This window comes from Engystomops pustulosus, chromosome 1 (genome assembly GCF_040894005.1).
Source record: "Engystomops pustulosus chromosome 1, aEngPut4.maternal, whole genome shotgun sequence".
Classification (NCBI taxonomy): domain Eukaryota; kingdom Metazoa; phylum Chordata; class Amphibia; order Anura; family Leptodactylidae; genus Engystomops; species Engystomops pustulosus.
The window spans coordinates 288642196-288786374 of record NC_092411.1 but is presented as its reverse complement, the minus strand read 5'-3'; the positions used below and the strand labels follow the sequence as shown (position 1 = coordinate 288786374).

The window sequence follows — 144179 nt, the reverse complement described above, 5'->3', positions numbered from 1 at the left end:
AATTCAGATGCAACAAAAATGGAATTGAACAAAGACGACCAAGTCAAATACAATTTGTAATGATGAATTTCCCGCACTGAATGTGTTCCTTGACAGAATTATCATCTAAAAACTAGAATTCCGTCTCCACAGCCGTCTACCAACATCCAGGATACACAGTGGAACCCAAGCAAAAATATGAGGCCACATTATCAGAATATGGGACTGTTCTTTCCCTTCGGTTTCAGTAGAACACACATGAGCTAGGTCTATCCTGATACTGCGTCTTGTAAAGGTGTAGATACATTTTTGACTCCTATCAACCTGCACAAAAACATCAGACAGGCTGCAGAATAATTTTTTAAGGTCCTTATAGTCCCTTGTCAACTGTTCCTGTCCTTGGTTGGTTGGTGGCATTAAAATCTCCATCCATGATAACAGGAATAGACGTAGTTATGGCTTCACCTCATCTCTGGTCTGTGGGCCAAAGATTTTTATTTCTATTCTGGATGGTAACCTCCCTGTAGCAGGAGGTAACTTCCCATTAAACAGGACAGTAAAGCTCCACATGGATGGACCAGAATGCTATTCTCTCTCTATCTCTTATATAAGATCAAAGGTCTTTAAGCAAGTGTCCTGCACATAAAAACACATCAACATTGAGATACGTCAGGTGTTCATAGACAGCATGTCTCCGTTCAGACAGACTGACTCACGACCCCAACGAGATTAATAAAATTTTTCAGAGCTACTACGAAAGTTTATATAACTTGCAGGGCCCATTATCTGACTCGGCTGGGGCCAGAGAGCTGGAGAGAATACAAGCGTACATTAAGGATAATGCTCTTCCAAGACTAACTAAGGAGGGTCGTGAGGACCTGGAGACCGACTTCTCTGAATCAGAGGTAATGGAGGTCATCAAAACCACGCCGGCGGGCAAGTCCCCAGGCCCTGACGGTTTTACTCCCCGTTTCTATAAGATATTGAAGACTGACTTAGTCCCACTCTTGACGCGTACATTCAATTGCATCTCCTCCCAGGCTCCCCTTCCACCGCAATCGTTACAGGCTTCTATTTCCGTGATCCCCAAACCCGGTAAAGATCACTCCATTTGCGCCAGCTACCGCCCAATTTCCATTATTAACATGGATATAAAAATACTCTCTAAATTAATGGCCAACCGCCTGGGGCCTTTACTCCCAGCCGTTATCCATAATGATCAGGTGGGCTTTATCCAAGGGAGGGAAGCACGTGATAACACTAATAAGACTCTGCATCTTATTTCCAGGGCTAAGTCGACTAGACAGCAGATGTGCTTGCTCTCGGTGGACGCAGAGAAAGCTTTCGACCGTGTACACTGGGGTTTCCTCTGGGCCTCACTGAAGCAGCTGGGCATTGGCCCTCGCTTCCTGGGCCTGGTACAGGCTTTATACTCGGCCCCCACGGCCCAGGTCCAAACCAACGGTATCCTGTCTGGTCCCTTCCATATTAAGAATGGCACCAGACAGGGCTGCCCCCTATCTCCTCTCCTGTATGTTATAGTTATGGAACACTTGGCTGTTGCCCTCCGCCAGAACCCTAGTGTACATTGTCTTCAAATTGGAACCCACCAGTATAAGATGGCCCTTTATGCTGCCGATCTCCTTTTATATGTCTCGCAACCTAGAATTACTCTCCCCAATATTTTGGAAGAATTTACAAAATTCGGCTCCCTTAGGAATTTTAAAGGTAAATCTCTCGAAATCTGAGATCTTAAATGTTTCCCTCCCTGGGGCTGAAGCGCTCCATTTGGCCTTTCAATTCCCCTTTAAATGGAAGAGCTCCCACATATGCTACCTGGGTATTGATATCTCAGCAGACCTTTCCTCTCTGTATGCCCTGAACTACAAACCTCTCTTAGAAAGAACTCTTAGCGACCTCAGCCAGTACCGTGGCCGCCACCTCTCCTGGTTCGGCCGAGTTAATGTCTTAAAAATGGACATAATGCCCCGCTTTCTGTACCTTTTGTCCATTTCCCCAGTTTTTTTTTCTTGAAACTCCGTAGCGCTTTTCGGAGGTTTATCTGGGGAGGCGGTTCCAGTCGCATTAGCTTTTCCGTGCTGTCTCGAACGAAAGTTAGGGGGGGGGGACTCCCTGACCCACGGCTATATCATACAGCGGCCATCGTTCAGCGGCTGGTAGACTGGACTTACAATACAGAGACTAAACAGTGGGCCCGGCTGGAATGCGATTTGGTATCCCCTACGCTACACTACCTTCCCTGGATCCCGGTTAACTCTAGGCCGCCGGACCTCGTTCACTCACTATTCTCCCCATACTTTTTCTCCACGTGGGACGGACTGATGAGCAAGAATACATTACTCAGGATGGGGGGCCCTTTGACTCCTTTATTTCATAATCCTGCATTCCCATCTGGCGTGGGTAGACAGCTATTCCTCTGTTGGGAGGCTTCTTCCGACACCCGTCTGGGCCAGATTGTGGTCGATGGGACCTTACCCACTATGGAGTCTCTGAGGGCCTCCCACCCTGATATTTCACTATCATGGCTAGAGCATAGACAATTAGCATCATACATAGCGGCCGACCCTGATCGTACCGCGTTCGGGTCGTCTCCCACGGCCCTAGAAGCATTGTTCAGATTGTCCTCCTCACCAGCTCATGCTCTTTCAACCATATATGGTCTGTTGCTAGAGGATGCCACTCCAGGTAGGCCAAATTACATTGGAGCTTGGGAGACAGCTCTCTCCACGGAACTAACAGATGAGGAACTAGATAAGGCCTTTCTATTCTCGCACAAAATGCCACTTCCATGTAGTGCTCAGGAAAAGAACTATAAAATACTCTCCAGGTGGTATAGATGTCCCTCGTGGCTTCATAGAATTTTCCCCGAGGTTTCAGACGTGTGTTGGCGATGCGGTGCGGAAGTGGGTACTTTGCTCCATATATGGTGGAGCTGTCCGATCCTCCAGCCGTTCTGGAATAAGGTCTTTGACGTCTACCATCAGGTTACTGGTAAAAGTGCCACTCCCTCTCCTCAGTTAGCATTATTATCGATTATACCCGGTACTATCTCTACCATCAAAAAAGGCCTCCTTCGCCACCTTTTAACCGCAGCTCGCACAGTCATTCCTAGACATTGGAAGAGCCCACATCCTCCTACGATAGTTGAATGGATTCAGGAGCTTGGGTTTATTCGTAGAATGGAGGAGTTAGTAGCTAATGACTCAGCAGACCCGGGCAAGGCGAACACAGCTTGGATCCCATGGGATACATTCTCGAACTCTCAGGAACTTCACGATCTCCTATCTTACAAGTCCTCCACCCATTATACGTATCCCCTCCTTTCCTCGCACCTTTCCCTCCCCCCCCTCCCTCTCCTTTTCGTCTCCTTTTTTCTCATATTATATGTATATGTTTGTCAGTTTATATCCCCTTTTTCTTTATGCGACCATGTTGGCCATATTGTGATAATTACTCTGTACAAGCCGTCACCTTGGGGCTTCTTATTCAATGTAATACAAATTAGCTCCAACCCCTAATCTACAACTTACCATTACCAAATGCTCTCAATATTTCTGATTCTGCGTGATCTGCCTTGTACTGTCATTTTCTCATTGTATTGTATTGTACTGTTATACATTTTGTCTTGTCTAATAAACGTTGATTATACATAGACAGCATGTCTGGCCCTTCTAGCTCCAATGCTATTCATATCACTGGGGATCACTTTAAGATAGAAGTCTCCCATAAGGAGAAGAAGGAGAAAGACACATCTACACCACCAGTCCAGGTGCAATCTTCTTCCCTGGTCTTGGTCAGGTTTGACATGAGGGTGCAATGTCTCCAGAGCCAGATGGCCTGAGGCTGGTCATTAGAGGAGAAGAATGGGGCACCCTGATCCCAGATGTCTGACTCCTGTTATGGAGAATATGTGGCCTACTGACCATCAGTACTAGGGGCTGCTGACCATCGTGTAACTAAAGAAGGGAAATCCTCAGCGGTAGATTGTATCTTGTCCTCCCAACATCAACATGAGGGCTCTCTGTGTTCCCAGCTGCCATAGATTGTACCATGGATGACTCCTCCGCTGGGACATCACCAATACCAGACATAACAACAACATTAACCCCCTGCACGCCACGGTCCTGAATGTCCAGCTCAGATATACCCTTGGCTACATCAACAAAACAAATATATATTTGTCACATAATGAATATCCTGAACCAACTTCATTAGATATAGTGAAAAATAAAAAAATAAGCAGAATAAAAACTGTGGGAAGAAAAAACGAGAAGCGGAGGTGAAGAGGGTATTAGAGCGAAGGAGAAAAGCTGGAGTCATGAGGTTGAGGAGTCAGGTATAGATGAGGAGTCATGAGGTTGAGGAGTCAGGTATAGATGAGGAGTCAGGTATAGATAAGGAGTCACGTATAGATGAGGAGTCATGATGTTGAGGAGTCAGGTATAGATGAGGAGTCATGAGGTTGAGGAGTCGGGTATAGATGAGGAGTCAGGTATAGATGAGGAGTCAGGTATAGATGAGGGGTCATGAGGTTGAGGAGTCAGGTATAGATGAGGAGTCATGAGGTTGAGGAGTCAGGTATAGATGAGGAGTCATGAGGTTGAGGAGTCAGGTATAGATGAGGAGTCAGGTATAGATGAAGAGTCAGGTATAGATGAAGAGTCAGGTATAGATGAGGAGTCAGGTATAGATGAGGAGTCAGGTATAGATGAGGAGTCAGGTATAGATGAGGAGTCAGGTATAGATGAGGAGTCATGAGGTTGAGGAGTCAGGTATAGATGAGGAGTCAGGTATAGATGAAGAGTCAGGTATAGATGAGGAGTCAGGTATAGATGAGGAGTCAGGTATAGATGAGGAGTCATGAGGTTGAGGAGTCAGGTATAGATGAGGAGTCAGGTATAGATGAGGAGTCAGGTATAGATGAGGAGTCAGGTATAGATGAGGAGTCAGGTATAGATGAGGAGTCAGTTTTCTCCTAGGATTTCCTGGATGTCTCATAAAATCCATCTTGTCCTGGATGTGCTGCAGGTTCCCAGAGGCAGAAGAAGAATCTAAGCCCAAAAACATCACCATGACCCAGGGGTGGATAAGACCACCATAGTCCCAGGGCTGTATGAATGTTATAACCCCAAATCTGGAGATACTTCCAACATCTGGTACTAGAATCAGTTTCTTGGGGAATGGAGGATGTGCCACTTCTGCTGCTTTCAATCTGCGTTTTCAGGACATTTGAAGGACGTTCAAAGGTCCTGGAATGGCTCTCGTGTACATGTATAAGCAGATGGATTTCATGGATGTAGGCCTTACTAAGTATAAATTTGGTGGGTGGTTTGGGTGGCCATGGACCCCTAGACAGCTTGGGTCCTGGGCTACGGCCTAATCTGCCTACATTATAATCCGCTACTGCTATGACCCCACCACACCACACTAGGCTTTATCCAATGCTTTGACGATCTGGTGGCAGATTCTTCTTTCTCATCCCTGGCCATTGATACTTTGAGCATGAAAATTAGCTTCCCAAATTAGCATGGCCACCTCCACACCAAATGGGCATGGAGAGGTGGATGGGTATGGAGAGGACTGGCGTAGGACATTCCTGGCTGGTGCCTGACCACTTCCTATGACCTGCACCCATTCAGACGCAGGTTAGAGAGCGATCCTATGCCGGGCCAGACCTGGCGTAGAACTCCCCCACCAGAGCAGTCACCTGCTGGATGTGTCAGGAGGCTCTATCATGAGAGGGGAACCGGAGGAACATCAGACGTCTGTGCACTTAGCGCCAGTGTATGATAAATATATATTGTATGTTCTGTATTGGAGGTGTTGTCCAAGCACATAGGAGAGGACATCCATACGGGATACATAGAGGTGCTACACCAGTCATCCTGATGATCTACAAGAGCTGCATCTTCAGTTCTGCCGTCTGACCGATGTACTGTAGACGGAGGGGTCATAGGTCATTAGTACCGCCAAATGTATGCAGCTTTTTGCTGAACAATAAGGTGCCCCAGAGATCTCTGCTCTTTGGTGGCCGGCATCGGTTTCGTGCACAACGAAATCTGTCCTTTGCATCCTCCCTCCAATACAAGTCTCCGGAACGTCAGGATAATCCGCCAGCGATTAGTGTGTTGGTAAAGCAGACGGCGGGATGATAACTCGCTCATACCTGACTCTAATTACATCCTCCTCGTGACTGTGTTATGACATCTCAAGGAGAAACTAATTACCATTACTCCCAGATCTGCTAAAATCCGAGGAGATGTTGTGGCATTCCTCATAATCCGGAGAGCGGGAGGAGCCGGGGCGCACGCAATCCTCCTCCTCCTCCCAGAGAGAGGAAACAATCATCTCAGGACGGAGCGCGCAGATCATATCATATAATATACACACAATGGAAACTGGTGCTCACGCCATTAACCCTCGCCTCTCTGGCACGTCACAGTTTCCCAACATTCTGTGATTTATTTTTTAAGCTTTTGGATCACAACTTCGAAGTGTTAATGAATTTCATACATACGAGGGCTCGTTTTTTTTTTTTTTTTCGGGATGACCTATAAGTTTGATGGGATAAGTTTTAAGATACTTTCTTAAAGATGATTTTCTTATAAAGTTTAATAAAAACATTTTAGGGCATGATAAAAAAAACCAAGACAAAACCTGGTTTGTTTTATTTTTACCGCATTCACCATGTGATATCCAGAATCAATGTTATTCTGTGAGTTTTTGCAATTCCATTACCGAACATTTCTACCAAATATATGTCTTCCAGATTTATAGAGGTTTTTTAGCTTTGTTACTTCAGGATTATATCCTTTATGTATGTATGTATATATACTCGTATATAGTCGAGTATAAGCCGACCCAAGTATAAGCCGAGGCCCCTAATTTTACCACAAAAACCGGGTAAAACCTATATATTTTTTTACTCAAGTATAAGCCGAGTTAGGGTTTTCAGCACATTTTTTGTGCTGAAAAACTAGGCTTATACTCGAGTATATATGGTATATATATATATATATATATATATATATATATATATATATATAATTTTTTTTTTTTTTTTTTTTTAATGGGAACTTTAGTTTTTAGTTTGTTTTTCTAGAATTATTTTTTTGTTTTACTCCATCATCTTATTAGCTCTTCGAACACTCGTCATTATCCTGTGAGTCCTCTCTATTTTGTGGAATTCAGTGGCTGACACTATTATATTATACAGAAAACATTAAGTGATTTTTGTATCAAGTCCTTATTCCTCTTAAAACTTCTCTTTAAAAAAAATCTGTGTTTTTTAATTACTTTTTTTTAATAGGTTTTTATCATCAATTTTGAATTTCTTTTTGCTGCAAATTGAAGGATACCTTTTACTATTATATTTTACACGTTTAACATATTTTCTTTTTTCACATACTTTTGTTTTAGTTATTTACATGTATTTACTTATTACATTTATTATTGATTTTTTATGGGGTTTTTTTTACCATTCTTAAATATACTTAATATACTCTTTGTATAATTCATTTTTTGATAGATTTTTACCTACTTTGTTACTTTATTGAATTCTTTTTACTGTTATTATTTTTCTGCTTTACCTTTATACTCATTTTGTCTCCTTTTTGCTGGTGTTTTACAATCTTTTTTACCAATGATTTTTGCTGTAAGTTTTATATACTTATTATTTTTATATAACTATACAGGCGGTCCCCTACTTAAGAACACTTGACTTACATACGATCCCTAGTTACAAACGGACCTCTGGATTTTGGTAATTTACTGTTCTTTAGTCCTAGGCTACAATAAACGTCTATAATAGTTATCACAGGCGTCTGTAATTAAGATTTATTGATAATCCTGGTTCTAATGACAACCCAACATTTTTAAAATCCAATTGTCACAGAGATCAAAAAACTTTTTACTGGGGTTACAATAATAAAGTATACAGTTCCGACTTACATACAAACTCAACTTAAGAACAAACCTACAGACCCTATCTTGTATGTAATCCGGGGACTGCCTGTATATATATATACACAGGCAGTCCCTGGGTTACGTACAAGATAGGGTTGAATTTGTATGCAAGTCGAAACTGTATATTTTATAATTGTAGATCCAGACAAAAAAAAATTTGGCCCCAGTGACAATTGGAGTTTAAACATTTTTTGCTGTAATGGGACCAAGGATTATCAATAAAGCTTCATTACAGACACCTTACAGCTGATCATTGCAGTCTGGGACTATAGTAACATCCAGTCAGGTCTGTAAGTCAGGTGTCCTTAAGTAGGGGACCACCTGTATGTATATATAAATAATAATAAGTATATAAAACTTACAGCAAAATTCATATTATTCAAATATATCCATATAATTATATAATATATCTATAACGTATTCTATTTTCTACACTTCCTGATCTGAGGGGTAACACGTGTATATGGGACAGGGTGTCCTGATCAGAAATAAAAATCTGTTGACCAAAAAGTTTTCTGGTTTCTCAGAGCACAAATTTCAGAAATTAAAAAATTCCTGTCTCCCGATAGACTTACAGGCAGATAGCCAATAAAATTTTTTTAATCTAAAACCCCGGGATTAGCTAAATGAATTGTGTCAAGGCTGTAATTAATGAGGGTGTCGCGGCATGACTCAGCGGCCCTTTCACCTGCATTATCCTGTGTTTATTTGCTCTCATTGAGTCGGCCTCTTTTGTAGGGGATCATGTCCTCCAAGTCGTCCCCATCAGCTCTTCTCATCATCTTCATCCAGGAAGAAAAAAAAAAGAGCTTGATGCTCGGTGAATCGGAACTGATCTCTGCCGCTTTTAATCTCTTCCCTCATTAACTCTTAACAGCTTTGTTGTTGTAATCACTTAATTCTTGGGTAATACTCAGCGAGCAGCGGGGGGGGATCCCGAGCCTCCATTCTCCGGCAGGGAATCACTGGTTGGGAAGCTGACGGTTCTTTTCACCCTATTCTTGATAAGGTCCTTCAATGGACAGAATGAAAAGGAAAAAATATGGACCAAAATATTAACAAAAAGTTGGGATTTAAAATGACATTGGTGCAAATTTTTGGAATATTAGAAACAAAAAAATTCCACATAATTATTATTATCACATCCAACCATTTCCTTAAGGTTTTTAATAAGATTTTTAACTTTATAAAACATAATTATTTTCAAAAAGCCGATCAGTAACTTTTATACGAAAAATTCTCACCCCGTTAAGAAGAAGAATAAAATCCTTGAAGTTCTCGTTGACGTTATTCATCACACAGACATGAAGCTACTTTCATCAGATATTGGATATGAAATGTATATATATACGTGGGGGATCAGGTTCGGGGGGGTTGCTTTTTTAAAAAATAAATTGTTAATATTTAGTTTCCATTACTACATGTCTCCATAGTAACAGACAACAAATCGTGTGTAGTCTGATAGTAGAGTCATTGGGGCAGATTTATTTACCCGGTCCATTCGCGATCCAGCGGCGCGTTCTCTGCGGTGGATTCGGGTCCGGTCGGGATTCATTAAGGCAGTTCCTCCGACGTCCACCAGGTGGCGCTGCTGCGCTGAGGTTCCCCAAAATGCACTCAAGTTCACCGGTCTATTCCTAGTGAAGGTAAGTGCAAGCTCCGCGACACTTTTTTTTTTTTTAATGCGGCGGTTTTTCCGAATCCGTCGGGTTTTCGTTCGGCCACGCCCCCGATTTCCGTTGCGTGCATGCCAGTGCCGATGTGCCACAATCCGATCGCGTGCGCCAAAATCCCGGGGCAATACAGGGAAAATCGGCGCAAATCGGAAATATTCGGGTAACACGTGGGGAAAAGGCGAATCGGGCCCTTAGTAAATGACCCCCATAATGTTTCATCTAATTACTTCACCCTAATCTACAATAGTATACATGTATCATGGCAGATGGGCACCACGACAGAGGACATTATCTGCTGCTGCTGAGGACATCAGAGGACATCATTCTGCAGAACCTCATAATACACACCTAGGCTGCTGCAGAACCTCATTATACCCTACTCTGTTGCTTAACAACTTAATAACACACACCTCAGCTGCTGCAGAACCTCATAATACACACCTCAGCTGCTGCAGAACCTCATAATACACACCTCAGCTGCTGCAAAACTTCATAATACGCACCTCAGTGGCTGCAGATCCACTTTAAACACATCTGAGCTGGTGGATAATCTCATAATACACACTTTGACTGCTGCAGAAGATCATTTTAGGGCACCTCAGCTGCTGCAGAACCTCGTTCTATACAGGTCTACAATATAATTGGAATTGCATGATACTGATTCTAGAGGCTTTAGCGGCGGGTCTGTAGTTATTAGACACTGGGCTCGCTCCGGGTCATGGTCTGCACCGGGCCGGGCCTAGTCGGGCTATCGCAGCCTTCCTGCAGTCAGACCGTCCATGGCTAATATTTGCTCTGCTGACAATGACAGTAATCTGGGAGTTTCGGTCCTTCCCTCCTCCTCATTATCATCCCATTCACATCTCATTTGTTGCATTCATGTCAACTCAGTGAAAACACAAAGCCCCGCCGGCCTGCCGAGGCTTCAAAGCCCTGAACCCGTCCCGCTGGCCTTTGAAGTGGGGGCGCCGGCCCATTAGCACCATGAGAAGTTACTATCAGCATCTCAAGTGATCATCATCCACCTCAGCATGTGTCGCCCTGCAATAAGACAAGATTACTCATTTCTATTAGGAGCTCAATGACTCGGGGGAGACCCCAGCCCCGGCCATTATCTAATGCTCTGCTAGACACCAGATTAGAAGTGGTTAATCATACATTGTGTAATACCAGTGACATAATGGTGGGGAGAGGAGAAGACCCCCGACTGCCCCCCACCAGTACCGGAAACATTCACATACCCCCAGCGTGTCCTCTACTTATATTACGGGATCAGCTCTATACGGGGAAGTAATGTATGTGACTGTCTCCTACAACAGAGAGAGAGAGATAGAGAGATAGATAGATATGAGATAGATAGGTAGATAGATAGATAGATAGATAGATATGAGATAGATAGATAGATAGATAGATAGATAGATAGATAGATAGATAGATATGAGATAGATAGATAGATAGATAGATAGGAGATAGAGAGATAGATAGATAGATAGATAGATAGATATGAGATAGATAGATATGAGATAGATAAATATGAGATAGATAGATAGATAGATATGAGATAGATAGATAGGAGATAGATAGATAGATATGAGATAGATAGATATGAGATAGATAGATAGGAGATAGATAGATAGATAGATAGATAGATAGATATGAGATAGATAGATAGATAGATAGATAGATAGATAGATAGATAGATAGATAGATAGATAGATAGATAGATAGATAGATATGAGATAGATATGAGATAGATAGATAGATAGATAGATAGATATGAGATAGATAGATAGATAGATATGAGATAGATATGAGATAGATAGATAGATAGATAGATAGTTAGATAGATAGATATGAGATAGATAGATAGATAGATAGATATGAGATAGATAGATAGATAGATAGATATGAGATAGATAGATAGATAGATAGAATAGATAGAATAGATAGGATAGATAGATAGGAGATATTCAACATCCCCCATCGGGGCCTAGCCTTTTCTTGGGGCCTGGAGGCAGTGGCTGGCGGTTGCGGCCTAGGGTGCGCTGATGTCACGGTGCTTGGTATGGGGACCGGAGCGCTGTCCTACAGCCTGACAGGTCTCCAGCAGGTGGTGTGTGCAAGAAATATGGAGGGAGAGGCTGATGTACTGGTTCTCCCTGGGGCAACCCCTGAGTGTTTGTAAGATAAGTGATGGATGGGGAGCCCGTGGTGGAAGACAGCCATAGCCAGGGATCAGACAGAGGCAACATTGTGCAAATCAACTCATGGTTCTTTATTTAACAGGTAGGAGGCAACGCTCAACAGTAGATTCTGGTACTGGTGTGGTCATGGTGAGGGTCCTCAGGAATAGTGCACCAGCCTGGTAGTAGATGCTGTCTGAGATGGAGCTGTGTTCAAGCTGTGAAAGCTGCAGCTCTGAGTCTCCTGACTCTGGTCCTGGGATCAGGTTAAGTGTCAGTACTGAAGGTGTGCTCCACACAGTCTCTCTCTTCACCCAGACTGTGTGGTCTGGACTGCTGGTAAAAGACAGGCTCCTGAGAAGGAGCATGAGGTCTGGACCTTGTGCTCCTCCCTTCTCAGGGGTTTTATCCTTTTGGTCAGGTGGTCAGAGCACCCATGCTGACCCCTGACCACTGCTGGCTATGATAGAAAGGTGTCAGGACACACAGGACATGGCAGCTCGCTGTGTATGGGGGGTGTTGTCACAGAGGGGTCAGAGCATCCATGCTGACCCCTGACCACTGCTGGCTATGATAGAAAGGTGTCAGGACACACAGGACATGGCAGCTCGCTGTGTATGGGGGGTGTAGTCACAGAGGGGTCAGAGCGCCCATGCTGACCCCTGACCACTGCTGGCTATGATAGAAAGGTGTCAGGACACACAGGACATGGCAGCTCGCTGTGTATGGGGGATGTAGTCACAGAGGGGTCAGAGCACCCATGCTGACCCCTGACCACTGCTGGCTATGATAGAAAGGTGTCAGGACACACAGGACATGGCAGCTCGCTGTGTATGGGGAGGGTGTAGTCACAGAGGGGTCAGAGCGCCCATGCTGACCCCTGACCACTGCTGGCTATGATAGAAAGGTGTCAGGACACACAGGACATGGCAGCTCGCTGTGTATGGGGAGGGTGTAGTCACAGAGGGGTCAGAGCGCCCATGTTGACCCCTGACCACTGCTGGCTATGATAGAAAGGTGTCAGGACACACAGGACATGGCAGCTCGCTGTGTATGGGGGGTGTAGTCACAGAGGGGTCAGAGCCACCATGCTGACCCCTGACCACTGCTGGCTATGATAGAAAGGTGTCAGGACACAGGACATGGCAGCTCGCTGTGTATGGGGGGTGTAGTCACAGAGGGGTCAGAGCGCCCATGCTGACCCCTGACCACTGCTGGCTATGATAGAAAGGTGTCAGGACACAAAGGACATGGCAGCTCGCTGTGTATGGGGGGTGTAGTCACAGAGGGGTCAGAGCGCCCATGCTGACCACTGCTGGCTATGATAGAAAGGGGTCAGGACACACAGGACATGGCAGCTCGCTGTGTATGGGGGGTGTAGTCACAGAGGGGTCAGAGCGCCCATGCTGACCCCTGACCACTGCTGGCTATGATAGAATGGTGTCAGGACACACAGGACATGGCAGCTCGCTGTATATGGGGGGTGTAGTCACAGAGGGGTAAGAGCGCCCATGCTGACCCCTGACCACTGCTGGCTATGATAGAAAGGTGTCAGGACACACAGGACATGGCAGCTCGCTGTGTATGGGGAGGGTGTAGTCACAGAGGGGTCAGAGCGCCCATGCTGACCCCTGACCACTGCTGGCTATGATAGAAAGGTGTCAGGACACACAGGACATGGCAGCTCGCTGTGTATGGGGGGTGTAGTCACAGAGGGGTCAGAGCGCCCATGCTGACCCCTGACCACTACTGGCTATGATAGAAAGGTGTCAGGACACACAGGACATGGCAGCTCGCTGTGTATGGGGGGTGTAGTCACAGAGGGGTCAGAGCGCCCATGCTGACCACTGCTGGCTATGATAGAAAGGTGTCAGTACACAGGACATGGCAGCTCGCTGTGTATGGGGGGTGTAGTCACAGAGGGGTCAGAGCACCCATGCTGACCACTGACCACTGCTGGCTATGACAGAAAGGTGTCAGGACACACAGGACATGGCAGCTCGCTGTGTATGGGGAGGGTGTAGTCACAGAGGGGTCAGAGCGCCCATGCTGACCCCTGACCACTGCTGGCTATGATAGAAAGGTGTCAGGACATACAGGACATGGCAGCTCGCTGTGTATGAGGGTGTAGTCACAGAGGGGTCAGAGCACCCATGCTGACCCCTGACCACTGCTGGCTATGATAGAATGGTGTCAGGACACACAGGACATGGCAGCTCGCTGTATATGGGGGGTGTAGTCACAGAGGGGTAAGAGCGCCCATGCTGACCCCTGACCACTGCTGGCTATGATAGAAAGGTGTCAGGACACACAGGACATGGCAGCTCGCTGTGTATGGGGAGGGTGTAGTCACAGAGGGGTCAGAGCGCCCATGCTGACCCCTGACCACTGCTGGCTATGATAGAAAGGTGTCAGGACACACAGGACATGGCAGCTCGCTGTGTATGGGGGGTGTAGTCACAGAGGGGTCAGAGCGCCCATGCTGACCCCTGACCACTGCTGGCTATGATAGAAAGGTGTCAGGACACACAGGACATGGCAGCTCGCTGTGTATGGGGTTGTAGTCACAGAGGGGTCAGAGCGCCCATGCTGACCACTGCTGGCTATGATAGAAAGGTGTCAGTACACAGGACATGGCAGCTCGCTGTGTATGGGGGGTGTAGTCACAGAGGGGTCAGAGCACCCATGCTGACCACTGACCACTGCTGGCTATGACAGAAAGGTGTCAGGACACACAGGACATGGCAGCTCGCTGTGTATGGGGAGGGTGTAGTCACAGAGGGGTCAGAGCGCCCATGCTGACCCCTGACCACTGCTGGCTATGATAGAAATATGTCAGGACACAGGACATGGCAGCTCGCTGTGTATGAGGGTGTAGTCACAGAGGGGTCAGAGCACCCATGCTGACCCCTGACCACTGCTGGCTATGATAGAAAGGTGTCAGGACACACAGGACATGGCAGCTCGCTGTGTATGGGGGGTGTAGTCACAGAGGGGTCAGAGCACCCATGCTGACCCCTGACCACTGCTGGCTATGACAGAAAGGTGTCAGGACACACAGGACATGGCAGCTCGCTGTGTATGGGGGGTGTAGTCACAGAGGGGTCAGAGCGCCCATGCTGACCACTGACCACTGCTGGCTATGATAGAAAGGTGTCAGGACACACAGGACATGGCAGTTCGCTGTGTATGGGGGGTGTAGTCACAGAGGGGTCAGAGCACCCATGCTGACCCCTGACCACTGCTGGCTATGAAAGAAAGGTGTCACGACACACAGGACATGGCTGCTCGCTGTGTATGGGGGGTGTAGTCACAGAGAGGTCAGAGCGCCCATGCTGACCCCTGACCACTGCTGGCTATGATAGAAAGGTGTCAGGACACAGGACATGGCAGATCGCTGTGTATGGGGGGTGTAGTCACAGAGGGGTCAGAGCACCCATGCTGACCCCTGACCACTGCTGGCTATGATAGAAAGGTGTCAGGACACACAGGACATGGCAGCTCGCTGTGTATGGGGGGTGTAGTCACAGAGGGGTCAGAGCACCCATGCTGACCCCTGACCACTGCTGGCTATGATAGAAAGGTGTCAGGACACACAGGACATGGCAGCTCCCTGTGTATGGGGGTTGTAGTCACCGAGAGGTCAGAGCGCCCATGCTGACCCCTGACCACTGCTGGCTATGATAGAAAGGTGTCAGGACACACAGGACATGGCAGCTCGCTGTGTATGGGGGGTGTAGTCACAGAGGGGTCAGAGCGCCCATGCTGACCCCTGACCACTGCTGGCTATGATAGAAAGGTGTCAGGACACACAGGACATGGCAGCTCGCTGTGTATGGGGGATGTAGTCACAGAGGGGACAGAGCACCCATGCTGACCCCTGACCACTGCTGGCTATGATAGAAAGGTGTCAGGACACACAGGACATGGCAGCTCGCTGTGTATGGGGGGTGTAGTCACAGAGAGGTCAGAGCACCCATGCTGACCCCTGACCACTGCTGGCTATGATAGAAAGGTGTCAGGACACAGGACATGGCAGCTCGCTGTGTATGAGGGTGTAGTCACAGAGGGGTCAGAGCTCCCATGATGACCCCTGACCACTGCTGGCTATGATAGAAAGGTGTCAGGACACACAGGACATGGCAGCTCGCTGTGTATGGGGGGTGTAGTCACAGAGGGGTCAGAGCGCCCATGCTGACCCCTGACCACTGCTGGCTATGATAGAAAGGTGTCAGGACACACAGGACATGGCAGCTCGCTGTGTATGGGGGGTGTAGTCACAGAGGGGTCAGAGCGCCCATGCTGACCCCTGACCCCTGACCACTGCTGGCTATGATAGAAAGGTGTCAGGACACCAGGACATGGCAGCTCGCTGTGTATGGGGGTTTAGTCACAGAGGGGTCAGAGCACCCATGCTGACCCCTGACCACTGCTGGCTATGATAGAAAGGTGTCAGGACACAGGACATGGCAGCTCGCTGTGTATGGGGGGTGTAGTCACAGAGGGGTCAGAGTTCCCATGCTGACCCATGACCACTACTGGCTATGATAGAAAGTTGCCAGAACAAACAGGAGAGGTTACCATCCAAGGTGTAGTAATTGTTGATGTGGAAAGAGATGAAACTAACCCCCCTGTAACCTTGGGCCCCTTCAAGACCTCCTACAAGGCCATACCAAGACTAAGGGTAAGATTCCTCCATTAGAGTGGAAGGACAGATTGGAAGCACTCACAGGATAAGGAAATTGTACTATTGAATGTGAATGTGAATGTATACTAAGCTAATTGTACTATCTATCCTCGGGTGTAACTATCTAGGTGTAAATGCTTGTAACCTTACAGGAACAAAATATGGGGGGAAGCAGGATCGCTGGTATAGGTATGGGATGTTCTTACCAGGACCAGCTGTGGATCAGGGTATCAGTCCCTAGACCTCAGTAGCTTTTATGGCCTGTGGCAAACTGAGTTGGTTGTTTGGTCTTCATGATGGACAACCCCAAACCCAGGCCCAGGGGTTTAAGCAACCGTAGAGGATCAGAGATATAGTGATACTAGAAGCCGGTCCTGATAGGATTTGTGGATGCCTACCCACTGGAAGGGATATTAGATCCAAGTAAAGTTCCTTTGGTGTCTCTAGGACGCAGGAACCATATGATGTGTTATTGTGCAGCAAGGATAACCTATACCACTGCAACATCCCCGACCAGGCCCCTTTTCTTGGGGCCTGGAGTCAGCCGGGGCCCAGAATACCAGAATTGCTGGCGGTTGTGGCCTAAGGCACGCCGATGTCATGGTGCTTGGTATGGGGACCGGAGGGCTGTCCTACAGCCTGGCAGGTCTCCAGCAGGTGGTGTGTGCAAGAAATGTGGAGGGAGAGGCTGATGTACTGGTTCTCCCTGGGGCAACCCCTGAGAGTCTGTAAGATAAGTCCCTGGGTAATAGATGGGGAGCCAGGTATCAGACAGAGGCAACGTTGTACAAAATAACTCACAGTTCTTTACTGAACAAAAGGTAGCAGGCAACGGGCCTAAACACTCAACAGCAGATTTGGATTACTGGAGGGGTCATGGAGAGGGTCCTCAGGAATAGTACACCAGCTCTGTAGTAGATGCAGGCTGGGATGGAGCTGTGTCCAAACTGTGGAAGCTTTAGTTTTGGATTTGAGTCTCCTGACTCTGGTCCTGGGATTTGGTTCTGTGTCAGTACTGATGGTGCACTGACACTGTCTCTCCCTTCACTCTGTGTGCTCTTCTTCTAAGAGGATCTGCTCTCTAGAGAGAGCTGGTTTCCAAGAGGTTGCTGGTAAGTGCATGTGCTCAAAGACAAGTCCTTGTGGTAAGACCTCTGGCTCCTCCCTGCCCAGGGGTTTTATTCTCCTGGTCAGGTGGTAGCATCTCTCCAATCACTCTACAGTTTACAATACAGCCAACAATTGGTCTATAACTTACATCCACTTAACTATTACTTGTCCAGGCAGGATCTACAGCTGCAAATTACCCGAGACTTCTTTTATTGTCCCTTTGGTGAGTTGCACAGGCTCACCTGATTGTGTATACAGTCGTACAAAGGGCGTACTCCATTTTAAGTCAAGGGGAATGTAGCACCCTCCACTTTGTGTAAAATGTCGGGTCCTACAGCAATGGCAATGAACTGGGTATATATATACCTTTAATTGTTTTACGGTTAATAAAGAAAGGGGCCGGCCTACCAAGGTGAAAGAGCAGCAAGGGATTATGGGAAGAAGAAGGGAGGAGTTAAGAGTTAGAATCAAGATGATGTAGAGGAGACAGGCAGGAGGGCCCGGGGCTCAGAGGGGCTAAGCAGAGGCAGAAGCAGAGTGAATCAGCACAGCAAGCAGAGGTTGTGCCTGTGAGGAGCACATTGAGGAACAGCTCACCAAGGTGGCCGGCATCCCTACAGTTCAAGTTCAAATTTAAGTGTGTGACTTGTTTCTTTGGGTGCCGCCATCACCACAAGGCCAGTGTTATACACCTCCTACTCCACTCATCCCTAGATGGGAAGGGTTCAACATCACGTTGACCCACAACACCTATCTCCCAGGGCTCCCCAAGTCCTCCCCCCTCTTTTCAGTGAGCACAGTGGGGGCCCCTGGTCAGCTCTTGCAGTAGAAGAACCTCGGCCTAAGGGGAAGGGGCGCCACACCTTCACAGAGTGCCAATTGCGTCTGTAAATGCAATATAAAGTCCTGGGCTGCTCTGCAGTGATATCGGGCAGAAGGGAATGAAGTGCCGCCCCCCCCCCCCCCTTCACTCCTAGCCGGCACCAGCACTCTGGCATCACTGGACCTGGCACTTGCCGGGGTACACCAGGTCCTAAACATTCACCCCCCCCCCCCCCACGAAGGCCAAAACGCGTTTCGGGGTGCTGCTATTCTGGAGGCTCGCAGAGGCAATACTGTTACTGCCTAGTAGGTCATTTACCCTAGGTGAATTTTTTCTATAGACCTGATACTTCCTTAGTGGCCGTGGACTTTTCAGCAAAGTGAAGAAACATTGGATCATGGTCTTGCTCCAAATTCCTCATATGCAGGCTTGATGCACGAAGGCCGCATCTCACAGCTTTAGACACCTCGAGGAGCACCTTCCTCCACAGAGCACTAGGGGTGGATTTAGACTGCCATGGGCCCCTGGCTGTATGAATATTATAGTCCCTAAAAGTCTGGAATCACTTCCTACATCTGGTACTAGAATCTGCAGTTTCAGGACCTTTGGAGGATCTTCAAAAGTCCTGAAATGGCTCTTGTGTACTTGTGTAATTTTGTACTTATGGAATATATATGTACAGGTAGACATATATAAGGATTTCATTGGTGAAGGTTCTTCTCAGTATAACATTTGTGTGCGTGGTTTGGATGGCAATTGGCCCCCTAGAAGGCTTGGGCCCCAGGCTGCCACCCAAACTGCTGTATTCTAATCCAATACTGCAGGGCACCGATGATTTTGGGTCAAATATAGATATAATTTTCTTTCAGATAACTGAAGCTATCACCAGGAGCTCCACATGTGGAGGATCCTCCAGAAGATGGCCCAACAGTAACTGGAAATCCCTCATGTCATTGCTTGTATCCATGTATCAGGAAAAGTATGACCTGAGGGCAGGAGACTCATCACCGCAGGACAAGGATAACTCAGCAGCGGGGGCTCCCAATCCCATCGCTCTGCCAGGAATATCCTGTGGTGACACACAATGGACACCAGGAGAAGCTGTCATCAGGTCAGGAGGACATCCTACTACAAGTCATTTACACAGACGCTTCAGATAATGAGATACTACGATGTATCCGCCGCTCTGACCCCTCCATGGATGCCCCCAGAGAACAAAGTATATGACATGACAGCAATGTAATGATAATGAGACATCATATATAGACATCCATAGGAGCGAGAGGAGAAATATAACTTCCCCAAACTGAGCCCCCTCTCCTCTATATTATATAGATCTATAGATATCACAGCCCCTCCCCTCTCCTGTATATTATACAGTTCTATAGATATCACAGCCCCCTCCCCTCTCCTCTATATTATATAGATCTATAGATATCACAGCCCCTCCCCTCTCTTGTATATTATATAGATCTATAGATATCACACCCCCTCCCCTCTCCTCTATATTATATAGATCTATAGATATCACAGACCCTCCCCTCTCCTGTATATTATATAGATCTATAGATATCACAGCCCCCTCCCCTCTCCTCTATATTATATAGATCTATAGATATCACAGCCCCTCCCCTCTCCTGTATATTATATGATCTATAGATATCACAGCCCCTCCCCTCTCCTCTATATTATATAGATCTATAGATATCACAGCCCCTCCCCTCTCCTGTATATTATATGATCTATAGATATCACAGCCCCTCCCCTCTCCTCTATATTATATAGATCTATAGATATCACAGTCCCTCCCCTCTCCTGTATATTATATGATCTATAGATATCATAGCCCCTCCCCTCTCCTCTATATTATATAGATCTATAGATATCACAGCCCCTCCCCTCTCCTGTATATTATATGATCTATAGATATCACAGCCCCTCCCCTCTCCTCTATATTATATAGATCTATAGATATCACAGCCCCTCCCCTCTCCTGTATATTATATGATCTATAGATATCACAGCCCCTCCCCTCTCCTCTATATTATATAGATCTATAGATATCACAGCCCCCTCCCCTCTCCTGTATATTATACAGTACTATAGATATCACAGCCCCCTCCCCTCTCCTGTATGTTATACAGATCTATAGATATCACAGCCCCTCCCCTCTCCTGTATATTATACACGTCTATAGATATCACAGCCCCCTCCCCTCTCCTGTATGTTATACAGATCTATAGATATCACAGCCCCCTCCCCTCTCCTGTATATTATATAGATCTATAGATATCACAGCCCCTCCCCTCTCCTGTATATTATATAGATCTATAGATATCACAGCCCCTCCCCTCTCCTGTATATTATACAGTTCTATAGATATCACAGCCCCCTCCCCTCTCCTGTATATTATACAAGTCTATAGATATCACAGCCCCCTCCCCTCTCCTGTATATTATACAGGTCTATAGATATCACAGCCCCTCCCCTCTCCTCTATATTATATAGATCTATAGATATCACAGCCCCTCCCCTCTCCTGTATTTTATATAGATCTATAGATATCACAGCCCCCTCCCCTCTCCTCTATATTATATAGATCTATAGATATCACAGCCCCCTCCCCTCTCCTGTATATTATACAGTTCTATAGATATCACAGCCCTCTCCCCTCTCCTGTATATTATACAAGTCTATAGATATCACAGCCCCCTCCCCTCTCCTGTATATTATACAAGTCTATAGATACCACAGCCCCCTCCCCTCTCCTGTATATTATACAGGTCTATAGATATCACAGCCCCCTCCCCTCTCCTGCATATTATACAGGTCTATAGATATCACAGCCCCCTCCCCTCTACTGTATATTATACAGTTCTATAGATATCACAGCCCCCTCCCCTCTCCTGTATATTATACAGGTCTATAGATATCACCGCCCCCTCCCTCTCCTGTATATTATACAGTTCTATAGATATCACAGCCCCCTCCCCTCTCCTGTATATTATACAGGTCTATAGATATCACTGCCCCCTCCCCTCTCCTCTATAGTATATAGATCTATAGATATCACAGCCCTCTCCCCTCTCCTGTATATTATACAAGTCTATAGATATCACAGCCCCCTCCCCTCTCCTGTATATTATACAGTTCTATAGATATCACAGCCCCTCCCCTCTCCTGTATATTATACAGTTCTATAGAAATCACAGCCCCCTCCCCTCTCCTGTATATTATACAAGTCTATAGATATCACAGCCCCCTCCCCTCTCCTGTATATTATACAAGTCTATAGATACCACAGCCCCCTCCCCTCTCCTGTATATTATACAGGTCTATAGATATCACAGCCCCCTCCCCTCTCCTGTATATTATACAAGTCTATAGATATCACAGCCCCCTCCCCTCTCCTGTATATTATACAGGTCTATAGATATCACAGCCCCCTCCCCTCTCCTGTATATTATACAGGTCTATAGACATAACAGCCCCTCCCCTCTCCTGTATATTATACAGGTCTATAAATAACACAGCCCCTCCCCTCTCCTGTATATTATACAGTACAATAGATATCACAGACCCCTCCCCTCTCCTGTATATTATACAGGTCTATATATATCACAGCCCCTCCCCTCTCCTGCATATTATACAGGTCTATAGATATCACAGACCCTCCCCTCTCCTGTATATTATACAGGTCTATAGATATAACAGCCCCCTCCCCTCTCCTGTATATTATACAGGTCTATAGATATTACTGCCCCCTCCCCTCTCCTGTATATTATACAGGTCTATAGATATCACAGACCCTCCCCTCTCCTGTATATTATACAGGTCTATAGATATCACAGCCCCCTCCCCTCTCCTGTATATTATGCAGGTCTATAGATATCACTGCCCCCTCCCCTCTCCTGTATATTATACAGGTCTATAGATATCACAGCCCCCTCCCCTCTCCTGTATATTATACAGGTCTATAGATATCACAGCCCCCTCCCCTCTCCTGTATATTATACAGGTCTACAGGCATCACAGCCCCCCCTCTCCTGTATATTATACAGGCCTATAGATATCACAGCCCCCTCCCCTCTCCTGTATATTATACACGTCTATAGATATCACAGCCCCCTCCCCTCTCCTGTATATTATACAGGTCTATAGATATCACAGCCCCTCCCCTCTCCTGTATATTATACAGGTCTATATATACTACAGCCCCCTCCCCTCTCCTGATTATTATACAGGTCTATATATATCACAGCCCCCTCCCCTCTCCTGTATATTATACAGGTCTATATATACTACAGCCCCCTCCCCTCTCCTGTATATTATACAGGTCTATAGACATCACAGCCCCCTCCCCTCTCCTGTATATTATACAGTTCTATAGATATCACAGCCCCCTCCCCTCTCCTGTATATTATACAGGTCTATATATATCACAGCCCCTCCCCTCTCCTGTATATTATATAGATCTATAGATATCACAGCCCCCTCCCCTCTCCTGTATATTATACAGGTCTATAGATATCACAGCCCCCTCCCCTCTCCTGTATATTATACAGGTCTATAGACATCACAGCCCCCTCCCCTCTCCTGTATATTATACAGGTCTATATATATCACAGCCCCTCCCCTCTCCTGTATATTATATAGATCTATAGATATCACAGCCCCCTCCCCTCTCCTGTGTATTATACAGGTCTATAGATATCACAGCCCCCTCCCCTCTCCTGTATATTTTACAGGTCTATAGATATCACAGCCCCCTCCCCTCTCCTGTATATTATACAGGTCTATATATATCACAGCCCCCTCCCCTCTCCTGTATATTATGCAGGTCTATATATATCACAGCCCCCTCCCCTCTCCTGTATATTATACAGGTCTATATATACTACAGCCCCCTCCCCTCTCCTGTATATTATACAGGTCTATAGACATCACAGCCCCCTCCCCTCTCCTGTATATTATACAGGTCTATATATATCACAGCCCCTCCCCTCTCCTGTATATTTTACAGGTCTATAGATATCACAGCCCCCTCCCCTCTCCTGTATATTATACAGGTCTATATATATCACAGCCCCCTCCCCTCTCCTGTATATTATGCAGGTCTATATATATCACAGCCCCCTCCCCTCTCCTGTATATTATACAGGTCTATATATACTACAGCCCCCTCCCCTCTCCTGTATATTATACAGGTCTATATATATCACAGCCCCCTCCCCTCTCCTGTATATTATGCAGGTCTATATATATCACAGCCCCCTCCCCTCTCCTGTATATTATGCAGGTCTATATATATCACAGCCCCCTCCCCTCTCCTGTGTATTATACAGGTCTATAGATATCACCGCCCCCTCCCCTCTCCTGTATATTATACAGGTCTATAGATATCACCGCCCCCTCCCCTCTCCTGTATATTATACAGGTCTATAGATATTTCATCCTCCTCTATAATCTCTGGGTAATTATCACACAATCTCTTCTTCATCCCAGATGGATAAAACATAAATACGAATTCTGTAGCGAGTAGAGAAGACAGAAGTAGTGACGGCTGATCTGCTGTACCCAAGTCTATTATGTGGGATACTATGTGCAGATAATCTGTAGCCAATCCTTGTATATGGGATACTGATTGGACTGTCTCCTGTATCTAAGCCTAGAATGTTGGATACTCATAAAATCTCCAATTCCAGTGACAGAAATGTAATAAGAAAAACGCTGGAAACATTTTCCTGTGGTTACACAGCGTCACCACTAGATGGCAGTACAGTCTGATGCTGGACCCACTAATTACCAATCAAGAAATCAGAATAATTATAAAGAGGAACATAAAAATACAAAGAACATCCTCATGACGTAATAAAACAACCCAACTGCTGCAAGAAGGAACGGCAAGGGAATAACTGTCATAAATAGTCCAAAAATGATTACATTATATATAATGACAATAACTTATAGAACATAAAATAATAAATCTCCGCACAGACCTGGAGGTGGATGATGTGACGTCAATAACTTTCTTTGTCCCTCATTTAACAAAATAAAACAGTATAAAAATATTTAAAAAGTTCATCCAGGAGTCTCCATTGTCACAAGTTTTCACAGATTTTAAGCAGACCCCTCTCTATCCCCCATTCTCCAGGACATGGGGGGCAGCAGACCCCTCTCTATCCCCCATTCTCCAGGACGTGGGGGGCAGCAGACCCCTCTCTATCCCCCATTCTCCAGGACATGGGGGGCAGCAGACCCCTCTCTATCCCCCATTCTCCAGGACATGGGGGGCAGCAGACCCCTCTCTATCCCCCATTCTCCAGGACATGGGGGGCAGCAGACCCCTCTCTATCCCCCATTCTCCAGGACATGGGGGGCAGCAGACCCCTCTCTATCCCCCATTCTCCAGGACATGGGGGGCAGCAGACCCCTCTCTATCCCCCATTCTCCAGGACGTGGGGGGCAGCAGACCCCTCTCTATCCCCCATTCTCCAGGACGTGGGGTCAGCAGACCCCTCTCTATCCCCCATTCTCCAGGACGTGGGGGGCAGCAGACCCCTCTCTATCCCCCATTCTCCAGGACATGGGGGGCAGCAGACCCCTCTCTATCCCCCATTCTCCAGGACATGGGGGGCAGCAGACCCCTCTCTATCCCCCATTCTCCAGGACATGGGGGGCAGCAGACCCCTCTCTATCCCCCATTCTCCAGGACATGGGGGCAGCAGACCCCTCTCTATCCCCCATTCTCCAGGACGTGGGGGGCAGCAGACCCCTCTCTATCCCCCATTCTCCAGGACATGGGGGGCAGCAGACCCCTCTCTATCCCCCATTCTCCAGGACGTGGGGGGCAGCAGACCCCTCTCTATCCCCCATTCTCCAGGACATGGGGGGCAGCAGACCTCTCTCTATCCCCCATTCTCCAGGACATGGGGGGCAGCAGACCCCTCTCTATCCCCCATTCTCCAGGACGTGGGGGGCAGCAGACCCCTCTCTATCCCCCATTCTCCAGGACGTGGGGGGCAGCAGACCCCTCTCTATCCCCCATTCTCCAGGACATGGGGGGCAGCAGACCCCTCTCTATCCCCCATTCTCCAGGACATGGGGGGCAGCAGACCCCTCTCTATCCCCCATTCTCCAGGACGTGGGGGGGCAGCAGACCCCTCTCTATCCCCCATTCTCCAGGACATGGGGGGCAGCAGACCCCTCTCTATCCCCCATTCTCCAGGACATGGGGGGCAGCAGACCCCTCTCTATCCCCCATTCTCCAGGACGTGGGGTCAACAGACCCCTCTCTATCCCCCATTCTCCAGGACATGGGGGGCAGCAGACCCCTCTCTATCCCCCATTCTCCAGGACATGGGGGGCAGCAGACCCCTCTCTATCCCCCATTCTCCAGGACGTGGGGGGGGGGCAGCAGACCCCTCTCTATCCCCCATTCTCCAGGACATGGGGGGCAGCAGACCCCTCTCTATCCCCCATTCTCCAGGACATGGGGGGCAGCAGACCCCTCTCTATCCCCCATTCTCCAGGACGTGGGGGGGGGGGGGCAGCAGACCCCTCTCTATCCCCCATTCTCCAGGACGTGGGGGGGGGGGGCAGCAGACCCCTCTCTATCCCCCATTCTCCAGGACATGGGGGGCAGCAGACCCCTCTCTATCCCCCATTCTCCAGGACATGGGGGGCAGCAGACCCCTCTCTATCCCCCATTCTCCAGGACATGGGGGGCAGCAGACCCCTCTCTATCCCCCATTCTCCAGGACGTGGGGGGCAGCAGACCCCTCTCTATCCCCCATTCTCCAGGACGTGGGGGGCAGCAGACCCCTCTCTATCCCCCATTCTCCAGGACATGGGGGGCAGCAGACCCCTCTCTATCCCCCATTCTCCAGGACATGGGGGGCAGCAGACCCCTCTCTATCCCCCATTCTCCAGGACATGGGGGGCAGCAGACCCCTCTCTATCCCCCATTCTCCAGGACGTGGGGGGGCAGCAGACCCCTCTCTATCCCCCATTCTCCAGGACATGGGGGGCAGCAGACCCCTCTCTATCCCCCATTCTCCAGGACATGGGGGGCAGCAGACCCCTCTCTATCCCCCATTCTCCAGGACGTGGGGGGCAGCAGACCCCTCTCTATCCCCCATTCTCCAGGACATGGGGGGCAGCAGACCCCTCTCTATCCCCCATTCTCCAGGACGTGGGGGGGGGGCAGCAGACCCCTCTCTATCCCCCATTCTCCAGGACATGGGGGGCAGCAGACCCCTCTCTATCCCCCATTCTCCAGGACATGGGGGGCAGCAGACCCCTCTCTATCCCCCATTCTCCAGGACATGGGGGGCAGCAGACCCCTCTCTATCCCCCATTCTCCAGGACATGGGGGGCAGCAGACCCCTCTCTATCCCCCATTCTCCAGGACATGGGGGGCAGCAGACCCCTCTCTATCCCCCATTCTCCAGGACATGGGGGGCAGCAGACCCCTCTCTATCCCCCATTCTCCAGGACATGGGGGGGGGGGGCAGCAGACCCCTCTCTATCCCCCATTCTCCAGGACATGGGGGGCAGCAGACCCCTCTCTATCCCCCATTCTCCAGGACATGGGGGGCAGCAGACCCCTCTCTATCCCCCATTCTCCAGGACATGGGGGGCAGCAGACCCCTCTCTATCCCCCATTCTCCAGGACGTGGGGGGCAGCAGACCCCTCTCTATCCCCCATTCTCCAGGACGTGGGGGGCAGCAGACCCCTCTCTATCCCCCATTCTCCAGGACATGGGGGGCAGCAGACCCCTCTCTATCCCCCATTCTCCAGGACATGGGGGGCAGCAGACCCCTCTCTATCCCCCATTCTCCAGGACATGGGGGGCAGCAGACCCCTCTCTATCCCCCATTCTCCAGGACGTGGGGGGGCAGCAGACCCCTCTCTATCCCCCATTCTCCAGGACATGGGGGGCAGCAGACCCCTCTCTATCCCCCATTCTCCAGGACATGGGGGGCAGCAGACCCCTCTCTATCCCCCATTCTCCAGGACGTGGGGGGCAGCAGACCCCTCTCTATCCCCCATTCTCCAGGACATGGGGGGCAGCAGACCCCTCTCTATCCCCCATTCTCCAGGACGTGGGGGGGGGGGCAGCAGACCCCTCTCTATCCCCCATTCTCCAGGACATGGGGGGCAGCAGACCCCTCTCTATCCCCCATTCTCCAGGACATGGGGGGCAGCAGACCCCTCTCTATCCCCCATTCTCCAGGACATGGGGGGCAGCAGACCCCTCTCTATCCCCCATTCTCCAGGACATGGGGGGCAGCAGACCCCTCTCTATCCCCCATTCTCCAGGACATGGGGGGCAGCAGACCCCTCTCTATCCCCCATTCTCCAGGACATGGGGGGCAGCAGACCCCTCTCTATCCCCCATTCTCCAGGACATGGGGGGCAGCAGACCCCTCTCTATCCCCCATTCTCCAGGACGTGGGGGGCAGCAGACCCCTCTCTATCCCCCATTCTCCAGGACATGGGGGGCAGCAGACCCCTCTCTATCCCCCATTCTCCAGGACATGGGGGGCAGCAGACCCCTCTCTATCCCCCATTCTCCAGGACATGGGGGGCAGCAGACCCCTCTCTATCCCCCATTCTCCAGGACGTGGGGGGGCAGCAGACCCCTCTCTATCCCCCATTCTCCAGGACATGGGGGGCAGCAGACCCCTCTCTATCCCCCATTCTCCAGGACATGGGGGGCAGCAGACCCCTCTCTATCCCCCATTCTCCAGGACGTGGGGGGCAGCAGACCCCTCTCTATCCCCCATTCTCCAGGACATGGGGGGCAGCAGACCCCTCTCTATCCCCCATTCTCCAGGACGTGGGGGGGGGGGCAGCAGACCCCTCTCTATCCCCCATTCTCCAGGACATGGGGGGCAGCAGACCCCTCTCTATCCCCCATTCTCCAGGACATGGGGGGCAGCAGACCCCTCTCTATCCCCCATTCTCCAGGACATGGGGGGCAGCAGACCCCTCTCTATCCCCCATTCTCCAGGACATGGGGGGCAGCAGACCCCTCTCTATCCCCCATTCTCCAGGACATGGGGGGGGGGCAGCAGACCCCTCTCTATCCCCCATTCTCCAGGACGTGGGGGGGGGGGCAGCAGACCCCTCTCTATCCCCCATTCTCCAGGACATGGGGGGCAGCAGACCCCTCTCTATCCCCCATTCTCCAGGACATGGGGGGCAGCAGACCCCTCTCTATCCCCCATTCTCCAGGACGTGGGGGGGCAGCAGACCCCTCTCTATCCCCCATTCTCCAGGACATGGGGGGCAGCAGACCCCTCTCTATCCCCCATTCTCCAGGACATGGGGGGCAGCAGACCCCTCTCTATCCCCCATTCTCCAGGACGTGGGGTCAGCAGACCCCTCTCTATCCCCCATTCTCCAGGACATGGGGGGCAGCAGACCCCTCTCTATCCCCCATTCTCCAGGACATGGGGGGCAGCAGACCCCTCTCTATCCCCCATTCTCCAGGACGTGGGGGGGCAGCAGACCCCTCTCTATCCCCCATTCTCCAGGACATGGGGGGCAGCAGACCCCTCTCTATCCCCCATTCTCCAGGACATGGGGGGCAGCAGACCCCTCTCTATCCCCCATTCTCCAGGACGTGGGGGGGGGGGGGCAGCAGACCCCTCTCTATCCCCCATTCTCCAGGACGTGGGGGGGGGGGCAGCAGACCCCTCTCTATCCCCCATTCTCCAGGACATGGGGGGCAGCAGACCCCTCTCTATCCCCCATTCTCCAGGACATGGGGGGCAGCAGACCCCTCTCTATCCCCCATTCTCCAGGACATGGGGGGCAGCAGACCCCTCTCTATCCCCCATTCTCCAGGACGTGGGGGGCAGCAGACCCCTCTCTATCTCCCATTCTCCAGGACGTGGGGGGGGGGGGGCAGCAGACCCCTCTCTATCCCCCATTCTCCAGGACATGGGGGGCAGCAGACCCCTCTCTATCCCCCATTCTCCAGGACATGGGGGGCAGCAGACCCCTCTCTATCCCCCATTCTCCAGGACGTGGGGGGGCAGCAGACCCCTCTCTATCCCCCATTCTCCAGGACATGGGGGGCAGCAGACCCCTCTCTATCCCCCATTCTCCAGGACATGGGGGGCAGCAGACCCCTCTCTATCCCCCATTCTCCAGGACGTGGGGTCAGCAGACCCCTCTCTATCCCCCATTCTCCAGGACATGGGGGGCAGCAGACCCCTCTCTATCCCCCATTCTCCAGGACATGGGGGGCAGCAGACCCCTCTCTATCCCCCATTCTCCAGGACGTGGGGGGGGCAGCAGACCCCTCTCTATCCCCCATTCTCCAGGACATGGGGGGCAGCAGACCCCTCTCTATCCCCCATTCTCCAGGACATGGGGGGCAGCAGACCCCTCTCTATCCCCCATTCTCCAGGACGTGGGGGGGGGGGGGGCAGCAGACCCCTCTCTATCCCCCATTCTCCAGGACGTGGGGGGGGGGCAGCAGACCCCTCTCTATCCCCCATTCTCCAGGACATGGGGGGCAGCAGACCCCTCTCTATCCCCCATTCTCCAGGACATGGGGGGCAGCAGACCCCTCTCTATCCCCCATTCTCCAGGACATGGGGGGCAGCAGACCCCTCTCTATCCCCCATTCTCCAGGACGTGGGGGGCAGCAGACCCCTCTCTATCCCCCATTCTCCAGGACATGGGGGGCAGCAGACCCCTCTCTATCCCCCATTCTCCAGGACATGGGGGGCAGCAGACCCCTCTCTATCCCCCATTCTCCAGGACATGGGGGGCAGCAGACCCCTCTCTATCCCCCATTCTCCAGGACGTGGGGGGGCAGCAGACCCCTCTCTATCCCCCATTCTCCAGGACATGGGGGGCAGCAGACCCCTCTCTATCCCCCATTCTCCAGGACATGGGGGGCAGCAGACCCCTCTCTATCCCCCATTCTCCAGGACGTGGGGGGCAGCAGACCCCTCTCTATCCCCCATTCTCCAGGACATGGGGGGCAGCAGACCCCTCTCTATCCCCCATTCTCCAGGACATGGGGGGCAGCAGACCCCTCTCTATCCCCCATTCTCCAGGACGTGGGGGGGGGGGCAGCAGACCCCTCTCTATCCCCCATTCTCCAGGACATGGGGGGCAGCAGACCCCTCTCTATCCCCCATTCTCCAGGACATGGGGGGCAGCAGACCCCTCTCTATCCCCCATTCTCCAGGACATGGGGGGCAGCAGACCCCTCTCTATCCCCCATTCTCCAGGACATGGGGGGCAGCAGACCCCTCTCTATCCCCCATTCTCCAGGACGTGGGGGGGGGGGGCAGCAGACCCCTCTCTATCCCCCATTCTCCAGGACGTGGGGGGGGGGCAGCAGACCCCTCTCTATCCCCCATTCTCCAGGACATGGGGGGAAGCAGACCCCTCTCTATCCCCCATTCTCCAGGACATGGGGGGCAGCAGACCCCTCTCTATCCCCCATTCTCCAGGACATGGGGGGCAGCAGACCCCTCTCTATCCCCCATTCTCCAGGACATGGGGGGCAGCAGACCCCTCTCTATCCCCCATTCTCCAGGACATGGAGAGCAGCAGACCCCTCTCTATCCCCCATTCTCCAGGACATGGGGGGCAGCAGACCCCTCTCTATCCCCCATTCTCCAGGACGTGGGGGGCAGCAGACCCCTCTCTATCCCCCATTCATCAGGACATGGGGGGCAGCAGACCCCTCTCTATCCCCCATTCTCCAGGACGTGGGGGGGCAGCAGACTCCTCTCTATCCCCCATTCTCCAGGACGTGGGGGGGGGGCAGCAGACCCCTCTCTATCCCCCATTCTCCAGGACGTGGGGGGCAGCAGACCCCTCTCTATCCCCCATTCTCCAGGACATGGGGGCAGCAGACCCCTCTCTATCCCCCATTCTCCAGGACATGGGGGGCAGCAGACCCCTCTCTATCCCCCATTCTCCAGGACATGGGGGGCAGCAGACCCCTCTCTATCCCCCATTCTCCAGGACATGGGGGGCAGCAGACCCCTCTCTATCCCCCATTCTCCAGGACATGGGGGGCAGCAGACCCCTCTCTATCCCCCATTCTCCAGGACATGGGGGGCAGCAGACCCCTCTCTATCCCCCATTCTCCAGGACGTGGGGGGCAGCAGACCTCTCTCTATCCCCCATTCTCCAGGACATGGGGGGCAGCAGACCCCTCTCTATCCCCCATTCTCCAGGACATGGGGGCAGCAGACCCCTCTCTATCCCCCATTCTCCAGGACATGGGGGCAGCAGACCTCTCTCTATCCCCCATTCATCAGGACATGGGGGGCAGCAGACCCCTCTCTATCCCCCATTCTCCAGGACATGGGGGGCAGCAGACCTCTCTCTATCCCCCATTCTCCAGGACATGGGGAGCAGCAGACCCCTCTCTATCCCCCATTCTCCAGGACATGGGGGGCAGCAGACCCCTCTCTATCCCCCATTCTCCCGGACGTGGGGGGCAGCAGACCCCTCTCTATCCCCCATTCTCCAGGACATGGGGGGCAGCAGACCCCTCTCTATCCCCCATTCTCCAGGACATGGGGGGCAGCAGACCCCTCTCTATCCCCCATTCTCCAGGACATGGGGGGCAGCAGACCCCTCTCTATCCCCCATTCTCCAGGACATGGGGGGCAGCAGACCCCTCTCTATCCCCCATTCTCCAGGACGTGGGGGGGCAGCAGACCCCTCTCTATCCCCCATTCTCCAGGACATGGGGGGCAGCAGACCCCTCTCTATCCCCCATTCTCCAGGACATGGGGGGCAGCAGACCCCTCTCTATCCCCCATTCATCAGGACATGGGGGGCAGCAGACCCCTCTCTATCCCCCATTCTCCAGGACATGGGGGGCAGCAGACCCCTCTCTATCCCCCATTCTCCAGGACATGGGGGGCAGCAGACCCCTCTCTATCCCCCATTCTCCAGGACGTGGGGGGCAGCAGACCCCTCTCTATCCCCCATTCTCCAGGACATGGGGGGCAGCAGACCCCTCTCTATTACCATTCTCCAGGACATGGGGGGCAGCAGACCCCTCTCTATCCCCCATTCTCCAGGATGTGGGACCTCTCTGGGTGATGAGCTACAGTGACTTCTCAGGAAATGGGGGGGTGGCAGGAAGAATTGGGCAGTACATTATTCCTGTGATTAGGCTGATGGGGGGTTCTTACATTTCGGCTTCTCGCCTTATCTCAGATCGGTCGCTGTTTGATCTCGCTCGGCTGCCGCTGCACAATGCCGCTCAGAGCACGTCAGGCCTCGGGGCCAGCTCAGGCGAGGGCCATAAAATGAGTCAGTGGAAGTCGTGGAGGGAGGGGGGTCATTAAGATGTTTATCACGGCAATTATTTCATTACCCCCCAGCCCCAGCATTTAGAGGACACCTTCATACTGCATGCTACCTGTACTACATACAGGCGGTCCCCTACTTAAGGACACCCGACTTACAGACAACCCATAGTTACAGACAGACCCCTCTGACCTCTGGTGAAGCTCTCTGAATGCTTTACTATAGTCCCAGACTGCAATAATCATCTGTAATATGTCTGTTATGAAGCTTTATAGATAATTATTAGTCCCATTACAGCAAAAAATGTTTAAACTCCAATTGTCACTGGGGCCAATTTTTTTTTTGTCTGGATGTACAATTATAAAATATACAGTTTCGACTTGCATACAAATTCAACTTAAGAACAAACCTCCAGACCCTATCTTGTATGTAACCCGGGGACTGCCTGTACTAATCTATGATTAGGGGAGACATTTGTCACTCATGATTCCGCTTTATCTGCTGTTTTACGTGTTTGTTGCTCTATAATGTTCTTATGGGGTCTCATCCTGTACAGCCGGTATAACCTGGGGATCTCCTGTATATAATGATATGTGTACAGCCGGTATAACCTGGAGATCTCCTGTATATAATGATATATGTACAGCCGGTATAACCTGGAGATCTCCTGTATATAATGATATATGTACAGCCGGTATAACCTGGGGATCTCCTGTATATAATGATATATGTACAGCCGGTATAACCTGGGGATCTCCTGTATATAATGATATATGTACAGCTGGTATAACCTGGGGATCTCCTGTATATAATGATATATGTACAGCCGGTATAACCTGGGGATCTCCTGTATATAATGATATATGTACAGCCGGTATAACCTGGGGATCTCCTGTATATAATGATATATGTACAGCCGGTATAACCTGGGGATCTCCTGTATATAATGATATATGTACAGCCGGTATAACCTGGGGATCTCCTGTATATAATGATATATGTACAGCCGGTATAACCTGGGGATCTCCTGTATATAATGATATATGTACAGCCGGTATAACCTGGGGATCTCCTGTATATAATGATATATGTACAGCCGGTATAACCTGGGGATCTCCTGTATATAATGATATATGTACAGCCGGTATAACCTGGGGATCTCCTGTATATAATGATATATGTACAGCCGGTATAACCTGGGGATCTCCTGTATATAATGATATATGTACAGCCGGTATAACCTGGGGATCTCCTGTATATAATGATATATGTACAGCTGGTATAACCTGGGGATCTCCTGTATATAATGATATATGTACAGCCGGTATAACCTGGGGATCTCCTGTATATAATGATATATGTACAGCCGGTATAACCTGGGGATCTCCTGTATATAATGATATATGTACAGCCGGTATAACCTGGGGATCTCCTGTATATAATGATATATGTACAGCCGGTATAACCTGGGGATCTCCTGTATATAATGATATATGTACAGCCGGTATAACCTGGGGATCTCCTGTATATAATGATATATGTACAGCCGGTATAACCTGGGGATCTCCTGTATATAATGATATATGTACAGCCGGTATAACCTGGGGATCTCCTGTATATAATGATATATGTACAGCCGGTATAACCTGGGGATCTCCTGTATATAATGATATATGTACAGCCGGTATAACCTGGGGATCTCCTGTATATAATGATATATGTACAGCCGGTATAACCTGGGGCTCTCCTGTATATAATGATATATGTACAGCCGGTATAACCTGGGGATCCCCTGTATATAATGATATATGTACAGCCGGTATAACCTGGGGATCTCCTGTATATAATGATATATGTACAGCTGGTATAACCTGGGGATCTCCTGTATATAATGATATATGTACAGCCGGTATAACCTGGGGATCCCATGTATATAATGATATATGTACAGCCGGTATAACCTGGGGATCCCATGTATATAATGATATATGTACAGCTGGTATAACCTGGGGCTCTCCTGTATATAATGATATATGTACAGCCGGTATAACCTGGGGATCTCCTGTATATAATGATATATGTACAGCCGGAATAACCTGGGGATCTCCTGTATATAATGATATATGTACAGCCGGTATAACCTGGGGATCTCCTGTATATAATATATATGTACAGCCGGTATAACCCGGGGATCTCCTGTATATAATGATATATGTACATCCGGTATAACCTGGGGATCTCCTGTATATAATGATATATGTACAGCTAGTATAACCTGGGGATCTCCTGTATATAATGATATATGTACAGCCGGTATAACCTGGGGATCTCCTGTATGTAATGATATATGTACAGCCGGTATAACCTGGGGATCTCCTGTATATAATGATATATGTACAGCTGGTATAACCTGGGGATCTCCTGTATATAATGATATATGTACAGCCGGTATAACCTGGGGATCTCCTGTATATAATGATATACGTACAGCTGGTATAACCTGGGGATCTCCTGTATATAATGATACATGTACAGCCGGTATAACCTGGGGATCTCCTGTATATAATGATATATGTACAGCCGGTATAACCTGGGGATCTCCTGTATATGGTGATACATGTACAGCCGGTATAACCTGGGGATCTCCTGTATATAATGATATATGTACAGCCGGTATAACCTGGGGATCTCCTGTATATAATGATATATGTACAGCCGGTATAACCTGGGGATCCCCTGTATATAATGATATATGTACAGCCGGTATAACCTGGGGATCCCCTGTATATAATGATATATGTACAGCCGGTATAACCTGGGGATCCCCTGTATATAATGATATATGTACAGCCGGTATAACCTGGGGATCTCCTGTATATAATGATATATGTACAGCCGGTATAACCTGGGGATCCCCTGTATATAATGATATATGTACAGCTGGTATAACCTGGGGATCTCCTGTATATAATGATATATGTACAGCCGGTATAACCTGGGGATCTCCTGTATATAATGATATATGTACAGCCGGTATAACCTGGGGATCCCCTGTATATAATGATATATGTACAGCTGGTATAACCTGGGGATCCCCTGTATATAATGATATATGTACAGCTGGTATAACCTGGGGATCTCCTGTATATAGTGATATATGTACAGCTGGTATAACCTGGGGATCTCCAGTATATAATGATATATGTACAGCCGGTATAACCTGGGGATCTCCTGTATATAATGATATATGTACAGCCGGTATAACCTGGGGATCTCCTGTATATAATGATATGTGTACAGCCGGTATAACCTGGGGATCTCCTGTATATAATGATATGTGTACAGCCGGTATAACCTGGGTAGTATCCCCTGTATATAATGATATATGTACAGCCGGTATAACCTGGGGATCTCCTGTATATAATGATATATGTACAGCCGGTATAACCTGGGGATCTCCTGTATGTAATGATATATGTACAGCCGGTATAACCTGGGGATCTCCTGTATGTAATGATATATGTACAGCCGGTATAACCTGGGGATCTCCTGTATGTAATGATATATGTACAGCCGGTATAACCTGGGGATCTCCTGTATATAATGATATATGTACAGCTGGTATAACCTGGGGATCTCCTGTATATAATGATATATGTACAGCCGGTATAACCTGGGGATCTCCTGTATATAATGATATATGTACAGCCGGTATAACCTGGGGATCTCCTGTATATAATGATATATGTACAGCCGGTATAACCTGGGGATCTCCTGTATATAATGATATATGTACAGCCGGTATAACCTGGGGATCTCCTGTATGTAATGATATATGTACAGCCGGTATAACCTGGGGATCTCCTGTATATAATGATATATGTACAGCTGGTATAACCTGGGGATCTCCTGTATATAATGATATATGTACAGCCGGTATAACCTGGGGATCTCCTGTATATAATGATATATGTACAGCCGGTATAACCTGGGGATCTCCTGTATATAATGATATGATTACAGGTGATATAATTTGTATACATATGATATTGTATAGATGATATTTGTATATACATATTGTATATGTTTCCCTGTAAAGTGTTATAATTTTCGGCGTTCTGGAGCCTGGGAGGAGTTAATGATTAGTAATGAGTAAGGTATGTGCGGGGTAAGTGCTCTCTATCAGTAATCCTGAGATCCGGGCGGCTGCGCTCATTACAGATAATGTCTGATCGCTCTCTGATAGTGGAAGGTTTCGCTCTGTTCTTTATAGAGTCATTATAAGAAATGTCAGATCTGTGCTTAATCTGGAGATCAGCGCTGGTGTAATAATGAGAGTGCGCTCAGCCGTGTCCCCTCCTCCACACTCCCTACTTATTCCGGGCAACTGTAGGGATAATGGTGGCCAGGAGTGACCATGTCCCTCGGGACAGGGGCCCTCGCCGCCCAACCTCGGGACAGGGGCCCGCGCCGCCCAACCTCGGGACAGGGGCCCGCGCCGCCCAACCTCGGGACAGGGGCCCGCGCCGATCCACCTCGGGACACAATTAGATGATACTAGAGGATAGATCTGTGATTATATAGATGATACTAGAGGATAGATCTGTGATTAGATGATACTAGAGGATAGATCTGTGATTAGATGGATGATACTAGAGGATAGATCTGTGATTATATAGATGATACTAGAGGATAGATCTGTGATTATATAGATGATACTAGAGGATAGATCTGGGATTAGATGATACTAGAGGATAGATCTGTGATTAGATGATACTAGAGGATAGATCTGGGATTAGATAGATGATACTAGAGGATAGATCTGTGATTATATAGATGATACTAGAGGATAGATCTGTGATTATATAGATGATACTAGAGGATAGATCTGGGATTAAATGATACTAGAGGATAGATCTGTGATTATATAGATGATACTAGAGGATAGTTCTGTGATTATATAGATGATACTAGAGGATAGATCTGTGATTATATAGATGATACTAGAGGATAGATCTGTGATTATATAGATGATACTAGAGGATAGATCTGTGATTAGATAGATGATACTAGAGGATAGATCTGTGATTATATAGATGATACTAGAGGATAGATCTGTGATTATATAGATGATACTAGAGGATAGATCTGTGATTAGATAGATGATACTAGAGGATAGATCTGTGATTATATAGATGATACTAGAGGATAGATCTGTGATTATATAGATGATACTAGAGGATAGATCTGTGATTATATAGATGATACTAGAGGATAGATCTGTGATTATATAGATGATACTAGAGGATAGATCTGTGATTATATAGATGATACTAGAGGATAGATCTGTGATTAGATGGTACTAGAGGATAGATCTGTGATTAGATGATACTAGAGGATAGATCTGTGATTAGATGATACTAGAGGATAGATCTGTGATTATATAGATGATACTAGAGGATAGATCTGTGATTAGATGTTACTAGAGGATAGATCTGTGATTAGATAGATGATACTAGAGGATAGATCTGTGATTATATAGATGATACTAGAGGATAGATCTGTGATTATATAGATGATACTAGAGGATAGATCTGTGATTATATAGATGATACTAGAGGATAGATCTGTGATTAGATGATACTAGAGGATAGATCTGTGATTATATAGATGATACTATAGGATAGATCTGTGATTAGATGATACTAGAGGATAGATCTGTGATTAGATAGATGATACTAGAGGATAGATCTGTGATTATATAGATGATACTAGAGGATAGATCTGTGATTATATAGATGATACTAGAGGATAGATCTGTGATTATATAGATGATACTAGAGGATAGATCTGTGATTAGATGATACTAGAGGATAGATCTGTGATTAGATGTTACTAGAGGATAGATCTGTGATTAGATGTTACTAGAGGATAGATCTGTGATTATATAGATGATACTAGAGGATAGATCTGTGATTATATAGATGATACTAGAGGATAGATCTGTGATTATATAGATGATACTAGAGGATAGATCTGTGATTAGATGATACTAGAGGATAGATCTGTGATTATATAGATGATACTATAGGATAGATCTGTGATTAGATGTTACTAGAGGATAGATCTGTGATTATATAGATGATACTAGAGGATAGATCTGTGATTAGATGATACTAGAGGATAGATCTGTGATTAGATGATACTAGAGGATAGATCTGTGATTATATAGATGATACTAGAGGATAGATCTGTGATTAGATGATACTAGAGGATAGATCTGTGATTATATAGATGATACTAGAGGATAGATCTGTGATTATATAGATGATACTAGAGGATAGATCTGTGATTATATAGATGATACTAGAGGATAGATCTGTGATTATATAGATAATACTAGAGGATAGATCTGTGATTATATAGATGATACTAGAGGATAGATCTGTGATTAGATGATACTAGAGGATAGATCTGTGATTATATAGATGATACTAGAGGATAGATCTGTGATAATATAGATGATACTAGAGGATAGATCTGTGATTATATAGATAATACTAGAGGATAGATCTGTGATTATATAGATGATACTAGAGGATAGATCTGTGATAATATAGATGATACTAGAGGATAGATCTGTGATTATATAGATAATACTAGAGGATAGATCTGTGATTATATTGATGATACTAGAGGATAGATCTGTGATTATATAGATGATACTAGAGGATAGATCTGTGATTATATAGATGATACTAGAGGATAGATCTGTGATTATATAGATAATACTAGAGGATAGATCTGTGATTAGAGGATACTAGAGGATAGATCTGTGATTATAAAGATGATACTAGAGGATAGTTCTGTGATTATAAAGATGATACTAGAGGATAGTTCTGTGATTATATAGATGATACTAGAGGATAGATCTGTGATTATATAGATGATACTAGAGGATAGATCTGTGATTATATAGATGATACTAGAGGATAGATCTGTGATTATATAGATGATACTAGAGGATAGATCTGTGATTATATAGATGATACTAGAGGATAGATCTGTGATTATATTGATGATACTAGAGGATAGATCTGTGATTATATAGATGATACTAGAGGATAGATCTGTGATTACATAGATGATACTAGAGGATAGATCTGTGATTATATTGATGATACTAGAGGATAGATCTGTGATTATATAGATGATACTAGAGGATAGATCTGGGATTAGATGATACTAGAGGATAGATCTGTGATTAGATAGATGATACTAGAGGATAGATCTGTGATTACATAGATGATACTAGAGGATAGATCTGTGATTATATAGATGATACTAGAGGATAGATCTGTGATTATATAGATGATACTAGAGGATAGATCTGTGATTAGAGGATACTAGAGGATAGATCTGTGATTATAAAGATGATACTAGAGGATAGTTCTGTGATTATAAAGATGATACTAGAGGATAGTTCTGTGATTATATAGATGATACTAGAGGATAGATCTGTGATTACATAGATGATACTAGAGGATAGATCTGTGATTATATAGATGATACTAGAGGATAGTTCTGTGATTATATAGATGATACTAGAGGATAGATCTGTGATTATATAGATGATACTCGTTCTCCTTTGGCAGTCACAGTTTTTCTCTTCTGCCGTCTCTGACCTGATTTGCGGTAATGAAGCTGCAGATTGTGAAGATATTTCTATAATTACGGCTAATGACGAGCGTCTGGCAGGGATTCAGTGTTTACTATGATGATATCCGGAGAATATAATCTACAGGAGGAAATCAGAGACTAATGAAAACAAACGTCCCGCTAGTTATCTGTGATTACACAACATACCGCCACTTGTGCCGCAGTAATATACCGCCCTATGTGACCACCATGTGCGGCGCTGCCAACACACAGGAGCCGAGCGTACACATAGCAACAAGACGTCCAAGGGAGTGACACATGGGGAGATATGTGGATGCCTGGAGCTTGTGATGTCATTAGGAGCTTGTGATGACTCTAGGAGCCGAGCTGGTAATGTCACCAGTTGGATGTGATGTCATCAGGAGCCTGTGATGTCACCAGTTGGATGTGATGTCATTAGGAGCTTGTGATGCCACCAAGAGCATGTGATGTCACCAGGAGCTTGTGATGCCACCAGTTGGATGTGATGTCATTAGGAGCTTGTGATGCCACCAAGAGCATGTGATGCCACCAGGAGCTTGTGATGCCACCAGGAGCTTGTGATGCCACCAGGAGCTTGTGATGCCACCAGGAGCATGTGATGCCACCAGGAGCTTGTGATGCCACCAGGAGCTTGTGATGCCACCAGGAGCATGTGATGCCACCAGGAGCTTGTGATGCCACCAGGAGCTTGTGATGCCACCAGGAGCTTGTGATGTCACCGGTTAAATGTGATGTCACTAGGAGCTTGTGATGCCACCAGGAGCTTGTGATGCCACCAGGAGCTTGTGATGTCAGCAGGAGCTTGTGATGTCACCAGGTGGATATGGTGACACTAGGAGCCGAGCTGGTAATGTCACCAGTTGGATGTGATGTCACCAGGAGCCTGTGGACACCAGGAGCTTGTGATGTCGCCAGGAGCTTGTGATGTCGCCAGGAGCTTGTGATGTCACCAGGAGCTTGTGATGCCACCAGGAGCATGTGTTGCCACCAGGAGCTTGTGATGCCACCAGGAGCATGTGTTGCCACCAGGAGCTTGTGATGCGACCAGGAGCTTGTGATGCCACCAGGAGCTTGTGATGTCACCAGGAGCTTGTGATGCCACCAGGAGCTTGTGGTGCCACCAGGAGCTTGTGGTGCCACCAGGAGCATGTGTTGCCACCAGGAGCATGTGATGCCACCAGGAGCATGTGATGCCACCAGGAGCTTGTGATGCCACCAGGAGCTTGTGATGTCACCAGGTGGATATGGTGACACTAGGAGCCGAGCTGGTAATGTCACCAGTTGGATGTGATGTCACCAGGAGCCTGTGGACACCAGGAGCTTGTGATGTCGCCAGGAGCTTGTGATGTCACCAGGAGCTTGTGATGTCACAAGGTGGATGTGATGTCGCCAGGTGGATGTGATGTCGCCAGGTGGATGTGATGTCGCCAGGTGGATGTGATGTCACTAGGAGCTTGTGAAGTCACCAGGAGCTTGTGATGTCAGCAGGAGCTTGTGATGTCAGCAGGAGCTTGTGATGTCACCAGGTGGATGTGATGTCACCTGGAGCCTGTGGACACCAGGAGCTTGTGATGTCGCCAGGTGGATATGATGTCTCCAGGTGGATGTGATGTCGCCAGGTGGATGTGATGTCGCCAGGAGCATGTGATGTCACCTGGAGCCTGTGGACACCAGGAGCTTGTGATGTCGCCAGGTGGATGTGATGTCGCCAGGTGGATGTGATGTCGCCAGGTGGATGTGATGTCGCCAGGAGCATGTGATGTCGCCAGGAGCATGTGATGTCGCCAGGAGCATGTGATGTCGCCAGGAGCTTGTGATGTCACCAGGAGCTTGTGATGCCACCAGGAGCTTGTGATGTCACCAGGAGCTTGTGATGCCACCAGGAGCTTGTGATGCCACCAGGAGCTTGTGATGTCACCAGGAGCTTGTGATGCCACCAGGAGCTTGTGATGCCACCAGGAGCTTGTGATGCCACCAGGAGCTTGTGATGTCACCAGGAGCTTGTGATGTCACCAGGAGCATGTGAAGCCACCAGGAGCTTGTGATGTCACCAGGAGCATGTGAAGCCAGCAGGTGGATGTGATATCACCAGGTAGCGAGGATATCACCAGGAGCATGTGATGTGATTTTACTAGGCAGCTCTGATGTTAACAGACAGAGTTTATGTCACCAAACAAATATGATTTCACTAGGAGTTTGTGATGACACCTGATTGATGTGATGTCATCACGCAGCTATGACATCACCAGGCAGATGTAATGTTACCCTAGGATATTAAGTCAACAGATCTGTATCTATATAACCGTCCATCTGTCCCTCTTTCTACTAATACCCTATCATTTATGGAGAATGTGAGAGAATTGTTCAGAAGGAGGATCTGTGACACCATCAGAGCAGATCAGCAGCGATCCATAGATACTTACATGCAGGGACTGTGACACCAGGGGGCAGTGAGAGCCCAGAGGAGACAGAACACATCAGACTGGTACATGATCACATCACTACAGGAGGACACATACCAGTGTTATCAGCCATGCATCCCTGTTATCCAGCGCTCAGCTATACATCCCTGTTATCTAGTGCTCAGCTATACATCCCTGTTATCCAATGTTCAGCTATACATCCCTGTTATCCAGCGCTCAGCTATACATCCCTGTTATCCAGCGCTCAGCTATACATCCCTGTTATCCAGCGCTCAGCTATACATCCCTGTTATCCAGTGCTCAGCTATACATCCCTGTTATCCAGCGCTCAGCTATACATCCCTGTTATCCAGCGCTCAGCTATACATCCCTGTTATCCAGCGCTCAGCTATACATCCCTGTTATCTAGTGCTCAGCTATACATCCCTGTTATCCAGTGCTCAGCTATACATCCCTGTTATCCAGCGCTCAGCTATACATCCCTGTTATCTAGTGCTCAGCTATACATCCCTGTTATCTAATGCTCAGCTATACATCCCTGTTATCCAGCGCTCAGCTATACATCCCTGTTATCCAGTGCTCAGCTATACATCCCTGTTATCCAGCGCTCAGCTATACATCCCTGTTATCCAGCGCTCAGCTATGCATCCCTGTTATCCAGCGCTCAGCCATACATCCCTGTTATCCAGCGCTCAGCCATACATCCCTGTTATCCAGCGCTCAGCCATACATCCCTGTTATCCAGCGCTCAGCCATACATCCCTGTTATCCAGCGCTCAGCCATACATCCCTGTTATCCAGCGCTCAGCCATACATCCCTGTTATCCAGCGCTCAGCCATACATCCCTGTTATCCAGCGCTCAGCCATACATCCCTGTTATCCAGCGCTCAGCTATACATCCCTGTTATCCAGCGCTCAGCCATACATCCCTGTTATCCAGCGCTCAGCTATACATCCCTGTTATCCAGCGCTCAGCCATACATCCCTGTTATCCAGTGCTCAGCCATACATCCCTGTTATCCAGTGCTCAGCTATACATCCCTGTTATCCAGTGCTCAGCTATACATCCCTGTTATCCAGCGCTCAGCCATACATCCCTGTTATCTAATGCTCAGCTATACATCCCTGTTATCCAGCGCTCAGCTATACATCCCTGTTATCCAGCGCTCAGCTATACATCCCTGTTATCCAGCGCTCAGCTATACATCCCTGTTATCTAATGCTCAGCTATACATCCCTGTTATCCAGTGTTATCAGCCATACATCCCTGTTATCCAGTGCTCAGATATACATCCCTGTTATCCAGCGCTCAGCTATACATCCCTGTTATCCAGCGCTCAGCTATACATCCCTGTTATCCAGCGCTCAGCTATACATCCCTGTTATCCAGCGCTCAGCTATACATCCCTGTTATCCAGCGCTCAGCTATACATCCCTGTTATCCAGTGCTCAGCTATACATCCCTGTTATCCAGTGCTCAGCTATACATCCCTGTTATCCAGTGCTCAGCTATACATCCCTGTTATCCAGTGCTCAGCTATACATCCCTGTTATCCAGTGCTCAGCTATACATCCCTGTTATCCAGTGCTCAGCTATACATCCCTGTTATCCAGCGCTCAGCCATACATCCCTGTTATCCAGTGCTCAGCTATACATCCCTGTTATCCAGTGCTCAGCTATACATCCCTGTTATCCAATGCTCAGCCATACATCCCTGTTATCCAGTGCTCAGCCATACATCCCTGTTATCCAGTGCTCAGCCATACATCCCTGTTATCCAGTGCTCAGCTATACATCCCTGTTATCTAGTGCTCCGCCATACATCCCTGTTATCCAGCACTCAGCCATACATCCCTGTTATCAAGCGCTCAGCCATACATCCCTGTTATCCAGTGCTCAGCTATACATCCCTGTTATCCAGTGCTCAGCTATACATCCCTGTTATCTAATGCTCAGCCATACATCCCTGTTATCCAGCGCTCAGCTATACATCCCTGTTATCCAGCGCTCAGCTATACATCCCTGTTATCCAGCGCTCAGCTATACATCCCTGTTATCCAGCGCTCAGCTATACATCCCTGTTATCCAGTGCTCAGCTATACATCCCTGTTATCCAGCGCTCAGCTATACATCCCTGTTATCCAGTGCTCAGCTATACATCCCTGTTATCCAGTGCTCAGCTATACATCCCTGTTATCTAATGCTCAGCCATACATCCCTGTTATCCAGCGCTCAGCTATACATCCCTGTTATCCAGCGCTCAGCTATACATCCCTGTTATCCAGCGCTCAGCTATACATCCCTGTTATCCAGCGCTCAGCTATACATCCCTGTTATCCAGCGCTCAGCTATACATCCCTGTTATCTAATGCTCAGCCATACATCCCTGTTATCCAATGTTCAGCTATACATCCCTGTTATCCAGCGCTCAGCTATACATCCCTGTTATCTAGCGCTCAGCCATACATCCCTGTTATCCAGCGCTCAGCTATACATCCCTGTTATCTAGTGCTCAGCTATACATCCCTGTTATCCAGCGCTCAGCTATACATCCCTGTTATCCAGTGCTCAGCTATACATCCCTGTTATCTAATGCTCAGCCATACATCCCTGTTATCCAGCGCTCAGCTATACATCCCTGTTATCTAATGCTCAGCTATACATCCCTGTTATCCAGCGCTCAGCTATACATCCCTGTTATCTAATGCTCAGCTATACATCCCTGTTATCCAGCGCTCAGCCATACATCCCTGTTATCCAGCGCTCAGCTATACATCCCTGTTATCCAGCGCTCAGCTATACATCCCTGTTATCCAGCGCTCAGCTATACATCCCTGTTATCCAGCGCTCAGCTATACATCCCTGTTATCTAATGCTCAGCTATACATCCCTGTTATCCAGTGCTCAGCTATACATCCCTGTTATCTAATGCTCAGCCATACATCCCTGTTATCCAGCGCTCAGCTATACATCCCTGTTATCCAGCGCTCAGCTATACATCCCTGTTATCCAGCGCTCAGCTATACATCCCTGTTATCCAGCGCTCAGCTATACATCCCTGTTATCCAATGCTCAGCTATACATCCCTGTTATCTAATGCTCAGCCATACATCCCTGTTATCCAGCGCTCAGCTATACATCCCTGTTATCCAGCGCTCAGCTATACATCCCTGTTATCCAGCGCTCAGCCATACATCCCTGTTATCCAGCGCTCAGCTATACATCCCTGTTATCTAATGCTCAGCTATACATCCCTGTTATCTAATGCTCAGCTATACATCCCTGTTATCCAGCGCTCAGCTATACATCCCTGTTATCCAGCGCTCAGCTATACATCCCTGTTATCCAGCGCTCAGCCATACATCCCTGTTATCTAATGCTCAGCTATACATCCCTGTTATCTAATGCTCAGCTATACATCCCTGTTATCTAATGCTCAGCTATACATCCCTGTTATCTAATGCTCAGCTATACATCCCTGTTATCTAATGCTCAGCTATACATCCCTGTTATCCAGCGCTCAGCCATACATCCCTGTTATCCAGCGCTCAGCTATACATCCCTGTTATCCAGCGCTCAGCTATACATCCCTGTTATCCAGCGCTCAGCTATACATCCCTGTTATCCAGCGCTCAGCTATACATCCCTGTTATCCAGCGCTCAGCTATACATCCCTGTTATCCAGCGCTCAGCTATACATCCCTGTTATCCAGCGCTCAGCTATACATCCCTGTTATCCAGCGCTCAGCTATACATCCCTGTTATCCAGCGCTCAGCTATACATCCCTGTTATCCAGCGCTCAGCTATACATCCCTGTTATCCAGCGCTCAGCTATACATCCCTGTTATCCAATGCTCAGCTAAACATCCCTGTTATCCAGTGCTCAGCTATACATCCCTGTTATCCAGCGCTCAGCTATACATCCCTGTTATCCAGCGCTCAGCTATACATCCCTGTTATCCAGCGCTCAGCTATACATCCCTGTTATCTAATGCTCAGCCATACATCCCTGTTATCCAGCGCTCAGCCATACATCCCTGTTATCCAGCGCTCAGCTATACATCCCTGTTATCCAGCGCTCAGCCATACATCCCTGTTATCCAGCGCTCAGCCATACATCCCTGTTATCCAGCGCTCAGCCATACATCCCTGTTATCCAGCGCTCAGCCATACATCCCTGTTATCCAGCGCTCAGCCATACATCCCTGTTACCCAGCGCTCAGCCATACATCCCTGTTATCCAGCGCTCAGCCATACATCCCTGTTACCCAGCGCTCAGCCATACATCCCTGTTACCCAGCGCTCAGCCATACATCCCTGTTATCCAGCGCTCAGCTATACATCCCTGTTATCCAGCGCTCAGCCATACATCCCTGTTATCCAATGTTCAGCCATACATCCCTGTTATCCAGTGCTCAGCCATACATCCCTGTTATCCAGCGCTCAGCCATACATCCCTGTTATCCAGTGCTCAGCTATACATCCCTGTTATCCAGTGCTCAGCTATACATCCCTGTTATCCAGTGCTCAGCTATACATCCCTGTTATCCAGCGCTCAGCCATACATCCCTGTTATCCAGCGCTCAGCTATACATCCCTGTTATCCAGCGCTCAGCTATACATCCCTGTTATCCAGCGCTCAGCCATACATCCCTGTTATCCAGCGCTCAGCCATACATCCCTGTTATCCAGCGCTCAGCTATACATCCCTGTTATCCAGCGCTCAGCCATACATCCCTGTTATCCAGTGCTCAGCTATACATCCCTGTTATCCAGCGCTCAGCCATACATCCCTGTTATCCAGTGCTCAGCTATACATCCCTGTTATCCAGTGCTCAGCTATACATCCCTGTTATCCAGCGCTCAGCCATACATCCCTGTTATCCAGCGCTCAGCTATACATCCCTGTTATCCAGCGCTCAGCTATACATCCCTGTTATCCAGCGCTCAGCCATACATCCCTGTTATCCAGCGCTCAGCTATACATCCCTGTTATCCAGCGCTCAGCTATACATCCCTGTTATCCAGCGCTCAGCTATACATCCCTGTTATGCACGTTCAGCAAAAAAGTGGAATTACCTGTTTTCAAATAAAAATTCTGCATTAATTTTTGCATTATTGGAGATCTTGGGCTTTTACTATTCACATCCCTGAAATAACATTCACTTCTCCCTGGATTTGAGCCTCTTTCCTACAACTATCTATTTACCTCTATATGTGACCTACCTTGTATTTTCCTATTCTGTATATCTATCTCTTCCCTCTATTGTCTCATAAATCTGTGTATCTTCTCCACTGTCCGGAGCTGCTGAGTGTACACCCCCCTAATGCTGTGTGTATCTGGATATATAACTATACGATATATAAAAAACACACAAACTGAGCTCTAATATCCACAAACACAGAAAGATGCAGAAAGAGCAAATATTGTACAGCAGGAGGAGCTTCCTATTATAATAATCATAATAATCATCATCATAGTAATAATAATAGTAGTAATAATAATAATAACCATAATAATCATCATCATAGTAATAATAATAGTAGTAATAATAATAATAACCATAATAATAATCATAATAATAATAATAACCATAATAATAATAACCATAATAATAATAACCATAATAATAATAACCATAATAATAACCATAATAATAACCATAATAATAATAATAATAACCATAATAATAATCATCATAGTAATAATAATATTAATAATAATATTAATAATAATCATAATAATAATCATCATAGTAATAATAATAATAATTAGAACCCTAATAATAATCATAATGATCATAATAATAATAAAAATAATAATAATAATTGTTGTTTTTATTATTTTGCTCTTTTAATAGATATGATAAAGGCTACAATCCACTATTTCCAGCCGCCTTCTATATAATTCCTCAGATTATTCTAGAAAAACAGAAGATCCTCAGAAATCCTGCAGGAGGGACCGAGCGCTGAGGAGCCGGAGGTAGAAATCAGGACACAACCAAAAACATCAAACAATAATAAAAATAATAATACAATATAGTGATTTTTATCTGCTGCTGTCTGTGCTATAACATGACCTATAGATAAATCATAAATATAAGAAGACAAAATAACAATAGTCATAGTAACACAACAGCAACATAAAAAATTATACTCACAGAAGATAATCACAACAGAAAATAATCACAAAATAAATATTTGAAAAACACAAATTAAATAATAGACATTATAGATTGTAAGTTCTTGGGTGCAGCACTCTCACTCCTATTGTTTCATCTTATGACTATTTTATTATCCTGTAATATCTTATTTTTTATGTACGTATCACATGAAATAAATAAACATGTATCCAAAATTAATTTTAATAATCATCAATTATACATCAATTTAATTAAAACGTATGTATAAATGTAAAAAAAAAAAAAATTATATTATGAACTAATATGAAGTCGTCCCAAAAACTATCACAATAATATAACATTAAAATGTAAAAGAAATACTAGTAATAATAATTATAATTGTAAGTAATAATAACAAGATGAAAACAGTGATAAAAATATAGAATAATCCCAAAATAATTGTAGGAAATAATATTAAAATAGTCCTAAAATTAAAATAAAACTTACATAATACACTCTGGAAATGACAAAAAAAAACAAAAACATAAAATTACAATTAAAACTGTATAAAACGTCCTAAAATAACAATAAAAATAATATAAATCACTTCTAAAATAACAATAAAAACAATATAATATATTCCTGAAATAATAGTAAAAAAATAATATAAAATACTTTTAAAATGTCAATTAAAAACAATATAAAATAGTCCTAAAATAACCATAATACAGAACAGACACAATTCGCACTATAATATATATCACATGTAAATCAGATAGAATTTTAAGATTAAACAATTAATAATAATAATTAGAATAGAATAACTTTATTGTCCCCATAGGGGAAATTATTTGTGTCACCATAAAGACCTTCATTTACATAAAATTCTGCTTTATATAAAAATAGAACAGATTTTTTTTTATGTTTTGTAGGGTCTACGCCCAGCACATAATAACAAATCATTGTTTGGGAGCTTTTTATATTTTTGAGTTGTTTTTGCTCATTTCTACTTTTGCGTTTTTTATCTGATATATAAATAAAGCTACAAAATGCAGACAATCTATAAAATGACAATAAATCCCCTATACATCTATAACCATTCCTCTTTTCGTGTATTTATTTCCTATTTTCTTCCTTCCTTCAGATAAAATCTTTCCTTCTATCAGACAAGATGAAAGACAGATTATTTTTACCGCTTGTTATGTTGTTTTTCTCTTTACATCATTTGTGTAAAATCTCACTTTTCAGTCTTTTTACATAATCTTAAAACTAAGAAACGGAATAATGTTTCATAAGGAGTCCTGAGTCCTAAAAATCATAAAAAATGTGAAAAACTACAAATAAAAACTAAACACAGACTAGATCCTTTATCCCTCAGTGGAGGAGCTGCCAGGTGCTGGGGCAGTGTCAGCCTCGGGGGTCCTGCAGGTGAGGTGCCCCCCACCCTCCCTGTATGATATGCCATCACTTACCTGTCCTCTATCATCTTCTCTTGTGGTCTTCTATATTATGTCCGGATCTAATAAAAAAAAAATAAACACGTATAAAAAAAAAAGATTGAAATAATTCCCGCAGGCGACGTCAATGAGCCGACTACAGGCAGTCCCCGCGGCGGCCGCTAGAGGGCGCCGGCGCCGCATTCCCTCCCTTTGTCGATCTAATTGGGTTTTCCTTATTAGAGTGAGCGGAGACATGTGCCCCGGGGGCAGGAGCGGGGACAGATTTGAGGATTATATGTGAATTAGAGGAATATAAAGACGATTGGCACCTAGGACAATGGCCATGAATAAATGAGCTGGATCAAAGGGAAGCAGGGAGTCCAACTGGCAAGTTCAGGATTAACCCCTGCAATGCCACGGGGCTGGCAATCCCCAGGAAGGGTAATGCAGGGCGTGGGCTGAGCCTCCCTATGAAAGGGTTAAAGCACCACTTCAAAGGCTGCCCCCCCCCCCCTCCCCTATTAAGTGCAGGGGCTGAGGAGGCCCCATTATCACCCTGCACATACACACATTGTCACCCTGATGTGGGTGCCACTGGCCAGCAGCCGATCTGCCTGATCCATAATTGGGGGATATGTGTAGAGTGGTGGTCTGGGGGCTGCTGGAGCCCCCTGTAGGCAGCATATGGTGTGGGGGCTCCCTATACATTACAGGACACTTCTCTTACTTTGATCAGGGTTTAGCACCTCAGACTTTTGATGCTTCTCATTATTTGGACCAACTGTTTTCTTAAAGTTGCAGCCGCCATCTGCGGGGCCGGTGCCAAATGGGCAACTGGGAGGGGGAGGAGCTACAAGGGGGTCCTGGAGGGGGACCACAGATTTATAGGAGGGGGTGGGGGTCAGGAAGCAAACACATGGCATGTAAGGAAATGTAAGCAAACACTGACACCCCGGGTATATAGTGCGGGCTAGTGGGATACAGGGAAGGCTAGTGATATACAGGGATGGCTAGTGATATACAGGGATGGCTAGTGATATACAGGGATGGCTAGTGGGATAAAGAGATGGCTAGTAATATACAGGGATAACTAGTGATATACAGTGATGACTAGTGGGATACAGGGATGGCTAGTGATATACAGGGATGGCTAGTGATATACAGGGATGACTAGTGATATACAGGGATGACTAGTGATATACAGGGATGGCTAGTGGGATACAGTGATGGCTAGTAATATACAGGGATAACTAGTGATATACAGTGATGACTAGTGATATGCAGGAATGGCTAGTAATATACAGTGATGGCTAGTAATATACAGGGAGGGCTAGTAATACACAGGGAGGGCTAGTAATACACAGGGAGGGCTAGTCATATACAGTGAGGGCTAGTGATACACAGGGAGGGCTAGTGATATACAGGGAGGGCTAGTCATATACAGTGAGGGCTAGTCATATACAGTGAGGGCTAGTCATATACAGGAATGGCTAGTGATATACAGGGATGACTATATCACTAGCCATCCCTGTATATCACTAGCCCTCACTGTATATCACTAGCCATCCCTGTATATTACTAGCCCTCACTGTATATCACTAGCCATCCCTGTATATCACTACAGTGAGGGCTAGTAATATACAGGGATGACTAGTAATATACAGGGATGACTAGCGATACACAGGGATGACTAGTAATATACAGGGATGGCTAGTAATATACAGGGATGACTATTGACTATACACACATACATACCATACCGTATACCAGTGATGGGGAACCTTTTGCACACCGAGTGCCCAAGCTACAACCAAAATTCACTTATTTACCATGAAGTGCCAACATGGCATCTTAAGCAGTAACTTATTGCTACCTGTTCTTACACATCTTTCAATTGTATCGGCCCCTGAGGCCACCAATACAGTTAGAAGAAGGAGGGCAAATTCAGACTATCGTTGTAGCTTCTCTCCAGGGTCTCTCTGTACAGGAAGGATGGTCCAGCAGGAGGACCTCCAGAGATAATGCAGCCCTGTCCACAACTTCTCACTTTTCCTGCACTTCCAAACAGTCAATGAAGTGTCGCTTTAAAATATACTAGTGGCATCTCTTATGTTGCCTGGGACTGCAGGAAGATGCAGTGGATTTGGTCCTGTTTGGTGAACTCTGTCCTTGGGTGACAACCTGAGTGCCCACAGATAGGGCTCTGAGTGCACCTCTGGCACCCGTGCCATAGGTTCGCCACCACTGCCATATACAGACATACAGCATATACACACATACATACAATACCATATACATACATACATACTGTGGGGAATTGCTCTGGTAGATGCTTTGTAGCAGTGCAGGAAGCAGGGACACACGCAGGGTTAAAGTCCAAAAATCAAGTGTTTATTCACACTTCCTTGACAAAACACAAATTCAGCCTTGGCTTAGGCACATGCAAAATACCAAAAATAAATCCTGCCCAGCTAGGCACTGCCTAACACAATATCAGGTCCTAGATATACGGGTAGCAGGCTGCCTGGCACATACTCTTGGCCAGCAGAATCTCAGGAGGCACTCAGTTACCTTTGCTGTGTGAATTCAGTCTTAGCCTTCAGCTCTCCAGGTAGTGCCTCACCTACTGCTTCTGGCCTGAAGACTAAATTAGGCTCTAACGAGGTCTGTGACCCTGCACCTGTGACCCTGCACCTGTGGGCTATACAAAAGCCCAAAGCCCGGCTGGAGTAGGAGTCCCACTACCAGCCTACCCCTACCCCATAAAAAGGAGGCCCAGACATTACCAATGTGTCCATGTTAGCAAGGCCAACATAGACCAAACAGACTACTCCTGCTCACTATGGGGGTCATTTACTAAGGGCCCGATTCGCATTTTCCCGACGTATTACACAAATATTTCCGATTTGTGCCGATTTCCCCTGAATTGCCCCGGAATTTTGGGGCACGCGATCGGATTGTGGCGCATCGGCGCCGGCATGCACGCCACGGAAATCGGGGGCGTGGCCAAACGAAAACCCGATGGATTCGGAAAAACCGCCGCATTTAAAACAAAAAATGTGTCGCGGAGCTTGCACTTACCTTCACTAGGAATAGGCCGGTGAACTCCAGTGCGTTCCAATGCTTTTCAGCGCAGCAGCGCCACCTGGTGGACGTCGGAGGAACTGCCTTAATGAATCCCGGCCGGACCCGAATCCAGCGCAGAGAACGCGCCGCTGGATCGCGAATGGACCGGGTAAGTAAATCTGCCCCTATATGTCTGCATTAACCCTTGGGTTACTGCAGGCAAATCCAGGGCTTTTACCACACACCCTTCATCTGCCTGTAAGACGGATAGTGGTTTTCCCACACAACACCTCTTAATTTCTCACAATACACACATACAAACAATACCATATACAGACATACAGCATATATACACATACATATAAAACCATATACAGACATACAATGTATACACTCCTACATACAATATCATATAGAGACATAGCACATATACACACTTACATACAATACCATAAACAGACATACAGCATATACACACTTACATACAATACCATATACAGACATACAGCATATACACACATACATACAATACCATATACAGACATATCATATATGCACAGATACATACAATATCATATAGAGACATAGCACATATACACACTTACAAACAATACCAAATACAGATATACAGTACAGCATATACACAAATACATACAATATCATATACAGACATGCATCATATACACATATACATAGAGAATACACACATCACATATACATATATACATACAGCATATGCAAATCACAAACACACATATATATCATAAATTTACTGTATGACCAGCACAGCACTGGTATAGACTAATGTATGGGCAGCACAGCACTGGTATATCCTAATGTATGGCCAGCACAGCACTGGTATATCCTAATGTATGGCCAGCACAGCACTGGTATATCCTAATGTATGGCCAGCACAGCACTGGTATATCCTAATGTATGGCCAGCACAGCACTGGTATATCCTAATGTATGGGCAGCACAGCACTGGTATATCCTAATGTATGGCAGCACAGCACTGGTATATCCTAATGTATGGCCAGCACAGCACTGGTATATCCTAATGTATGGGCAGCACAGCACTGGTATATCCTAATGTATGGCCAGCACAGCACTGGTATATCCTAATGTATGGCCAGCACACCACTGGTATATCCTAATGTATGACTAGCACAGCACTGGTATATCCTAATGTATGGCCAGTACAGCACTGGCATATCCTAATGTATGGGCAGCACAGCACTGGTATATCCTAATGTATGGCCAGCACAGCACTGGTATATCCTAATGTATGACTAGCACAGCACTGGTATATACTAATGTATGGCCAGCACAGCACTGGTATATCCTAATGTATGGCCAGCACAGCACTGGTATATCCTAATGTATGGCCAGCACAGCACTGGCATATCCTAATGCAGTGGTGGCTAACCTATGGCACTGGTGCCAGAGGTGGCACTCGGGGCCCTTTCTGTGGGCACCCAGGCCATCACCAGAGATGACTCCAGGTATCTTCCTGCAGTCCCAGACAGCCCAGGACTTGCTATGCACAGAGGTATTTTAACGTGACAGCTGTACCTGGGACTATTTTCTGCTTTATTGGTGTCCTCAGGGGCTGGTATCAATGAAAACTGTGACAGAGAAGGGAGTATAAATCACAAATTATATTTCTGTGCTGGCACTTTGCGATAAATAAGCGGGTCTCTGTTGTAGTTTTGGCACTCGGCCTCTAAAAGGTTCGCCATCACTGTCCTAATGTATGACTAGCACAGCAATGGTATATCCTAATGTATGGGCAGCACAGCAATGGTATATCCTAATGTATGGCCAGCACAGCACTGGTATATCCTAATGTATGGTCAGCACAGCACTGGTATAGCCTAATGTATGGGCAGCACAGCACTGGTATATACTAATGTATGGCCAGCACAGCACTGGTATAGCCTAATGTATGGCCAGCACAGCACTGGTATATCCTAATGTATGGCCAGCACAGCACTGGTATATCCTAATGTATGGCCAGTACAGCACTGGTATAGCCTAATGTATGGGCAGCACAGCACTGGTATAGCCTAATGTATGGCCAGCACAGCACTGGTATATGCTAATGTATGGCCAGCACAGCACTGGTATATCCTAATGTATGGTCAGCACAGCACTGGTATATCCTAATGTATGGCCAGCACAGCACTGGTATATCCTAATGTATGGCCTGTACAGCACTGGTATATCCTAATGTATGGCCAGCACAGCACTGGTATATACTAATGTATGGCCAGCACAGCACTGGTATATCCTAATGTATGGCCAGCACAGCACTGGTATATACTAATGTATGACCAGCACAGCACTGGTATATCCTAATGTATGGCCAGCACAGCACTGGTATATCCTAATGTATGGCCAGCACAGCACTGGTATATCCTAATGTATGGCCAGCACAGCACTGGTATATCCTAATGTATGGCCAGCACAGCACTGGTATATCCTAATGTATGGCCAGCACAGCACTGGTATATACTAATGTATGGCCAGCACAGCACTGGTATATCCGAATGTATGACCAGCACAGCACTGGTATATCCTAATGTATGGCCAGCACAGCACTGGTGTATCCTAATGTATGGCCAGCACAGCACTGGTATATCCTAATGTATGGCCAGCACAGCACTGGTATATCCTAATGTATGGGCAGCACAGCACTGGTATATCCTAATGTATGGGCAGCACAGCACTGGTATATACTAATGTATGGCAGCACAGCACTGGTATATCCTAATGTATGGCCAGCACAGCACTGGTATATCCTAATGTATGGCCAGCACAGCACTGGTATATACTAATGTATGGCAGCACAGCACTGGTATATCCTAATGTATGGGCAGCACAGCACTGGTATATCCTAATGTATGGCCAGCACAGCACTGGTATATCCTAATGTATGGCCAGCACAACCCTGGTATATCCTAATGTATGGCCAGCACAGCACTGGTATATCCTAATGTATGGCCAGCACAGCACTGGTATATCCTAATGTATGGGCAGCACAGCACTGGTATATCCTAATGTATGGGCAGCACAGCACTGGTATATACTAATGTATGGCCAGCACAGCACTGGTATAGCCTAATGTATGGCCAGCACAGCACTGGTATATCCTAATGTATGACCAGTACAGGACTGGTATATCCTAATGTATGGGCAGCACAGCACTGGTATATCCTAATGTATGGCCAGCACAGCACTGGTATATCCTAATGTATGGCCAGCACAGCACTGGTATATCCTAATGTATGGCCAGCACAGCACTGGTATATCCTAATGTATGGCCAGCACAGCACTGGTATATACTAATGTATGACCAGCACAGCACTGGTATATACTAATGTATGGCCAGCACAGCACTGGTATATCCTAATGTATGGGCAGCACACCACTGGTATATCCTAATGTATGGGCAGCACACCACTGGTATATCCTAATGTATGGCCAGCACAGCACTGGTATATCCTAATGTATGGCCAGCACAGCACTGGTATATCCTAATGTATGGCCAGCACAGCACTGGTATATACTAATGTATGGCCAGCACAGCACTGGTATAGACTAATGTATGGGCAGCACAGCACTGGTATATCCTAATGTATGGTCAGCACAGCACTGGTATATACTAATGTATGGCCAGCACAGCACTGGTATATCCTAATGTATGGCCAGCACAACCCTGGTATATCCTAATGTATGGCCAGCACAGCACTGGTATATACTAATGTATGGCCAGCACAGCACTGGTATAGACTAATGTATGGGCAGCACAGCACTGGTATATCCTAATGTATGGTCAGCACAGCACTGGTATATCCTAATGTATGTCCAGCACAGCACTGGTATATCCTAATGTATGGCCAGCACAGCACTGGTATATCCTAATGTATGGGCAGCACAGCACTGGTATAGCCTAATGTATGGCCAGCACAGCACTGGTATATCCTAATGTATGGCCAGCACAACCCTGGTATATCCTAATGTATGGCCAGCACAGCACTGGTATATCCTAATGTATGGCCAGCACAGCACTGGTATATCCTAATGTATGGCCAGCACAGCACTGGTATATCCTAATGTATGGCCAGCACAGCACTGGTATATCCTAATGTATGGCCAGCACAGCACTGGTATATCCTAATGTATGGGCAGCACAGCACTGGTATATCCTAATGTATGGCCAGCACAGCACTGGTATATCCTAATGTATGGCCAGTACAGCACTGGTATATCCTAATGTATGGCCAGCACAGCACTGGTATATCCTAATGTATGGCCAGCACAGCACTGGTGTATCCTAATGTATGGCCAGCACAGCACTGGTATATCCTAATGTATGGCCAGCACAGCACTGGTATATCCTAATGTATGGGCAGCACAGCACTGGTATATCCTAATGTATGGGCAGCACAGCACTGGTATATCCTAATGTATGGCCAGCACAGCACTGGTATATACTAATGTATGGCAGCACAGCACTGGTATATCCTAATGTATGGCCAGCACAGCACTGGTATATCCTAATGTATGGCCAGCACAGCACTGGTATATCCTAATGTATGGCCAGCACAGCACTGGTATATCCTAATGTATGGCCAGCACAGCACTGGTATATCCTAATGTATGGCCAGCACAGCACTGGTATATCCTAATGTATGGCCAGCACAGCACTGGTATATCCTAATGTATGGCCAGCACAGCACTGGTATATCCTAATGTATGGCCAGCACAGCACTGGTATATACTAATGTATGACCAGCACAGCACTGGTATATCCTAATGTATGGCCAGCACAGCACTGGTATATACTAATGTATGACCAGCACAGCACTGGTATATACTAATGTATGGCCAGCACAGCACTGGTATATACTAATGTATGGCCAGCACAGCACTGGTATATCCTAATGTATGGCCAGCACAGCACTGGTATATCCTAATGTATGGTCAGCACAGCACTGGTATATCCTAATGTATGGCCAGCACAGCACTGGTATATCCTAATGTATGGCCAGCACAGCACTGGCATATCCTAATGTATGGCCAGCACAGCACTGGTATATCCTAATGTATGGCCAGCACAGCACTGGTGTATCCTAATGTATGGCCAGTACAGCACTGGTATATCCTAATGTATGGGCAGCACAGCACTGGTATAGCCTAATGTATGGCCAGCACAGCACTGGTATATACTAATGTATGGCCAGCACAACCCTGGTATATCCTAATGTATGGCCAGCACAGCACTGGTATATCCTAATGTATGGCCAGCACAGCACTGGTATATCCTAATGTATGGCCAGCACAGCACTGGTATATCCTAATGTATGGGCAGCACAGCACTGGTATATCCTAATGTATGGGCAGCACAGCACTGGTATATCCTAATGTATGGCCAGCACAGCACTGGTATATCCTAATGTATGGCCAGCACAGCACTGGTATATCCTAATGTATGGGCAGCACAGCAATGGTATATCCTAATGTATGGCCAGCACAGCACTGGTATATCCTAATGTATGGCCAGCACAGCACTGGTATATCCTATTGTATGCCTAGCACAGCACTGGTATATCCTAATGTATGTGCAGCACAGCACTGGTATATCCTAATGTATGGGCAGCACAGCACTGGTATATCCTAATGTATGGGCAGCACAGCACTGGTATAGCCTAATGTATGACCAGCACAGCACTGGTATATCCTAATGTATGGGCAGCACAGCACTGGTATATCCTAATGTATGGTGAGCACAGCACTGGTATATCCTAATGTATGGCCAGCACAGCACTGGTATATCCTAATGTATGGCCAGCACAGCACTGGTGTATCCTAATGTATGGCCAGCACAGCACTGGTATATCCTAATGTATGGCCAGCACAGCACTGGTATATCCTAATGTATGGGCAGCACAGCACTGGTATATCCTAATGTATGGGCAGCACAGCACTGGTATATCCTAATGTATGGCCAGCACAGCACTGGTATATCCTAATGTATGGGCAGCACAGCACTGGTATATCCTAATGTATGGGCAGCACAGCACTGGTATATCCTAATGTATGGCCAGCACAGCACTGGTATATACTAATGTATGGCAGCACAGCACTGGTATATCCTAATGTATGGCCAGCACAGCACTGGTATATCCTAATGTATGGCCAGCACAGCACTGGTATATCCTAATGTATGGCCAGCACAGCACTGGTATATCCTAATGTATGGCCAGCACAGCACTGGTATATCCTAATGTATGGCCAGCACAGCACTGGTATATCCTAATGTATGGCCAGCACAGCACTGGTATATCCTAATGTATGGCCAGCACAGCACTGGTATATCCTAATGTATGGCCAGCACAGCACTGGTATATACTAATGTATGACCAGCACAGCACTGGTATATCCTAATGTATGGCCAGCACAGCACTGGTATATACTAATGTATGACCAGCACAGCACTGGTATATACTAATGTATGGCCAGCACAGCACTGGTATATACTAATGTATGGCCAGCACAGCACTGGTATATCCTAATGTATGGCCAGCACAGCACTGGTATATCCTAATGTATGGTCAGCACAGCACTGGTATATCCTAATGTATGGCCAGCACAGCACTGGTATATCCTAATGTATGGCCAGCACAGCACTGGCATATCCTAATGTATGGCCAGCACAGCACTGGTATATCCTAATGTATGGCCAGCACAGCACTGGTGTATCCTAATGTATGGCCAGTACAGCACTGGTATATCCTAATGTATGGGCAGCACAGCACTGGTATAGCCTAATGTATGGCCAGCACAGCACTGGTATATACTAATGTATGGCCAGCACAACCCTGGTATATCCTAATGTATGGCCAGCACAGCACTGGTATATCCTAATGTATGGCCAGCACAGCACTGGTATATCCTAATGTATGGCCAGCACAGCACTGGTATATCCTAATGTATGGGCAGCACAGCACTGGTATATCCTAATGTATGGGCAGCACAGCACTGGTATATCCTAATGTATGGCCAGCACAGCACTGGTATATCCTAATGTATGGCCAGCACAGCACTGGTATATCCTAATGTATGGGCAGCACAGCACTGGTATAGCCTAATGTATGGCCAGCACAGCACTGGTATAGCCTAATGTATGGGCAGCACAGCACTGGCATATCCTAATGTATGGCCAGCACAGCACTGGTATATCCTAATGTATGGCCAGCACAGCACTGGTATATCCTATTGTATGCCTAGCACAGCACTGGTATATCCTAATGTATGTGCAGCACAGCACTGGTATATCCTAATGTATGGCCAGCACAGCACTGGTATATCCTAATGTATGGGCAGCACAGCACTGGTATATCCTAATGTATGGGCAGCACAGCACTGGTATATCCTAATGTATGGCCAGCACAGCACTGGTATATACTAATGTATGGCAGCACAGCACTGGTATATCCTAATGTATGGCCAGCACAGCACTGGTATATCCTAATGTATGGCCAGCACAGCACTGGTATATCCTAATGTATGGCCAGCACAGCACTGGTATATCCTAATGTATGGCCAGCACAGCACTGGTATATCCTAATGTATGGCCAGCACAGCACTGGTATATCCTAATGTATGGCCAGCACAGCACTGGTATATCCTAATGTATGGCCAGCACAGCACTGGTATATCCTAATGTATGGCCAGCACAGCACTGGTATATACTAATGTATGACCAGCACAGCACTGGTATATCCTAATGTATGGCCAGCACAGCACTGGTATATACTAATGTATGACCAGCACAGCACTGGTATATACTAATGTATGGCCAGCACAGCACTGGTATATACTAATGTATGGCCAGCACAGCACTGGTATATCCTAATGTATGGCCAGCACAGCACTGGTATATCCTAATGTATGGTCAGCACAGCACTGGTATATCCTAATGTATGGCCAGCACAGCACTGGTATATCCTAATGTATGGCCAGCACAGCACTGGCATATCCTAATGTATGGCCAGCACAGCACTGGTATATCCTAATGTATGGCCAGCACAGCACTGGTGTATCCTAATGTATGGCCAGTACAGCACTGGTATATCCTAATGTATGGGCAGCACAGCACTGGTATAGCCTAATGTATGGCCAGCACAGCACTGGTATATACTAATGTATGGCCAGCACAACCCTGGTATATCCTAATGTATGGCCAGCACAGCACTGGTATATCCTAATGTATGGCCAGCACAGCACTGGTATATCCTAATGTATGGCCAGCACAGCACTGGTATATCCTAATGTATGGGCAGCACAGCACTGGTATATCCTAATGTATGGGCAGCACAGCACTGGTATATCCTAATGTATGGCCAGCACAGCACTGGTATATCCTAATGTATGGCCAGCACAGCACTGGTATATCCTAATGTATGGGCAGCACAGCACTGGTATAGCCTAATGTATGGCCAGCACAGCACTGGTATAGCCTAATGTATGGGCAGCACAGCACTGGCATATCCTAATGTATGGCCAGCACAGCACTGGTATATCCTAATGTATGGCCAGCACAGCACTGGTATATCCTATTGTATGCCTAGCACAGCACTGGTATATCCTAATGTATGTGCAGCACAGCACTGGTATATCCTAATGTATGGGCAGCACAGCACTGGTATATCCTAATGTATGGGCAGCACAGCACTGGTATAGCCTAATGTATGACCAGCACAGCACTGGTATATCCTAATGTATGGGCAGCACAGCACTGGTATATCCTAATGTATGGTGAGCACAGCACTGGTATATCCTAATGTATGGCCAGCACAGCACTGGTATATCCTAATGTATGGCCAGCACAGCACTGGTATATCCTAATGTATGGGCAGCACAGCACTGGTATATCCGAATGTATGACCAGCACAGCACTGGTATATACTAATGTATGGGCAGCACAGCACTGGTATATCCTAATGTATGGGCAGCCTAGCACTGGTATATCCTAATGTATGACCAGCACAGCACTGGTATATCCGAATGTATGACCAGTACAGCACTGGTATATACTAATGTATGGGCAGCACAGCACTGGTATATCCTAATGTATGGGCAGCACAGCACTGGTATATCCTAATGTATGACCAGCACAGCACTGGTATATCCTAATGTATGGATAGCACAGCACTGGTATATCCTAATGTATGACCAGCACAGCACTGGTATATCCGAATGTATGACCAGTACAGCACTGGTATATACTAATGTATGGGCAGCACAGCACTGGTATATCCTAATGTATGGCAGCACAGCACTGGTATATCCTAATGTATGGATAGCACAGCACTGGTATATCCTAATGTATGGCCAGCACAGCACTGGTATATCCTAATGTATGGCCAGCACAGCACTGGTACATCCTAATGTATGGCCAGCACAGCACTGGTATATCCTAATGTATGGCCAGCACAGCACTGGTATATCCTAATGTATGGCCAGCACAGCACTGGTATATCCTAATGTATGGCCAGCACAGCACTGGTATATACTAATGTATGGCAGCACAGCACTGGTATATCCTAATGTATGGCAGCACAGCACTGGTATATCCTAATGTATGGGCAGCACAGCACTGGTATATCCTAATGTATGGCCAGCACAGCACTGGTATATCCTAATGTATGGCAGCACAGCACTGGTATATACTAATGTATGGCCAGCACAGCACTGGTATATCCTAATGTATGGCCAGCACAGCACTGGTATATCCTAATGTATGGGCAGCACAGCACTGGTATATCCTAATGTATGGGCAGCACAGCACTGGTATAGCCTAATGTATGGGCAGCACAGCACTGGTATATCCTAATGTATGACCAGCACAGCACTGGTATATCCTAATGCATGACCAGCACAGCACTGGTATATCCGAATGTATGACCAGTACAGCACTGGTATATACTAATGTATGGGCAGCACAGCACTGGTATATCCTAATGTATGGGCAGCACAGCACTGGTATATCCTAATGTATGACCAGCACAGCACTGGTATATCCTAATGTATGGCCAGCACAGCACTGGTATATCCTAATGTATGGCCAGCACAGCACTGGTATATCCTAATGTATGGATAGCACAGCACTGGTATATCCTAATGTATGGCCAGCACAGCACTGGTATATCCTAATGTATGGCCAGCACAGCACTGGTACATCCTAATGTATGGCCAGCACAGCACTGGTATATCCTAATGTATGGCCAGCACAGCACTGGTATATCCTAATGTATGGCCAGCACAGCACTGGTATATCCTAATGTATGGCAGCACAGCACTGGTATATCCTAATGTATGGGCAGCACAGCACTGGTATATCCTAATGTATGGCCAGCACAGCACTGGTATATCCTAATGTATGGCAGCACAGCACTGGTATATCCTAATGTATGGCCAGCACAGCACTGGTATATCCTAATGTATGGGCAGCACAGCACTGGTATAGCCTAATGTATGGCAGCACAGCACTGGTATATCCTAATGTATGACTAGCACAGCACGGGTATATCCTAATGTATCGCCAGCACAGCACTGGTATAGCCTAATGTATGGCCAGCACAGCACTGGTATATCCTAATGTATGGCCAGCACAGCACTGGTATATCCTAATGTATGGCCAGCACAGCACTGGTATATCCTAATGTATGGCAGCACAGCACTGGTATATCCTAATGTATGGCCAGCACAGCACTGGTATATCCTAATGTATGGGCAGCACAGCACTGGTATATCCTAATGTATGGCCAGAACAGCACTGGTATATCCTAATGTATGGCCAGCACAGCACTGGTATATCCTAATGTATGGCCAGCACAGCACTGGTATATCCTAATGTATGGCAGCACAGCACTGGTATATCCTAATGTATGGGCAGCACAGCACTGGTATATCCTAATGTATGGCCAGCACAGCACTGGTATATACTAATGTATGGGCAGCACAGCACTGGTATATCCTAATGTATGGGCAGCACAGCACTGGTATATCCTAATGTATGGGCAGCACAGCACTGGTATATCCTAATGTATGGCCAGAACAGCACTGGTATATCCTAATGTATGGCCAGCACAGCACTGGTATATACTAATGTATGGGCAGCACAGCACTGGTATATCCTAATGTATGGCCAGAACAGCACTGGTATAGCCTAATGTATGGGCAGCACAGCACTGGTATATCCTAATGTATGGCCAGCACAGCACTGGTATATCCTAATGTATGGATAGCACAGCACTGGTATATCCTAATGTATGGCCAGCACAGCACTGGTATATCCTAATGTATGGCCAGCACAGCACTGGTATATCCTAATGTATGCCCAGCACAGCACTGGTATATCCTAATGTATGGCCAGCACAGCACTGGTATAGCCTAATGTATGGCCAGCACAGCACTGGTATATCCTAATGTATGGCAGCACAGCACTGGTATATCCTAATGTATGGCAAGCACACCACTGGTATATCCTAATGTATGGCCAGCACAGCACTGGTATATCCTAATGTATGGCCAGCACAGCACTGGTATATCCTAATGTATGGCCAGCACAGCACTGGTATATCCTAATGTATGGCCAGCACAGCACTGGTATAGCCTAATGTATGGCCAGCACAGCACTGGTATATACTAATGTATGGCCAGCACAGCACTGGTATATCCTAATGTATGGCCAGCACACCACTGGTATATCCTAATGTATGGCCAGCACAGCACTGGTATATCCTAATGTATGGCCAGTACAGCACTGGTATATCCTAATGTATGGCCAGCACAGCACTGGTATATCCTAATGTATGGCCAGCACAGCACTGGTATAGCCTAATGTATGGCCAGCACAGCACTGGTATATCCTAATGTATGGCCAGCACAGCACTGATATATCCTAATGTATGGCCAGCACAGCACTGGTATATCCTAATGTATGGCCAGCACAGCACTGGTATATCCTGATGTATGGGCAGCACAGCACTGGTATATCCTAATGTATGGGCAGCACAGCAATGGTATATCCTAATGTATGGCCAGCACAGCACTGGTATATACTAATGTATGGCCAGCACAGCACTGGTATATCCTGATGTATGGGCAGCACAGCACTGGTATATCCTAATGTATGGGCAGCACAGCAATGGTATATCCTAATGTATGGCCAGCACAGCACTGGTATATCCTAATGTATGGGCAGCACAGCACTGGTATATCCTAATGTATGGGCAGCACAGCAATGGTATATCCTAATGTATGGCCAGCACAGCACTGGTATATCCTAATGTATGACCAGCACAGCACTGGTATATGCTAATGTATGGCCAACACAGCACTGGTATAGCCTAATGTATGACCAGCACAGCACTGGTATAGCCTAATGTATGGCAGCACAGCACTGGTATATCCTAATGTATGGCCAGCACAGCACTGGTATAGCCTAATGTATGACCAGCACAGCACTGGTATAGCCTAATGTATGGCAGCACAGCACTGGTATAGCCTAATGTATGGCCAGTACAGCACTGGTATATCCTAATGTATGGCCAGAACAGCACTGGTATATCCTAATGTATGGCCAGCACAGCACTGGTATATCCTAATGTATGGCCAGCACAGCACTGGTATAGACTAATGTATGGCCAGCACAGCACTGGTATATCCTAATGTATGGCCAGCACAGCACTGGTATATCCTAATGTATGGCCAGCACAGCACTGATATATCCTAATGTATGGCCAGCACAGCACTGGTATATCCTAATGTATGACCAGCACAGCACTGGTATATCCTAATGTATGGCAGTACAGCACTGGTATAGCCTAATGTATGGCCAGCACAGCACTGGTATATCCTAATGTATGGCCAGCACAGCACTGGTATATCCTAATGTATGGCCAGCACAGCACTGGTATTTACTAATGTATGAGCAGCACAGCACTAGTATATCCTAATGTATGGCCAGCACAGCACTGGTATATCCTAATGTATGGGCAGCACAGCACTGGTATATCCTAATGTATGGCCAGTACAGCACTGGTATATCCTAATGTATGGCCAGCACAGCACTGGTATATCCTAATGTATGGCCAGCACAGCACTGGTATATCCTAATGTATGGCCAGCACAGCACTGGTATATACTAATGTATGACCAGCACAGCACTGGTATATCCTAATGTATGGCCAGCACAGCACTGGTATATCCTAATGTATGGATAGCACAGCACTGGTATATCCTAATGTATGGCCAGCACAGCACTGGTATATCCTAATGTATGGATAGCACAGCACTGGTATATCCTAATGTATGGGCAGCACAGCACTGGTATATCCTAATGTATGGCCAGCACAGCACTGGTATATCCTAATGTATGGATAGCACAGCACTGGTATATCCTAATGTATGGCCAGCACAGCACTGGTATATCCTAATGTATGGCCAGCACAGCACTGGTATATCCTAATGTATGGATAGCACAGCACTGGTATATCCTAATGTATGGCCAGCACAGCACTGGTATATCCTAATGTATGGCCAGCACAGCACTGGTATATCCTAATGTATGGCCAGCACAGCACTGGTATATCCTAATGTATGGCCAGTACAGCACTGGTATAGCCTAATGTATGGGCAGCACAGCACTGGTATAGCCTAATGTATGGCCAGCACAGCACTGGTATATACTAATGTATGGCAGCACAGCACTGGTATAGACTAATGTATGGCCAGCACAGCACTGGTATAGACTAATGTATGGCCAGCACAGCACTGGTATATCCTAATGTATGGCCAGCACAGCACTGGTATATCCTAATGTATGGCCAGTACAGCACTGGTATATCCTAATGTATGGCCAGCACAGCACTGGTATATCCTAATGTATGGGCAGCACAGCACTGGTATATCCTAATGTATGGGCAGCACAGCACTGGTATATCCTAATGTATGGCCAGTACAGCACTGGTATAGCCTAATGTATGGGCAGCACAGCACTGGTATAGCCTAATGTATGGCCAGCACAGCACTGGTATATACTAATGTATGGCAGCACAGCACTGGTATAGACTAATGTATGACCAGCACAGCACTGGTATATCCTAATGTATGGGCAGCACAGCACTGGTATATCCTAATGTATGGCCAGCGCAGCACTGGTATATCCTAATGTATGGCCAGCACAGCACTGGTATATCCTAATGTATGGCCAGCACAGCACTGGTATATCCTAATGTATGGGCAGCACAGCACTGGTATATCCTAATGTATGGCCAGCACAGCACTGGTATATCCTAATGTATGGGCAGCACAGCACTGGTATATCCTAATGTATGGCCTGTACAGCACTGGTATATCCTAATGTATGGGCAGCACAGCACTGGTATATCCTAATGTATGGCCAGCACAGCACTGGTATATCCTAATGTATGGCCAGCACAGCACTGGTATATCCTAATGCATGGCCAGCACAGCACTGGTATATCCTAATGTATGGCCAGCACAGCACTGGTATAGCCTAATGTATGGCCAGAACAGCACTGGTATATCCTATTGTATTGCCAGCACAGCACTGGTATAGCCTAATGTATGGCCAGCACAGCACTGGTATATCCTAATGTATGGCCAGCACAGCACTGGTATATCCTAATGTATGGCCAGCACAGCACTGGTATAGGCTAATGTATGACCAGCACAGCACTGGTATAGCCTAATGTATGGCCAGCACAGCACTGGTATATCCTAATGTATGGGCAGCACAGCACTGGTATATCCTATTGTATTGCCAGCACAGCACTGGTATAGCCTAATGTATGGCCAGCACAGCACTGGTATATCCTAATGTATGGCCAGCACAGCACTGGTATATCCTAATGTATGGCCAGCACAGCACTGGTATAGGCTAATGTATGACCAGCACAGCACTGGTATAGCCTAATGTATGGCCAGCACAGCACTGGTATATCCTAATGTATGGGCAGCACAGCACTGGTATATCCTAATGTATGGCCAGCACAGCACTGGTATATACTAATGTATGGCTAGCACAGCACTGGTATAGGCAAATGTATGACCAGCACAGCACTGGTATAGCCTAATGCAGTGGTGGCGAACCTATGGCACGGGTGCCAGAGGCGGCACTCAGAGCCCTTTCTGTGGGCACCCAGGCCACAGCCCCAGCACACCAGACAGAACTCAAAGAATCTTCCTGCAGTTGCAAGCCACTTAAAAGATGCTGCTTTTAGACGTATTTTGATGCTTCCTTCGCTCCTTAGAACTGTAGGAAGAGGGAGAAGGAGTAGACAGGGCCGAATTATCTTTGGAGGACCTCCTGCTGGCCCCATGATTCTCTGTGGACAGAGGTGGATGGAAATTTTCCATCTTACTACTGTGTTGCTCCCCTCAGGAGGCCAATCTGATTGACAGTTGTTTTTGGTTGGCACCTCATGATAAATAAGGGGGGTGTGGGTTGCAGTTTGGGCACTCGGTCGCTAAAAGGTTTGCCATCACTGGCCTAATGTATGGCCAGCACAGCACTGGTATATATACAAGGGAAGAGGACAGTAAAAACTCATAGATGGAACTCCCGGGGTAGGAAGACCTCCCTTGAGCTCCAAACTGGTATCTTGCCCCAAAGCTTGTCCCATAATGGAGACTTATTTGATGGCCATAGTACAGATATCACATTGGGGACATACCACTCTCTCCCAGGTGTGGTGGCTAGATATGCGTCATAATACACTCTTTCCCTAACCACTGGTCAGGCACCCAGTCCGGTATGTAAGGACACAAGTTAGGACCTATTTTGGAACATTTGTGGTCTAGAGATGTGAAACCCAGAGCAAATGTCTTATAGGAGGGTTTACATCCATAACAGAGAATATGAGCCCATCCTAGAGGGTTCGTGTAGATAGATGGATCAGGACCAGGGATATATGTGTGGCCCGGATACATCCAGTCTGCATCCAGTGACGCTAGTAAAGAGGAGTTGCTCATTGAGGCCTTCTGGTTGCACACAGTCTAAACTACAAAGCCACTCTGCTTCTTTGCGCAGCTGAAGGTTATCACAATCGCTACCACGTTTGGTGGCCGCACTTATTCCAAGTGGAAAGGGATTGTCACCATGTACCAGTGTGCAGGCCCCAGCAAGTGCCAGGGCCCAGAGATGCTGGGGGGCCCACATAAGGCTGTACATAAGGAATCCATGGGGGTGAGGGGGACTGGATCTGATGAATCTATAGGGTGTGAGGGTGCTTATAAAATAATAAGGAGGGTGTTGGGAATGATAAACTAGGGAATATTTTAGGGAACAGAAGTTCCTGAATTTTTAATGCTGCCACGTGAGTTCACTGCATAGGGGCCTAGTGAGGCTCTGTCGCCCAGAGGTCTAATGAAACCTGGAGCCGACCTTGGCCATACGGGTTGTCAATTTACCAGTGACAGGCAACGTGTACAGACTTTGTGTCCTGTACCTCTATGGGGGTTGTTTATCTACTCTCTGTCCACTGAATTATTTTTGGAAAACCTATAGACAGTTTAGACGCCGTATTAGGGACCATGTGCTTGTAAAAACAAAATCTACTGTTAAATACATGTTGGGGTCAATCCCTTTTCACTTAAGTTTCAGACGCGAACGGGTTCCAAAACGGCCAGTCCATCCTTGGACATCGATCAAGTACATTGTTTTTGTCTTGGGGTTTACACCTTAATGTATCTACAGGCCTTCATGGTCGGACAGATGCCACCACTTAGACGCTGTATACCATAGCCTGTTGTAGACTCTGGGTCTGCACTGTGCCTGGTGTTCACATGGGGGTATATGAGGTATTTGGAGCTTGAGGATTCTGAACTCACGGCAGATGGCTGTTCCCAAAGTAAGGGGAAATGGACAAAAAGTCCCCAATGTTTTCACCTGAACGATGCCCACTGCACAGTCCATTGCCCCACTTGCAATTACCCTGTCTTCCATTCCCTCATACTGTGGCCTCCTGTCCTCCATCCACCTAATATTGTGGTCTCCTGTCCTCCATCCACCTCATATTGTGGTCTCCTGTCCTCCATCCCCCTTATATTGTGGCCTCCTGTTCTCCATTACCCTGATATTGCGGCCTCCTGTCCACCATCTCCCTCATATTGTGGTCTCCTGTCCTCCATCCACCTCATATTGTGGTCTCCTGTCCTCCATCCCCCTTATATTGTGGTCTCCTGTTCTCCATTACCCTCATATTGTGGCCTCCTGTCCACCATCTCCCTCATATTGTGGCCTCCTGTCATCCATCCCCCTCATACTGTGGTCTCCTGTCCTCCATCCACCTCATATTGTGGTCTCCTGTCCTCCATCCCCCTTATATTGTGGCCTCCTTTTCTCCATTACCCTCATATTGTGGCCTCCTGTCCACCATCTCCCTCATCTTGTGGCCTCCTGTCCTCCATCCCCCTCATATTGTGGTCTCCTGTCCTCTATTCTCCTCAGTATGTGGTCCCCTGTCCTCAACCCCCCTCATATCATGGCCTACTGTCCAATCTCTTCATATTGTGGCCTCCTGTCCTCCATCCTACTCATACTGATGTGCCCTGTCCACCATCCTACCTTATATTGTGGTCTCCTGTCCTTCATCCCCATCATATTGTAGCCTTCTGCCCACCATCTTGTGGTCTCCTGTCCACCATCACTCTCATTTTTTGGTGTCTGTCTTCCATTCTCCCTCATATTTTGGCCTCCTTTTTTCCATCACCCTCATATTGTGACCTCCAGTCCTCCATCCACCTCATATAGTGGCCACCTGTTCTCCATTCCTCTCATATTGTGGCCTCCTGTCCTCGGTCCCCATCATTTTGTGGCCTCTAGTCACCCATCCTACTTATATTGTGGCCCCCTATCATCCATCCCCCTCATACTGTGGCTCCCTGTCCTAGAACCCCCTTTTATTGTAACCTCTGTCCTCCATTCCCCTCATATTGTGGCCCCCCATCCTCCATCCTCCCTCATATTGTGGCCCCCCATCCTCCATCCCCCTCATATTGTGGCCTCTGTCCTCCGTTACCCTCATATTGTGGCCCCCTGTCCTCCGTCCCCCTCCTATTGTGGCCTCCTGTCCTCCATCCTCCTCCTATTGTGGCCTCCAGTCCTCCATCGCCCTCATATTGTGGCCTCCTGTTCACAATCTCCATCATGTTGTGGCCCCCTGTCTTTTAATATCCCTCATATTGTGGAGTCCACCACCCCCCTCGTATTGTGGCCTCCTGTCCTCCATCCTCCCTCATATTGTAGACCCCTGTCCTCCCCTGTTGTTGGGTGTTACTTTTCCATCATTCCCCTGCAGCAGTCCAGCTTCCTCCTCTCCTAGAGCGCTAATGTTGACTTTGAGAAGGGGACAGGGCCAAACTAGGGGAAGAGTTACCGCTACACATCTCTGCTAAAAAATCAGACGTGTGTAGGCAGCAGGAGCTGAACCCTCCTCCTGGTCCCGATGCCTCGGCTACTCTGCTGCTCCAGTGTGTCGGGACTGGGATAGCATGTGGAACAATGCGGGAAACGACAGGAAATTCTCCCAACTGCCTGGGATGGCGCTAAAAAAATTGGAATGTCCCGTTGAATCTGGGATGGATGGGAACTATTCCTTTACACTCCCCCAGCCAGTAGTTCTAGCTGCTTGTGCATCTATAAAATCAGCATTTTTTTAAATTATGGCAGGGGTGGAGTACAGTGTCGGGGAAGGATTCAAAGAGATTGTGAAGAGAGTCGTCAGCTCCTGCATTGCCATTAATACATCTTTTCCAATCTTTGGAACATCTAAAGGGATCCAGAATTTCCCATCTTCTGTCCTACTTTCACCTAAACGAAATGGAAAGGTGTTAGGCGTAGGAGACAGGTTTATACTGTGAATGTGTCAGGCTTACAGAGGATTGCCTAGATTACTCCAAAGGCAACTGTAGCAAACCCTCAGCAGTGAAATCTTTCCATTCACTGACAGCAAACTCAGCTCATGGACATTAGAATGTAATATAAGAATGGAATCACATCCAGAGCCCCTCAGACAGGACGATCAGTTACCAGAAGCTTCTATGCTTTACACCTGGTGTCCCCTCCATAGGCTCTAATGTCCCCTGTACATTGGCAGCGCAGTGTGAACAGAGCCTTGTGTGCACTATCCAGGTGTCTGCACAGGAGGTGATGGGTGTAGGAGAAGCCTCATGTCTGTGCTCGCCCGCATTCCTCCTCCTCCTGTCCTGTGCAGACATTACACCCTCTACATTCCTTCCCAGGCCCGAGATTAGTATTCCTGAGGAGGAGGAGGACGGCAGAGGTACCTATATATATATCACGTATATACAGAGGAGCAGAGTCACCTATAGAGATACGATCCTATTATAGGGCAACACTGCAGAGTCACCTAAAGAGATACGATCCTATTATAGGGCAACGCTGCAGAGTCACCTATAGAGATACGATCCTATTATAGGGCAACGCTGCAGAGTCACCTATAGAGATATGATCCTATTATAGGGCAACGCTGCAGAGTCACCTATAGAGATACGATCCTATTATAGGGAAACGCTGCAGAGTCACCTATAGAGATATGATCCTATTATAGGGCAACGCTGCAGAGTCACCTATAGAGATATGATCCTATTATAGGGCAACGCTGCAGAGTCACCTATAGAGATATGATCCTATTATAGGGCAACGCTGCAGAGTCACCTATAGAGATATGATCCTATTATAGGGCAACGCTGCAGAGTCACCTATAGAGATACGATCCTATTATAGGGCAACACTGCAGAGTCACCTATAGAGATACGATCCTATTATAGGGCAACGCTGCAGAGTCACCTATAGAGATATGATCCTATTATGAGGCTCCAGATCTCTACAATATCTACCACCCCTGTTCCCAAACTCTCTGGTCCCTGGCTCTACAATCCAACCTCCACAGCTCTACCGTTCCAACTACAAAGTCATATATCCGTAGGATAAATTCCAGTTTCATTGCTCTACGGCAACAATTCCAAAGTTTTGCTTCCCTGGGTCCAGGGCTCCACTATCCAGGTCTGAAATATTTTTTCCATGGCTCTATCTCATCTCCACACCCAGAGATCCACCATGGGGCACATTTACTTACCCGGTCCGCGGAGTTCACAGAAAGTACATTGTCCGTGTATAATGCGCTGTGCGGGGAGTCAGTAAGATCATGCACCCGATATCCTGCATGTGTCGCTTCCCCGCTCAGGTCCCCGGAGTTCACCTTCTTCTTCCCGGTGCATGTAAGTGCATTGTCCGTGTATAATTCGCTCTGCGGGGAGTCACTAAGATCCTGCGCCCGATATCCTGCATGTGTCGCTTCCCCGCTCAGGTCCCAGGAGTTCACCTTCTTCTTCCTGGTGCATGTAAGTGCATTGTCCGTGTATAATGCGCTGTGCGAGGAGTCACTAAGATCCTGCACCCGATATCCTGCATGTGTCGCTTCCCCGCTCAGGTCCCCAGAGTTCACCTTCTTCTTCCTGGTGCATGTAAGTGCATTGTCCGTGTATAATGCGCTGTGCGGGGAGTCACTAAGATCCTGCACCCGATATCCTGCATGTGTCGCTTCCCCGCTCAGGTCCCCGGAGTTCACCTTCCTCTTCCTGGTGCATGTAAGTGCATTGTCTGTGTATAATGCGCTGTGTGGGGAGTCACTAAGATCCTGCACCCGATATCCTGCATGTGTCGCTTCCCCGCTCAGGTCCCCGGAGTTCACTATCTTCTTCCTGGTGCATGTAAGTGCATTGTCTTGCGACACAATTTCAGTCGGAACGCCCCCTAAATTGTGTTGCATAGAAGCAGCGCAACTGCACCAAAAATCTATCGCATGCACCAAAATCCCAGCGCAGACCTTAAAAAGGCGCACAATCTGACAAAAATTAGCAGCGTGACCCTTAGTAAATGAGCCCCAATATCTTTTTAATGTTCTTCAATCTCAGCTCTATACTCTTAGCTGGACAGTCTCATCTCTGCACTCACAGCTCTATAATACTCTCTCCAGGGTATAGTTTCAGCTCTAGAATAACATCTCCAGGCATCTACAGTCTCAGCTCTTGGAAACCATCGCCATGGATCTACAGTCTCATCTCTTGAATACCATCTCCATGGATCTACAGTCTCAGCTCTTGGAAACCATCTCCATGGATCTACAGTCTCAGCTCTTGGAAACCATCGCCATGGATCTACAGTCTCAGCTCTTGGATACCATCTCCATGGATCTACAGTCTCAGCTCTTGGATACCATCTCCATGGATCTACAGCCTCAGCTCTTGGATACCTTCTCCATGGATCTACAGTCTCAGCTCTTGGATACCATCTCCATGGATCTACAGCCTCAGCTCTTGGATACCTTCTCCATGGATCTACAGTCTCAGCTCTTGGATACCATCTCCATGGATCTACAGTCTCAGCTCTTGGATACCATCTCCATGGATCTACAGTCTCAGCTCTTGGATACCATCTCCATGGATCTACAGTCTCAGCTCTTGGATACCTTCTCCATGGATCTACAGTCTCATCTCTAGAATACCTTCTCCATGGATCTACAGTCTCAGCTCTTGGATACCATCTCCATGGATCTACAGTCTCAGCTCTTGGATACCATCTCCATGGATCTACAGTCTCAGCTCTTGGATACCATCTCCATGGATCTACAGTCTCAGCTCTTGGATACCATCTCCATGGATCTACAGCCTCAGCTCTTGGATACCTTCTCCATGGATCTACAGTCTCAGCTCTTGGATACCATCTCCATGGATCTACAGCCTCAGCTCTTGGATACCTTCTCCATGGATCTACAGTCTCAGCTCTTGGATACCATCTCCATGGATCTACAGTCTCAGCTCTTGGATACCATCTCCATGGATCTACAGTCTCAGCTCTTGGATACCATCTCCATGGATCTACAGTCTCAGCTCTTGGATACCTTCTCCGTGGATCTACAGTCTCATCTCTAGAATACCTTCTCCATGGATCTACAGTCTCAGCTCTTGGATACCATCTCCATGGATCTACAGTCTCAGCTCTTGGATACCATCTCCATGGATCTACAGTCTCAGCTCTTGGATACCATCTCCATGGATCTACAGTCTCAGCTCTTGGATACCATCTCCATGGATCTACAGCCTCAGCTCTTGGATACCTTCTCCATGGATCTACAGTCTCAGCTCTTGGATACCATCTCCATGGATCTACAGCCTCAGCTCTTGGATACCTTCTCCATGGATCTACAGTCTCAGCTCTTGGATACCATCTCCATGGATCTACAGTCTCAGCTCTTGGATACCATCTCCATGGATCTACAGTCTCAGCTCTTGGATACCATCTCCATGGATCTACAGTCTCAGCTCTTGGATACCTTCTCCATGGATCTACAGTCTCATCTCTAGAATACCTTCTCCATGGATCTACAGTCTCAGCTCTTGGATACCATCTCCATGGATCTACAGTCTCAGCTCTTGGATACCATCTCCATGGATCTACAGTCTCAGCTCTTGGATACCATCTCCATGGATCTACAGTCTCAGCTCTTGGATACCATCTCCATGGATCTACAGTCTCAGCTCTTGGATACAATCTCCATGGATCTACAGTCTCAGCTCTAGAGCCTTCTCCATGGATCTACAGTATTATCACTCTTTCTTTAAGTGATCGGACACCTTCATCCTGTCTCTTCAGGAGAGTGAATCTGGTTTGTGTTGTGGATGATCTATTAGGCCAAGTAGACAAGTCGCTGAGTTCCTGATGATGAAGAGGTGACAGAGCAGCCGATAATTTCCTTGATTTTGTTTTCTACACACTCATAACTGAGAGAATGTGTCGAGTCTACGGAGCCATCTGCTATATGTGTACTTCACTGATATTAATGAAATAACTCACTTAATTAAAGTAGAATATTGGCTAAATACTCTGCTTTTTTTTTCTTTTTTGGAAGGAAGGAATACAAATAATGAGAGTAATATAGAGGGGGGGGGGGCACTCAGAGAACTTCAGCACAAACTTCTGTCTCCTTCACCTCGGATTACCTCAAACTGAGCCGACAGATTTGTTTGGGACTGTTTTCAAGCTGTTGAGAGGAGGTATAGGAAACAGGGAATGTAAACGCACGTGTATTTACGAGGAGAAGGAAACCTGTGTTATGTAACGTGCGCCAATATGTAGCCGCTGGTTAGGATGTAAGTTGTATGGACCTTCCTCCAGAGGTCAATGTGATGTCCACAGCTTTGGTTTTTATACAAAGGTTATTTCTTGTGCATTACAGAAAGTGGATAATGGCGGCAAATATTTATATATTTATTTATAGAGGACCAATAATTCCATGTGATGCACAGACAGTAAGGGGGTCACATACATTAAGACAAGAACAAAACTACAGAGATCAGGAGACAAGTGGAAGGAGGACGCTGCCCATGAGGGATCACAATCTATATGGGAGGGAGGAGACACGAGGTGAGGGCTCACAATCTATATGGGAGGGTGGATGGAGACACGAGGTGAGGTCACAATCTATATGGGAGGGAGGATGGAGACACGAGGTGAGGGATCACAATCTATATGAGAGGAAGGATGGAGACACGAGGTGAGGGATCACAATCTATATGGGAGGGAGGAGACACGAGGTGAGGGCTCACAATCTATATGGGAGGGTGGATGGAGACACGAGGTGAGGTCACAATCTATATGAGAAGATGGGGACACGAGGCGAGGGATCACAATCTATATGGGAGGAAGGAAGGAGACACGAGGTGAGGGATCACAATCTATATGAGAGGAAGGAAGGAGACACGAGGTGAGGGAGCACAATCTATATGGAAGGAAGGATGGAGGCACGAGGTGAGGGAACACAATCTATATGGGAGGAAGGATGGAGGCACGAGGTGAGGGAGCACAATCTATATAGGAGGAAGGAAGGAAGGAGACAAAAGATATGGGAGCACAATCTATATGGGAGGGAGGATGGAGACACGAGGTGAGGGAGCACAATCTATATGAGAGGAAGGAAGGAGACACGAGGTGAGGGAGCACAATCTATATAGGAGGAAGGATGGAGGCACGAGGTGAGGGCTCACAATTTATATGGGAGGAAGGATGGAGACGCGAGGTGAGGGAGCACAATCTATATGGGAGGAAGGATGGAGGCACAAGGTGAGGGATCACAATCTATATGGGAGGGAGGATGGAGACACAAGGTGAGGGATCACAATCTATATGGGAGAAAGGAAGAAGACACGGGGTGAGGGAGCACAATCTATATGAGAGGCAGGATGGAGACACGAGGTGAGGGAGCACAATCTATATGGGAGGGAGGATGGAGACACGAGGTGAGGGAGCACAATCTATATGGGAGGGTGGAAGGAGACATGAGGTGAGGGAGCACAATCTATATGAGAGGCAGGATGGAGACACGAGGTGAGGGAGCACAATCTATATGAGAGGAAGGAAGGAGACACGAGGTGAGGGAGCACAATCTATATGGGAGGGAGGATGGAGACACGAGGTGAGGGAGCACAATCTATATGGGAGGGAGGATGGAGACACGAGGTGAGGGAGCACAATCTATATGGGAGGGTGGAAGGAGACATGAGGTGAGGGAGCACAATCTATATGGGAGGGAGGATGAAGGCACGAGGTGAGGGCTCACAATCTATATGGGAGGGTGGATGGAGACACGAGGTGAGGTCACAATCTATATGAGAGGAAGGATGGAGACATGAGGTGAGGGATCACAATCTATATGGGAGGAAGTATGGAGGCACAAGGTGAGGGATCACAATCTATATGGGAGGGAGGATGGAGACACGAGGTGGGGGGACACAATCTATATGGGAGGAAGGATGGAGGCACGAGGTGAGGGAGCACAATCTATATGGGAGGGTGGATGGAGACACGAGGTGAGGTCACAATCTATATGAGAGGAAGGATGGAGGCACAAGGTGAGGGATCACAATCTATATGGGAGGGAGGATGGAGGCACAAGGTGAGGGATCACAATCTATATGGGAGGGTAGATGGAGACATGAGGTGAGGGATCACAATCTATATGGGAGGAAGGATGGAGGCACAAGGTGAGGGATCACAATCTATATGGGAGGGAGGATGGAGACACAAGGTGAGGGAGCACAATCTATATGGGAGGGTGGATGGAGACACAAGGTGGGGGGACACAATCTATATGGGAGGAAGGATGGAGGCACGAGGTGAGGGATCACAATCTATATGGGAGGGTGGAAGGAGACACGAGGTGAGGGAGCACAATCTATATGGAAGGGAGGATGGAGACACAAGGTGGGGGGACACAATCTATATGGGAGGAAGGATGGAGACACAAGGTGAGGGAGCACAATCTATATGGGAGGGTGGAAGGAGACACGAGGTGAGGGAGCACAATCTATATGGGAGGAAGGATGGAGACACAAGGTGAGGGAGCACAATCTATATGAGAGGAAGGATGGAGACACGAGGTGAGGAAGCACAATCTATATGGAAGGAAGGATAGAGAAACGAGGTGAGGGAGCACAATCTATATGGGAGGGTGGATGGAGACATGAGGTGAGGGATCACAATCTATATGGAAGGAAGGATGGAGACACAAGGTAAGGGAGCACAATCTATATGGGAGGGTGGAAGGAGACACGAGTTGAGGGAGCACAATCTATATGGGAGGGAGGATGGAGACACGAGGTGAGGGAGGACAATCTATATGAGAGGAAGGATGGAGACACGAGGTGAGGGAGCACAATCTATATGGGAGGAAGGATGGAGGCACAAGGTGAGGGATCACAATCTATATGGGAGGGAGGATGGAGACACAAGGTGAGGGATCACAATCTATATGGGAGAAAGGAAGAAGACACGGGGTGAGGGAGCACAATCTATATGAGAGGCAGGATGGAGACACGAGGTGAGGGAGCACAATCTATATGGGAGGGAGGATGGAGACACGAGGTGAGGGAGCACAATCTATATGGGAGGGTGGATGGAGACATGAGGTGAGGGATCACAATCTATATGGGAGGGAGGATGGAGGCACGAGGTGAGGGAGCACAATCTATATGGGAGGGAGGATGAAGGCACGAGGTGAGGGCTCACAATCTATATGGGAGGGTGGATGGAGACACGAGGTGAGGTCACAATCTATATGAGAGGAAGGATGGAGACATGAGGTGAGGGATCACAATCTATATGGGAGGAAGGATGGAGGCACAAGGTGAGGGATCACAATCTATATGGGAGGGAGGATGGAGACACTAGGTGAGGGAGCACAATCTATATGGGAGGGAGGATAGAGAAACGAGGTGAGGGAGCACAATCTATATGGGAGGAAGGATGGAGACATGAGGTGAGGGAGCACAATCTATATGGAAGGAAGGATAGAGAAACGAGGTGGGGGGAGCACAATCTATATGGGAGGAAGGATGGAGACATGAGGTGAGGGAGCACAATCTATATGGAAGGAAGGATAGAGAAACGAGGTGAGGGGGCACAATCTATATGGAAGGAAGGATAGAGAAACAAGGTGAGGGAGCACAATCTATATGGGAGGAAGGAAGGAGACACGAGGTGAGGGATCACAATCTATATGGGAGGGAGGATGGAGACATGAGGTGAGGGAGCACAATCTATATGGAAGGAAGGATAGAGAAACGAGTTGAGGGAGCACAATCTATATGGGAGGGAGGATGGAGGCACAAGGTGAGGGATCACAATCTATATGGGAGGAAGGATAGAGAAACGAGGTGAGGGAGCACAATCTATATGGGAGGGAGGATGGAGACACGAGGTGAGGGAGCACAATCTATATGGGAGGGAGGATGGAGACACAAGGTAAGGGAGCACAATCTATATGGGAGGGAGGATGGAGACACGAGGTGAGGGAGCACAATCTATATGGGAGGAAGGATGGAGACACAAGGTGAGGGAGCACAATCTATATGAGAGGAAGGATGGAGACACGAGGTGAGGGAGCACAATCTATATGGAAGGAAGGATAGAGAAACGAGGTGAGGGAGCACAATCTATATGGGAGGAAGGATAGAGAAACGAGGTGAGGGAGCACAATCTATATGGGAGGGTGGATGGAGACATGAGGTGAGGGATCACAATCTATATGGAAGGAAGGATGGAGACACAAGGTAAGGGAGCACAATCTATATGGGAGGGTGAAACGAGACACGAGGTGAGGGATCACAATCTATATGGGAGGGAGGATGGAGACACGAGGTGAGGGATCACAACCTATATCAGTGATGGCAAACCTTTTAGAGACCGAGTGCCCAAACTACAACCAAGACCCACGTATTTATCGCAAAGTGCCAAACAGAAATTGAATTTGTGATCTATGCTCCATTCTCTGTCACAGTTTTCATTGATACCAGCACCTGAGGACACCAATATAGCAGAAAATAATCCCAGGTAGAGCTGTCACTTTAAAATAGCTCTGTGCACAGCAAGTCCTGGGCTGTCTGGGACTGCAGGAAGATACCTGGAGTCATCCCTGGTGATGGCCTGAGTGCCCACAGAAAGGGCTCTGAGTGCCACCTCTGGCACCAGTGCCATAGGTTAGCCATCACTGACCTATATGGAAGGAAGGATGGAGGCACGAGGTGAGGGAACACAATCTATATGGGAGGAAGGATGGAGGCACGAGGTGAGGGAGCACAATCTATATAGGAGGAAGGAAGGAAGGAGACACAAGGTGAGGGAGCACAATCTATATAGGAGGAAGGATGGAGGCACGAGGTGAGGGAGCACAATCTATATAGGAGGAAGGAAGGAAGGAGACAAAAGATATGGGAGCACAATCTATATGGGAGGGAGGATGGAGACACGAGGTGAGGGAGCACAATCTATATGAGAGGAAGGAAGGAGACACAAGGTGAGGGAGCACAATCTATATAGGAGGAAGGATGGAGGCACGAGGTGAGGGCTCACAATTTATATGGGAGGAAGGATGGAGGCACAAGGTGAGGGAGCACAATCTATATAGGAGGAAGGATGGAGACAAAAGGTAAGGGAGCACAATCTATATGGGAGGGTGGATGGAGACATGAGGTGAGGTCACAAACTATATAGGAGGAAGGATGGAGACACGAGGTGAGGGAGCACAATCTATATGGGAGGAAGGATGGAGACACGATGTGAGGGCTCACAATCTATATGGGAGGGTAGATGGAGACACGAGGTGAGGTCACAATTTATATGAGAGGAAGGATGGAGGCACGAGGTGAGGGAGCACAATCTATATGAGAGGAAGGATGGAGACACGAGGTGAGGGAGCACAATCTATATGAGAGGAAGGATGGAGGCACGAGGTGAGGGAGCACAATCTATATACGAGGAAGGATGGAGACACGAGGTGAGGGAGCACAATCTATATGAGAGGAAGGATCGAGACACGAGGTGAGGGAGCACAATCTATATGAGGGGTTAGAGACACGAGGTGAGGTGTCACAATATAAATGGGAGGGAGGTTGGAGACACGAGGTGAGGGAGCACAATCTATATGGGAGGGAGGATGGAGACACAAGGTGAGGGAGCACAATCTATATGGGAGGGAGGATGGAGACACGAGGTGAGGGTGCACAATCTATATGGGAGGAAGGATGGAGGCACGAGGTGAGGGAGCACAATCTACATGGAAGGAAGGATGGAGACATGAGGTGAGGGCTCACAATCTATATGGGAGGAAGGATGGGGGCACGAGGTGAGGGAGCACAATCTATATGGAAGGAAGGATGGAGACATGAGGTGAGGGGTCACAATCTATATAGGAGGAAGGATGGAGACAAAAGGTAAGGGAGCACAATCTATATGGGAGGGTGGATAAAGATATGAGGTGAGGTCACAATCTATATGTGAGGAAGGATGGAGGCACGAGGTGAGGGAGCACAATCTATATGAGAGGAAGGAAGGAGACACAAGGTGAGGGATCACAATCTATATGGGAGGGAGGATGGAGACACGAGGTGAGGGAGCACAATCTATATGGAAGTAGGATGAAGACACGAGGTGAAGGAGCACAATCTATATGGGAGGGAGGATGGAGACACGAGGTGAGGGAGCACAATCTATATAGGAGGAAGGATGGAGACACGAGGTGAGGGCGCACAATCTATATGGAAGGAAGGATGGAGACATGAGGTGAGGGATCACAATCTATATGGGAGGGAGGATGGAGACACGAGGTGAAGGAGCACAATCTATATGGGAGGGTAGATGGAGACACGAGGTGAGGTCACAATCTATATGAGAGGAAGGAAGGAGACACAAGGTGAGGGAGCACAATCTATGTGGAAGGAAGGAAGGAGACACAAGGTGAGGGAGCACAATCTATATGGGAGGAAGGATGGAGACACAAGGTAAGGGAGCACAATCTATATGGGAGCGAGGATGGAGACATGAGGTGAGGGAGCACAATCTATATGGAAGGGAGGATGGAGACACGAGGTGAGGGAGCACAATCTATATGGGAGGGTGGATGGAGACATGAGGCGAGGTCACAATCTATATAGGAGGAAGGATGGAGGCACGAGGTGAGGGATCACAATCTATATGGGAGGGAGGATGGAGACATGAGGTGAGGGAGCACAATCCATATGGGAGGGAGGATGGAGACACGAGGTGAGGTCACAATCTATATGAGAGGAAGGATGGGGGCACGAGGTGAGGGAGCACAATCTATATGGGAGGAAGGATGGAGACACGAGGTGAGGGCTCACAATCTATATGGGAGGGTAGATGGAGACACGAGGTGAGGTCACAATCTATATGAGAGGAAGGAAGGAGACACAAGGTGAGGGAGCACAATCTATGTGGAAGGAAGGATGGAGACACAAGGTAAGGGAGCACAATCTATATGGGAGCGAGGATGGAGACATGAGGTGAGGGAGCACAATCTATATGGAAGGGAGGATGGAGACACGAGGTGAGGGAGCACAATCTATATGGGAGGAAGGATGGAGACACAAGGTAAGGGAGCACAATCTATATGGGAGAGAGGATGGAGACATGAGGTGAGGGAGCACAATCTATATGGAAGGGAGGATGGAGACACAAGGTGAGGGATCACAATCTATATGGGAGGAAGGAAGGAGACACGAGGTGAGGACACAATCTATATGGAGGGTAGATGGAGGCACGAGGTGAGGGGTCACAATCTATATGGGAGGGAGGATGGAGACACGAGGTGAGGGCTCACAATCTATATGGGAGGGTGGATGGAGACACGAGGTGAGGGAGCATAATCTATATGGAAGGAAGGAGGGAGACACGAGGTGAGGGAGCACAATCTATATGGGAGGAAGGATGGAGACACAAGGTGAGGGAGCACAATCTATATGGGAGGGTGGATGGAGACATGAGGTGAGGGAGCACAATCTATATGGGAGGAAGGATGGAGGCACGAGGTGAGGGAGCACAATCTATATAGGAGGAAGGATGGAGACAAAAGGTAAGGGAGCACAATCTATATGGGAGGGTGGATGGAGACATGAGGCGAGGGATCACAATCTATATGGGAGGGTAGATAGAGACATGAGGTTTAGTCACAATATATATGTGAGGAAGGATGGAGGCACGAGGTGAGGGAGCACAATCTATATGAGAGGAAGGATGGAGACACAAGGTGAGGGAGCACAATCTTTATGGGAGGAAGGATGGAGACACAAGGTAAGGGAGCACAATGGGAGGGTAGATGGAGACACGAGGTGAGGTCACAATCTATATGGGAGGGTAGATGGAGACACAAGGTGAGGGAGCACAATCTAAATGGGAGAAAGGATGGAGACACAAGGTGAGGGAGCACAATCTATATGGGAGGGTGGATGGAGACACGAGTTGAGGGATCACAATCTATATGAGAGGAAGGATAGAGACACAAGGTGAGGGAGCACAATCTATAAGGGAGAAAGGATGGAGACACAAGGTAAGGGAGCACAATCTATATGGGAGGGTGGATGGAGACACGAGGTGAGGGAGCACAATCTATATAAGAGGAAGGATGGGGACACGAGGTGAGGGATCACAATCTATATGGGAGGGTAGATGGAGACACGAGGTGAGGGAGCACAATCTATATGGGAGGAAGGAGGGAGACACGAGGTGAGGGATCACAATCTATATGGGAGGGTGGATGGAGACACGAGGTGAGGGAGCACAATCTATATGAGAGGAAGGATGGAGACACAAGGTGAGGGAGCACAATCTACATGGAAGGAAGGATGGAGGCACGAGGTGAGGGAGCACAATCTATATAAGAGGAAGGATGGGGACACGAGGTGAGGGATCACAATCTATATGGGAGGGTAGATGGAGACACGAGGTGAGGGAGCACAATCTATATGGGAGGGAGGATGGAGACACGAGGTGAGGGAGCACAATCTATATGAGAGGAAGGATGGAGACACAAGGTGAGGGAGCACAATCTACATGGAAGGAAGGATGGAGGCACGAGGTGAGGGAGCACAATCTATATGAGAGGAAGGATGGAGACACAAGGTGAAGGAGCACAATCTACATGGAAGGAAGGATGGAGACATGAGGTGAGGGAGCACAATCTATATGGGAGAGTAGATGGAGACACGAGGTGAGGGAGCACAATCTATATGAGAGGAAGGATGGAGACCCAAGGTGAGGGAGCACAATCTACATGGAAGGAAGGATGGAGACATGAGGTGAGGGAGCACAATCTATATGAGAGGAAGGATGGAGACATAAGGTAAGGGATCACAATCTATATGGGAGGAAGGATGGAGACACGAGGTGAGGTCACAATCTATATGGAAGGAAGGATGGAGGCACGAGGTGAGGGAGCACAATCTATATGAGAGGAAGGATGGAGACACAAGGTGAGGGAGCACAATCTACATGGAAGGAAGGATGGAGACACGAGGTGAGGGAGCACAATCTATATGGGAGAGTAGATGGAGACACGAGGTGAGGGAGCACAATCTATATGGGAGGAAGGAAGGAGACACGAGGTGAGGTCACAATCTATATGGGAGGAAGGATGGAGACACGAGGTAAGGGAGCACAATCTATATGAGAGGAAGAATGGGGACACAAGGTAAGGGAGCACAATCTATATGATAGGAAGAATGGGGACACAAGGTGAGGGATCACAATCTATATGGGAGGAAGGATGGAGACACGAGGTGAGGGATCACAATCTATATGGGAGGAAGGATGGAGACACGAGGTGAGGGAGCACAATCTATATGGAAGGAAGGATGGAGGCACGAGGTGAGGGATCACAATCTATATGAGAGGAAGGATGGGGACACGAGGTGAGGGATCACAATCTATATGGGAGGTAGGATGAAGACACGAGGTGAGGGAGCACAATCTATATGGGAGGGTGGATGGAGACACGAGGTGAGGGAGCACAATCTATATGAGAGGAAGGATGGGGACATGAGGTGAGGGATCACAATCTATATGGGAGGTAGGATAGAGACACGAGGTGAGGGAGCACAATCTATATGGGAGGGAAGATGGAGACACCAGGTGAGAGAGCACAATCTATGTGGGAGGGAGGATGAAGGCACGAGGTGAGGGCTCACAATCTATATGGGAGGGTAGATGGAGACTTGAGGTGAGGGAACACAATCTATATGGGAGGGAGGATGGAGACATGAGGTGAGGGCTCACAATCTATATGGGAGGAAGGATGGAGACACGAGGTGAGGGATCACAATCTATATGGGAGGAAGGATGGAGACACTAGGCGAGGGCTCACAATCTATATGGGAGGGAGGATGGAGACACTAGGTGAGGGATCACAATCTATATTGGAGGAAGTATGGAGACACTAGGTGAGGGATCGCAATCTATATCAGAGGAAGGATGGAGACACGAGGTGAGGGATCACAATCTATATGGGAGGGAGGATGGAGACACAAGGTGAGGGAGCACAATCTATATGAGAGGGAGGATGGAGACAGGAGGTGAGGGAGCACAATCTATATGAGGGGATGGGGACACGAGGTGAGGTCACAATCTATGTGGGAGGAAGGAAGGAGACACGAGGAGAGGGATCACAATCTATATGGGAGGGAGGATGGAGACATGAGGTGAGATCACAATCTATATGGGAGGGAGGATGGAGACATGAGGTGAGGTCACAATCTATATGGGAGGAAGGAAGGAGACACGAGGAGAGGGATCACAATCTATATGGGAGGGAGGATGGAGACATGAGGTGAGATCACAATCTATATGGAGGGTAGATGGAGACACGAGGTGAGGTCACAATCTATATGGGAGGGAGGATGGAGACACAAGGTGAGGGATCACAATCTATATGGGAGGGAGGATGGAGACACGAGGTGAGGTCACAATCTATATGGGAGGGAGGATGGAGACATAAGGTGAGGTCACAATCTATATGGGAGGGAGGAGGGAGACACGAAGTGAGGTAACAATCTATATGGGAGGGAGGATGGAGACACGAGGTGAGGGAGCACAATCTATATGAGAGGATGGGGACACGAGGTGAGGTAGCACAATCTATATGGAGGGTAGATGGAGACATGAGGTGAGGTCACAATCTATATGGGGGGGTTGGAGACACGAGGTGAGGGAGCACAATCTATATGGGAGGGAGGATGGAGACACGAGGTTAGGGAGCACAATCTATATGGGAGGGAGGATGGAGACACAATGTGAGGGAGCACAATCTATATGGGAGGGAGGATGGAGACACGAGGTTAGGGAGCACAATCTATATGGGAGGGAGGATGGAGACACGAGGTGAGGGAGCACAATCTATATGGGAGGGAGAATGGCGACACGAGGTGAGGGAGCACAATCTATATGAGGGGTTAGAGACACGAGGGGAGGTCTCACAATATAAATGGCAGGGAGGATGGAGACACGAGGTGAGGGAGCACAATCTATATGGGAGGGAGGATGGAGACACGAGATGAGGGAGCACAATCTATATGAGGGGTTATAGACACGAGGGGAGGTCTCATAATCTAAATGGGAGGGAGGATGGAGACACGAGGTAAAGGAGCAGAGCAGTTATTGTGCGTTTTTTAGGAGGGATTTTTTATTGTGTTTGAAGGTTTGGAAGATTGGGGAGAATCTGATACATTTTGGTAGAGAGTTCCATTGTACAGATTACATTTGCTATAGAAATATCTAACACCATAAAAAAGTATGATATCGGAGGCTGCAATGCAGCCTCCCCCTCCTGATGCTCAATAACAGGTGCGGTCCCTGGGACTGACCTCTGTGCAGGTAGGTACCGGCCTATGAGATAAGGGCTGAATAATAGATATAAAAGAGCTTCCACAGAGATCTCAGAGTGCGGTGTAGAGGTACAAGCACCACAAGGGAGGCGGTGATACGCCCGAGGCGCATCAGCTCTGCCCCAGCTCATGTTGGTGATATGACCTTATACATATTTCTTAATGTGTTATTGTCTCTACACCGCACTCTTGTGTTCTCTGTGGAAGCTCTTTTATATCTATCATTCAGCCCTTATCTCACAGGCCTGTACCTACCTGCACAGAGGTCAGTCCCAGGGACCGCACCTGTTATTAAGGAGGGGGAAGCTGCTCCGGCCGCATTGTGGCCTCCGACATCATATTTTTCCTTTTTTATAGATTTTTCTATAGCAAACGTAATAAAAGTTTCTTTTGCTTTTGACAATATACGTTGTTTGCAGTTTCATTGATTACTTTTTGTGTTCATAGCCGAGCGCAACCGAAGCCAGAAGTTTCCATCCACTATATAAAAAGACACAAAGAATGTTTTACTCATCTGACAAGAAATCAGAATAGTTAGCATCAAAATTATTTATATTTGCCAAAAGCCAGAGTAATGAGAGAGAGAGAGAGAGAGAGAGAGAGAGAATTTTTTAAGACTTTCTAGAAAAGCCAAAAAGCTTCTGATTTATTGGCAACATATGAGTTAATTAGAGAGACACTAGTGGATGTATTTGAAGGCACACCTGAAACACACTTCTTCTTATGTAACATCATGGTAAAGTCTAAAGGAGTCAGACAAGGTATCAGAAAGAGAAATGTGGACTTGCACAAGTCTGGTTCATCCTTGGGTGCAATATCCAGAACCATGAAGGTGGCTCATTCCACTGTACAAATAATTATACAGGTTTTTACAGGTCTCATCATTTTTCTGTGTGGATATCCGAAAGGTTCACATCATACTTTTGTTTCTGCTAATACACAGTCTTTGTAGTTTTATTGTGCATCAGAACTTACTTGAGGCCATCCCTGACCACCTACTAGGGGGATTCATTAATATGTTGCCGGCTCGGACAGTGAGGAGTCTAGTGCTGTGCCACATTCATCACCTAGAGAAGGGGCATGGGATTGGGGGGTTTCGGACATCTTTTCACATGATGTAGGGCAGCGATTGGCCCCTACTCCCCCCTAGGAGGCTACAAAGGAGGGGGCTTGGGTGAGGACCGCTATAAAGTTATAAAAAGTGTGAGGACACTTGGGAGAATCTCTTTCCTTCTGCCCTCAGAATCGGAGCGGTGAGAAGTCTTCCCCCGACCTGCCCTCAGGGTGATACATAAAAAGGTTTCAGTTGTCCTTTCAATCGGTTAATCCGGTAGTCTGCATCCGGGGCCAAGGTCCAGGTTTAGTTCTCAAATCCCTGCAGCCTCATTAATAATAATTCTTTATTTATATAGCTCACACAGATTCCACAGCGCTGCACAGAAATTTGCCAAATCGGTCCCTGTCCCCAATTGGGCTCACAATCTAATCAACCTACCAGTATGTTTTGGAGTGTGGGAGGAAACCGGAGGACCTGATGGAAACCCACGCAAACACAGAGATAACATACAAACTCTGTGCAGATGTTGACCCTGGGACCCAGGTCCCAGCGCTGCCAGGCTGTAGTGCTAACCACTGAACCGCTGCTCATTGTGATGGTGAATCTGTTGCAGTTTAAGAATGTCGAGTTCTACTTTTAAACCTGGTTTTATCTGGTGTGAACAATGTGGCGCACCCATTGGCACATGGACTATTTCCCCCCTTTTCCAGAGACCACACCTCTGTTTTGATGGAAAAAAGGCCGTCGTAAATGTGCTGGAAGGCAAAAAGTCTGCCCAAAGTGCCTTCATGGATTCCCCCCACTGTCTTTAGGCATCAAACAGAGCAGGTCATAGTCTCACCCTCGTCTGGTGGTGTCACTGCAGTTTCTCCTACTCCTGCACAGGTGGCCGGAGCGGGACCGAGCCTCCGGCTGTCAAAAACGGGCCGCATCCACATGTCATCCATGAGCCATCTGTATTTTTGCGGATCCTTGGCCATCTATAAACGTCAGTGGTCCCCATGGGTGTCATGGTCCTCTTCTTGCTCCGGTGCCTCTTCCGGTCGTTCCACTTCTCTTCGGATCCCTTCACAGTGCCGGCGGCTCACAAACAATGACGTTGGCAAATGTCTGCCCTCATTGTGTGTGCCGGCTGAGTGTGAAGACCCGAAGAGGAGCCAAAGAGGCACCGGAGCATCGGAAACAAGAAGAGGACCTGCGGGGCCATCGTAAAGGTGAGAACAGTGTTCATTTTTTTAAATTAAGTGCTTGGCACACCCGGGGCAGGGGATGGCTGGCTATATCCTGGGGAGGATGGACTGGCAGACTATATACTACGGGGACTGGCATGCTATATACTATGGGGACTGGCATGCTATATACTATGGGGGCCGGCATGCTATATACTGGGGGGGCTGGCAGGCTATATACTGGGGGGGCTGGCAGGCTATATACTATGGGGGCCGGCATGCTATATACTGGGGGGCTGGCAGGCTATATACTACATGGGGCTGGCAGGCTATATACTACATGGGGCTGGCGACTATATACTGCAGGGGCTGGCAGGCTATATACTGCAGGGGCCGTCAGGCTGTATACTGCAGGGGCTGGCAGGCTATATACTGCAGGGGCTGGCAGGCTATATACTGCAGGGGCTGGCTATATACCAGAGAGGCTGGCAGGCTTTATACTACATGGGGCTGGCATATATATTGTGGGGCATACGGCTGTATACTGCAGGGGCCGGCAGGCTGTATACTGCACGGGCTGGCTGCCTATATACCAGAGAGGCTGGCAGGCTATTTACTGGGGGGCTGGCAGATAATATACTGCAGGAGCTGGCTGGCTATATACCAGAGAGGCTGGCAGGCTATTTACTGGGGGGCTGGCAGATAATATACTGCAGGAGCTGGCTGGCTATATACCAGAGAGGCTGGCAGGCTATATACTGGGGGGCTGGCAGATAATATACTGCAGGAGCTGGCTATATACCAGAGAGGCTGGCAGGCTATATACTGGGGGGCTGGCAGATAATATACTGCAGGAGCTGGCTATATACCAGAGAGGCTGGCAGGCTATATACTGGGGGGCTGGCAGATAATATACTGCAGGAGCTGGCTATATACCAGAGAGGCTGGCAGGCTATTTACTGGGGGGCTGGCAGATAATATACTGCAGGAGCTGGCTGGCTATATACCAGAGAGGCTGGCAGGCTATATACTGGGGGGCTGGCAGATAATATACTGCAGGAGCTGGCTATATACCAGAGAGGCTGGCAGGCTATATACTGGGGGGCTGGCAGATAATATACTGCAGGAGCTGGCTATATACCAGAGAGGCTGGCAGGCTATATACTGGGGGGCTGGCAGATAATATACTGCAGGAGCTGGCTATATACCAGAGAGGCTGGCAGGCTTTATACTGGGGGGGGGGGGGCGCTGGCAGATTATATACTAAAGCACAAACCCCTGTTAAATACCTGTCAAAGCTGCGCAAATCTCAAAAACTGCAAACAGTCCGCCGAAAGTGCGATCAGCGACCCTTAGTAAATAAGCCCCAATAGGTTTTCCCAGTATTTTGTGTTAACATGAGGTACCTTGGCTTATACTCCAGTATATAAGGCATCTGGTAATTACCTTTGTATAGCAGGTATCTGTTTCTTTCTCTAACATTGGACCCTTTTCTGTCCTAACTGATGTAATGTTCTTCAATGAGTTTGTCTTCTGTGGGTATAAATCTGGGGGTAGTATATGATGCTTGTGTACCATCCCCCACCGGGGCCTAGCCTCTTCTTGGGGCCTGGAGGCAGCCGGGGCCCGGGATACCGGAGTGGCTGGCGGTTGCGGCCTAGGCACGCTAGTGTCACAGTGCTTGTATGGGGACCGGAGGACCTGGCAGGTCTCCAGAAGGCTGGAGCACAGCACAGTACTACTACTCCTATTTTGTGTATATGAGCACAGTACTACTACTCCTATCCTGTATATATGAGCACTGCACAGTACTACTACTCCTATCCTGTATATATGGGCACAGCACAGTACTACTACTCCTATCCTGTATATATGGGCACAGCACAGTACTACTACTCCTATCCTGTATATATGGGCACAGCACAGTACTACTACTCCTATCCTGTATATATGGGCACAGCACAGTACTACTACTCCTATCCTGTATATATGGGCACAGCACAGTACTACTACTCCTATCCTGTATATATGAGCACAGCACAGTACTACTACTCCTATCCTGTATATATGGGCACAGTACTACTACTCCTACCCTGTATATATGGGCACAGCACAGTACTACTACTCCTATCCTGTATATCTAGGCACAGCACAGTACTACTACTCCTATCCTGTATAAATGAGCACAGCACAGTACTACTACTCCTATCCTGTATAAATGAGCACAGCACAGTACTACTACCCCTATCCTGTATATCTAGGCACAGCACAGTACTACTACTCCTATCCTGTGTATATGGGTACAGCACAGTACTACTACTCCTATCCTGTATATATGGGCACAGCACAGTACTACTACTCCTATCCTGTATATATGAGCACAGCACAGTACTACTACTCCTATCCTGTATATATGAGCACAGCACAGGACTACTACTCCTATCCTGGATACACAGAGAAGGAGGGGTGCATAGATTAGGGGTACACAGAGGAGGAAGAGGAGTGCAGAGACTGGGGTGCAGAGAGGAGGAGATGGAGTTCAGAATTTGGGGGGAGTGGAGCAGAGCACTTTGCCTCTATACCCGGAGCAGAGCACTTTGCCTGTGTGGTTATAGGAGCAGAGCACTTTGCCTGTATGTCCGGAACAGAGCACTTTGCCTGTGTATCCGGAGCAGAGCACTTTGCCTGTATGTCCGGAACAGAGCACTTTGCCTGTATGTCCGGAACAGAGCACTTTGCCTGTATGTCCGGAACAGAGCACTTTGCCTGTATGTCCGGAACAGAGCACTTTGCCTGTATGTCCGGAGCAGAGCACTTTGCCTGTATGTCCGGAGCAGAGCACTTTGCCTGTATGTCCGGAACAGAGCACTTTGCCTGTATGTCCGGAGCAGAGCACTTTGCCTGTATGTCCGGAGCAGAGCACTTTGCCTGTATACCCGGAGCAGAGCACTTTGCCTGTATACCCGGAGCAGAGCACTTTGCCTGTATGTCCGGAACAGAGCACTTTGCCTGTATGTCCGGAGCAGAGCACTTTGCCTGTATGTCCGGAACAGAGCACTTTGCCTGTATGTCCGGAGCAGAGCACTTTGCCTGTATACCCGGAGCAGAGCACTTTGCCTGTATACCCGGAGCAGAGCACTTTGCCTGTATACCCGGAGCAGAGCACTTGGCCTGTATGTCCGGAACAGAGCACTTTGCCTGTATGTCCGGAGCAGAGCACTTTGCCTGTATACCCGGAGCAGAGCACTTTGCCTGTATACCCGGAGCAGAGCACTTTGCCTGTATACCCGGAGCAGAGCACTTTGCCTGTATACCCGGAGCAGAGCACTTTGCCTGTATACCCGGAGCAGAGCACTTTGCCTGTATACCCGGAGCAGAGCACTTTGCCTGTGTATCCGGAGCAGAGCACTTTGCCTGTATATCCGGAGCAGAGCACTTTGCCTGTATATCCGGAGCAGAGCACTTTGCCTATGTATCCGGAGCAGAGCACTTTGCCTGTGTGGTTATAGTAGCAGAGCATTCTCCCAGTATCGCCGGAGCAGAGCACTTTGCCTGTATACCCGGAGCAGAGCACTTTGCCTGTATACCAGGAGCAGAGCACTTTGCCTGTATACCCGGAGCAGAGCACTTGGCCTGTATACCCGGAGCAGAGCACTTTGCCTGTATACCCGGAGCAGAGCACTTTGCCTGTATATCTAGAGCAGAGCACTTTGCCTGTATACCCAGAGCAGAGCATTGTCCCTGTATATCCGGAGCAGAGCACTTTGCCTGTATATCTTGAGCAGAGCACTTGGCCTGTATGCCCGGAGCAGAGCACTTGGCCTGTATACCCGGAGCAGAGCACTTGGCCTGTATACCCGGAGCAGAGCACTTGGCCTGTATACCCGGAGCAGAGCACTTTGCCTGTATATCTAGAGCAGAGCACTTTGCCTGTATACCCGGAGCAGAGCATTGTCCCTGTATATCCGGAGCAGAGCACTTTGCCTGTATATCTTGAGCAGAGCACTTGGCCTGTATGCCCGGAGCAGAGCACTTGGCCTGTATACCAGGAGCAGAGCACTTGGCCTGTATACCAGGAGCAGAGCACTTGGCCTGTATACCCGGAGCAGAGCACTTGGCCTGTATACCCGGAGCAGAGCACTTGGCCTGTATACCCGGAGCAGAGCACTTGGCCTCCTGTGCTGCAGGGTCTCCTCCCCTGTATCTCCTCCTCCTCCTCCTCCGGTGACACAGAAGTTACTTTGCAGAGCAGCTGCAGGACCCGCCTGCTCCAGCCCGAGGAGATGAGCGCAATGCTCTGCAGCTGAGGAGGAGCAGCCGCCTGCAGTGCGGGGAGAAGTGCTGCATCACCAGGGGACACAGAGTGCTGGAGGTAGGTAGTGCTGCATCACCAGGGGGACACACAGTGTACTGGAGGTAGGTAGTGCTGCATCACCAGGGGGACACAGTGTACTGGAGGTAGGTAGTGCTGCATCACCAGGGGGACACAGAGTGCTGGAGGTAGGTAGTGCTGGAGGTAGGTAGTGCTGCATCACCAGGGACACAGAGTGCTGGAGGTAGGTAGTGCTGCATCACCAGGGGGACACACAGTGTACTGGAGGTAGGTAGTGCTGCATCACCAGGGGGACACAGTGTACTGGAGGTAGGTAGTGCTGCATCACCAGGGGGACACAGAGTGCTGGAGGTAGGTAGTGCTGGAGGTAGGTAGTGCTGCATCACCAGGGGACACACAGTGTGCTGGAGGTAGGTAGTGCTGCATCACCAGGGGACACACAGTGTGCTGGAGGTAGGTAGTGCTGCATCACCAGGGGGGACACAGTGTGCTGGAGGTAGGTAGTGCTGCATCACCAGGGGGACACAGTGTGCTGTAGGTAGGTAGTGCTGCATCACCAGGGGGACACACAGTGTGCTGGAGGTAGGTAGTGCTGTATCACCAGGGGACACAGTGTGCTGGAGGTAGGTAGTGCTGCATCACCAGGGGACACAGTGTGCTGTAGGTAGGTAGTGCTGCATCACCAGGGGGACACACAGTGTGCTGGAGGTAGGTAGTGCTGCATCACCAGGGGACACAGTGTGCTGGAGGTAGGTAGTGCTGCATCACCAGGGGGACACAGTGTGCTGGAGGTAGGTAGTGCTGCATCACCAGGGGGACACACAGTGTGCTGGAGGTAGGTAGTGCTGCATCACCAGGGGGGGACACACAGTGTGCTGGAGGTAGGTAGTGCTGCATCACCAGGGGGGGGCACACAGTGTGCTGGAGGTAGGTAGTGCTGCATCACCAGGGGACACAGAGTGCTGGAGGTAGGTAGTGCTGCATCACCAGGGACACACACAGTGTGCTGGAGGTAGGTAGTGCTGCATCACCAGGGGGGGACACACAGTGTGCTGGAGGTAGGTAGTGCTGCATCACCAGGGGGACACACAGTGTGCTGGAGGTAGGTAGTGCTGCATCACCAGGGGACACAGTGTGCTGGAGGTAGGTAGTGCTGCATCACCAGGGGACACAGTGTGCTGGAGGTAGGTAGTGCTGCATCACCAGGGGGACACAGTGTGCTGGAGGTAGGTAGTGCTGTATCACCAGGGGACACACAGAGTGCTGTAGGTAGGTAGTGCTGCATCACCAGGGGGACACACAGTGTGCTGGAGGTAGGTAGTGCTGCATCACCAGGGGGACACACAGTGTGCTGGAGGTAGGTAGTGCTGCATCACCAGGGGGACACAGTGTGCTGGAGGTAGGTAGTGCTGTATCACCAGGGGACACACAGTGTGCTGGAGGTAGGTAGTGCTGCATCACCAGGGGGACACACAGAGTGCTGGAGGTAGGTAGTGCTGCATCACCAGGGGACACAGTGTGCTGGAGGTAGGTAGTGCTGCATCACCAGGGGGATACAGTGTGCTGGAGGTAGGTAGTGCTGCATCACCAGGGGACACACAGTGCGCTGGAGGTAGGTAATGCTGCATCACCAGGGGGACACACAGTGTGCTGGAGGTAGGTAGTGCTGTATCACCAGGGGACACAGTGTGCTGGAGGTAGGTAGTGCTGCATCACCAGGGGGACACACAGTGTGCTGGAGGTAGGTAGTGCTGCATCACCAGGGGGACACACAGTGTGCTGGAGGTAGGTAGTGCTGCATCACCAGGGGGACACACAGTGTGCTGGAGGTAGGTAGTGCTGCATCACCAGGGGGACACAGTGTGCTGGAGGTAGGTAGTGCTGTATCACCAGGGGACACACAGTGTGCTGGAGGTAGGTAGTGCTGCATCACCAGGGGACACAGTGTGCTGGAGGTAGGTAGTGCTGCATCACCAGGGGGACACAGTGTGCTGGAGGTAGGTAGTGCTGCATCACCAGGGGGACACACAGTGTGCTGGAGGTAGGTAGTGCTGCATCACCAGGGGGGGACACACAGTGTGCTGGAGGTAGGTAGTGCTGCATCACCAGGGGGACACACAGTGTGCTGGAGGTAGGTAGTGCTGCATCACCAGGGGGGGACACACAGTGTGCTGGAGGTAGGTAGTGCTGCATCACCAGGGGGACACACAGTGTGCTGGAGGTAGGTAGTGCTGCATCACCAGGGGACACAGTGTGCTGGAGGTAGGTAGTGCTGCATCACCAGGGGACACAGTGTGCTGGAGGTAGGTAGTGCTGCATCACCAGGGGGACACAGTGTGCTGGAGGTAGGTAGTGCTGTATCACCAGGGGACACACAGAGTGCTGTAGGTAGGTAGTGCTGCATCACCAGGGGGACACACAGTGTGCTGGAGGTAGGTAGTGCTGCATCACCAGGGGGACACACAGTGTGCTGGAGGTAGGTAGTGCTGCATCACCAGGGGGACACAGTGTGCTGGAGGTAGGTAGTGCTGTATCACCAGGGGACACACAGTGTGCTGGAGGTAGGTAGTGCTGCATCACCAGGGGGACACACAGAGTGCTGGAGGTAGGTAGTGCTGCATCACCAGGGGACACAGTGTGCTGGAGGTAGGTAGTGCTGCATCACCAGGGGGGGGGGACACAGTGTGCTGGAGGTAGGTAGTGCTGCATCACCAGGGGGACACAGTGTGCTGGAGGCAGGTAGTGCTGCATCACCAGGGGGACACACAGTGTGCTGGAGGTAGGTAGTGCTGTATCACCAGGGGACACACAGTGTGCTGGAGGTAGGTAGTGCTGCATCACCAGGGGGACACAGTGTGCTGGAGGTAGGTAGTGCTGCATCACCAGGGGACACACAGTGCGCTGGAGGTAGGTAGTGCTGCATCACCAGGGGACACACAGTGTGCTGGAGGTAGGTAGTGCTGCATCACCAGGGGGACACACAGTGTGCTGGAGGTAGGTAGTGCTGCATCACCAGGGGACACACAGTGTGCTGGAGGTAGGTAGTGCTGCATCACCAGGGGGACACACAGTGCGCTGGAGGTAGGTAGTGCTGCATCACCAGGGGACACAGTGTGCTGGAGGTAGGTAGTGCTGCATCACCAGGGGGATACAGTGTGCTGGAGGTAGGTAGTGCTGCATCACCAGGGGACACACAGTGCGCTGGAGGTAGGTAATGCTGCATCACCAGGGGGACACACAGTGTGCTGGAGGTAGGTAGTGCTGTATCACCAGGGGACACAGTGTGCTGGAGGTAGGTAGTGCTGCATCACCAGGGGGACACACAGTGTGCTGGAGGTAGGTAGTGCTGCATCACCAGGGGGACACACAGTGTGCTGGAGGTAGGTAGTGCTGTATCATCGGGGGGGCTGTGTTCTGGAAGTAGGTAGTGCTGTATCATCAGGGGGGGCAGTGCTCTGGAGGTAGGTAGTGCTGTATCATCAGGGGGGGCAGTGCTCTGGAGGTAGGTAGTGCTGTATCATCAGGGGGGCAGTGCTCTGGCGGTAGGTAGTGCTGTATCATCAGGGGGGGCAGTGCTCTGGAGGTAGGTAGTGCTGTATCATCAGGGGGGCAGTGCTCTGGCGGTAGGTAGTGCTGTATCATCAGGGGGGGCTGTGCTCTGGAGGTAGGTAGTGCTGCATCATCAGGGGGGGGGCTGTGCTCTGGAGGTAGGTAGTGCTGCATCATCAGGGGGGGGGGGCTGTGCTCTGGAGGTAGGTAGTGCTGTATCATAGGGGGGGGCTGTGCTCTGGAGGTAGGTAGTGCTGTATCATCAGGGGGGGCTGTGCTCTGGAGGTAGGTAGTGCTGTATCATCAGGGGGGGCTGTGCTCTGGAGGTAGGTAGTGCTGTATCATTAGGGGGGGGCTGTACTCTGGAGGTAGGTAGTGCTGTATCATCAGGGGGGGACTGTGCTCTGGAGGTAGGTAGTGCTGCATCATTAGGGGGGCAGTGCTCTGGCGGTAGGTAGTGCTGTATCATCGGGGGGGGGGGCTGTGCACTGGAGGTAGGTAGTGCTGTATCATCAGGGGGGGGGGGCTGTGTACTGGAGGTAGGTAGTGCTGTATCATCAGGGGGGGCAGTGCTCTGGCGGTAGGTAGCCCTGCATCATTAGGGGGGACAGTGCTCTGGAGGTTGGTAGTGCTGTATCATCAAGGGGGGGGCAGTGCTCTGGCGGTAGGTAGTGCTGTATCATCAGGGGGGGGCTGTGCTCTGGAGGTAGGTAGTGCTGCATCATTAGGGGGGCAGTGCTCTGGAGGTAGGTAGTGCTGTATCATCAGGGGGGGCTGTGCTCTGGCGGTAGGTAGTGCTGTATCATCAGGGGGGGGCTGTGCTCTGGAGGTAGGTAGTGCTGCATCATTAGGGGGGGCAGTGCTCTGGCGGTAGGTGGTGCTGTATCATCAGGTCACCACCTTTGTGGGTCTCCGCTTCTCCTTGTATCTCTGACCTTTGTCTTCTCGTGTTTCAGGTAGGTCCATTCCCTGGCATCACTTACCTGGTCCTCCAGATGTTTCTCCGTCCTGAACCTGAGTTGGGCTGGCTCCCCACCCATGTGCAGGTCACCATCCTGCAGGCCAGGGGGCTCCGCGCTAAGGGCAAGCATGGCACCAGCGATGCCTACACACTGATCCAGGTGGGCCGGGAGAAGTACAGCACCTCGGTGGTGGAGAAGACCTCGGGATCTCCGGAATGGAAGGAGGAATGTTCCTTCGAGCTGTCCCCCGGAGCCATGGAGAGAGGGGAGAACTGCGAGCTGCAGCTGGTGGTCATGCATCGTGCCCTCATCGGGATGGACCAGTTCCTGGGGCAGGTCAGCATAGCCCTACAGACGCTCTACCAGGAAGGACGCTCCCAGAGGAACCAGTAAGTAGGACGTCCTCCAATGAGATGAGACTTGTAGTGGCTCCACCCCCGAGGAGCCAGTGTTATAGTCACCATACACAGCGGGTTATGTGGGGCCCTAGATCAGATCTTGGTCACGTTTTCTGTTGCTCGTGGGGGTGGGGGCTCTGGGGTATGAGGGCGGCCATGTTGGTTTGTTATGGTCTATCCTATTTCTCCCCTCTTTCTCCTCCGTCACGTTGCCGCTATGTCCCTCCTCAGGGGGTGGGGGCTCTGGGGTCAGGACGGCGGCCATGTTGGTTTGTCTCCTTCGGTCCCGGTGCTACCATGCAGGCAGCCATATTGGATGCCTTCTGTCCTGAACCCTCACCAGTGATGACCTTATTCCGTATATATCCGCATTAACCCCTTGTGTCACGCGCCCCTGAGATTAAGATCTGTTAGACCTGAGTAGTATTTGAGCAGAAGCAGTACCTGTGGTCTGGTAATCGCTATAGTGCTTTCTTAAAGGGGATGTCTAGGATGAGAGCACTTGTGGAGTTGTCCAGGGGTTAAGAAACATGTCTGCCCAAAAATCCTGCCCCTCTCCTGAGCGAGGGTGGTGCGGGATGGAAGGTAAGCTCTATGCACTTGCATACCACGGAGCTGCAGTACCGCCACAGACCACGGGCAGGAGTGGCGCTGGTTTTAGAAGAAGGAATCCTCCAGACAACCCCTTTAAGGTTCTGCTCAGAATTTGTTTTTACCGTGTTGTGTTTTTCTCCTTCCACATAAGGAGAGGCTGGAGGTCTCCTCCCAGCATGCACTGCTGTCATGGTCAGGGCCTTGGCAGGGGGGGATATATTTCGGGTATGTGTGAGGGAGAGGCTGCGGCTATTTTGGTCGGGTTATTTATTAGTCCGGGCCCGGTATGCAGCCGCCTGGAATGTGTCTCCTGCCTCACCCCCCAGCCTGCCTCTCACCCCAGTCCTGTCCTAGTAATCTGCACCTGGGAAAGCTGGGTAACTCCCCACATGGCGGTGATACAGCCGCCTCCACCGCAGCGCTGAATAATTCTAGACATGAATAAACTTTCCCACATTCCCTCATGAACCGTTTCCTCGGGAAATTTTCATCCCGTGCTCCGTTACATATGACACATAGCGAAATAATCCGCACAACAATCACCCGTCTGTTTACTGCTAACCTACTTATGTGATCAGCCTGAGGGCGGGGCCTAACACCAGAAACGGTGATACATGGAGTATACCATCATACATATACCCATCATACAGGCTATATACGGCTATATATAGGGGGCAGTATTATAGTAGTTATATTCCTGTACATAGGGGGCAGTATTATAGTAGTTATATTCCTGTACATAGGGGACAGTATTATAGTAGTTATATTCCTGTACATAGGGGGCAGTATTATAGTAGTTATATTCCTGTACATAGGGGCAGTATTATAGTAGTTATATTCCTGTACATAGGGGGCAGTATTATAGTAGTTATATTCTTGTACATAGGGGGCAGTATTATAGTAGTTATATTCTTGTACATAGGGGGCAGTATTATAGTAGTTATATTCTTGTACATAGGGGGCAGTATTATAGTAGTTATATTCTTGTACATAGGGGGCAGTATTATAGTAGTTATATTCTTGTACATAGGGGGCAGTATTATAGTAGTTATATTCTTGTACATAGGGGGCAGTATTATAGTAGTTATATTCCTGTACATAGGGGCAGTATTATAGTAGTTATATTCTTGTACATAGGGGGCAGTATTATAGTAGTTATATTCTTGTACATAGGGGACAGTATTATAGTAGTTATATTCTTGTACATAGGGGCAGTATTATAGTAGTTATATTCTTGTACATAGGGGGCAGTATTATAGTAGTTATATTCTAGTACATAGGGGGCAGTATTATAGTAGTTATATTCTTGTACATAGGGGGCAGTATTATAGTAGTTATATTCCTGTACATAGGGGGCAGTATTATAGTACTTATATTCCTGTACATAGGGGGCAGTATTATAGTAGTTATATTCTTGTACATAGGGGGCAGTATTATAGTAGTTCTATTCCTGTACATAGGGGGCAGTATTATAGTAGTTATATTCCTGTACATAGGGGCAGTATTATAGTAGTTATATTCTTGTACATAGGGGGAGTATTATAGTAGTTATATTCTTGTACATAGGGGGCAGTATTATAGTAGTTCTAGTCTTGTACATAGGGGGCAGTATTATAGTAGTTATATTCTTGTACATAGAGGGCAGTATTATAGTAGTTATAGTCTTGTACATAGGGGGCAGTATTATAGTAGTTATATTCTTGTACATAGGGAGCAGTATTATAGTAGTTATATTCCTGTACATAGGGGGCAGTATTATAGTAGTTATATTCTTGTACATAGGGGGCAGTATTATAGTAGTTATATTCTTGTACATAGGGGGCAGTATTATAGTAGTTATATTCTTGTACATAGGGGGCAGTATTATAGTAGTTATAGTCTTGTACATAGGGGGCAGTATTATAGTAGTTATATTCTTGTACATAGGGGTAGTATTATAGTAGTTATATTCCTGTACATAGGGGGCAGTATTATAGTAGTTATATTCCTGTACATAGGGGGCAGTATTATAGTAGTTATAGTCTTGTACATAGGGAGCAGTATTATAGTAGTTATATACCTGTACATAGGGGCAGTATTATAGTAGTAATATTCCTGTACATAGGGGGCAGTATTATAGTAGTTATATTCCTGTACATAGGGGGCAGTATTATAGTAGTTATATTCATGTACATAGGGAGCAGTATTATAGTAGTTATATTCCTGTACATAGGGGGCAGTATTATAGTAGTTATATTCCTGTACATAAGGGGCAGTATTATAGTAGTTATATTCTTGTACATAGGGGGCAGTATTATAGCAGTTGTAGTGTTGTACATGGTATGAAGTGATGGCGGTAGTATGTATCAGTGACTCTGGTAGTGTGGGGGATGAGATGGGACAGTACTGATGATGTGTATGGGGGAGGACGCTACGTGGTGTTTGATCATGTTGTGTCTCATCTTGTTGGGATCTTGGAGGATTTTCCTGTCTTTCATCCTGGCCTCTCTCTTCACGCCTGACCTATAACTCGCTCTCTTGTTGTCTTGTCTTGGGATTGTTCATTTCCTGTGCTGTAATTTGGTATTATCCATGGTGTCCGTGTTCTCTAGGGAAATAAAAGAGCCTGGGTCTTGATAATGGCAGATTACCAAAAGTTCCGGATTATCGGCTGGTCATACCGTGTATTGGTGGAAGTTTGTATCTTTGTATTGGATTCTAAGTTTATGACAGAAAGAAGGGCCGCACTATGGTGGAGGCGATGAATGAGGCGTAGGTGAATGTCTCCATGATGTGTCCATGACTCCCTGCATCCTCCTGACAGATTCCACACTCCACTGTGATGTCTGGCTCATCAGAGGCCTCGCTCTCCTCTCTTAAGGCACCATCTCTTGTGGGCCTTTCTCTGCACTCCTGAGGGCGCCGGCTCTTGTGGGCCGTGCTCCCTCTCCTGAGGGCGCCGGCTCTTGTGGGCCTCCTCACGCTCTCCTCAGGGCGCCGGCTCTTGTGGGCCTCTTCACGCTCTCCTCTCCTCAGGGCGCCGGCTCTTGTGGGCCTTTTCACGCTCTCCTCAGGGCGCCGGCTCTTGTGGGCCTCTTCACGCTCTCCTCAGGGCGCCGGCTCTTGTGGGCCTCCTCATGCTCTCCTCTCCTCAGGGCACCGGCTCTTGTGAGCCTCGTGCTTTTCTCTCCTCAGGGTGCCAGCTCTTGTGAGCCTCCTCACGCTCTCCTCTCCTCAGGGCGCCGGCTCTTGTGGGCCTCTTTACGCTCTCCTCTCCTCAGGGTGCCGGCTCTTGTGGGCCTTCTCACGCTGTCCTCTTTTCAGGGCGCTGGCTCTTGTGGGCCTCTTTACGCTCTCCTCTCCTCAGGCCACCGGCTCTTGTGAGCCTCGTGCTTTTCTCTCCTCAGGGTGCCAGCTCTTGTGGGCCTCCTCGCGCTCTCCTCAGGGCGCTGGCTCTTGTGGGCCTCCTCACGCTCTCCTCTCCTCAGGATGCCGGCTCTTGTGGGCCTCCTCACGCTCTCCTCTCCTCAGGATGCCGGCTCTTGTGGGCCTCCTCACGCTCTCCTCTCCTCAGGATGCCGGCTCTTGTGGGCCTCACTCTCCATGTCTAGACATTGCCTCCTGAAAAGGTCCAAATCGTGGCTTGACACCAGTACTATATAGATGTTGTGGTGGATCCACCCAGTAACCTCTTTCTTTCCTTCACTTTTTGTGGTATCCTGCACATTTTACCTCAATAAATTGTTGTGAGAATCCTCCAAGACTTCAGAATCCACAGATAATGTCGGAGTTCTCCCTTATGTACAGTAGTAACCACATTCCCAGAAAGATGGTGTCTGCTCCTCACAATGTGACAGAAGTCTGAAAATCTGCATCAGATAATCCATAAATTGATAATCCAGGATGGCGTAGATTGGAGGAGGTACATTTGTCTTCTGATGTGTGGGACCCCTCAGCGCCCGGCACCGTTCTCCTCTGCCACCAGGCTTGGTTGTAGTGGGGACACGTTTGTCATTTGACCTCTAGGGGTTACACGGGACTGTTGTTAAACTTGTGTTGTCTGTGCGTCGTCTGTGGAGTTACATGGGACTGCACATCCCCTCAGAAAAGAGTTGGAAACTGATAAATTCCTTGAAAGTTTGTGTTTTGTTTATTTTTGTGATACCCTGAGGCGTTCGTCTCCTCGTGTAACCACAGACGTTGTGTATCAGGTGACACGGTCGCTCCGGGCCTAGTTTGGTAATGACTACCACCCTCATCCTCCTCCCCCGCTGCTGATATACTGAGGTCTCCCTTCCTTATTATTGTGGGATCTCCTGGGGCCGGGTGTGGGGTCCTGATAGCCGGGGAGGGGCGCACTTACTTTCCAGCTCTCTGCAGGTTTTTCCTATTTTCTTTCCCTTTTATGTTCCAGCTGCTGAATCGGTCATAAATTGTACACAGCCCCCACCTGACACATCCCCTTGCTGTTATCAGCCGCTCCCAGCCAAAAAGAACATCTCAACCAAAAACACGACGGATTATAGGGCTGATCCATAACATTCCTTTCATGTGTCATCTGATCCAGAAATCGGGATAATTCGGCATAAAATGTTTGATATTTGTGTAACACTTTGGGTATAAATGATCCGAGATTCCTGCTTTTCCCCCATGCTGTATACTTCTGCGTGGTTTGTACAGACCGCTTCCTGTATACAGGTCTTGTCCCTATTCACATTGTACGATACGATTCCTTGTTGGGGCTACGCAAGGCTTGTTTGTAGTCTGTTACCATGGAAACACATAGGCCTTCCTAGTCACTGTGGTCCATCTTGTCTTTCATAGTTACCAAGAATCTCAATTTTCTTTGACTGCTCTGGATTGGCTTCCCTATCCGGAGGTGTGAGGAATGTTTTATCCCCCCATCCATCGACAAGTCACCACCAGTCCCCTCTCCTGTCATATAAATACGTGCATTCCCCGTGAAATAACAAATCTTCTCCTGTGGTGCCCGGTGCCTCAGTTATTTCTCCTGGAAACTGCGTAGTTAGGCAAGTGGGTGGTCCCCTGTGATACTGTCCAATCAGTACTGCCAGGCCGTACTGGGATACGCCCCCAATTATGATAACACTCACATGATTACTACTAAATTTCCAGGAGGAATGGTGGAGGAATAGCACAACACTCGTTATAGAAAGAGCGGATTCAGGATTATTCATGACAGACGTGTGCGGAGAGGTATTGGGTGATTTGTAATTTTTTTCTGGAGTTTCCCTTTAAGAAAGGCTCCAGATGTTAGGTACTTTTTCACACTTTATAGACCCCAAGTACCACATCCCATATGTTACAGGCTGTGGGGTATGCTGCACAGATGTGGGGCCCCCCACAGGGTCTCCTCCCCCATCTAGCACCTAGGGGTCCTGTGCTGCGATGTGCGACCTGCCTATGGTGGGGGTGGGCTCCGCAGCCTGTGCCCCTGTATGCGGGTATCGGGGTGTTTAGAGTCTTGTAGGTGCAGAGCGGACACCCCCTCCTATCAGGAAGCTGCTGCCGGTCCTTGTTCTGTACATCGGACATCTCGCCTCTGCATTTTGAGCTGCTTCTCTGTGTTTTCTCCCCAGATCAGTGACCTGTGACTTTCCTGTCTGTCGCTCACCACTACATTACAATCCTCTGTTCTCCTAGCCCTTCATTGCCTCCTGCTCCCACCACGTCACCGCACAAAACTAATTTTCTGTTATCCTTTCATTCTGAGAAATCATGGAGGCCTCCTTGCTGTATATCCTCCTGTGTCTTGGTGGAGGGTCATGGTGGCCTCCCTGCTGTATATCCTCTCATGTCTTGGTGGAGCGTCATGGTGGCCTCCCTGCTGTCTATCCTCTCGTGTCATGGTGGCCTCCTTGCTGTATATCCTGTCATGTCTTGGTGGAGGGTCATGGTGGCCTCCCTGCTGTCTATCCTCTCGTGTCTTGGTGGCCTCCTTGCTGTCTACCCTCTCATGTCTTGGTGGAGGATCATGGTGGCCCCTCACTGTCTATCCTCTCGTGTCATGGAGGCCTCCTTGCTGTCTATCCTCTCGTGTCTTGGTGGCCCCTTGTCTATCCTCTCATGTCATGGTGGAGGGTCATTGTGGCCCATTGCTGTCTATCCTCTCATGTTATGGTGGCCCCTCACTGTCTATCCTCTCGTGTCTTGGTGGAGGGCCATGGTGGCCCATCGCTGTCTATCCTCTCATGTCTTGGTGGAGGGTCATGGTGGCCTCCCTGCTGTATATCCTCTCGTGTCTTGGTGGAGGGTCATGGTGGCCTCCCTGCTGTCTATCCTCTCGTGTCATGGTGGCCTCCTTGCTGTATATCCTGTCATGTCTTGGTGGAGGGTCATGGTGGCCTCCCTGCTGTCTATCCTCTCGTGTCATGGTGGCCTCCTTGCTGTATATCCTGTCATGTCTTGGTGGAGGGTCATGGTGGCCTCCCTGCTGTCTATCTTCTCGTGTCTTGGTGGAAGGTCATGGTGGCCTCCCTGCTGTATATCTTCTCGTGTCTTGGTGGAAGGTCATGGTGGCCTCCCTGCTGTCTATCCTCTCGTGTCTTGGTGGCCTCCTTGCTGTCTACCCTCTCATGTCTTGGTGGAGGGTCATGGTGGCCCCTCACTGTCTATCCTCTCGTGTCATGGAGGCCTCCTTGCTGTCTATCCTCTCGTGTCTTGGTGGCCCCTCACTGTCTATCCTCTCATGTCATGGTGGAGGGTCATGGTGGCCCATTGCTGTCTATCCTCTCATGTTATGGTGGCCCCTCACTGTCTATCCTCTCGTGTCTTGGTGGAGGGTCATGGTGGCCCATCGCTGTCTATCCTCTCATGTTATGGTGGCCCCTCACTGTCTATCCTCTCGTGTCTTGGTGGAGGGTCATGGTGGCCCATCGCTGTCTATCCTCTCGTGTTATGATGGCCCCGCTGTCTATCTTTTTGTTTCTTGTTAGATAAAGAAGGCGATTTCCCCAGATCCCCATCTCTTGCCTCGTGTCCTTTTCTCCGATCTGAATGGATCCTGTGCCCCCACAACCGGGGAATGGGACATCGATCAGACCCCACAGATGAGATTCCACCTGACTTACGATTTGGAAAATACAACTTGTGTAATATTTTATCTATTTTGTTGGTATCACTCCATCTTCTTTTTGCAGCTTATTTAGTGTTGCATTACATCTTTTTATGTTATTTTGTGTTGTGTTTGGCCTTGTTCATGTATGTTCCCAGTCGGCTGAGCCCCCACCATCGCCTCTCACTCTCTCTAGGAATTATATATAGATGTGACTTTTCCTGTCTGGGGCGGTCACAGGAAGCCTCCGCACAGTTGTAGACACGTCAGTCGCAGGCCGGGGGATCCCTATAGGTGACGTGACCTGGTTCCCGTTGTGTCTGGAGCTGGATGATGAGCCGGCACATGGGATGGGGGAGTCTCTATGCTGAAGAAGATATATAGGCTGTGAGATGTAATGATATGTACATCCAGTCAGATTGACCTTCCTATACACAGAATCTGCTCTGAACTTCCATAGAAATCAATGGATCTGAAAAACATTTTCAAAATTGGTTTCAAATCATAAAGCTGATTTATCAACCATTTTTAGTATTTTGTCACGGACGCCATTTTTCTTTGTTCCCATAGATTTACCCACATTATTTGTAGTGTATGTCTCGGTGTAGTGTATGGCATCACCTCCCTCTAGTAGTAATTGTGACTCTCCAGCTGTAAGAGGACCTTCCGTTCACTGATGGTGACACCGTGGTCTCCAACTGGTGGAGGCGTTTCCGCTGCTGTGTCATGGAGGATTGTGTAAGCTCTGGGTTATGTCACTGTGGAGGAAGTGTGTACTGTGAGGCCTGACCACAGGGTGAGCTAGTGACACAGATGGTCATGGATGGGGCCTGACCATACAGGATGAGCTGGTGACACAGATGGTCATGGATGGGGTCTGACCCTGGAGGATGAGCTGGTGACACAGATGGTCATGGATGGGGCCTGACCATACAGGATGAGCTGGTGACACACATGGTTATGGATGGGGCCTGACCATAGAGGATGAGCTGGTGACACACATGGTCATGGATGGAGCCTGACCATAGAGGATGAGCTGGTGATACAGATGGTCATGGATGGGGCCTGACCCTGGAGGATGAGCTGGTGACACACATGGTCATGGATGGAGCCTGACCATAGAGGATGAGCTGGTGACACACATGGTCATGGATGGAGCCTGACCATAGAGGATGAGCTGGTGACACACATGGTTATGGATGGGGCCTGACCATAGAGGATGAGCTGGTGACACACATGGTCATGGATGGGGCCTGACCATAGAGGATGAGCTGGTGACACACATGGTTATGGATGGGGCCTGACCATAGAGGATGAGCTGGTGACACACATGGTCATGGATGGAGCCTGACCATAGAGGATGAGCTGGTGACACACATGGTCATGGATGGAGCCTGACCATAGAGGATGAGCTGGTGACACACATGGTTATGGATGGGGCCTGACCATAGAGGATGAGCTGGTGACACAGATGGTAATGGATGGGGCCTGACCATAGAGGATGAGCTGGTGACACACATGGTTATGGATGGGGCCTGACCATAGAGGATGAGCTGGTGACACACATGGTCATGGATGGAGCCTGACCATAGAGGATGAGCTGGTGACACACATGGTCATGGATGGAGCCTGACCATAGAGGATGAGCTGGTGACACACATGGTTATGGATGGGGCCTGACCATAGAGGATGAGCTGGTGACACAGATGGTAATGGATGGGGCCTGACCATAGAGGATGAGCTGGTGACACACATGGTAATGGATGGGGCCTGACCATAGAGGATGAGCTGGTGACACACATGGTCATGGATGGAGCCTGACCATAGAGGATGAGCTGGTGACACACATGGTCATGGATGGAGCCTGACCATAGAGGATGAGCTGGTGACACACATGGTTATGGATGGGGCCAGACCATAGAGGATGAGCTGGTGACACAGATGGTAATGGATGGGGCCTGACCATAGAGGATGAGCTGGTGACACAGATGGTCATGGATGGGGCCTGACCATAGAGGATGAGCTGGTGACACAGATGGTCATGGATGGGGCCTGACCCTGGAGGATGAGCTGGTGACACACATGGTCATGGATGGAGCCTGACCATGGAGGATGAGCTGGTGACACACATGGTCATGGATGGGGCCTGACCATGGAGAATGAGCTGGTGACACACATGGTCATGGATGGGGCCTGACCATGGAGAATGAGCTGGTGACACACATGGTCATGAATGGAGCCTGACCATGGAGGATGATCTGGTGACACAGATGGTCATGGATGGGGCCTGATCATGGAGAATGAGCTGGTGACACACATGGTCATGGATGGGGCCTGACCATAGAGGATGAGCTGGTGACACAGATGGTCATGGATGGGGCCTGACCCTGGAGGATGAGCTGGTGACACACATGGTCATGGATGGAGCCTGACCATAGAGGATGAGCTGGTGACACACATGGTCATGGATGGGGCCTGACCATGGAGGATGAGCTGGTGACACACATGGTCATGGATGGGGCCTGACCATGGAGAATGAGCTGGTGACACACATGGTCATGGATGGGGCCTGACCATGGAGAATGAGCTGGTGACACACATGGTCATGAATGGAGCCTGACCATGGAGGATGATCTGGTGACACAGATGGTCATGGATGGGGCCTGATCATGGAGAATGAGCTGGTGACACAGATGGTCATGGATGGGGCCTGATCATGGAGAATGAGCTGGTGACACACATGGTCATAGATGGGGCCTGACCATAGAGGATGAGCTGGTGACACAGATGGTCATGGATGGGGCCTGACCCTGGAGGATGAGCTGGTGACACACATGGTCATGGATGGGGCCTGACCATAGAGGATGAGCTGGTGACACACATGGTCATGGATGGAGCCTGACCATGGAGGATGAGCTGGTGACACAGATGGTCATGGATGGGGCCTGACCATAGAGGATGAGCTGGTGACACACATGGTCATGGATGGGGCCTGACCATAGAGGATGAGCTGGTGACACAGATGGTTATGGATGGGGCCTGACCATAGTTGATGAGCTAGTGACACAGATGATGACCATGGGGCCTGACCATAGAGGATGAGCTGGTGACACACTTGTTCATGGATGGGGCCTGACCATAGAGGAGGAGCCGGTGACACACATGGTCATGGATGGGGCCTGACCATGGAGGATGAGCTGGTGACACAGATGGTCATGGATGGGGCCTGACCCTGGAGGATGAGCTGGTGACACAGATGGTAATGGATGGGGCCTGACCATAGAGGATGAGCTGGTGACACACATGGTCATGGATGGGGCCTGACCATAGAGGATGAGCTGGTGACACACATGGTCATGGATGGAGCCTGACCATGGAGAATAAGCTGGTAACACAGATGGTCATGGATGGGGCCTGACCATGGAGGATGAGCTGGTGACACACATGGTCATGGATGGGGCCTGACCATAGAGGATGAGCTGGTGACACACATGGTCATGGATGGGGCCTGACCCTGGAGGATGAGCTGGTGACACACATGGTCATGGATGGAGCCTGACCATGGAGGATGAGCTGGTGACACAGATGGTCATGGATGGGGCCTGACCATAGAGGATGAGCTGGTGACACAGATGGTCATGGATGGGGCCTGACCATAGAGGATGAGCTGGTGACACACATGGTCATGGATGGAGCCTGACCATGGAGGATGAGCTGGTGACACAGATGGTCATGGATGGGGCCTGACCATAGAGGATGAGCTGGTGACACAGATGGTTATGGATGGGGCCTGACCATAGTTGATGAGCTAGTGACACAGATGATGACCATGGGGCCTGACCATAGAGGATGAGCTGGTGACACACTTGTTCATGGATGGGGCCTGACCATAGAGGAGGAGCCGGTGACACACATGGTCATGGATGGGGCCTGACCATGGAGGATGAGCTGGTGACACAGATGGTCATGGATGGGGCCTGACCCTGGAGGATGAGCTGGTGACACAGATGGTCATGGATGGGGCCTGACCATAGAGGATGAGCTGGTGACACACGTGGTCATGGATGGGCTCTGACCATAGAGGATGAGCTGGTGACTCACATGGTCATGGATGGGGCCTGACCATAGAGGATGAGCCGGTGACACAGATAGTCATGGATGGGGCCTGACCATAGAGGATGAGCTGGTGACACACATGGTCATGGATGGGGCCTGACCATAGAGGATGAGCTGGTGACACACATGGTCATGGATGGGGCCTGACCATAGAGGATGAGCTGGTGACACACATGGTCATGGATGGGGCCTGACCATAGAGGATGAGCTGGTGACACACATGGTCATGGATGGGGCCTGACCATAGAGGATGAGCTGGTGACACAGATGGTCATGGATGGGGCCTGACCATAGAGGATGAGCTGGTGACACAGATGGTCATGGATGGGGCCTGACCATAGAGGATGAGCTGGTGACACACATGGTCATGGATGGGGCCTGACCATAGAGGATGAGCTGGTGACACACATGGTCATGGATGGGGCCTGACCATAGAGGATGAGCTGGTGACACAGATGGTCATGGATGGGGCCTGACCATAGAGGATAAGCTGGTGACACACATGGTCATGGATGGGGCCTGACCATAGAGGATGAGCTGGTGACACACATGGTCATGGATGGGGCCTCACCATAGAGGATGAGCTGGTGACACACATGGTAATGGATGGAGCCTGACCATAGAGGATGAGCTGGTGACACACATGGTAATGGATGGAGCCTGACCATAGAGGATGAGCTGGTGACACACATGGTCATGGATGAACAGTTGTGTTTCAGGCTCTATAGATTAATATGCTCTGTGCAGCCAGTGTTTAGTATTGTCTCAGGAGACATGTGGAATCGGACCTTTGTGTATGTGGATAGTAGCAGCAGGACTGTGCTATATGGATTTATATTCCAGGATTGTAGTTTTTCCAAATGCACTTGGGGGCGTGTCCTCACACTTCTGTGCTCTGTACTCTCTGCATTGAACTGCTCCACTCTGCTCTCAGCGACATCTATATTATTCAACCAGAAGCCTGCTGCAACTTTTACACAGAGCAGAGGAGAGGGGCGATGGAGCAAATTTTTGCAGAGAGCTGATTGCACAGCAGTGTGAGAACGCACTTGTCCTGCTACTCTCATAGTAACAGCCTGCGGCTCTTCAGGGACAATATCTAGCCAGATATGGCGCTGATCTTAGGATGGTGATGGTACTGAGCTCTGAGCCGTGTGGTTAGTAGGTTGTGGTCTGGGGGTAGATATAACCTTGTAGCTGCCCCCTCCCCTCCGTGTTATCGCTCCCGCTGCAGAGCTGACTCGGCAATACTCTGCAGCTGCAGCGGTTGCGTTATCTCCTGTGCAGTCAGCGCTTGTGGTTGTAACTGTGTGTGACCCATCTGTCATCAAGAAGAGAACCAGCACATTAACTATTGTTCATCCAGAGCCCAGAAGTGTCGGCCAGCAGTGATGTGCCCCCAGAGATAGGGGTAATAAGTGGTGGAAGGGGCATTATAGTGCTGCCCCATAGAAGTAGATGGCGGAGCAGCCGTAAGCCTAATCCGGGGTTAATACGAGCCGCTGTTTACCAGGAGATGTTCTGCTTGTCTTGGCTCCGGCTTTAAAGCCTTTCATAGAGAAGTAAACATAGGAGTTCCCAAAATATGGGAATAATCCGACCGGATCTGATCTGGCTCCAAATGCTTCAGATGTGTTATATAACTCCAGAGTATATACTATATCCTCCTCCAGGTACTGCTGTGTGGTGTATAGTATATACTGTATCCTCCTCCAGGTACTGCTGTGTGGTGTATAGTATATACTATCTCCTCCTCCAGGTACTGCTGTGTGGTGTATAGTATATACTATATCCTCCTCCAGGTACTGCTGTGTGGTGTATAGTATATACTATATCCTCCCCCAGGTACTGCTGTGTGGTGTATAGTATATACTATCTCCTCCTCCAGGTACTGCTGTGTGGTGTATAGTATATACTATCTCCTCCCCCAGGTACTGCTGTGTGGTGTATAGTATATACTATCTCCTCCTCCAGGTACTGCTGTGTGGTGTATAGTATATACTATCTCCTCCCCCAGGTACTGCTGTGTGGTGTATAGTATATACTATCTCCTCCTCCAGGTACTGCTGTGTGGTGTATAGTATATACTATAGCCTCCTCCAGGTACTGCTGTGTGGTGTATAGTATATACTATACCCTCCTCCAGGTACTGCTGTGTGGTGTATAGTATATACTATATCCTCCTCCAGGTACTGCTGTGTGGTGTATAGTATATACTATATCCTCCTCCAGGTACTGCTGTGTGGTGTATAGTATATACTATATCCTCCTCCAGGTACTGCTGTGTGGTGTATAGTATATACTATAGCCTCCCCCAGGTACTGCTGTGTGGTGTATAGGATATACTATACCCTCCTCCAGGTACTGCTTTGTGGTGTATAGTATATACTATAGCCTCCCCCCAGGTACTGCTGTGTGGTGTATAGTATATACTATAGCCTCCTCCAGGTACTGCTGTGTGGTGTATAGTATATACTATAGCCTCCTCCAGGTACTGCTGTGTGGTGTATAGTATATACTATAGCCTCCTCCAGGTACTGCTTTGTGGTGTATAGTATATACTATAGCCTCCCCCAGGTACTGCTGTGTGGTGTATAGTATATACTATAGCCTCCTCCAGGTACTGCTGTGTGGTGTATAGTATATACTATAGCCTCCTCCAGGTACTGCTGTGTGGTGTATAGTATATACTATATCCTCCTCCAGGTACTGCTGTGTGGTGTATAGTATATACTATCTCCTCATCCAGGTACTGCTTTGTGGTGTATAGTATATACTATATTCTCCAGGTACTGCTGTGTGGTGTATAGTATATACTATACCCTCCTCCAGGTACTGCTGTGTGGTGTATAGTATATACTATCTCCTCCTCCAGGTACTGCTGTGTGGTGTATAGTATATACTATCTCCTCCTCCAGGTACTGCTGTGTGGTGTACAGTATATACTATATCCTCCTCCAGGTACTGCTGTGTGGTGTATAATATATACTATACCCTCCTCCAGGTACTGCTGTGTGGTGTATAGTATATACTATATCCTCCTCCAGGTACTGCTGTGTGGTGTATAGTATATACTATAGCCTCCCCCAGGTACTGCTGTGTGGTGTATAGTATATACTATCTCCTCCTCCAGGTACTGCTGTGTGGTGTATAATATATACTATACCCTCCTCCAGGTACTGCTGTGTGGTGTATAGTATATACTATATCCTCCTCCAGGTACTGCTGTGTGGTGTATAGTATATACTATAGCCTCCCCCAGGTACTGCTGTGTGGTGTATAGTATATACTATCTCCTCCTCCAGGTACTGCTGTGTGGTGTATAGTATATACTATAGCCTCCTCCAGGTACTGCTGTGTGGTGTATAGTATATACTATATCCTCCTCCAGGTACTGCTGTGTGGTGTATAGTATATACTATACCCTCCTCCAGGTACTGCTTTGTGGTGTATAGTATATACTATAGCCTCCTCCAGGTACTGCTGTGTGGTGTATAGTATATACTGTATCCTCCTCCAGGTACTGCTGTGTGGTGTATAGTATATACTATCTACTCCTCCAGGTACTGCTGTGTGGTGTATAGTATATACTATAGCCTCCTCCAGGTACTGCTGTGTGGTGTATAGTATATACTGTATCCTCCTCCAGGTACTGCTGTGTGGTGTATAGTATATACTATAGCCTCCTCCAGGTACTGCTGTGTGGTGTATAGTATATACTGTAGCCTCCTCCAGGTACTGCTGTGTGGTGTATAGTATATACTATAGCCTCCTCCAGGTACTGCTGTGTGGTGTATAGTATATACTATCTCCTCCTCCAGGTACTGCTGTGTGGTATACAGGATAACTATTTGGAAGTCTTGGTAAATCTCCCCCTGGGAGTCCATTTGGAATATTTGGCTCACATATGTCTTGATAAAACTGTAACAAATCCTCAGCTATGAGAAGTATGAGGCTTGTAAAAGTTTCACATCTCGGGATATAAATAGGATTCTTTTTAATGACCACAAGTTCATACAAAATGTGCGGAACCGAAACACAATGGAGTACAATTCAATATAGTGCCGGATAGTCAGGCTAGACCTCCTTCCACTACTAACTTGTCCTTGGCTTCCATTTCATTCCAGATGGTATAAGCTGCGTTCAAAGCCAGGGAAAAAAGAGAAGGAGCGTGGGGAGATCCAGGTGTCCATCCAGTTCACCAGGAACAATCTGACCGCCAGTATGTTTGACCTTTCCATCAAAGACAAACCCAAGACTCCTTTTGGGAAGCTGAAGGATAAGCTAAAAGTCAAGAAACTCTCCCAAATGGAGTCGTCCTCTGCCATCGTGCCGAGCAACATCGGCCGCCTGGACAGTGACGATGAGGACGAGAAGAAGCCAAAGTCCAAGGCTGCTGCTTTCTTTAAGGGTCGTCTAAGGAAAAGCTCCCTGACCCGGTCCAATACTTCCCTGGGGTCAGATAGCACCATCTCGTCAACGAGTGCCACTGTTCCCACCAGTGCTGGAATCTCCATAGTTCTTCCAGATGTCATCAAGAAACCTGCCGCTCGAAACAGCAGCCTCTCCACCGAGCCTACTGGTAAATGCCTATACAATACAATACCCATAAAACGTGTCCATAGCTAAATCTGATTACTAATGCACCGAGCCTACTGGTAAATGCCTATACAATGTGTTCATAGCAAAATCTGATTACTAATGCACCGAGCCTACTGGTACTGGCCATACAATGTGTCTTTAGCAAAATCTGATTACTAATGCACCAAGCCTACTGGTACTGGCCATACCATATGTCCATAGCAAAATCTGATTACTAATGCACCAAGCCTACTGGTACTGGCCATACCATGTGTCCACAGCAAAATCTGATTACTAATGCACCGAGCCTACTGGTACTGGCTCATACCATATGTCCATAGTAAAATCTGATTACTAATGCACCAAGCCTACTGGTACTGGCCATACCGTATGTCCATAGCAAAATCTGATTACTAATGCACCGAGCCTACTGGTACTGGCCATACCATATGTCCATAGCAAAATCTGATTACTAATGCACCGAGCCTACTGGTACTGGCCATACAATGTGTCCTTAGCAAAATCTGATTACTAATGCACCAAGCCTACTGGTACTGGCCATACAATGGGGCAGATTTACTTACCCGGCCCATTCGCGATCCAGCGGCGCGTTCTCTGAACAGGATTCGGGTCCGGACGGGATTTATGAAGGTAGTTCCTCCGCCGTCCACCAGCAAAATCTGATTACTAATGCACCAAGCCTACTGGTACTGGCCATACCGTATGTCCATAGCAAAATCTGATTACTAATGCACCGAGCCTACTGGTACTGGCCATACAATGTGTCCTTAGCAAAATCTGATTACTAATGCACCAAGCCTACTGGTACTGGCCATACCGTATGTCCATAGCAAAATCTGATTACTAATGCACCGAGCCTACTGGTACTGGCCATACCATATGTCCATAGTAAAATCTGATTACTAATGCACCGAGCCTACTGGTACTGGCCATACAATGTGTCCTTAGCAAAATCTGATTACTAATACACCAAGCCTACTGGTACTGGCCATACCGTATGTCCATAGCAAAATCTGATTACTAATGCACCGAGCCTACTGGTACTGGCCATACAATGTGTCCTTAGCAAAATCTGATTACTAATGCACCAAGCCTACTGGTACTGGCCATACAATGGGGCAGATTTACTTACCCGGCCCATTCGCGATCCAGCGGCGCGTTCTCTGAACAGGATTCGGGTCCGGACGGGATTTATGAAGGTAGTTCCTCCGCCGTCCACCAGGTGGCGCTGTTGCGCTGAAAATCATCTGAACGCGCCGGAATACACCGAGCTGGACCAGGTGAAGGTAAGCGCTTCCCAAGCGACACATTTTCGGTTTTTAAATGCGGCGGTTTTTCCGAATACGTCGGGTTTTCGTTCGGCCACGCCCCCCGATTTCCGTTGCGTGCATGCCAGCGCCGATGCGCCACAATCCGATCGCGTGCGCCAAAATCCCAGGGCAATTCAGGTACAATCGGCGCAAATCGGAAATATTCGGGTAACACGTCGGGAAAACGCGAGTCGGGCCCTTAGTAAATGACCCCCAATGTGTCCTTAGCAAAATCTGATTACTAATGCGCCAAGCCTACTGGTACTGGCCATACCATATGTCCATAGCAAAATCTGTTAACTAATACACCGAACCTACTTGGTACTGGCCATACCATGTGTCCATAGCAAAATCTGATTACTAATACACTGAGACTACTGATCAATATCTAGATCATGTGTCCATAGTAAAATCTGATTACTAATGCACCGAGCCTACTGGTACTGGCCATACAATGTGTCCTTAGCAAAATCTGATTACTAATACACCAAGCCTACTGGTACTGGCCATACCGTATGTCCATAGCAAAATCTGATTACTAATGCACCGAGCCTACTGGTACTGGCCATACAATGTGTCCTTAGCAAAATCTGATTACTAATGCACCAAGCCTACTGGTACTGGCCATACAATGGGGCAGATTTACTTACCCGGCCCATTCGCGATCCAGCGGCGCGTTCTCTGAACAGGATTCGGGTCCGGACGGGATTTATGAAGGTAGTTCCTCCGCCGTCCACCAGGTGGCGCTGTTGCGCTGAAAATCATCTGAACGCGCCGGAATACACCGAGCTGGACCAGGTGAAGGTAAGCGCTTCCCAAGCGACACATTTTCGGTTTTTAAATGCGGCGGTTTTTCCGAATACGTCGGGTTTTCGTTCGGCCACGCCCCCGATTTCCGTCGCGTGCATGCCAGCGCCGATGCGCCACAATCCGATCGCGTGCGCCAAAATCCCAGGGCAATTCAGGTACAATCGGCGCAAATCGGAAATATTCGGGTAACACGTCGGGAAAACGCGAGTCGGGCCCTTAGTAAATGACCCACAATGTGTCCTTAGCAAAATCTGATTACTAATGCACCAAGCCTACTGGTACTGGCCATACCATATGTCCATAGCAAAATCTGATTACTAATACACTGAGACTACTGATCAATATCTAGATCATGTGTCCATAACAAAATCTGGTTACTAATGCACTGAGCTGGTATCTGCCTGATGATTTATGAGCGCAGCTTCACATTCTTGGACTGAAACACACAGAGGGACGAGAATGAGCAGGTTTAGTAATCCAGTTCCTCTTTTTTGCCTTATTGATCAGATTTTTATCATCCACAAAGCCTCCATATTGTACATCTGTCTCCATGTCCTCGGAGCGTTTCTATCTGTCCTGATCAGAGCCGTGGAGAGCGACGACTAGTCGTGGTATCCGATACCCGAGGCTGTGATCTCCTGTTGGCTCTCTGCTGCCCTCTAAATGCAGTAATTGAAACTACATGTTTTTTTTTGTTTTTTTTTTTTACACCCTTACAAGACAAACAGATGTAACTGACACCTAATGAATAATTTTGACACCTGACTGAGTAAAGACCTTTATTTATAGATTAGTTTTATTCCACTATATCACAGTTACCTCCAAGATCAAAAATATTGCTATAAAGGGCAGAATAATTACACCTACCTTTATGACCTAAACCACTGGATGTGAAAATCGGCCTTCTAGTGCATTTGGGGCGGGATTAATTAGGTTCCAGCTTTTTGCTTATTTGGCTATTCCTGCATCGGTCATCTGCAGCCAAAGCTGGAACGTGTGCTCCTCCCCCATTGCACTTCCATATGTAAATTAAGATGAATATCTTGGCATTGCTTATGCAGCTTGTGGCCACAATGATATCTTTCTGCCCCTACACCGCAGTATGATCGCCTCAAAGGCATTTTGGACATGACCGACACCCTATAAAGTGAAGGAGATTTGTGCTTCCTGGGCTACCTACCTCCTTTTTTAGGGAATTGAGGTCTCCTCTAAAGTAGAGCTAGTAGAAATGTCAAGGTTCAGGTGGAGGACGAGCATTCATCTTGTAGGTCTGATAATCTTTGTATAATCTGTGTATTGGTGGATGTAGAATTGGGAAATGTTGTTATGATGGTGGCAGTCAATGTTATAAACGTCCTGGTGCCTTATATTTTCTTAGCTACAGACCATGAAGCTTCGCCCAGGATGACCCACAAGAGAGCGTTCAGCGACGAAGTCAGTCAGCTGAAGTTGTTCCCTGAACCAAAGTCGGTGCAGAACCTAAAGCCAAAGGGTAGCCCCATCTCCAAGTCTTCTGTCTGCATCAATGGAAGCCATGTCTACACAGAAGTGCCTGCTCCAAAGCCAACCCCTTCTCTGGAGAAAGCTTCTCCTGCATCCAGGTCATTTCAAAATATTGTAAAGAAAGGAGAGGAAGTGACGGAAGTAATGAGAGGACCAAGCCATAGCTCGGAGAAACCAGAGCATAAACCATTGGGTCCTCCTGTGGAGGAGACAAATACCTCCTGGATACAAACTCCACAACCAAAGCCAACGATGGACCCAGTGAGAGCGGAGACCAAACCTGTGCAGATCACGAGCCCTATGGTGTTTACCGAGGATCTGCCCAAGAACAAAAGTCTAGAAAGGAAGGCGAAAGACGAGAAGCCGAAGGCTGGTCTTCATCAAGGAACTGGGAAGAATGAACCTACTGCTGAGCCAAAGCCTCTTGTCCCGCCAAGTTCGGAGGAGCGGGGGAAGGTCGGATCCTGGTTTGGTTCCAAAGACATTAAGGAAACTCAACAAAAACCAAGGTGGGTAGTTCTGATTTCTGATATTCCTATCTGTTGTTACCATATTCACTGTCTATAGATGAGTGAGAATGAGACCAAGAACGTGGTGATGGGCAGATGCTGTTTCCTTGGACAAATGGGTGGAGCCGTGTGTATCTTCTAGACTCTGGGGGTATGGTGCTGTAGTTGTACCTAAAGCTTCAGTGTGGAAGCATCTCAGACCTTCTCTTCTGGAGATCGGTGGGATGGGCCTGATCATGGACCTTCCCTACAACCTGAAACATTAAGTAGCAATTTATCAGTAGGGACCTGATAATTGGGAGCCCACCCACCCTTATCCTAAGAGGAGGAGTTTCACAATATCCCAATTATTGGAGTGACTGGTCGAGGATGTGTATGGGAGATCCAGGGATAGGAAAGTTTGTGCCTGTCCCATCTTTGGGGATCAGAGTTCTCTGGCCACAGTTCAGACCCCACTGATTATAGTGGTAACCCCTTTGGCAATCCCTTTAAAGGCAGCCATGAAACCATGGATATGAATTCTGTAAATGGGGGAGTTTCCTGTGAGACTGACTATGCATATGACTTGCTGGCTTGTGGTGGGGTGGTCTAGAGTAGGACCCCCCTTCCCGGCATGTTGTTCTTGCACCCTAATAACTTGAATGTAAAGGGGTGTTTTTCAGCTGAGACAACCCCTTTAAGGTTGCGTCCCCTGTGAATAGCCTGTGATCTGATGACGACTTCTCAGGGTTGTATTTTTGGCGTTTTTGTCCTGATCCTGCCCCTGTGGTCGGCATTACCCCGGGGTTCAGCAGTGATGATGGTGGCGGCTCCTCTGACGCTTCCCCTTTATGTCTCGCCTCCTCTTCCGTAGGACACAATCCCATTTTCCAGCTCATTAACCGTTTATACGCCTTAGTAACCTCACAAATGTCAGCACATTGATTCTACATAACTGGAGATCATTACATGGATGTCCTCCGCTCAGCGCTCCTAATCCGGGGGGGGGGGGATACGAGGCTGCGGGACATGACTCTGCCGGCCTGTACTGGAGTCAGCAGGATTCACCGCATCAGAGATCACCGAATATTTATGTGTCTTAGGATCCCACAGTGTTTCTGTGGTAGGTTGTATCTTAAAGGGGTGGCTCTAGTAACCCACACCAGGAGATAGAAGTGGAGCTTCATGGAGAGATCTCTACAAATGAAACGTGACTATGTGGATTATGACGGGTGCCAGGCCACCAAAAATAAAGTAAATAAAATTACAATTAAAGGGGCTTTCCTCTTTGGTATTGAATACCTACTGGGACAAAGTATGCAAATTATCTCTGACTCTTTACTGCCTCCTGTGGGTGGCCGCCCTGTAATCTATCCCTTTAACAATCGATGGCAGGTGGTGCAGGTCCCCAGTTTGTAGCGACATTGATTTTGGGATCAATAATGGTAATAATGGAATGGGGAGTAACTGTATCTGCTGTAAGAGATGGTATTAGAAAGGGAACAGGACCCCGTGAAGGTGTTTGGTACCACTAATCGGGCAGCATGCTTTTATACATCTGCGGCTAAAAACCATTTGGCTCAACTCCACACGGTGTCGCCACGTAGAGCAAGAAAGAGAGGTGCCAGGGTCCTGGTAAAGTTGGTTCCGATCGGCAAATGCGCATTGCTCCTGGTGAAGGGTGAAGGCATGGAATATATACCCTACTTCACCCAATATCCAGAGTATGGGCAGGGGAGTGCCTTACCAGGTGTACTGCGCATGCGCCAGAAGCCTCATTGGAACTCATATCACCATTGGCTTCATCATGTGCTCTGTGCATGCACTACAAGCCGCATAGGAACTCTCATCACAATAAGCTTCATCAGGAGCACTGCACATGCGCTAGAGACCTCATAGAAATTGCATAATATTAGGCTTCATCAGGTGCACTGCACATGCGCTAGAGGCCTCATAGGGACTTGCATAATATTAGGCTTCATCAGGAGCACTGCACATGCGCTAGAGGCCTCATAGGGACTTGCATAATATTAGGCTTCAGCAGGAGCACTGCGCATGCGCTAGAGACCTCATAGGAACTTGCGGAATATTGGGCTTCATCAGGTGGATGCGCTAGAGACGTCATAGAAATTGCATAATATTAGGCTTCATCAGGTGCACTGCACATGCTCTAGAGGCCTCATATGGACTTGCATTATATTAGGCTTCATCAGGTGCACTGCACATGCTCTAGAGGCCTCATAGAGACTTGCATTATATTAGGCTTCATCAGGAGCACTGCGCATGCGCTAGAGATCTCATAGAAATTGCATAATATTAGGCTTCATCAGGTGCACCGCACATGCGCTAGAGGCCTCATATGGACTTGCATTATATTAGGCTTCATCAGGAGCACTGCGCATGCGCTAGAGACCTCATAGAAATGGCATAATATTAGGCTTCATCAGGTGCACTGTGCATGCGCTAGAGACCTCATAGAAATTGCATATTAGGCTTCATCAGGAGCACTGCACATGCGCTAGAGGCCTCGTAGGAACTCACAGTAATCCTGCACATATTAGATATTCCAGTGATCTATTACTTTATCATATCATTATATTATACTGTATAATTATACAATAACATAATTGGCTCAAACGGCAGCATCACACACGAGAATGCTAATAATACCATAAAATAAGATGTTGGAAAGTAACATTTTAATGGGGTGCAAAAAAAAAAAATAGAAATGTAACACGTCTCATAAAAACAAACCTGCAGGTATAAAAACCCAGTTATAACCTGGGGAATTAATTATACCAGTTATTTGGTGTGAAATCTGAGCAGTAGAAAATGAAGCAAAAATTATAAATACTGAAAATCCCTTTTTTTTTTACTGTTCCATTTACATATTTTTGAGATGTTAAAATATTTCTACGTATTCCAAATACCATGAAACCTACAAATTTTGTGCATTTTAAACATTTTTGTCCCTGAAAATACAAAAGTCCACGACCGCTGAAACTCAGGGAGGCCGACGTGACTGATAAGAAATGTAAAAAAACTAAATATCTATATTTTTTTTCTATTTCCATGTTTTTTTCCTTGCCTCCCAAAAAACTTAAATTGACTTGTACTCAAGTCTCCCTTGTTACTTGGAGTAAAATAATAAAAACTATACACATACACATTCACTATGGTCACCACAGACCTTGTGGTGATCAGTTTTTAGCCAAGAAGGATGGACCCCTCCGATCCATTGTGGATCTCCACTTCCCCTGGATCGGACAGTTGCGGATGGAATCTTCAGATTGGTATTTGTCCCTGGAGTCTCACTAACGTTCCTTCCACTTTGTGGTGGGTTCTGGCCATTTTAAATTTGTGGCCCTACCCTTAGGTTTGGCCATGGCCCCATGGTGCTCCTTCGTGTCGGGGGGGGAGGGGGAGGCGGTGCGGTGACTCTGTATCTGGACGACCTGTTGGTGAAGGCCACCTCTTGCTAGGACACCATGTCCGGCCTGCAGATCACTCCAGACACACTCCGGTGATGGCTGATCAATGAGAAGTCCCTGCTTCTTCTAACACAGCACTGGCAATTCCTGGGCTTCTGGGCTTGGTCCTCTACTCTGGATCACGGTGAGTGTTTGTTTCTCAAAGAGAAGAAGATCCGCTCCCTGCAGGTCGGTTTATCACTATTGCATCAGGTTGCCCCATGCCCTGTACTCTCTTGCACTCTAGTCTTGGGAAGGATTGTGTCTGCCTTCCAGCTGTACCATAAGCTCAATGCACACTCATCTATAGATATCCTGTCCTAGGACCATCCGATCCTCCTCCTCCGCTCTGTTCCCAAGGCTCTTAACTGCAGCGATTCGCTTGGGAAAGTCCTTCCTACCCCTTCATTGGGAGGTGGTAACCACGAGTGCCAGCCTTTCCATATGGGGAGCAGTGCTCCAGAATCGGGCAACGCACGGAACCTGGTCCCCTGCGGAGCCCTTGCTACCAATCGACATCTTGAAACTGAGGGTCAATCCCTGGACCTCCCTTCTCAGGAACCACCCAATGCAAGTGCAAATCTACAATGCCTTGGCCCATCTAAGCCATCAAGAAGATGCCAGAAGCTGGACAGCCTTTCCAGAAGCATCTTGTTTCCTAAGGTGGGCTGAGGTAAATGTTCCTACCATCTCGGCAGTGGTGGCCTGGTTGTCTCCTGGACGCAGTTCTGGCTTCATTACCCCAGCTTCCTTTCCTTCCCCAAGTCCTTAAGCGGGTAAAGGTAGAGGGAGTTCCATCCTCTTGACCCAAGATTGGCTACACAGGGTTTAGTACACAAATCAAGGCGGATCCAGCCTAATATCTTCTGTTTCGTCCTGAACTCCTTTACCAAGGTCCACTATCCACCAAGTTAACTTTACTGCCTTTGACGGCGTAACTGTTGAAACAGTGATAAAATTCAAAGGTTTCTCGACTTTGGTCATTAAGATGATAATTAAGGCTTGTAAGCCTCAGTCTTTCAAGGTTCCCCACCAAATTTGCAAGGCTTGCTTTTGCTTGTGTAGAGCGTTCCACCCTCCAATCTGTTCCACTCCTAGGCTCCTACAGTCGGGGCTGGACCAGGACCATAGTCTTGCCTTTCTTAAGGGCAAATTCTCTGCTCTGTCCGTTCTGTTCCAGGAAACATTTGCTTTTCGTTTCGGGGCAGGTGCACTTCGGAACACACTTGAGCCATTGAACCTGAACTTAGTTCTGGAGGCCTTTCAATCGCCTCTATTCGAACCCCAGTGAGAGGTCTTCTTACTCTTAGAAGGTTGCCTTCAAGATTCTCAGTAACATTCTTATGCATAATTTTAGAGCTGTCCACTCTTTTTTTCTTCTCGTTCTCACTTCCTGGTGCTTCCTAGGGACATCGTTTTGCTACCATTCTTCTGAAGGTGGGGTCCGCTTTTTATCTCCATCGCATCTGTGGAATATTTCTCTTCATAAGCTTGTTGTGGTCCTGGACACCTGAACTTATCTAATCCATGGCTGTCACCGGGCCCTTCCGACTCAGATTTCTTGTCCTTGATCCCTGAGTTTCCACATAACGGCTTAGCTGCTTCCAAGACCACCCTTTCCAGGAAGGTACGGTCATCTGTTGGGGAAGTCTACACAGCCCGTGGTCATACTCCTACCTTTTCGGTCACTGCTCATACGATCCAGGTGTTTGGAGCCACCTGGACCATTCAGTATCGGGCTCCAACTGTCCGGGTGTTAAAGACTTCCACCTGGGCCTCTGTCCTTACCTTTCTAAGTTGAAATTCATTCCCTAACCTCTGCCAGTGCCAGCCTGGGGTGCAGGCAACTGTTCGCATGGCGTCATCTTCACCTCCCTTAGGGGACTGCTCAGGGACATCCCATGGTACAGTCCCCCAATTGGGGGGGGGGGGGCACGCCCTCTGCTTGATGTTTCTGGGCACTTCCCGTGTTTTTCCCAGGTTCAGGATATGTTTTTTTCTACCTAGTTGCTACCTCCTAGTGGCCGGGTCTATACAAATTGACTTGTGTCCCCCAATGTAGCACCAAGAAACAAATTTTACGGCAAGTACAAAAATCCCAACTTTTGTCATACGTTGTAAGGCTATACCTGGGGGATTCCTGACGTGTCCCTCTGTATGTTTGTAGTGTAGGCTTATAGAGTGGATACATCGCTCTGTTGCCGCCTTCGCTCTGAGTGCAGGAGGAGGAGTGAACATCGACAACAGGAAGTGATTGGCTGATGCCGATGTTTCGGGTGGTTCCCCAGTGATGTCACTTCCCTTCCTCCGGCTGAATGATGCTTGTGCTCAGTGGATAGACTTCCCTGGCCTCCTCTGAGCATGCACATCACTCGGCAGGACGTAAAGACACCGCTTGCTCAGTCTATGTATCCTGCTTTTTCCACAGTACTACAACACAACGCCGGACAGAGGCAAAAACTATGCATCCGCCTGCCTGTATATGTCAACAGGCCTAGAGCAATGATGAAAGTCCCCCTAGAGCAGTGATGAAAACAAATTATTTAGTGACTGTATCTAAAAATTACAACTCTCCTTGCAAAAAACAAGCCCCCTTGTGGCTCATATGTCTTGTATGAGTGTGACGTTATGAATGGGTTTTCTGTGTAGTACATGGACATCCTGGGAAGAATTTTCTTGTTTCCCATTAAATTGTATTTTTAGAGAGCTATTGAATTTTAAATAGCTCCTTGGTGCATGAGGGTGGGGCTGTGACTGTCATCAGCATTTAGCCCAAACCCCTGATGAAGCCAGTTCTACTGTTGAAACATGTCGGGGGGCTAATGTTTGGAAAATTTTAATCAGCCGTGTGGCAGAATCTTAGGCAGGCAGTGGCAATAACTATAATAGTATCAGACCTAGATCACACCTAGACCGTTCAGTCCACTATATCTCTAACGATAGGACTAGGATCTCCATACAGTATTTATAACAATACAGCCTGCTACCACAGCACCCCCTGCTGGGGCAGTACAGGCAACACTGTTATTCATGGTCTAGGTCCGTGATGGCGAACCTTTTAGAGATCGAGTGCCCAAGATGAGACGCAAAACACACTAGCTTTTCCCAAAGTGCCAACACGGCAATTTAGGCAGTAATAAACTTATTGCTACCAGAATCTTTGAGCTCCAATCCGACCCTGTCCACATCTTCCCACTCTTCGGACAGGACCAAGCAGCACATGGGTCACTTTAAAATAGCAGGGCACTACTTGGTCAGCCAGGAAGGTGCCATGTCTGGCAAACTCTGAGACAGCCTGAGTGCCCACAGAGAGGTCTCTGAGTGCCATCTTTGGCACCAGTGCCATAGGTTCGCCACCACTGATCTAGGCGGTCATTTTAGGGCTCTAATCCATACAATAAGATACATTACTGTAGCAGACAATACTGCTTAGGACAGTCCTCTTTATCTGGCCAATAGTGGACTTATAGCAATTATTATAGGTGGATATGGACCCCGTATTGTGCCCACTATCTCACGTTTCATACCACTGACCACCTGCAAACTGCCTATGACCCAGTTCACACTGTGCTTTTAATCCACTGTTTGTCCTGTGCATCTAGTGGTCTGTGCCACAACAGCTTGTAATATAGTGCAATCTTTTTTAAGAATCCCTAATAAAAGTGATGTTTTACTTTTATTTTTTCATTTGTCCGGATATGGGTTAATCTTGACTGCCCAAAGGCAGTCTAATCCCTGCCGTGACAATAAGGTCCATTGTTTTTTGTATAGTGACTGCTACTGCACCCATGTTCACATATTTATTTATTTTTTAATTTCCTTTTTTCTATTTCCGTTTTTCACCGGATGAAGGAATGGTGCTTGTTGGGATTAAAAATGGGTGCACTCGCAGATATAGCTCCACCCTTGGTGCACCAAGAATCTTATTTGCATAAAAATAAAAAATTCGATTTTTCTCATATAATGGCTTGGAAACTGGAAAGTATCTTGAAAGCCCATGAAGCACTGTACACTATGCAGGTCACACTTGTGGGTTACATCCCTTTAGAAAATAGTGAGCAGGAAGGCTCCTCCTATCTCGTTTTGTAGGGTTTTCAGATAATTGAGTTTACGTAAGCAAAACTCTGCTTTTTTGGTGGCCAAATTTTAACGTCCTGACCCCAGGGTCTGCTGAACTGACCACCTGAGGAGACACATTTGGGCTGGAAAATCTCCCTGAGGGTCCGGGTGATGCCAAGGCGTCGGGGCTGAGTGATGCGGGTGCCAGACAATGCGAGGGGCCGGGGTCATGTGATAGCCGTCTTCACCGGGTGCTTAAACAAGGCCCCGCTGTGTGATACAGATTCTTAGTGAGATTATAATTGTGTAATTACAGGTTTCCTTCAGACTAAGTAAGTGCCGAGCGCTTGAATAAGGGTGTAATTTATCTCGCATTGTTGTAATTACTGCTTTTCCATTATTAAGACTTTTGTGGTGTGGAAAAAAAAAAATCTGCCTTCTGTCATTAGTCATGGGGCCTAAAAACACTGACCCCCTTAGTCACCAGCGAGCATAGACTTTTTGTTTTTTGCTGAGTAAATTGAGGAGTGTAGTAATAGTAACATACTCATAATTGATGGGGAAATGCACCGATTCCAGTGTGAGCCTCATGTAGCCACCGATTTCCAAAGGATGTGGTCTTGTCCAAAGGGCGGCCATATAAGTTCATTGAAGGACATCTACCACCAGGATGAAGATTTGTAACCCAATCACACTGACATACTGGTGTGCGCCCCCTCTGTCCGGATCTGCTCTTCTTTAAGCTTCTTATTCCCTGTTTTTTTACAAAAAAAGGCTTTTAAAATTATGCAAACGAGCCCGAGGGGCTCCATTAACATTTATGCAGCCTGGAGCCCCTTAGGCTCATTTTCATAATTCCTAAAGCCCTTTTCCTCAAAAAAATGGGGCATAAGAAGCTTAAATCTTGCTATAGGGGCACTCGTCAGTACGTCAGTGCTTGGTTTACTTTACCCTGGTGGTAGATGTCCTTTTTATAGTTGGCCAAGCCTGATGACGATGTAATCACGGTCTCTACACCAATTCTAGATTTGGGGGGGGGGGGATCTGGCATGTTAGAATTCACCTTTTTGGGCGTAAGTAATTATAATTGGGCCGGAAAGATCTGTCTTCTGAGGAGTATGGACATCTCTAATGTTCAGCTGTGGCTTTGACCAGAAATGTAATGTTTTTGATATTTTTTGTTGTTTTTATTGTATATAGATATTTTCTTTAATGCTTTTATTACGGCTTGTCTTCCAGTAGATGCTGAAGTGCTAGATATTTGTTAGACTGGTAACCCCTGTTGTTTGCACTGTTCCCCAGTCACCCATTTTTGGAGACTTTTTGACATCACTCACTAATTTAGAACATTTTTGATGAGTTTCCAATCAGACCCAAGTTTGTGTGAGATTAACATAGTCCATGTTGTTGTTTGGCACTAACCCGGAGGACTGTTTTGTCTTCCTCCACAGCCTGGATGTGTCTCCTTGGGTAGAAACCAGCTCCTTTGCTTCTCCCCACTATACCCCATGCCTTTTTGCCTTCCCTCAATCTTTAGTAGATGCTTTGCCTAGAACTAACCTCGATAGAGCTTCTCCTATTGGTGTCTTTGGGACCCTGTCTGCCAGCAACCCATTTCTGAACTTACTACAGAACAATCCTTTCTTTGAGGACTTCCTATCTGACCAGTTACTAAATACTTCTTCACCTACTCACTTTTTCTCTAGTTTTCCCACTGAGTCTAATGCTACCTCAGAAGCTGGTGAAAGGGGCTCTTTTCTTGTGGAGGAACACAGTCCATTGGCCTCCCCTCACTCAGAAGAGGCGAATGTATACTCGAATAAAGGAGGAAGTGGCAGCATGGAAGTGATCGGTGATCATCCGGAATCCTCTTCGTGTAGACCTCCAGTCATCTCCGAATGGGAAGAGCAGTTTGACGCTTTTGCTTCGAGTCGATTGCAGCCTTCACCTAGTAATTACCAAAAATCGCCAGAATCTGAAGTTCCTAATGTCACAAGAGACTGTGAGAAATATTTTTTGCCTTCTCCATCCAGTGGAATGGAAACTGTGAAAGACGACATGTTTATATCGGCTCAGAAGGAGGATGCTTGGCATAACCTTCAGCCAGAACTGAGTTGGCCACAAAATTTGAACAATTATGCAAAAGTATCTAATGAACCCTCAGCCTTGCCATCACGCCTTCCGACCAATTCTTCGCCTGAATGTATTCTAAATCCTGCGGCTACAGGACCAAGTGCAAATACAATAATGGATCAGAACATGCCGAACCGTCCTTCTCCTCATAGCATTCATGACTCATCAGAGAGTAGAATAGCAACTGTCCAACCACGACTACTGATGGAGCAATCCATGGTTGGTGTAAGAGATGTAGCAATGCAGAATTCCCCAGTCCTAACAGAGGGTAATATTGCTATGGCATCCATAGGTGAACACGCATTGATGGTGAGTGGTATTGATGTACATAACATGCAGATGTCCAAACAAGTCTCAACCCAACACAATCCCGAAAGGATACAAGTAGTGCAAGAAGTCAACGCTAATGAAAAGGTTGAGGAGATAATTAAAGAACAGACCATTAGCCTCAATGTAGGGTCTGTGGCGCCACCCAAGCCCCCTCGGCTCATCCTGTCAACTTCATTTGAACAGATAGAGACTGAAGATTATAATTGCAAACAAACAAGCCATCAGGACACAACTGGAAAACAAATGGAGAACCCAGAGGAGCACCTACAGGAGCAAAACATGGGGGAGAGCAAACAAACTGTCTCTCCAGTGGCCTGTTGTCCTGTAATTGAGATAAGGAGCCCAGTGTTAGGAGCTTTGACTGAGGACACCCAATCTACCACTGAGGGCATTTTGACTAATTTAAGGGAAGAAAATAATGATTTGGGTACCCTTAATGGGGAACACCTGTTAGATGTAAATGAAGTAACTACGGCAGAGCAGTTCCGGACTTGCCCATCAATTGTCTCACTAGACGCAGACCTTTCAAGCCTTCATGAAGGCTCTGATAAATTGGAGTTAATTAACTGTGGTCCATCCAAACCACTCAACGCAACGTTGGGGGGCATTAAACATAATCATGATGATTTTATCTCCCAAAAATCAATGCCATTGCCAAAAATACAAAACATTGACAGGTCTGAATTGTCCAGTCGGTCAAAAAAAGGTGACCAGTCCGACTTTGTGTTTTGGACTGCTCTTGAGGAGCAGTTACCTTCACATGAGATAGGCCTTGATACCAGACAGAAGGAGTCAACAAGTCGGTGCACTAGTGGCCTTTCTGATGGCGGCAATGTAGGCAGTCTGAATTCTGCCCAGAGACTTGATCCAGAACAGGGTACAAATGAAGATGTGGTTGTCCTACAGGAAGTAGAATCTGCTGGGCCACTGCCTTATACGTTACAAGATGGTAAACTACAGTACGAGGTAAAAGCTTTAACAAATGATAGTCCACATGGTTATTCTTTGAGCCAGCAGTCTTCCTGGTCAGCAGATATTATTGTAGACTTTAAGACTGAGGACTTCTGGAGAGCAGGCTCGGAGCAACTACGCCAAAGTCGTGTACCAAGTTTACCATCACCCGGAAATCCCTTTTCTCCAGCAGACCGAACTCCATTCTTCAGTCACAAAAATCCATTCATCGTCGAACACTCTCAAAGTAGTCTAAGCTCCGAGTCTTCATTACAAGAAGAAGCGAGCTTCAAAGACCTTCATGCACGTGCAGCTCTTAGAAATGTGCCACCTGCTGTTCTCCCGACTGGTGTAAAAGCTCCGTACCTGCATGATAACCAGCCTCTGGCCTTCTCCACTCCTTTCCTAACAACTGCCCCAAACCCTAAAGCATCAAGCTTCCCTTCTCCGATTATGCTTCTGACCACCCCTGGTGCCACTACAACATCAAATACCCACACAGCAACTCTTTCGGGCTTGCACTCTCCCATGGCCGGTGGTATGACAACAGCTGCCCCTCAGATTCTGCCTCTGGAGACACAGACAGCTGACCATCCATTTATGCCACTAAAGACCAGGTGAGCTACCAAATAAACGTGGATTATGGTGTGTGTGTGTGTGTTGTATGAAATGTCTTAACGTGTGGAGAGTGTGCAATGTGAGAGATCACTTGGTAAGTCTGGATTTCCCCCTCCTCCTTCATTGGTCGCCTTAACAATCTGTTGACCCAAAACCCTAGTCATCCCCTTTTTATATGCCTTATTGTGAAACTGTGGTAGTGTTCCAGGAAACGCCATAAGCTACGGCATAAAGGTCAAACTGTTGGGTGTTCGGCTACTTTGACCATGACAATCGAGTATAGGAAGAGCCTTTTGCTTTGTTTCTACCCTGGAGCCAAGTTTTGGTGGAAAGGGTTGTTTCTTCCACATTTACATGTAGATTGACTTCTCATTGGTATGGCATAAATTACCTCCGGACATATAGAGGGGCCTCCGCTTTCGCTGTCGTAGCATTGTTTCTTGAAGATATCCACTATATGTTGTCATAAACTTTTCGAGTTTTGCACTCATAATGTCACAGGGGCATTTATATGGAAGACCAGTCATGTCGGGGGCTGGTCCAGTTTGTGGTATAGATGTTTAGCGGGGTGAGGTGTTTCAACTAAAACTTCTCTTGATGATGCCCTTAGATTTGGGCACATATCTCTAGTTACTTATGAGGTGCTGGACAATACCAGACAGGGGTGAAAAAACTAGTGTCCATATTGATAAAATAATCTCAATCCCCATCCTTACCCAAATTTCAGATGACGGACCATCCCAATTCCAGTGGCTCCAACCCACAATCACACAGATGTCTCTGATCCAAATCCACAAATACCGTAATCCAGAAATGTATGTTCTTGCAGTCCAATGGCTGAGGAGCTTAAAATAATTTATATTGGGTAAAATAAGTGTATCATGTTACTCCAAGTACAGGCGGTCCCCTACTTAAAAACACCTGACTTACAGATGACCCCTACTTACAAACGGACCTCTGGATGTTGGTAATTTACCGTACTTAAGCCCCAGGCTACAATAAACAACTGTAACAGATTTACAATTATAAAGTACACGGTTCCGACTTACATACAAATTCAACTTAACAAACCTACAGACCCTATCTTGTATGTAACCCGGGGACTGCCTGTAATCGGAATGCAGGTGGCCTTCTACCTAGAAAAGTAAACTTGGATATATTTAAGGCATGGGAAGTTAAAAACAAAAAACTTTGCGTCCAGTCTCCCACTTACGCTTTTTGCTAATTTGACCCCTACCTTTTGCAGGAAAGCTCTCTGGAAGTCAGACATGCCACATCCATTGTCCCAGTTAAGGACTGATGGACAAGTTCTCCAACAAATTTGACAACCATTTTGAGAGATCATCTGATGGATTTGTTTATCATTTTGTCCATGGTTTAGATCATCCATGGTCAGGTGTGACGCTCAGTGATTCAACTACAGAAAAGCAATGGCAGTGTTTTTTCCAATGAGTTTCCTCTTCTCTTTGGCCTGTGATGTGGCTCCATCCTATCCAATAGAAAGATCCAGAGCTTCTATAACAAAATTGGGGGCAGGTGTGTGACTTTTATAGCCAGGGCAACAAAAAGCTGATTGGTGCACAAACCCCCCAAACCCTGGGACCCTATTGGCCACGAGCTTGCTTTGATGGCCTAATGTTTTGAGGTTTATTTCAGAGGAGGGTTCAATCGTCTCTGTTCTATTTATAGAGAATAAGAGGAGACTCTTCCTTGTAGATGTAGCAGTGTACAGTGGTAATACTTCTGAGGAAGCTTCTGCAAGGGCAAATGGGAAGACAATCCTGAACCTGAGATCACACCAGTAATTCGACGAGGATGCACATTTTGCCATTAACCCACTATTCGCTGGCCTTCAGACGAGTGATATTTTTGTTCTCTTCCATCCAAGACTCCCATAAATCAAAGCCATTGATTTTGGATTTTATTTTCCTGTTGATGTAGTCACATGAGTGACTAACATATTTTTCGGGCTGTAAGACGCACTTTTTATAGTTCTAGTCAGAAGGGTCCCGCACTGGCAGTGACTGCTGACTTCCATCCTGGAGATTGGGTGAAGTGCTGAGTCTCTACACTACTTTCTCTCCGTCTCCCATCCACCCGACTTTTGTTAGCATTTACTGGAGCTGGTATGATGTCAGAAACATGTGACTGATCATTAATGCAAGGTCCTGTAACTTTTTCATGCTGCCACGGTATGAAGTCAGAAGAAGTTGCAGCTGGTACTGGGTATGAAGAAGAACTGTGTGTGTGCAAATGGATGTAGCAGTGCTTGGAGCGCTCATGTGAATCGATGGATGGAGCAAGAGGTGTGTGCGCTAGTGGCTGGATGGATGGAGCGAGAGGTGTGTGCGCTAGTGGCTGAATGGATGGAGCGAGAGGTGTGTGTGTGCTAGTGGCTGGATGGATTGAGCGAGAGGTGTGTGTGTGCTAGTGGCTGGATGGATGGAGCGAGAGGTGTGTGTGCTAGTGGCTGGATGGATGGAGCGAGAGGTGTGTGTGTGCTAGTGGCTGGATGGATGGATGGAGCGAGAGGTGTGTGTGCTAGTGGCTGGATGGATGGAGCGAGAGGTGTGTGTGCTAGTGGCTGGATGGATGGAGCGAGAGGTGTGTGTGTGCTAGTGGCTGGATGGATGGAGCGAGAGGTGTGTGTGTGCTAGTGGCTGGATGGATGGAGCGAGAGGTGTGTGTGTGCTAGTGGCTGGATGGATGGAGCGAGAGGTGTGTGTGTGCTAGTGGCTGGATGGATGGAGCGAGAGGTGTGTGTGTGCTAGTGGCTAGATGGATGGAGCGAGAGGTGTGTGTGTGCTAGTGGCTGGATGGATGGAGCGAGAGGTGTGTGTGTGTGTGCTAGTGGCTGGATGGATGGAGCGAGAGGTGTGTGTGTGTGCTAGTGGCTGGATGGATGGAGCGAGAGGTGTGTGTGTGTGCTAGTGGCTGGATGGATGGAGCGAGAGGTGTGTGTGTGTGTGCTAGTGGCTGGATGGATGGAGCGAGAGGTGTGTGTGTCCTAGTGGCTGGATGGATGGAGCGAGAGGTGTGTGTGTGTGCTAGTGGCTGGATGGATGGAGCGAGAGGTGTGTGTGTGTGCTAGTGGCTGGATGGATGGAGCGAGAGGTGTGTGTGTGCTAGTGGCCAAGTTAGGTTGATAGAGGTCCTCCGTTAAATTGTGTTTTCTAAGTTATTGACCCCCCGCGAGACAACTCCACGACTAGACGCCCCGGTGACTGCCGCAGTAGTTCTGTGTTTCTTGGATCTTGCTTCCTGTTGGAGCAATGTCACCGGCTGCTGATTGGTTTCCTCCCCGGTTGTGTTCATCCTCCTCTAAAACGTTTATTCCCGTCGCTCACATAGATATTTTTTATTTTAAAAAATGTGTTTTCATTTTTCTTGCAGTATCCTAGTTTAGCACCAAGCACAATGATGTGTATGGTGTAGCATCATGTGGCCCCAGCAGTCAGTAATAATACAAGCATATCACATGCTTTTCGTGATGATTGGCGGTAGACCATAGGAATAGTTACTATCCTTTCAGCATACAAAAACCTTCCATAGGAATTCAGCTACGCTACGTAGAGGCTCCCCCTCTCTCTGACCCTTTGCCCGCCTCGGGCTCCCCCCTCTCTCTGACCCTTTGCCCGCCTCGGGCTCCCCCCTCTCTCTGACCCTTTGCCCGCCTCGGGCTCCCCCCTCTCTCTGACCCTTTGCCCGCCTCGGGCTCCCCCCTCTCTCTGACCCTTGGCCCGCCTCGGGCTCCCCCCTCTCTCTGACCCTTTGCCCGCCTCGGGCTCCCCCCTCTCTCTGACCCTTTGCCCGCCTCGGGCTCCCCCCTCTCTCTGACCCTTTGCCCGCCTCGGGCTCCCCCCTCTCTCTGACCCTTTGCCCGCCTCGGGCTGCCCCCTCTCTCTGACCCTTGGCCCGCCTCGGGCTGCCCCCTCTCTCTGACCCTTGGCCCGCCTCGGGCTGCCCCCTCTCTCTGACCCTTGGCCCGCCTCGGGCTGCCCCCTCTCTCTGACCCTTGGCCCGCCTCGGGCTGCCCCCTCTCTCTGACCCTTGGCCCGCCTCGGGCTGCCCCCTCTCTCTGACCCTTGGCCCGCCTCGGGCTGCCCCCTCTCTCTGACCCTTGGCCCGCCTCGGGCTGCCCCCTCTCTCTGACCCTTGGCCCGCCTCGGGCTGCCCCCTCTCTCTGACCCTTGGCCCGCCTCGGGCTGCCCCCTCTCTCTGACCCTTGGCCCGCCTCGGGCTGCCCCCTCTCTCTGACCCTTGGCCCGCCTCGGGCTGCCCCCTCTCTCTGACCCTTGGCCCGCCTCGGGCTGCCCCCTCTCTCTGACCCTTGGCCCGCCTCGGGCTGCCCCCTCTCTCTGACCCTTGGCCCGCCTCGGGCTGCCCCCTCTCTCTGACCCTTGGCCCGCCTCGGGCTGCCCCCTCTCTCTGACCCTTGGCCCGCCTCGGGCTGCCCCCTCCTTCTGTTCCTTGGCCCGCATCGGGATCCCCCCTCTCTCTGACCCTTGGCCCGCCTCAGCACCCTGAATGTGATAATGTCTGTGACCTTTAAGTTGATTTGTTTGTGAGTGTGATGGAAGGAAGTAGATGAAGTGATGTAAGGATATATGTGTCATGTACCACTATAGGAAACTAAACCTGATATTCCTTCATCTTTTACCAGTCCCCACCCAGTGAAACCCATCAGCGCCAACCTCTCTGATGCTAATCCGGAAAGGAAGACGACCCAAAAACCGGCAATCACAATGGCACTGAGCAGCGGGCTGGAGATGCTGAAATCTGTGACTGGTGTACCGCACTCCACACCTAAGAAACCGGACCAGGAGCGGCTAAAGGTGGGCGCTGACCCTGTATATTGCATCGTGGGTATGATTAAAGTGGCGCTGATCCATCATGTCATGTCGTGGGGACAGATAAATGCCACCGCTATAAGAGGGAGACAGCTTAAGCCCAGCTGATCTGATTTCCCCAATCCTTATTGGAGTAGAGGCCACATACATGTTATATGATAGAGATTTTATTTGTAGGAAATTCCTTTAACTAGACTAAATTCTCTGCAAAGAAATCTACACTCCTACCATGTGGTGGTGGTGGTTGTGGTCCTCTGGAAGGGGCCAGGGAACATTTGATGCAAAGTTTGGGTGGTCCTCTCAAAGTTGTTTTGTGATTGCATTTTATTCCTGTTATTGACCTATTTTTGTTGCCCTATTCTTCAGGACCTGTGTTTGCCTGACCACGCGGCCAAGTACTACCACCTTACCCACGACGAGCTGATTCACATGCTGCTGCAACGCGAGGCCGAGTTGTCCAACAAGGAGAACCACGTACGGGAGTTGGAAGAATACATTGATAAGCTGCTGGTGCGGATTATGGACCAGGCACCCGCTCTGCTCCAAGCCCCACTGGAGACGAAACAGTAGACCTGTCATGGCCTCCTCTCCCGGAGTCTATCGGAGGTCGAAGCCAGAGACATCTAATCTTGCCCTATGGTGTATATCCTGTGTAAAGACTGGACATGTGACTATATCTTGGCATGAACCCTTCACAACCCACGTCTTAATTCTTCTTCTGTACCGAGCATCTTTCATACTTGATGGTTGAAGCTTTGAGGAATGACTCCCCCCCATCTGAAGACTCATGGCGTCGGCACAACACTATAGCAAGGACCCAAACGACAATGGGAACTCCTGTGTGGTCATGACGGTGTGAGGGAGACCTTGTAAACACTCTTCACGATTCTATCCAAGTTTTGCCTTTGCTCATCCTCTCGTCACGAGATCATGCGTTGCGCTTGCAGTAACTTTGTGATTGTGACGTAGTTGTCTGGGACTCGGTCCAGGGAGCTGACAGTACAACAAGTATGAAGAGTGTCAACACTCCTCACAGCTTTCTCTGTTCCTCGGATAAATATTCTGTGCTGTAGTAAATATCACAGTTGTCATTCATGAGACTTCCTCCAAGATGGCCGCCCATTGTATTGCGTGATCATCCACCGTAGGTCACAATTTCGTTTTCGCCTGTTGCACAGATCTTCCATTCCTCCTGCTCCATCCCACAACTACAAGTGGACCTCTCGCCACTTTCATGTAACTCCTTTCAGTGGATCATCCAGAATCTTCAGTCTTTGTGCTTATGTTCCCGGCTTGTTGATCTATGTTAATGACTGCAGCCGGTAAAGCATGTTGTCACACAAAACCTCAGTCTCATACGTGCAATAAAGCAGAGTCTCCAAGCTGAGACGCGAGTGTAACCCTTCTCATCTCCACCATCTGTCCATCGCATCCCTCGACCAAAGCCCACACCGTGCATGGCCTTCCAGAAGTCCACGAGCGAGGCCTTCAGCTGGACTTTACATCATATATACATCTACATAGAATGCTGGATAGTTACGCAGATACTTAATTTTCATGTGATCCTCCAGTTCCATCCAGAGCTGTACTCACTATTCGGCTAGTGCCTGGCTTCTCCTCGGGCTTTCTTCTCCCCAATGTCATGGTCCAGTGTCATGACTATGTCCTCAGCTCTGTCGCTTTTTGCAAGAGTTATTACACAGAACAAGATACAAGTAGCTGTGTCAGTGCAGCTTTGGATGGGATTGGAGTAGAATATGTCATGCTACAGAAGATCAGTATCTAATGGCTACAAAAACATAAGCTAAATTCGAGACCGGATTTCAAAAAAAGTACCCAAAATCAAGACTAGGCCCCCACATGGGGTGTCCACTGGTCCTGGTAAGAATGTATAATATATAGAGGAGTATACGACAATTGCTTTTTATACATTTGTATTCTTCTTGTGTTTTATGTTTTTGGCGTTCCCATTATTTAGGTTGTGTTTATACTGTATATTTAAGGTTCTGCTATGCAATAAGTTGAGGTGTTTGTTCCCCCAGTTATGTCATGGGGTCATATTGGATTTTACATTATACGCAGATCATGCTGGATAAAGTTATATCTGCCGCAATGATGATTAGTTGTCCTACTACCAAATGTTGTGTAGGTCAAAGACCCTAGTACCCTTGGGACGATCCAGTCTGCTCGGCTGGTCTTCAGTCTTTATAGTGCAGTAAAGCAATGTGTATTTTTCAGCACAGGTTCTGTCTTGAGGAACCCCCTTCTCACCACATCCTCCATATGATACTCCGGTCCATCCTGGATATTCCAGTCAACGCCATCAGTGTTAGGAGACCACCAATGTCTTAACACCCAAGGTGGTGCCATTAGCCATATACAGTATTAGGGAAATGATGGGAAACCACCTCATAGGGTTGTGGAGGTTTGGTTTACACTTCCCATTTTTCCTTCCTACTCAAGGATTTGGAGCTCCACCATGAGTTGTGTCTGGGTTCTGTAATGTCCTTCGTGTAGTCGTTTCTCAGAACTTTATACTGCTTCCTAGTCAATAATATGGGGGAACTATGAGATCTTGAGAACTTTTCTTGGCTGGTTTGAGGTTTCTGAGTAAATGGTTATAGGAATCACTTGTTGTCCACTACTTCACACATGGTCTTTATGTTGCTACAAAATTTCAGTGTTTTGGGTCTCTGGTACACGTGGACATGAGGTTCATCCTTTGGGATCTCTAGAGAAAGTTGACATCACTTGAGGGTTGTCTGAGGACCACTGTATGGTGCATCATGTTTTAATGATGTCCCTAATCCTAATTCGCCATAGAAAATGCCCTCATTGGTCTTTGTTTCGATGGTTATCTAGGCTGCATTTGTCTGGATTGAGTTCTGGTTTACGACTCATTTGACCGTAGATGGAAAATCATAGACTCCATATTTTGGGCTGGCTTCAGACGTGCGGTTTAAGTTTGTAAATCCATCTATTTGACATATTTTGTAGACTGAAGACCTAGTTATCTATTGTAGTATTCCTTCCCTACATGGTTATGATTATAGGACGGGGCAGAAGTGCTATGATGAGGTCAGGACCTCTGGTGAGCTCAGGTCCTGGGGCCGACTTGAGACAATCTAGTAGTTTTAGAGTAGACTGGTTGCCATTGTATGTGTATTTGGTTGGTCAGATCTTCTCAACCAGACTAGATCTTCTCAACCCTTCTTGACCCCAGCAGTGACGCTGAGGTGTGGCACCACTGATGTCGGGCACACTCTATCTCCATAAATGCTCATTAATTAGATTTACTTCCCCGATCCCTACATCATTAATTATCTGGTTGTGAGCCCATCCACCTAGAAGCCTCCTAAATCTTCAGTATTTGGCCCTTGGCCATGCCTCGCTGGGGGTCACCTGGTGAGAGATCCTTCATTAAAAACCTGCAAAAACACAATTTCTGCCAAGCTCTGAAGTTAGGCCTTCATGAGCCGTCTACGGTTTCTTACAATCTAGTTTTGTTTTTTTTTTTTGTTTTTTTTTATTAAAGGGGTCGACCGTTGACTCGACAATGTCTCGTTCTCGAGCCCAGGTATATATATATATTGCTCTACCAAATATGTATATCTCTATTTTATAAGTATTGCCTATGTTTCTGAATGTTCATGAACTGTTACTATGTTTTTACGCACTTGAAAACAAATAAAAGTCAAATGAACGTCTGCTGCGTCGTCTTTGCTATGAAATCACATCGACATTTGCTGGAAATGATGAAATCTTCGTTAGAAAGAGTATCAGCTGGTATGGTAGCGCATCAAAAAATGTAATGGTGTGAAAATCTACAGAACGGGCTTGTCCATGGGTGCCTGATCATTCGGAAACCCAGCTCGTATGTTGGCTGGATATGTACTAAGGACTTTGTGGGGACGTGGAACTCACAGGATCAAATTGTTAGGTCAACGAATGGTCTCCCTTCAGAAGCCACCAGAGGGGTCTACACTCTAAACCTATACCTGGCTTAAAAGTTATTGAGTTTCTCACCATTTTCTCAATAAAACAAGTTTTAATCCGTTCTTAGGAGTGGGTGGGGGTTTTAGAATAAAAACACACACTGGTGGTCAGTCCATGAACCACAATTACAGATCTGGGCTGCTCTTCCACGGAGAAGCATCAACTCTTTGCAACGAACATCACGATGATCCTTGGGTTGACTCAATGTACTTTGAACCCTCCTCGCAGTTGGTTACTGTTGGTTGCCCTGAGTAAAACTGGTCGGAGAGACTCACTTTGTGCGTTGGCAGGATTTCCCAGACCAAACTTTGTACTGGGGAACTGAACTCAGTAGGTCCGATCAGTCCAGTGACACGGCAAGGCAAAAGGTCTTTTATGTGCTCTTTAACGTACTAAGCGTATGATGGGTTGATGGGGTTTTTTGGCCCCAAATTAAGGCTAATTTCTGTTGTAAAGCTGTTGAGATTACATTGATGGAAGGCTCTGGGGTAGCACATCTTCTAGCATATCTCAAGCCAGTTGTATATGGCCAAGTTCATGTGTCGGCAGGGTATACCAATGGATACCTCATGCGTTCCCTTCAGCCAGTGATTGAAATCAAGTCCATTCAGTAATCTCGGCCGTGTGCATCAGCCCTTGGTGGACCATGGAAATGCCTTCAACACCAGGGAAAGCCTCAAATCCTGAAATCCGCTCCTTCTAGGGGGGAAAAGTCTAAAGATAAACTCCGTTTTCAGTCCATGTTCAGTCTTGCTAGCTGTGGGATGTAAGACTTGCACCCTACACTTGTGTTGACAAAGTAATTGAATCCCCTCTCCCCATCGCTCGGACCACCACGTCATAGCCATAGGAACTTTGACCTTAATTTTCACAAAAATGTTGAGCAGCTTGAGCTCTTGAAAAGTTTGTGAAAACTGATGATCTATTAAATAAACGAGATGATTGTACTTATCTGCAGCAGCTGCCGTCCATATCTGCGACGGTCATCGTCTGCGTCCCACCAATTATCAGGCAATGAGCGCAGTAATGTCACATGTAATAACAGAGAAGCCCGAGCCACCAGCAGCTGCTCCACTACATCAGGATAACAGATCTGCTTCTGATCTTACATTAATGAAAAAATGTCTAAAAAGTGGAGTTTTCTTACAAGACTATAACATTGCCTGGTGTTTTCTTAACGTGAGAAGAGAAGCTTGACCTCCACTAATGCCACAGATTGTATCTGTCCCTACAGACCAGATCTTAAGGTATTAGATGGACATTTGTCTGGATAGAGCCTGTAATTATTAAATTCTGTACTTCAAAATATTACAGGAGTTTAGAATATTCACCAAATGCCACGGACAAAATGGGATACATGGGGATGTAGTCTCAGAGTGCCCATGCTGACCCCTGACCACTGCTGGCTATGATAGAAAGATGTCAGGACACAGGACATGGCAGCTCGCTGTGTATGGGGGGTGTAGTGTCAGAGGGGTCAGAGCGCCCATGCTGACCCCTGACCACTGCTGGCTATGATAGAAAGGTGTCAGGACACACAGGACGTGGCAGCTCGCTGTGTATGGGGTGTGTAGTCACAGAGAGGTCAGTGCACCCATGCTGACCCCTGACCACTGCTGGCTATGATAGAAAGGTGTCAGGACACACAGGACATGGTAGCTCGCTGTGTATGGGGGGTGTAGTCACAGAGAAGTCAGAGCACCCATGCTGACCCCTGACCACTGCTGGCTATGATAGAAAGGTGTCAGGACACACAGGACATGGCAGCTCGCTGTGTATGGGGGGTGTAGTCACAGAGGGGTCAGAGCGCCCATTCTGACCACTGCTGGCTATGATAGAAAGGTGTCAGGACACACAGGACATGGCAGCTCGCTGTGTATGGGGGGTGTAGTCACAGAGGGGTCAGAGCGCCCATGCTGACCCCTAACCACTGCTGGCTATGAAAGAAAGGTGTCAGGACACAGGACATGGCAGCTCGCTGTGTATGGGGGGATGTAGTCACAGAGGGGTCAGAGCACCCATGCTGACCCCTAACCACTGCTGGCTATGATAGAAAGGTGTCAGGACACAGGACATGGCAGCTCGCTGTGTATGGGGGGATGTAGTCACAGAGGGGTCAGAGCACCCATGCTGACCCCTGACCACTGCTGGCTATGATAGAAAGGTGTCAGGACACACAGGACATGGCAGATCGCTGTGTATGGGGGGTGTAGTCACAGAGGGGTCAGAGCGCCCATGCTGCCCCTGACCACTGCTGGCTATGATAGAAAGGTGTCAGGACACACAGGACATGGCAGCTCGCTGTGTATGGGGGTTGTAGTCACAGAGGGGTCAGAGCGCCCATGCTGCCCCTGACCACTGCTGGCTATGATAGAAAGGTGTCAGGACACACAGGACATGGCAGCTCACTGTGTTTGGAGGGTGTAGTCACAGAGAGGTCAGAGCGCCCATGCTGACCCCTGACCACTGCTAGCTATGATATAAAGGTGTCAGGACACACAGGACATGGCAGCTCGCTGTGTATGGGGGGTGTAGTCACAGAGGGGTCAGAGCACCCATGCTGACCCCTGACCACTGCTGGCTATGATAGAAAGATGTCAGGACACACAGGACATGGCAGCTCGCTGTGTATGGGGGGTGTAGTCACAGAGGGGTCAGAGCACCCATGCTGACCCCTGACCACCGCTGGCTATGATAGAAAGGTGTCAGGACACACAGGACATGGCAGCTCACTGTGTTTGGAGCGTGTAGTCACAGAGGGGTCAGAGCGCCCATGCTGACCCCTGACCACTGCTGGCTACGATAGAAAGGTATCAGGACATACAGGACATGGCAGCTCGCTGTGTATGGGGGTGTAGTCACAGAGGGGTCAGAGCATCCATGCTGACCCCTGACCACTGCTGGCTATGATAGAAAGGTATCAGGATACAGGACATGGCAGCTCACTGTGTATGGGGGGTGTAGTCACATAGAGGTCAGAGCGCCCATGCTGACCCCTGACCACTGCTAGCTATGATATAAAGGTGTCAGGACATACAGGACATGGCAGCTCGCTGTGTATGGGGGGTGTAGTCACAGAGGGGTCAGAGCACCCATGCTGACCCCTGACCACTGCTGGCTATGATAGAAAGGTGTCAGGGCACAGGACATGGCAGCTCGCTGTGTATGGGGGGTGTAGTCACAGAGGGTTCAGAGCACCCATGCTGACCCCTGACCACTGCTGGCTATGATCATAAGGTGTCAGCACACACAGGACATGGCAGCTCGCTGTGTATGGGGGGTGTAGTCACAGAGGGGTCAGAGCACCCATGCTGACACCTGACTACTGCTGGCTACGATAGAAAGGTATCAGGACATACAGGACATGGCAGCTCGCTGTGTATGGGGGTGTAGTCACAGAGGGGTCAGAGCATCCATGCTGACCCCTGACCACTGCTGGCTATGATAGAAAGGTGTCAGGACACACAGGACATGGCAGCTCACTGTGTATGGGGGGTGTAGTCACAGAGGGGTCAGAGCATCCATGCTGACCCCTGACCACTGCTGGCTATGATAGAAAGATGTCAGGACACAGGACATGGCAGCTCTCTGTGTATGGGGGGTGTAGTCACAGAGGGGTCAGAGCGCCCATGCTGACCCTGACCACTGCTGGCTATGATAGAAAGCTGTCAGGACAGACAGGACATGGCAGTTCGCTGTGTATGGAGGGTGCAGTCACAGAGGGGTCAGAGCGCCCCATGCTGACCCCTGACCACTGCTGGCTATGATAGAAAAGTGTCAGGACACACAGGACATGGCAGCTCTCTGTGTATGGGGGGTGTAGTCACAGAGGGGTCAGAGCACCCATGCTGACCCCTGACCACTGCTGGCTATGATAGGTGTAAGGACAAACAGTACATGGCAGCTCACTGTGTATAAGGGGTGTAGTCACAGAGGGGACAGAGCGCCCATGCTGATCCCTGACCACTGCTG

At 48.1% G+C, this 144179-nt stretch overlaps 1 protein-coding gene across 5 annotated transcripts; it reads left to right on the top strand.

Moving 5' to 3' along the window:
* Positions 1-94257: 94257 nt before the first annotated feature.
* Positions 94258-139917, top strand: RAB11FIP5 (RAB11 family interacting protein 5). Of its 5 annotated transcripts, none has more exons than XM_072126396.1 (7): positions 94258-94457; positions 98924-99314; positions 115215-115669; positions 119188-119821; positions 129036-131360; positions 136025-136196; positions 136578-139917. In XM_072126396.1, the coding sequence occupies exons 2-7, from the start codon at positions 98959-98961 to the stop codon at positions 136779-136781; spliced, it is 4146 nt and encodes a 1381-aa protein (XP_071982497.1). In that variant the 5' UTR covers positions 94258-94457; positions 98924-98958; the 3' UTR covers positions 136782-139917. The 5 variants fall into 5 exon arrangements, with proteins under 5 accessions (XP_071982497.1, XP_071982500.1, XP_071982498.1 ...); XM_072126399.1 differs by lacking the exon at positions 94258-94457 and adding an exon at positions 94733-94769; XM_072126397.1 differs by lacking the exon at positions 94258-94457 and adding an exon at positions 95354-95386.
* Positions 139918-144179: the final 4262 nt, after the last annotated feature.

Coding starts and splice junctions, on each gene's coding strand:
- RAB11FIP5 (XM_072126396.1), top strand. CDS start 98,959: ATGTTTCTCCGTCCTGAACCTGAGTTGGGCTGGCTCCCCACCCATGTG. Junction 115,670..119,187: donor CCTCTCCACCGAGCCTACTG/GTAAATGCCTAT, acceptor ATATTTTCTTAG/CTACAGACCATGAAGCTTCG. Junction 136,197..136,577: donor CGGACCAGGAGCGGCTAAAG/GTGGGCGCTGAC, acceptor CCTATTCTTCAG/GACCTGTGTTTGCCTGACCA.